At 36.0% G+C, this 129184-nt stretch overlaps 1 protein-coding gene across 2 annotated transcripts; it reads right to left on the bottom strand.

Annotated features, from left to right (window-relative positions):
- Positions 1-26304: 26304 nt before the first annotated feature.
- On the bottom strand, positions 26305-117173 carry LOC145675331 (BOS complex subunit ncln). Of its 2 annotated transcripts, none has more exons than XM_081745730.1 (13): positions 116885-117173; positions 89805-89992; positions 68935-69079; positions 65367-65461; positions 59754-59837; positions 58455-58664; positions 54834-54941; positions 53283-53432; positions 42006-42155; positions 40196-40317; positions 37527-37625; positions 31500-31578; positions 26305-26662 (listed from the first exon to the last, which is right to left on the bottom strand). In XM_081745730.1, the coding sequence occupies exons 1-13, from the start codon at positions 117057-117059 to the stop codon at positions 26597-26599; spliced, it is 1671 nt and encodes a 556-aa protein (XP_081601856.1). In that variant the 5' UTR covers positions 117060-117173; the 3' UTR covers positions 26305-26596. The 2 variants fall into 2 exon arrangements, with proteins under 2 accessions (XP_081601856.1, XP_081601861.1); XM_081745735.1 differs by having other exon boundaries at positions 117115-117130.
- Positions 117174-129184: the final 12011 nt, after the last annotated feature.

The following is a 129184-nucleotide window of genomic DNA, read 5'->3' as shown; positions in this document are numbered from 1 at the left end:
TTCTTCAGTACTCTCTAGCTGCAAAAGTTCACATGGTGTGAGGTAAGGCATTATATAAAAAACTCAGTACCCAAATGGAAAAGTGTAATTGATGACGAACATGTTCATGACTAACTGCTAACTACCTGTACTATTTCCAAAAGTTTCATTATTTTCATAAGTGCACTTTGGGCCACAACAGACGAAGAGCAGAGGAGTTAATCACAAGTGTGTTTACCATCATATATATTACACATTTCATTTGGGAACTGCGTTGTCGATATAGTGCCATGCGAACTTCTATTGGTAAAAAATATTGTAGAGACCGAAATGAATGAGGTGGAGCTAAATTATGAGGTAGGATGTACAGGGTGGTCCAAAAGTGTGGAAATACCCAAATTAAATCCAAACCGTTCAGAATTGGAAAAAAAAGTAAAAAAAAAAAAAAAAATGAACAGACGAGGGAAAAATCTTTTGAGACATATGGTACCATCGACCGCCATCTTGAAATGGAGGAGACTTTTTTAAATGGGAACCCTATCGTGTGATACACCAAATAGGACTGAAATTTTTCCAGGAATCCAGTAGTGGAATGTTTTTGGTTCTACAATCAACCGCTGCAAAGTTTTAACTGATTTTCTGCACTTAACCTGGAGATAACACTGCGGGCAATGTGTGGCCCACTGACCAATGTTACAGCCATTTTCAATGTGCCGTCCTTCCTGAGCAATCGTTAAATGTATCCGCTTCTGCCAATCATCCATTACCCTGCCCAGCATGTCCTCAAGAATGCTGGCACACGCGTCAATAATCCTGTGTTGAAGATGGTTAATGTCCCTGATCTTGGTAGCATACACAACGGATTTCACGTAGCCTCACAAAAAAATCCAATGGAGTGAGGTCTGAAGAACGAGGTGGCCATTCCACAGGTCCTCGTCGGCCTATCCATCTCTGTGGGAATTGCTTATCGAGGTACTCACGAACACATAATCCGAAATGAGGTAGTGACCCGTCATGTTGATAGAACAAAGGGAAAGAACCATCCTGTAATGCGACGAACGGCAGGATCTCCTTTTCAAACATGTTACGGTAGGTAATTGCATTTAAATTGCCCTCGATGAAGAATGAGCCCACCACACGGATACCTCACACACCGCACCACACCATCACTTTTCAGAGCAAACGACCCGAGAATCGTATTACCAGTGTGGATTTGTTGTCACACCAATATCGGTGATTTGGCTTGTTCACCTCGCCCGACAAAAAAAAAAAAAAAAAAAAAAAAAAAAAAAAAAAAAAAAGGTCTCGTCCGAGAAAAGCACGTCATATGCGAATGGAGGATTCTGTCGATTTGTTCCGCGGACCACTCACAGAATTCGACTCGGCGGTCTGGATCATCCTCAGTTAGATGTTGGAATAGCTATATCTTGGATGGTTGCCACTTATGCACAGATACGGCAAGATAGACGTACGGGATACACCACATTGTTGGGCTAGGCGACCGGTACTGCGGGTGCGACTCTTCGTGAATGATGCCAACACAGCAGTGCATGTCGCTTCGTCCGTTGCTGTGCGAGGCCTGCATGTTTTTGGTTTATTTTCAACCGATCCGGTTTCCTTAAATATCGCTATAACTTCCCACACTGTACTATGGGAAATGGTTTACGAGCGTTGAAATCGTCTGCGACTTGTCTGTTGCTGCGCTCTCCTGAGATCAACACGATCTCTATCCGCTCATCGCTTGTTAGTGCCATTTCGTGTTATACCACCTGAAACAAAAGAAAATCGGTTAAAACTTTGCAACGGTTGGTCGTAGAGCCACAAACATTTCACCACTGAATTCCTGGAAAATTTTCAGTCCTATTTGATGTATCACACGATGGGGTTTCTATTTAAAAAAGTTCCCCCATTTCAAGGTGGCGGCCGATGGTGCCATATGTCTCAAAAGATTTTCGCCTCGTCTGTTATCGTTACTCCCCCCCCCCCAATTCTGAACAGTTTGGATTTGATTTGGGTGGGCCACCTGTATATTAAATTCACGGTACATGAGGCCCCGGAAATATTAACTGCAACTTCGTCATACAAGTGCATAAGTTGTGCACAGGGACAACGTTTTACTAATTTTCAGAAGCTTATTACGGTACAGCGTCCGACAATCACGTCTTTTTTCCCATGATGATCAGACTTCGCAGCAGTTTCCGGTGTGTCAGTGGCCCCTGACTACTATAATTTTGTGCACTACCTTCTATTCATCACTCGTAATTATCTTATTAAAAAGTAAAATCTTTTTTGGTGTTCAAGCAAAAGTGAAGCATAAATATGAATCTGTTACACATGTTCTTCAGTTTACAGCATACAAAACCATTTTTCAACTTTATTTTCCATTTCCATTTCCTGGGACTTCATCTGATACTAACTAGACTTGAAACAGGACGATCTTCTGGTCTTTGGAGAATACTTTAGCGAGATATTGCGATACCAAAATTTTCGAAATTAATTCTGACATATCCTTATATTCACTACTTATATTTAATTAATGTTAACTTTTATGATCTCTGCGTTTTGTACTTTACTGAATTCGTATAGCATGCAATGTTGCGTATATTCATAACATAGTAGATGATTTTCAAATCATAGCATACACTACTGTCGTTTCACTGCTCTACGCTAAAGACATCATTCAGCCTGGAATACGTAATTACTATTCAATCTTTATGATGTAAGGCACTAGTGCTCTACGGAAACCGGGTTGCAAGCTAACCAGTTGTTTCCTATCAAGACTGTCGTCCGGGCGCAGAATAGATGATTCAGACCATTGCACAGTGGTCCAGAAACCCTGAAAATGTGGCCAAAATAGGAAGATGTGGTTCCATGTCCATGAAACTTGACAGATAAAGGTTTGTGAGGTCGCTGAGTACGATTTTGATATCCAAATTAAAAACTTCAAAATGGCGGATCCAATATGGCAGACAGAAAAAAAAAGTCAAGCCATGGAGCTGAAATTGGGTAAATAAAGGTTTTTGGGGTCGCTGAATACGAATCTGATATCCAAATGAAAAAATGCAAAATTGCGGATCCAATATGGCGGATTTTGGAAACAAATAAGACATGTAGTCACCAAATGTGTATAATAGCATGCAATATATATATATATATATATATATATATATATTATATATATACATGAATACATAAAATGGACGTATATATATATATATATAAAGTAAACAAATATATATTTTCTAACTGAAATATGTACCACGTTGGTTGCAAAATGTGCACACTCCTCAGTCCATGTTGCATTGTACAATACATACAAAACAAGTATTTTGTTCAGAACAATAACCAACGTGACAGATAGGCAGTTAATAGTCTTTAACACAGTTATTCGGACTGATCATCAGAAGGCTGTGCGTGCGGAGCCTCTATATCTTTCAAAAGCATGAGTACAACTGGAGACAGTTGCTTTTTCCTATGCTTCTGTGCCATGGGTTCACGAAGCGTCGAGATTTTGGGATCACTTGTAACCAGGAGTCGCAGAAATACATCTCGCAACGTGTCCCCTCGTGTGCACTTACGAGAATGATGTTCCCTGTACTGTTTGATATGCTTGTTTCGGGCCTCCTGGGCCTCTTCGGACATCTGCCCAATTGGTAATATGCAATGACTGATAATTGCGGATCCATGAACAAGAACTTTATGCACTGAAGCGGGCATGTAGAACCACGAATAGTGTTGAAGGTACAGTTCCAGTATATCGTTTGACCAAGCTTCAAATTTACGTGGATCTATCTCCAGCCCACAAGATAAGGCGTGAAGCAACACAGCACACTTCTCGATAAGATCCCGGTTCGATGAATGCAACCTTATCGGGATATTGAAAGAAACGACGGGCAGTGTTTCCGTCATTTGAAGTACCGCTTCCGCCTTGCCTTGGTTCATCGATGATCAGCCCTAACGGGGCCTTCATGGCCTTTTGGATGTCGTCTTGCTTCTTCTTCATGATCAGTTTGTGTTCTTTACGAATTTGCCATCTTCGAAGATTCAAGCGGTATGCAACATGAAGCAGCCACTCCATAAAATGGATCCATGTATGAAGAGGAGACAGTCCGAAGCCAAGATTGTCAGGTTTTACTGGCTTAGGGCCCTTTGTCATTGTGTTCATCTCCTTTGGCGTTGCGCCACACACATAGCAGGTCTGTGCTGATTTTGTGTGCGTAATTGCGTTACAGACTTCGCCGTCAACCATTGTGAAATGCAGGCTGTGTGTGACCTCAAATACCTTTCATGCGATGGTGATTTGGCTAGGCGTCAGTTCTTGTATTTGTCCCTGCATACATTAAAATTCGTGTCGTATCAGTTCAATTGTTTCCTTCTTAAACTGCAACCTTATGGGCCGGCAGAATCTCGGGGATGATGGCCGCTGATTTTGCAACACTACGACTCGTAATCACTTCCTTTCATAGAACAGTTGAATTGGTACAATGTCAGTGTCTGTAAAGCCCTCCTCTTGTGCAACTTGTTTGTATTCAGCGTGTCCAGTAGTACCATCGCATCCCCATTTGGTGATGAGCTGAAGTGACATACTATATTTCGCTGGAATTCTTTCTAGCACAGGCTCCTGTGTTTGTACAATTCGTGCAGCTGTGTGGTCCTGCAGTGGCTCGTAAAACGTGGACACGTTTTCGTCTTGATATGTGATACGCCATGTCAGAAACGAAAAGAAAATGCCCATTCAGCATTAATGACCTATACTGTTCGTCACATTACGATTATCATAATTACTGATACTGTAAGTCATAACTCTGTTATACACACAACACACTGTTGTTGTATTGCTGAGGTCTGTCATTGTGATTTGTATGGCAATGTATGTGCTGACATCGCATATAGTCTTCTATTTACTCCTTCATGCACAATTTCTCGTCATTAGGGTTTCAATTTCCAATCGTTTCAATTGTACATGCTTTTAGTTAGTTTGAATAGCTTTTATGTCACAACTATTTTATTACAAACACAATGAGAGCATTATTTGCAAAGTCGAACACACAGTCGACGTATAATATACTCTGTTATAAAATACCGTTGGATTCATTTGTCTACTCAATTCCTTACTCCAGCTTTCTTTGCAAACCTTTAGTCTAGCAACAATGAATATCTACAGATGGCAATACTGAAGGTGCTTTTACCATCTCCTTTGTGTCGACTAACATTATCTATGGTCATGGTACGTTACTGTACATTATCTCTATTCGTTTATGAGACAATAGCAAACGAATGAATATCAAACCTTTGCCTTCCAGAGGGTCCGGCCGCCCCTTACTTTCATTTATTTTCATTACTGCAACTACAAACTGACCCTGTTAGCATGTTTCTGGTTTCGGGTTTACACTTCTCATGACATAATGCTTTAGAACAACATATTTCCATATATACGAGAGTTTACCCTTGTTGTTCAGTTACTTCGTACATTTTTGTTTACTATCAGCTTCCCACAAACATGCCTCGATTTTACACAACCGAGCAAAATGGAGCAAGGTTTGTTTGTAGTGTCTAACTCCGAGGATATTGGGCTCATATGTACGAGAAACATCTGAGCTTCACTTGGCTTCACTCAAAAGAAAAGTCTAGAAACACAAAAATACACGTATACTTTTGTTTCCTTTGCTACGCTTACCTTTAACGCTCATTCCAACGGGACACTGCAATCACATCACACATCTACGCACACCAACAGCAAGTATAAGCTTTGCATATATAATATATCCTGACCCCTTGTTCAGTTGACGAAGGACATACATAACACAACACTGGCAACTTTGTTGTCTCTAGCTGATACACAACTGCTGTTTTGTGCACAGGCAACCTTTTACATTGGACGCCAGTCACAGACTGCGGGAGGCTATTATTTGAAACACCCATGTCGATATGACTGCCCAAGGTCAATGCCTATCCAGCACTACTACTAGTTCCGAGATTTGCGTCATGTAATTTTGGCCAGGTTTTGAGGGTCTCTGGACCACTGTGCATTGTGCCAATTGTCTACTGCAATTTTTATTTTCTCTTTTGCATGTACTTTAAGTAAAGTTAAAAAGACGTCTCTTTCTCCAGTCCATGCCAACTATCCTATCTTCAAGAAACAATTCTTATTTTTCATCATAAGCAGAGCCTAAAGGAGGTTCAGCATGCTTTTAGAGCTAATGCAGTTTCACTTGTGACTGAGAAGCGCCTCAGTTTCATTTCACTCTTACTCAGGGGAAAAATTATTTCCTTCAATTGATAACTAAAGGTAGTGAAATATACCAACTATGTAGACAAGAAGGCCACTTGTAAATTTTCACATCGTTAGTGAGACACTGACCTGAATTATTACATCAATCATGTTCGTGTGGAAATTGTTTCAAGATAACATCTGGATGTTTCGCCAGGATTTTTTCCCCTCATACTGTGCATGTAATTCGAGTTGTCAAGTAATTGTAATAGCTTCGGTAGGAAATAGAGTGGATAAAGAAAGTTAACAATGGAAAGTTTTATTAATGAGCCATGTATTAAACGGCAGCATTACAAAAAGTTTCGATAATGTTATGAAGTATGAATAAAAAAGCGATACAACATCATGTCAAGAATATTTTAGATATCAGTATATTGTAATGATTTTGGTAGAGTCAATAGTGGACCGAGATTTATCCCCTTCACCAATTTATTATACAAAGAGTAAAATAGTGTTTCTCTTGTTAATGTCCAAGAGGAGAATAGGTGTTTTGCACGGTGCCCTTCTCTCAAGGCAGTCTCCAAGGCACCTGCCGGTTGCAGTGAGTCTTGAAGGATAGCCCTCTCAGCTCAAGGCAGCTTCGCGAGGCTTGGTTGTAGAAAACACCCCTAGTCCAATGCGACCTCAGGGCGGTGTAGGTGATTTGATCAGTTGGACGACTGATGCTGGCTCCCTCGGTGGTCCTCCTTTTATTTGTCCTCTTCGGGTCCTTCCGTGAGGTCCGTATTCTTTCGGCGTTCCTCGGTGTCCTTCGTGTCGGCTTCTTGTCTGCTAGGTTGTTTATAATCAATAGCACATGTTGAATTGACACGTGCGTCTGTCGTGATGTGGGGATCCTTGCAGTATATAAACCATTAAAATAAATTCATTCGGCCTTCCAACGAAACTATTTGGAAAAGGGCCTGTCCGGTTTGCCATAAGCACCAGACTGTATCACGTAGTCAGGTCAAAAGTCACGTTGCATGCTAAATCGAGTCTGGAGATTCCAAATCAAGATGTGCTATATTTCAAGCACATAACCTCTGCGCGGGGCACCCTGGTCAATTCGAAGATGCATATACTTCATCATTATTGTTGATTTTAGTCAAACAACTTGATTTTTGACAATGTTCTATCCATATGTACCTATCGTTTTCAAGTTCTTCATTATGACTTTGCAATAAACTTTCAATTAGCCACCTCCTTATAGCTTTTGAGATATGTGGACCTCATTTTTTGTCTCAGATTTTTCATCGACTTTAATGTTAATGTTTCGTTTGTTTTGTTTTTTTTTTGTTTTTTTTTATATGTTCCACCCATTTTAGGACAAGTTCTTTTCTGAATGTAGAATCTACATAGTCTATGTCTAGGCTGATTTTCAGCCATCTCCCTCTTTTGGTTTCTGAGATAAGTGGAGGAATTATTTGTTTTTCATTGATTTTCCATTGGCATTAATGTTTCGTGCTTTATTATTATTATTATTATTATTATTATTATTATTATTATTATTCCGTCCATTTTAGAACAATTTGCTTTCGGAATATAGAATCTACGCAGTCTTTTCTACATAGTATCTTGTATATTTGAGCTGAACTTCAGCCATCTCCCAGTTTTGGTTTTTGACATAAGTGGAGGAATTACTTGTTTTGATTGATTTCCCATTGACATTAATGTTTCCTGCTTTTTGCATTATGTTCCATCCATTTTAGAACTGTTTTCTTTTGAAATATAGAATCTACATAGTTTCTTCTATATTTAAGCTGAATTTCAGCCATCTCTCTCTCTTTTGATTTTTTTTAAGATAAGTGGAGGAATTATTTGTTTTTCATTGATTTCCCATTGACATTGTTAATGTTTTGTGCTTCTTTTGATTATGTTCCATTCATTTTAGGACAATTTGCTTTTGGAATATAGAATCTACATAGTCTTTTCTACATTTGCCCTGAATTTCAGCCACCTCCCCCAAAGTCTGTTCACATCGTTGCAACCGGATAGGTCCTTAGTAGTATTTAGCCTAAAGTAAGCGAAGGATGAACGTCAATAAGAGTTGAGTTGAGTTGATTTTAGTTTAGCGTCCCTTTCAGCAGCGAGGCTTTATGAGACGTGGACCTACTGATTAACGTGGAATCCGAACCACATGAGCTCCCGCCGGGAATCGAACCCGGGTAAACGTCAATAAGAGTCGGTTCTTCCATTTATATAAAATTATATGGTATTTTGTATCGTTATAGAATACTTATGAGAGGTCTAAAAGCACTTGAGGACGTGCACATTGAGACTATATCCAGAAACTCATTTTGCTGCTCTCTCAGTTGGAAAAGTGATTTATTCGAAAACAGATCAAGATATCAGCACATGATTAGCATTATTTATTCTGCAGTATCTGTCCTTATGAATCCCTCCATTTGGAAAAACCGTTTTGCTGCTAAACTAGAGAAGTTACAAATTTAGCTGCAGCTGTCACGAGATTGAGCCAACATTTCACTTATTTTCGGATATAGCCTAATGATGTTCCATCACATAAAATTTATTTGTTTGTAATATAATACTGATGAATATATTGAAATATTGAGAGAGAATTGTAGTGCGTTTGGGGGGGGGGGGGTCCACCATATGAACAACTGATATACCTACACATTGTACAATAATAAGCTTAAATCGTAAGTCAGTCGAGCTGTTTTAATTTGGCGACTTTCATATTCTGATAATGCTGAGAGTTGTTCTGTGATATGTCCCAATTTTACAGTACTTGTATTTCTTTTGTACGAAAAAGTTTTTTTTATATATATAAATTGTATAGGAACAGAACTTTTTCAAGCAACAGACATTGGAATGGTACAGAGATTATAGAAGCTAGTAACTTGGTGCTTCAAAATACATACTTTGGTAATACAGATTGGTTTTATTTGTTTCACTTCCAATAATCGAATTGTAGTAGACTTCCTTGATAGTTTCTTCGGATGCATCGGCAATATTAACGCGAAATTGGATAGCTGGTCCAATCTCGTGTCCAGAATCTTCGAGAAACATTGGTGGAGTTTCGTGGGCAGTTGTGCAGAACTGATGACGCTTAGATGGTTGAATGATAGACGATTTTGTTTGGCAGCTCAAATAATATGTTGTCTTACCATGAATGGCTTACAGGAAAGACCGGTGGTTTTGCAAAACGAGTGAATTCGCAAGGTAAAACATACGCAAAGTATTACGCAACGAAATTGGAATGATAACAGCATTGGCAAGCTGTTGATTCATTGTAATCAGTAAAATTACCGGTAAGCAACAACTTCGCATTATACTACGTGACGTTTAATGTACAAGAAGTGTAGTCGTGAACAAGAACAGTAAAAACATGCAGGAAAACTCTCTCTCTCTTTGTGTGTGTGTGTGTGTTTGTTTGTTTGTGTTTGGTTGGTTGTTTGTTATGGCTGACAGAATTCAAATTAGTAATTGCATTCCAAAGACAATTTCGACGCCACTATTACAAACTACCAACACATGAAAACATACGGAGTTGGTAGAGTTTTGACCACAAAAAGTGAGACTGCCATCCAGAGACTAAGTCCGAAAAATGACCTTAGATCTTTACGAATTACCTTTAGGTCTGGCTTGTTTTCCTTAAATTTTTGCCACAGTTAGGGGTGGAAATTAAACGATAATATTGCAATATCATATAATAATTTCATTGTAGAAAATTACGGTAATTTTAAGTCGCAAATATTAATACATTATTTACCGGTATATTTTTTAATCTAGAACGATTAAACAAGTGATGGAAGTAGGGTGATTAACCCTCTGCTTAACGCGATTTGCTAATTGTTTCATTCCCAGTTCGAGTGTCCCCAAAACATACCTTTGTCCAGTTACTTTCCTTGGAGCCAAAACTAAGGAGTAATATACGAAAAACCTATTGAAATCAGCAGAGTAGAAGCAAAAATATTTGAAAACATTCTGGTGCTTTCTGGTATAATATGTGATTCATCCGACCCGTCTTTGACATAGGAAGTATATTTCAGGAAACAGTAAAATTACATTTACTTACTATGTCAGTATTACAACTTAGCCGAAAATAAATCAAAACCTGAATAAATTTTGCTGCGCATAAAACGAGTTACTTGTCCTTTTTTTTTTTTTTTTTTTTTTTCAGCTGGGCTGTTAAACGATATTTTTCTCAGGAAAACAGACGAAGATTTCTGTAATTTATTTTCTGCAAAGTCGTTCAGCAACTAACTCTGTAATATTCAAAATAAACACAAGCATGATGAGAAGAATCTTTAATAAACATATCGCACCTTTTCGACAGAAACGACACAGGTCAAAAAACCTTTAAGATCCAAGATCGTATCTCTCGCGAGAAAAATGACATAACTCGTAACTTGTTTTAAAGTTATCTTATAACCACAATGTTTTGTTCTTTTATGTGCAAAAGTGTTGTAAATATAGCTTTAAAATTATCCCAAAAGTATTGTGTACTAAAACAAAAAAGAAATTTCGCGTTGTCACTTTCGTCGAAAAGGTGCGATATAATGATTTGTTTGTTACTTCTATCCCTGATGCGTGAGGTCCTTGGACTTTGTGGTGGGCAAACACCATGAGCATGTGTGTTCACGGAGTTTTCTCGTTTCCTCCCATTTTCTTCAATCTCATTATCACCATCTCCTTTAACCTCCGTGCATAAACTTGGGACGTTAAACTAAATAAAAATCTTCTATTTAGAACCCCCCCCCCCCCTTTAAAAAAAACTGTTTTTAAGCTAAATTTCATTACAATTCTACCTTTTACCAAGAAGAGAAATTGGAATATTAAAAAGCAAGAATAACCCCGATGTTTCATTATGTTAATCCTTACGCATTTTAAATAGTAACCGACAACTGAAATAAAGTACAATTTCTTACAGCAGCTTTCATTATTAGAAGTTTAGAAGCTTATATTTATGTATATTTAACTCCCTTCATACTTAATAACAATCTCACTTGCGCGGATGTAAACAAATAAGAAATTTTGCACGTTTGCCTCTCGTTCCTTTGCTTTTCTGAGATAGACCAATATTAAGCTAAAATCCTAAATTGCATTTATGTTTAACTAAGCATCTTAACTTAACTTTTAGTTGTTGAATTGCCTCAGACATCATATTTTCATTCTATATTGCACAACTCACGGGCGTCGTTAGCTGGGGGTCGCGTCCCACCAGATTTTAGTTAAAGATATTTAAAGAAACTATTCTACTTGTATATATAACTTTTGTCGGAAAGATGCTTTTGTTTTTGATTCATCCAAACGCCCTCCCATATTTAAAAAGATGACGACGCCAGTGCACAAGTTAACCCAATGCATAACACTGTATGAATCAAAAATATGATTTACAACCCTGGGATCCTCCGAACTTAAAGTTTTAACGTTCTTTCATAAGTTGTTTAATATCTTTTCTCTGCCATGAAATTATCTTAACTAGTTACAGGTGGCCACGCGTCGGGAATTTCGAAAAAGCAGGAATTATGCGTGATGTTTAAGGCCTTGAAATAAAAAAAAAAAAACTAAAATGTGTGGATTTATCTATAGATCCTTGAATTTTTTAAAGACTAAACTAAGTTACAAATTTGAGGCTTTATTGACATTAATATTTTCAAATATTTTACAGACACTGCATTTCCGGTTGAGGTAAATTCCCTTGTTTGGTACATCGTCTCCTAGTTTCGTCTTTATTGGTCTGTAAATTGATATTGTAACAAGAACTTATTATTGTACTTTTTCCAGGTTCATGGTGTCAGGAAGGACATCAAAGGGTTCCCAGTACCATAGTAAGACTTCCTTTCAAGCAGGTTGGCTCCAGGACCCACTCCTCCGGGATTGGCTAGTCAAACTTTAGAGAGATGTTTATAGTGGTTACCGATTTTGCCCTCAGGCTATTATTTCTCTTGCCAGTATGGGACGCCAAGCATTAATTAGCCATATGTAGGGGAAGAAACACACGGAAAAGAGAAAGCCTGTGATTCGTTCAACCTTCACACATTTATAAGACGACCACAAACACCGAGTTTAGTATCTTCATCAGGAGTGAAAAGCCGGGAAACTAATACTGTTTCGTGTTCAGCTTCCTCATCAGGTGTGAAAAGCCCAAAAACTAGCACTGTTTCTTGTTCAGCTTCCTCGTCAGGCGTTGTCTGTGATAAATCTAATGACAATAGTAATAATATTAGATCTTCTGATCTTTACTTAAGTGCCTTCAAGAAGTACCTGTTAAACAGTGATGTTACTAGTGTGGAATTAAATAGTGTTTATAAGTAACTGATACAAATCCTTCCTTTCCACGGAGAAAGATGGGTTCGATGAGCCACTTAACAAAGTGTCTCAGAAAAATCAAATGGACGTCAATGTCAGATTTTGAGACACAATTAGGGAAGAGGTTTGTACTCGTTACCTGATTTCTGGTTTCCTTAGACAAAGTAGAGCCTATCTTCTAGGAGCATTCATGGACTCTGTGAAACCCTTTGATGTCAAAAATATTACACAGGTTTTTATGAATGGACCCACGGTGAATTTAAAAGTTCCTTCAGGACTTTAATACATTTCTGAAATCAGAAGAATGTGACTCTTGTCCTTTAAACTTACGCATTTGTGGCCTGCATACAGTAAATAATTCTTTCAAAGTTGGTATGCTTTCAGTAGATTGGGGTATTACGAAGTTTTTGCGTTCTTTGTACAGTCAGCAGCAAAAACCTGCAACATGACCATGCAAGTTTATTGTGAAACGACGAAGTTTTTTGCTCCAAAATAAGTGTGCATGGAAGGACGCCGAGGTTTGTTCTGGTGTGATTCATGCCACTTAGACGTTATGTTGATTCCCTGCGCTGTTAGGCATAGTTTCACAATAAACTTACATGCTTATGTTGCAGCTTTTTGCTACGGACTATACAATTTATTCAAGACTGTTCCTGGAGGGAGAGCTAACGGGTTACAACTAAAAATCTGCACAAAATGTGAGGTAAGATAAAAGCAACCAGACGACAAATGGAAACTATGTTTTAACGTTTATTTACAGTATATACATAGGCAGAAAAGAAAATGCTAATGACACATTGCAAATGGCTCATAATCAGCTACAGTCCGCAAACTTGTTGGAATAGACGCACAGGCTGTTTGGACGCCAGTTGGGTCAATTTCTTTTAAACATTTGCTTATTCTTCTTTGAAGTTGCTGAACAGTTTTTGCTTTCCAAGTATGTTTGTACACCTTGCCACTCAATTGTCTAAAAAAAATTTCGATTGAGCGGCACTGGGGCAAGTTAGTTGATTTTTGGTTTTGGGCACAAAAGGGATGTTTTGGGACATGAGGTACTCCTGAGCCTTTCTCGCATAATGAGAGCTGGCTTTGTCAGGCCAGAAAATAAAATTATTTTCAGAATGATATTTTCGTATAAAGGGAACTAAGATCTTTTGTAGACATTGCTTCACGTACACATCTTGATTGATTGCTAACCCACTAGGTTTGAAATAAGGCTGCGACACACCTTTGTCCGATACAACTAAATAAAGCATCATTTTGCTTTCAAATTTCTGTTTGCCTTTATATATTAGAAGGAGTGTGTTGCCTGTTTGAGGAATAATAAATGTCATTTCCGGGCATTTGAGATTTAGAAAGGCTAAAGTAACTTTTCATCATCCTAAACAAACGATTTTCCTTTGTAATTTCTGACCATCCAACGACAATTTGATTTCAGTTTTTATTTGCGTGTCTGTGTAAGATGGAGCTTTTTTCTTTTTTGCATGCTTTGATTCTCATTGATTTTAATATTTTAGATATGTATTGTTGTGAACACTTAAATGTTTTTGCTGCGTCTTTCTGACTAATGTTGTTTTTCTTGTCAAACATCATTTTTAGTCTTTATTTGTATTCGTCATAATTGCTGCCTTTCGACCACTTTCTGCTTTTCTTTCTATTGTTCCGTATTTAAGTATTGCATAAATTGTTCCTTTTGGCACACCTTCAGCAGCAAAGTGTTTCACACAATATGATTTCCCCAATTCGTGATGTTTTTCGTGGAAATTTACAATGCGTGCACGGAGGACTTCTTCCTTTGACGCCATTTTCTACCAGTTACTTCGCATCCGAAAGAAAGCAAACATATTGTGAATTAGACAAAGAGTATACTATCAACATACAAAGTGGGAATACAATACCCCGGTACATCAACTATTTATTGATTTTAGAAAGGCTTACGACTCGGTTAGGAGAGAAATATTATACAACGTTCTTACAGAACTTGGAATACCGAGAAAGCTAATTAGATTAATTAAGATATGTTTAAGTGAATCCCAAAGTAAAGTCCGGGTAGGAAAATTTTTGTCCACGAGCTTCCACGTCGAAAATGGCCTGAAACAAGGAGATGCGTTGTCGCCATTATTATTTAACTTTGTGCTGGAATACGCCATAAGGAAAATCAAAGATAGCAACCAGGGCCTAGAGTTGAACGGCATTCACCAGGTTATGGCATATGCTGATGATGTAAATTTAATAGGGGATGATAGGAGAACAGTAGAAATAAATGCAGAGATCTTATTAAACGCTTGCAGGGACATGGGTTTAGAAGTAAATGCAGAGAAAACTAAATACATGGAAGTGCGTCGGGACCGTAATGCGGCAAATTGTGGAGGCGTTAAAATAATGCTTTTGATAAAGTGAATACTTTCAAATATTTAGGATCAATATTAACAGACGAAAATCATATTCACGAAGAAATTAAATGTCGACTAAAAGCAGGGAATTCGTGTTACTACTCGGTTCAAAATCTCTTGTCGTCGCGAATTCTGTCGAGGAATTTGAAGCTTAAAATATATAAAACGATAATCATGCCTGTTGTTCTGTATGGTTGCGAAACATGGTCGCTTACTCTGAGGGAAGAACATAGACTGAAAGTATTTGAGAACAGGATCCTGAGAAGAATATTCGGACCCAATAGGAACGAGAATGGGGAATGGCGGAAGCTTCATAACGAGGAACTACATAGTTTATACGGTTTACCCAACATTGTTAGGGTCGTCAAGTCTAGGAGGCTCAGGTGGGCAGGTCATGTAGCTAGAATGGGAGAAAGTAGAAACGCTTTCAAAGTCTTGACTGGTAGACCCATAGGAAAACGACCATTAGGAAGACCTAGGCGCAGATGGGAGGATAATATTAAGATGGATCTCGCAGAGATAGGAATACAAAGTAGGAACTGGATGCAATTAGCTAAGGATAGAAGTCAGTGGAGAGCTTTTGTGAACGCGGCACTGAACCTCCGGGTTCCATAGGCCATAGAGTTAGTTAGTTAGTTAGTTAGTATACTATCAACATACCAAAGAATAGCAATGACTGTGTCAATAGGTTTTATTTTAAGACTCCGCACATTTTGTGCAGATTTTTAGTTGTAACCCGTTATATATACTGAATTAACAAGTTCCGATGTTTCCATACAAATGTACTGTTCATTCATTATTAACTAAAAAAGTAGAACAGTGGGCTCTTGATATGCTTCCCTGTCTCAGAAAATTTGTGAAATAGGTACCATTTTTGAAAGATGGTAGCAAACCGTCTTGTACTAGTTATGAAGTAGTAAAACATCGTCATGAAGACCATTGTTAGGCCCCAAACTAGCTTTCTTTAAAACCATAGCTAGTGACATTGAACAATTTCTCACAGATTTTCAAAGTGACAAACCTTTAGCTCCCTTCGTATACTCAGAGCTGCACAGCTATGCAAAGATTTGTGAAACCAGAACACGTTCGAAATTTTAAGGTTGATGCAGAAAGAAAACTTGTTGAACTCAGCAAATGTTGATGTAGGATTTGCCACAAGAAAGGAAATAAAGAGATGTCTGAAAAATGTTGATATAGAACTAACCAGGTTCTACAGGGATTGTCGAAGAATACTGCAGAAAATGGTCATAAAAATGCAGAAACGATTACCAATGAAATTGACAAGTTGACAAAAGCCATAACTTGCTGAATCCAGAGGGTTGCTGAACGTGATGAAGGGATGGTCTGCTTCAAGGAGCTTTTAATCATGTTGATTGAAAGCAATTGGCTCGACGGCACACAGCTGATGTCGCTGCTCAGCAGCATTGTTCTATAGTCAGTGATCCAAATACCAGAACGCGTCTTTAATCTTTTGGTAAAAAGCGTCACAGACTTGACAGATTGTGGTCTAATGTCATTTCCGCCCACAAAGGTGAGACAGATGACTTGATGGAAGTTCTCCATTCTACACTAATACTTTCTCACGGAAATGCAAATGTGGAAAGAGTCTTTTCCGTAAATAAAGAGTGCATTGTTGAGAACATGACAGAAGAGATTTTGGTTGCACAGAGAAGTAACTAATACAGTGGGGAAATCACCAACGTAAAAATCACAAAATCTCTTTTGAATTCTGTCCGTTCTGCTAGATAGAATTATCAAGCTGCTTTGGATGAGAAAAGGAAGAAGAAAGAATGTGGTGCAAGGAAAGCTAAAAGTGATATTGACAGTGAACTTGAAAAGGCCTATTCAAAACTCACATAACATGCGTTTTTGGTGTATGCTGTGTGATCAGTCAAAGAAGCTTCAGAGTGACATTTATAATTTTCTAGTTCTTCCCTTTATAACGAGAATAGGTAGGTAGGTAGGGGATATATATAAAAGAGTGAGTGAGAGAGAACAGAAAATTCTAATAGTTACTTGATTTCTTGAATCTGTGCATAATCATTTGATAATAAATTTAGGTATACAAGGAACACACATATACTGGGTGTTTCAAAACAACAACAACGTTTGGGAAGTGATTCCTAATATCAAGTTAAGACAAAAAGTATAGACCAATCTGGGTGCACAAATGGTTCCTTGAGAAGCTATAGGCTGCCGAAAACATGAAAGAATGAATTTTATAGGTCCATAGCTCCAAAACTATGGGATCTACCGTAGTTGGGTCAAGACTTCACTTAGGAACTAATATTTGCGCTATTCAAAAACACGTTTCAGAATCCTAAGGTACTCACACAACACTTTTTATAGAGGGAGTTTGGCTGCAGGCATATAATTTGAAGTACTCACTAACCACCTCTATAAACTGTGCGAAAGTACCGCAGGATTCTGAAACATAGATATTTGGATAGGGTACGTTCCTTAGGAAAGTCTTAACCTGACTACGGTAGGTCCTAGGTCCTATAGTATAGTATCATTTTTTTTTCTTCTTTTCTGCAGCCTTAACTCCGAAAGGAAGCATTTGTGCACCCAGATTGGTCTATACCTAGTGCCTTATCTTGGTGTCAGGAATTACATCCCAAACATTGTCGATGTTGTTTTGAAACACCCTACATATATATATATATATATATATATATATATATATATATATATATATATATATATATATATATATATATATATATACAGATGGTGATCAAAAAAATGGAAACACCTGTAGTTGGCAACACGTCAGATGTATGGGTTGGCAGTAGTGTCGTGGCGCCCGCAGCGCCGGACAGCTGGTGGTGGTGTGTTAGGTCAACCTCCATACTACGTCAGGCGCAGTGGAACAGCAGTGTCCAGTGGCTGCAGCAGACGGAAGTAGTGTAAAATGGGAGACCTCTCAGATTTTCAAAGAGGGCAAATTGTTGGTGCGCGGTTATGTGGAGTGAGTGTGACGGCAGTGGCTACTGTGTTAGATGTGTCGCGTGGGACAGTGTCGAACTTGATGACGGCCTACACAACACACGGGAAAACCACATCGGGGAAGCGGAACAGTGGGCGGAAGAAAATCATGAGTGACAGGAAACGCCGGGTATTAAAGCGCATTGTCACGCAAAACCGTCGTGCCATTGCGGAGCAAGTGACGGAGGAACTCAATCAGCACCTCCCCCACCCTGTTTCGACAATCACAGTCCGCCGCGAACTACATGACATGAACTTACGGGATCGTATTGCACGGGCCAAACCGTTCATCAGGGACCATAACGCTTTCGCACGCCGCAAATGGTGCCGCGACCATGCAACTTGGACCGTTGAGGACTGGAAACGTGTGATATGGTCGGATGAGTCATCCTTCACCCAATTCCCAACCACGGGCCGTGTTTATGTGTGGAGAACGCCCAAAGAAGCTTATGATTTGCAGTGTCTCCGCCCAACTGTGAAACATGGCGGCGGCTCGGTGATGCTGTGGGCCGCCATATCATGGTTTTCATTGGGTCCTGTGGTCATACTTAGCGGACGAATTACTGCCAACGATTATGTCGCAATCTTAGGAGACTACTTGCATCCTATGGTCCGGATGTTGTTCCCGGACCATGACCCCATCTTCCAGGATGATAATGCACCCATTCAGACAGCTGGCGTTGTTGCAGCGTGGTTTGAGGAACATCGAGATGAAGTTCAACACCTCCCCTGGCCCGCCCAGTCCCCAGATCTCAACATAATTGAACATCTGTGTTCCGTCTTGGAAACACGACTCCGGCGACGATTTCCACCTCCATCCTCTCTCACAGAACTGGCCGATGCCCTGCACGAGGAATGGTGTAAAATTCCACTTGCTACCATTCACGACCTCTATGCCTCCATCCCACGTCGCATCAAGACTGTTCTGAAGGCAAAAGGTGGCCCGACACCATATTAATCTGGTAAGTTGCAATTTCGTTCAGGTGTTTCCATTTTTCTGATCACCATCTGTATATATATATATATATATATATATATATATATATATATATATATATATATATATATATATATATATATATTAGGGTGGATCGAAAAAACCTTTTTTTCGAAAACGATAACGGCTCACACTGGAAAAGTTGCCCACCCATAACAGTAGTTCGCTGATTTTTTTCACATTTTTCGGACGATGTCTTCCGGTGCCGCAATGTCTAGTTTTGGAAAAGTCAACATAGGCAACACGCATTACACAGTATGCAAACAGTCTGTTTTATCTTCCAATACGGTTCGGAAGAGCATATTTCTCTATGTAATCGTTCTTCAACTTTATGTGCTATACTGACATCAACAATACGTGCAGTTCTTTACTTATTTTAACCATAAAATGACTTAAAATAACCCAGAGCTCAAACAAGGAGGTGACTGCACGTGGTGCTCCGCTGGCCCACCTACCCAGTAGACAATAAGCATGTTGTTAAGGCCTAAAGTTTAGATGACGAAGTATTGTTACGACTCAAAATGGGAATATTTTTCCTGGACAGCAGTCTTGCTCCAATGAAGCCGTCTTTTCTTAAAATCCATATATTTTCTCGGGTGCTACAGTAGCTTCTTGTACCATCCTTTCCATTGCCTGGGTATGACATGGAGATTCCGTTATCGATTTAGCTGCGACTACTGTACTTTTGATGTTTTCTTCTACTTTTTACGATGTAAGTGTTTTAGTCAAAGGCGGTTCAGTGGCTTTTACGGAGGACTAGCTTATTATATCATAATCAGTTTCAAAGTTAATGCCAGGCACGACAAACTCTCGAATGGATTTCTTGGGTGCCATGGAGCAGGTTTTTTTTTTTTACTCGTCTCCATCCAAGTCCGAATAACTTAAGAAGAGTCGGTAATTATCGTCAGCAACATATTTTCAGGATGTGAGAAAAAGCCATTTGTTTGGAGTATCGAAAAGTCTATTTTCTCCAGATTATCAGGTAAAATTGCTGACGAAAGCTGGTCGATCTTCCACACGTGTCGTGCCCCGACACTGCAAGAAGGATGCCGTCGAATCGCGAACCACATCGGTGTATAGACCTTCACAATGAATTTAACACGCCAAATTAAAGAAGGACTACGCGACTCTTCGCTTATGCAAAGGCATGTCGCTGTCAGGTAACGGGAATGATTCATGCCAAATATACGTGAAAATGTAATATGGCGGCATCATAGGAAACAATCGATCCTCATTTTTATGATACTGAACATAGCTCTGATTTTCTTTCTATGCGGTATCGTCAGCACTAATTTAACTTTTTGGCATAGTTTAGAAAATTAGTGCTGTTAAACAAACATCAAAATAACAAAAAAGATTTGGCGTGGCTAGAGTGAACCTAGCAAGACCCACTCAACCGATTGAGATGAAACCTGTATACAAAGTTAGTGTTAAATTAGTGCCGACAATACCGCATAAAAAGAAAATTATTGCCATTATCAGAAGGGCAAATATATTCGATACACATTTTCGCCATATTAGATTTTCGAATATATTTAGCCTTCTGATAATGGCAGTAATTTCCTTTTTATGCCTTATCGTTAGCACCTCGTGCTGGATGGCGGAGCACGACGTGCAGTCATCTCCTCGTTTGAGCTCTGGGTTATTTTAAGCCATTTTATGGTTAAAATAAGAAAAGAACTCCACATATTGGTGTTGTCAGTATAGCACATAAAGTTGAAGAACGATTACATAGAGAAATATGCTCTTCCGAACCGTATTGGAAGATAAAACAGTGTGTTTACATACTGTGTAATGCGTGTTGCCTATGTTGACTTTTCCAAAACTTTAGGCCGATTGCGGCACCGGAAGACATTGTCCGAAAAATGTGAAAAAAAAATTCAGTGAACTACTGTTATGGGTGGGCAACTTTTCCCGTGTGAGCCGTTATCGATTTCGAAAAAAAGTTTTTTTTTTTTTCGATCCACCCTAATATATAGCTATATGGGGAAAAATAAATTTAGGAATTTCCTTGGACTCACCCACTAAAATGGTTCCATATGGGACCAAATTAAGCCAGGGGAAAAATTAGATCCATTGAATAATTGTAAATGGTGCCTCAAACGACCTACAGTTTTGAATGCGTTTATAATACATAGTATATGGGGAAAGCTGGAATAAACTTTTGTAATTTAGAAATGGCTTAAGGGAATGGAAAGATATCTTGGATAATGGAACTAGAGGAAGAGACCAACCTAATCTTGTATAGCATTATCATGGCGGCCATCTTGAATTCACGTCAAAATTTTTAAATATGAATTGGGTCATGTGACATAACTTTCTCAGGTAGCATTTCACCAGAAGCACAAGTCTGGTATTATTTTTAAGTTACCTATATTCATGTAAGTTATTACGTGTGAAAAACATAATGCTTCGATATAATGTTATTTTATTGTAGTTATGGAACACAGATTTGTAAGAATTTTGGAAGTCTTTTACATAAACTGAATCAAACTGCTTGTTTCGCTATGAACTACAGAAGTTTTTCCATCAAGATGATTCATAGACCATTATGAGGAATAAGAAAAATTATAACTTGGAAGAAATTGAAATATCCCTTATTTATGTAGTAGCTTTTTGGTAAGTTATGAATCTTATTTGCTACATAGTTCACTTTTGTCGCATCTAGGAAAAGATTGTCTATGGGCCTTCACTATCTGCAAAAGAAACTATTTCTGCTCCTCATTTTTCGTAACAACGTTGTTGTAATCTTCTATTAGTTACACTCCCCTTTCTGCTGCACCATTTGTTACGTGGATGAATTTAACTATTGTCTTTCCTTGAAGATAGTCATTGTTATTTGGCCATGAAATCAGATCACACTTAAGAAACCCTTTGGGTAATTTAAATTTCTCGAGGAAAATTTGAGAGTTTGTTGTAACAAAATCTCAGTTTTCTCTTTTCACAAAAAATTTTATGGTATCATCTCTTGCCTAGATGGTATCAGCCTCTTTGCTGCTTCACGGTTTCCCCTTATAGTTTTAATTCTTTCAACCATTTTTTGTTTTTCCATTATGGCAACTCAATCATCAAAAAACCCCAATGCTACGTGCTCCTCCGTCAAGTACCAGAGTAGACGTGAAAATCTAGAAAGAGCCACCAGATAATTCAGCATCTATTTGTCTATAACTGTACAAACCTTTCAAAAATTGCAGGTCTTGTAATGGTTAGGGGCACGAATTTTTCGCACTAAGAATTGAAAATTTCGCGTTTCGTTTTTCATATTTCGCTTTTTGTCGCATTTTCCAAATAAAATTTCCCATTTTGTAGCTCTTGGTGGAAAAGATATTCCTTGCCATTTTTACAATTATACCTTTTATTCATAGATCACTACAGAAATAAACCATTAATTACGTAATAACAAAATTGACTGAATATTTCACTTGGCATTGTAAATTTAACTTATAGAAAAATTATATTTTAAAAATCAAACTGAAGGAAAATCAGTATCTAAACTTACTATGAGTAGGAAAGTTTGCGATGGTGATAGCTAACGCTGACCATGTTCTCTATAGCAGTGTCCGAATCACCCAAAATGCACCGTTCATGCCCAGTTCTACCGTTCCATCAGAGGAAAACGCGTTTTTAAATCAATGAAAATGTATTTTTAAAATTTCGCGTATTGTTAGAAATTTCGCGCAAAACTGCCAATTTCGCGTTTTGTCGCGCAACGGAAACCAATGAAAATACACACAAAATATCATAAAATGTCAAGAAACTGCAAATTATTTAATTCTGACGTATTTAGTTTTATCGCGCATTGCGAAAAACTCGTGCCTCTAGTAACGGTGAATGGGATGCTTGATCACATTTAAGCCATGCTTGAACATATAGTCGTATCAGAAAATGCATATTCTCCGAAGGCCTGTTTCTATTTGCTTCGTTAAACGAAATTGTTGGCGAAAGAGAAATATTTTTAAGTAGTAGATTGCTTTTCCTATCCACCTTACATGGAGAATTACTCCAGGCAAACTAAAGAAAAACTCCTCAAGGAGGTATGCCACCCAAGAATATAATGGTGAGTTCAAAAAAATTCCCTGTAATCTCTGCGGTGTCCTACTTCTACAAGTTTGATAGCAAAATTCAACACTTCATTTCTTACATCGAAAATATTGTTCCTTACATCATCATCAATTCCTGAATAAAGTTAGTGTGATCTATTTTAGACCACTCGTTCTGTAAACACTTCAATAGAAGAACGACTGGTCCAGATGCAAACGAAACACAATACTTATCAAATACATATTTTAAAGCGAATTCATAAATGTGGTGTCTACAAGGAAGGTAGAGGTTATTTTGGAGTTACTGTTCTAGCAGAATGCAAGCATCGTTGGAAAAAATATTAGATCTTTGAGTTTTACGTCCCACGGTTATGCCGGTTAGGCTAAAGGAGACTGTGATTAAAACAAATGAATGAAATGGTAGAATGAAGAAAGTTGGAGGAAACGGGAGAACCCCGAGAAAACCCAGGAACACGGTGTTTGTCCACCACAAAGTCCACACGGCGCGAGCTAGAATCGAACCAGGGACCCCAACCACCGGAGGTGAACGCTCATAAGCACCGTTGACATGACCCATATTGCAGGGAGTAGTGTCACAACAAATTGCCTGCGTGAACTTTACCAAGTTCTATTCTTCAAGCGAATGAACTATAGTAGGAGCATAACAAAATGGGAACACCAATTAGCCTGCAGTAGTTTTCCGTTCCAATACACAACTAACGCACTTGATGCACTTTGAAATTGTTTTTTGAGGTTCTGTGCAACTTCGCTATGGATCTTCTTTCAGCATCGGTGAATGGAAGACCCATTTATTATTAGTTCCTCTACATTATGGCCTAATGTTTCTGCCGTCGCTGTCAGAATATGTATTGCTGCTCTATCAGTGACCTTTTATCGATCAAGAGCAACACCTGTCTTTGAGTAATAAAATCATTTTTTTCCCTTTTACATCTCTTGGAGGGTCCGGGCACACACGCATCCATTTTTACATTTTCTCTAACATTCTCAACTGGGTTTTCCTCTTCATTACTTGAACTGCTCCATGTCTTTTGGTGTATAAAGTTCAAACAAATCATTTTCAGAAGTGCATTTTCTTTCGCGTTCCTCTTTCTTTTGAAGCCGTGCATATCCCTTTCGTTCTTTTCGCGCCAAACTCATGTATTTACTTTTAGTCCTATAAGAATTATTGCCTCTGAAAAGGAGAAATCTTTTTACAGGTAATAATTCTTACACGACTAAAGCTATTTTTAAAATAGTGCCAGATTTGTGCTTCTGGTAAAACGCTACCTCAAAACGATATGTCGTATGACCCTCTTCCTATTTGAAAAATTTGACCTGAATCCAAGATGACGGACTTCAAGATGGCTGCTATGACAGTACAATACAAACTTAAATATGTTTCTTCCTCTGTTTCTATTATCCAGGGTATCTTCGCATTCCCTTTAGCCGTTTCTAAATTACATGAGTTTATTCCAGATTTTTCCCATATACTATGTATTGTAATCGGATTTAAAATTTTAGGTCACTTGGGGCACCATTTAATATTATTCAATGAAGCTAATTTTTATCCTGGCTTAATTTAGTCCCACATGGAACCATTTTAGGGGGGTGAGTCCAAAGAAATTCGGAAATCAAAAATTAAGGACCACACTAATAGAGTTCAGACCCTAGAGTAATATGGAATGTATGAACTAACTTCCATACAAAAGTCCTTGAAAACTGTTCTGATGCTGGAAAGCCTGGAAATATGCGTGAATTTTATCTTGTCGTTTGAGTGGCCACCCTGAGTTAATGTAAACTAGTTTATATGTATTAAGTTTATTTTTATAATGTTGTAGGGCTACCGTCACTGCCTTACCGAAGTACGTACTGTATTCGTCATGCCAAATCTGTCCTCTGACCTTATCTAGACATTTCGCGCGATCACATCTTCCCATACTGCAGGACAATCCGACGTTCCCTATTCGGTATATGCCTTCTGCCTTGGCCTGCTATATCTTCGCCCTGAGTCTCATTGAGCACGTATCGGACATGGTAGGGAAGCACTTGACAACCAGGGACTACAGCAACGATGATCGCCCAACTGCGCTAAGATCTACGAATAGGATACCATACTCCAGACATTGAACATATATACAACAGTTGTTTGTGTCGCCGCTCGGGGTATCCTGAAGATGCCATGTCGAGATTACTACCATTTACCATCACCTTGTGTACCAATTTTGAATTAGATTCGGTGAATTTGTACTGGTTGATCTTAAATGCGTTTGCACTAGACGCTTTCGAGGACAACTTATACCTAGGTCGGGATAAAATCACTTGTACAGTCACTTCCAAAGAATTTTTTAACTCCCTTAACTACTATAGGCGTCAATGGTGGATGAAGAATTTGCATCGGGTTTAGAATTTAGTAAGAGCGAAATTATTAGTGATAACGCTGATGCAAATATAGGTGACTGATTCTGAGAGTCAAGAGAACAATCCATCGCGCGCACAACACAAAGAGAAGACACTGTGACATCTAGCTAGAAGGATTGGACAGTCTTCAAACGTAAGAGAGATATTTGTTGTCCCATTCAGAGCTTTTAATTCAACTCGTGTATTATAACTACGGATAGGCAAAACCGGTTCCTAGAAAACCGACATTTCGCTTTCAGGTTTTTATTGAAACCAGTATGATTTTGGCTGAAGCTAGCATCTGTTCTTCTCGTACTCATTTCCAAACAAGTTGACATAGAAGCAAAAAGTTGTTGCTAGCTTTTTTTAATCAAAAGTAGAAATCGGTTTCTATGCCTACTACTTATCAAAACAATAATTCCTACGGCTGTGGATAGCGAGTTTTCAAATGTGTTCAAGATGTATTTTTAGATATGACTCTACCTTCGATAACTAATACCAGTACGCCACATGCCCAACGTTTATTCATGGAATCACAATATGGAGATTTTACCCGGCAAAATTCCTTTGATATTGTTGTATCACATTGATTTTCGGTGATCGTAAAAATTATTCTAAATTATAAAGTTCAATGTACAATGTTCAATTAGGCCAATGTACCGGGAACAAGGAAGGAAATTTAAAAGATAAAACAATATAAAAGCATTATATTTTTTAAAAAAAATGTAAATGCAAACGCATGGATATGCTGTAACGCAAACTGAAAGAAAACACTGACTTTGTAATTTCCTGTGTTTTTTCAAGAAATGCTTGGTAGAAACATGAGTTGTCAATATTTAGCGTTTATATATTTTTGAAAATATTTGGTTAGGTCCGTGCCTACCCGGCCTACCAACTAAAGCCGCCACTGAATACTCCGTTAGTGTAAGGACGATTGGAAAGGAATAAATGATAAGGATAATGAAATGTTATAATAACTAAACGGACAATTCAAAATATTTATTAATTGAAGACACTATACAGTCTTTACAAAATATGCAGCAAAAAGGGCTACAGAACTGAATAACAACAAAAATTATTCACTACAGTCACTGAAGTCCATTCGAAAGGCACTTTGAAGGGAACACAAAAGACATATGGGCATTTAAATTAACAAGCAACAAATATGTACATAAAGTGTACATGGGATGGTTAGGTACAAAGACTTGTGGAGATCACAATTATTTGTTTCTTCTGGTCTTTTCTTTGCGAAGAATGTTGAGTATATATTACGTAACTACTGACTCTTCGGCTTGCCCCCAGCAACAAATCTTGATATTGCTGCGTATACAAGAGGAAAATTCTGAAAGCAATGAACAAAATCATTAAATCACAAGACACTAATGATATTCACCTTTTATTATATGCAGTATTAAGGTGAGTCGAGGAACATTTTTTTAAAAGTCGATCTCGCTTCTTTTTATATACATATGAATGTACGTATACAGTTATTTTCATGCACTACAAAAGCTGTAAAGTCCCGAGATAGTTAATCCGCACAATACATCAATAAACGCCACCGTTGCGACTAGGAAAATGACAGAACCAACTATAATTTGATGTAAGTACTTATTAAGTGTATGGAACACATTTGCAATATTACTAATACTTATAATGACTCACCTTTCATGTTTCTTCAATGGGTGCTTTTTAGTCAATATTTCAATTGTTCTAGTGGACAATTTTCGTCAGGACAAACAGCTTAAATTATTTTCCTATTCAGATCTTTACCTAGTTGTTGCAACTAACAGTGATTGTTTTTTCTATTATAGCGTCACTTACCTTATTAGTTAAAGAGCTCTTAACCTATTAATATATGAATACAATAATTTTTTTTTTCTCTTGTAGGAGTTACTCGGTACTATCTTCTTCCACTCGTCTTCATTATACCCATTAACCAATGAACACTTTTAGATGTGCAGTGTTGCCAGATAGAACACAACTGCCAATAATGTTACTATTATAACCCACTATTTTGTGAATGTCGTAATTTCTGTGCAGCCACACAAATTGTAATGAAGTGTTCATAAAGACTGGGTTGCTATTATTACTAATTACATTAACAGAAACCAATTTTAGGACATCAAAAATAAATTCCAACACTATGTACAAATCTGCACAGAAAAATAATTTAAGTCGTCTGCCTTGAAAAAAAAAAATGCCCGCTTCAGCGACTGAAATATTGACTAAATAACACGCACTGAAGGAAGTTAGTCATAATAATTTGATGGTTTATATTAATGCTATTAACTTTAAAAAAAAGTTTAATTAGCTAAAAGGTTTTTTGAAATACTCAATCACATGTTTCCTTAGTAAACATTTATACAGGGTGTCCCAAAAGTACGTATACAATACCGTACTGATAATCACATTGTATTTCATATCATTTCTTATTGTTATCTATCAGGTAGACTTAGTTTATTTATTATTTGTTCTTAATGTGTTCTTACTTACATCTTAAGCTCGGAAGAGCCGAAGCAAATAAACCCATACACTAGAATGTTATATTTGATCAATGCAGGGGTGTATACCTACTTTCCGGTCACCCTGTATTTTAGAATTTTCCGAAACGCCCAATATGTCAAGTTTTGTTTTCATTACTTCTCTAACCTTTAGGTAAAGGAAACAGATATTATTAAACACAATCAAATCAAACTTTGTACAGACGTTTTATAGAAAGAGATGCAGATAACCTAGTCGAGATTTTCGATTAGTTTGGAGTCTTTTAGCACCGAGGCTATATGAGACTTCAACCTACAGCTTAATGTGGGATCCGAAACAAGATCTCCCGCATCAAAGGCGCCTAAGCTAACCATGCAGCCATGAGGGAGCTCGGTAACGATTTCCGACGCTTGTACGCAAAAACCAGGGAACTGTCAGGGACAGAACAATGTAATGAAAATGTAAATGTTTAAAAGTTTCAAATGCTTTCTAGAACAACATTTAGGTTATTAAATATTGTAAACTGATGCTTAAAACTTTAAAGCTGGAACCTTAATCATACTTCCCAGTGATTGGTTGTGGTGTGTTATTTCCTGTCCTATCACAAGGGACAAAGGTGCAAAGAATATACAGGAAAGGAGGAAGCTGAATAATTGTAGTACTCAGAAAAAACAAGGGAAAAAAATACTGGACAAAGATCAAAGGGGGTAATATATAACGTGAGAGTGTAACAAAATTTACATAGAAGAAACAAAAAAGATGATGGAAGAAAGGATAAAGCAGCACAAGGATGACGTAAGGTTGAAAAGGTTCAACAACGCAATATGTAAACATCAGAAAGAGACAAACCACAGGATAGGGTGAAAAGGAGCAGATGTCATAGAAGCAGAGAACAGGACATTGGTGAGAAAACGGAAAGAATCCACGGAAATCATGAAGGCAGGAGACAAGGTGATGAATTGGAATGGAGGATCTGCTATAAATAAAGAATGGCAGAGAATTTTACTTAAAAAAAAGAATGGAAACGGAAGAAAGAGAATAAATTAACAAGGGAACAAACAAAAATAATTAAGGACAATAATGATCCAGCAAAAGGTATATTTTATTTGAAACGTGTGCAGCTGAACATGTGAAAGTGGAAAAACACGAATGTTACTTTTTAATGAAGGAGCGGAACTTCCAAGTAGCTAGAAGGAGTGGAAGTCTGATGAAGACATAGCCAGAGTCTTGAAACTGTTACGTGATTGTGTTTTTATATATTTTTATCGCATAGCCTTGCTCAGTGTGTTGCTGTGTTCAGTTTATAAATACTGCTCTGCTTGGTAACAATTCATTAGTGTTATTATTATTATCCAAAGGGTTGTCAGTGTATTTGAAAGTACTAAAAAAAAATTAAAAGTAGAATTTAAACAATTCACAAAGGATTATAAGTAACCACGAATGTACACTAAATTACGATTTTTCTTATAGTTATTTCACTTACAAATATTATATAGATGTTGTAACAAACAGGCGTTAAATAAAATATCGTACAAACGCAAAATAATCATAGGGTAAGAACTGTGGTTTCATAAAGACCAAATTTCGTAATAATAATAATAAGACGAACACTGAACTACAATGGTATGCAGAAATCTTGCTGCAAAAATAAACTTGTGGGAATAGATTATTATTATTATTATTATTATTATTATTATTATTATTATTATTATTATTATTATTATTATTATTATTATTATTGAATATTTAAGAATTCAAAGTTGTATCTGAAGTCGCAGAAGAGGTCAGTCAAAAACCATGTATGGCTAATGAGCAAAAAGGACGAGGGATGGGGACGTGAAGTACCCGGTACGTAATGTTTATGAAGGGGGGAGGGTGCCACGTAAACAAGATTGGGAAATACTGCATTGGACGAATAAAGTTAATTTACAATAACACACAATTTTAGCAGTAAATTAAATAAACACCAGATTCAAATGTCTCATATTTAGCTATTATAATACTATCTTTAAGAACGTTACATCCCATGTTGTAATGAGAATATTGAAAAGTAATTTCCGTATGACAAATAACTGCAGCCAAATACACAACACACACACTCATGTACTGCCATCACACGTTTTACTTAATTTGTATTTAACATTCACATACAATATAACGACACGCATCTGAGATGTTACATTTTAGAAATAATAATTATTTATGTCTTGAAATGATTGTATATGTACAACTGATTTATTTTAATGTAATTATTTATGCGTTGAGGAATATATCATTACATACGAAAATGTTTGACCCAAACGGGAATTGAACTCACGACCTTACAATTAGAAGTCCTGTGCTTTACCACTAAGCTAACATAAACACTCCTACCGAGTTTCCTTCTTAAGAAATGTAACTGAATTTCAAAGACAATAAAACCGTTGCAAATGTTTTTTTTTCCTCCTCTGTCTTTTTATATTCTAGTATGAATGCGAGGACTATGTTCACTTTCTTTCCTTTCATCGGAAATTCTTTTTTATATGTAAATACAAGCGACAAAACCAGCATGTCCTCACAAGTATACAAAGTTTTGAAATACTATACCATCATATATTTCAATGAATGTTACTTTTCTCTACACTTAATAAAATTTGAACATCTTATTACACTTAAAAGAAAAACAAATCTGTACAATTTATTCCGATTCCGAAGGCTGGTTTGATGCTCATACCTGGTATCTTTGGTTTTCTGTTTTCGAAGATACCCGAAGTTGCACTTAGAAAATGTTTTAGCTCAAAATAGCCATAATCAATGCGTTCTCTCTTTTTGGAATAAGGTGTACATAGTATCTCTGTCGTTCGGCGACTCCGCGCAATTGGTAAGGCGAAAAAGTTAAACTCATGGATGCCACACGAGTTAACATCGGTCAATACGGATTGCCGTCTAGATTTTTACGTTACTCTGAGTATACAGAGTAATCCGGAAGATTTTCTCCATCGGATTGTTACTTCTGATCAAAAATGAACCTGCTACGACAAATGTACACAGTCAAGCCATTAGCTGCGTCATGACTAACGTTCAGAAGGTTTTCGAAACCTCTCCTCAAGCAGCGTCAGATGATGATAGTGTTGCTGGTACATGGTCTATGATGAAGGTGATCAATCGGTTTCCCTGATAATTACTAGTAATGATATTCTACGTCTGATGTAGAACATGAGGAAAATCTATCTATCCCTCTGAATTTTGCAGTTTAGTTCTTTCTTTTCTCTCTTCCTTCCAGTTGAATGGCGCCCTAATTTATGACGAGAGACTGGACAGGTGAATCTATACCCTGACCGATATATTTTCCAAACCTTACTCCGTATAATATTTGGCTGTGGTGTATGGTTAGAGAATGCGTTTATGTTACAAACCCATGCAATTCTTACGCTCTCAGGAGCACATTACAGATATAATGGCAGCAATACCATGAAAATATGTTTTGGTGTCCTACAGTCACTTCGGGACAGGTTCCGGAAATGTGTTTACATTGATCACGAACAAGTGGACACTCTATGATTGTATATACAGCGTTTTAACTGTTTTAAATCACCATTATTATATTTCTCCTTCATCGATATATTTCTAAATATATATAATCCTTTAATACTTAAACATATATGAATACATTTACAGAAAGTCATTAAAACAAACAATAAGAAATATAATCCTTTTACCTGTATGAACAGATAGATAAGTGCAAGATATGCTAAGATGGCAATAGTAAGGAAGAGATCAAATACAGCTGGCTTCACACTAAAAATAAACGAGATTTAAAAATTAGTTGTTAAAGAATTAATTAAATATACTATAATTTACAGCATTATTTTAACGAAAAATACAAGGTATGCAAAAAGTTATTGCCGTTTTAGAGCAGTGATAAACAAATAGCAATACAGTGGACGGTACGTACCTTTGGGTTTTGAAGTAATCTCCATCAGCATCCAACACCTTTTGACAACGTTTTCGCAGCTGTAAAATACCCTGGTGATAAAACTAGGGGTCGTGGATGCAAAGAAGTCCGTGAGTGCATTCCGCAGGTCTCCCTCATTTGCGACGGATCTTCCACGAAGGTGGTCTCCATGGTGCATGGCAAAACAAGTTGCTGAAGGTTCTCCTGGATCATCTTTGCCACATGTGGCTTGGCATTTTCGTGCAGGAAAGTACACCCTTGCGATTCATCAATGTCGGCTCCAATGTACGATGCACCCTTTGCAACTGCTGAGAGTAGAGATCAGAGTGATGGTCTGAACAGGTGAAAGAAGCTCGTAATGCACCACTTGCCGACAATTTCATCATACAGAGAGCATAACCCTTTCGTGAGAGCAGAAGTCCTGTGGTATGAGGAACAGGGTCACGTGGCGACAACCAGTAACGCTTGAGTGTGTCACACAAGACCCACTTCTCGTCACCAGTGCGCAAGCGACCAAAGATGGGTGTGTTTAGGTGTCGAGTGAGCACGGAAAACAGGCTGTCACTCATTCTTTGTTGGTACCGACAATGTGTGGAGTGTCCACTTGCTTAACTTGTATGATTTCCGTACCCCATGCAGGTGCAGTCTGACTGTTTCAGCGGAAACATGGAACTTTCCTGCAAGTTCATCACACGTTAGACCACTGTCCTCCTCGATGGCTGCTTTCAGAGCCTCGTCATCCAACATATGTAGTCGAAAGGCTCACCAGAACAGAATTTCTGGAACCAATGCCTGGCGGTACTTTCGTTCACGGCATTCTCCGAAATGCCTCCCATACGCGGCGAATTGATGCGGCTGCTGACAGGCCAAGTCATACAACAAACACACGCGAACAAGCTGCTTCGATACCTCCATTTCTCTTCGACACTGGATGAGCTATGACTGCTGTATGTCACAGCGTGCCTGTATTACTGAAGGTCGATGGTTAGACTGATTCCTGATCGCTTGGCAGACACGTGCGCCATTTTGTTTCCTCTCTGTGAGCACATGATTAATGGGGCGTCAAAAACGGCAAGAACTTTTCTGTTACCTTGTTCATTGATTATAAACGTATTTAAAAAGTATTTCTTTTGATAGTTTGTAATAGTTACAATATTGTACAACAAAATAAAACTGCTACGGATACTATATTAAAAATTTTAACAACAGTTAGATATGTGACATGTCATATAATACGGTACATATCAAATATCTGTAATAAAGTAACACTAATAGAATTTGGGCATGTATCCAGTAAAAGTAATACCACGTGATTTTTGTTTAGATATACTGGATCCTGTGAAAAAATAAATAAATATAAACTTCCGAGTTACAAATATTTTATGATGTTCTTTTAGGCTTCAAAACTATGCCAAACATAAATGTGGATATATTTTGCAGAACGACTTCGTTTGTCTGTCCATCGACAGGTATCAGAGCAACAATGGTAAGATATTGTGAGAAATTTATTATATATATATAGATGCAGCGTCCCAAGAATAGGTTCCATCTCCGCCCTTATGCCTCTATCGAAGCTGAAAATGGTTCACCGATACCTCTACCACTTCCGGTTTCATCGTTGAATTCTCGTGCAGTACAAACAATAAGACAAAAGAATAGGTACCATCTCCAATCTTATCCCTTTGTTAGAACCAGAAGTAGTAGATCCACCATACCCGGTTTTAGTATATCCCCATAGTTAGCAGTTTTATAATGTAAAACGAAACTTACTTGTTTTCATTTTCCGTTTGATTGTGCAGAGCTTACACTTTATTTCTCACACATGTAATTAAAAAATTAAAACATTACACTCACCAAAACGCCCAAATAGTAATGGTAAATCGACGCTAAGTTTAGATGAGCCCTTCTCATCCTCATACATATTTTTACATTTTTAATTTACAATACGCTTTGTATATATTTTTAAGAAATTACGCTTTATGTAGAACTATGCACTTGGATCAACTTTCTCCAATGCAGAGCCAATGTTGATGTTCCTTGAATAATCACTATGAAAATTCCTGGTCAACTACTTTCATAGAGCTTGCTCGTGACTGTATGGTTAGTTTACGCGCCTTTGGTGCGGGAGGCCTGGGTTCGATTTCCGGTGGAAGCTTAGGCAGTTCGGATCCCACGTTAAGCTGTAAGCTCATATCTTATATAGCCCTGCTACTAAAAGGGACGCTAAATTCACAGACAAGAATATACAAACCGTAAACTCCGCGAAAAACTGGAAACAAGGCGAACCGTAGTGCCTCTAACATACGACGACGGAACTAACCAGTTGATCTGTCATCAGCAACGTGGAAAGTTAGAAAATAACCATCTCGAATAGCATATGGTGGGTGAAAGCGTGGTGTGCTTTTCACATAATGTTCGACACGGATGTATGAAAATGTCAACAAAGCAATCCAGGCATAATACAAGAAGATGCTTTTATAAAAGGCACCAAAAAAAATATGATAATTATTTAGTAAGGGTAATTGCTAATCTGATCATCTTGCACTGCACCTCACACTGACATGCGAAGCTCCGAAGCAGACTGAAAGAATGCGCTGGTTCAAGGACAACCCATGACATCACGTTCGTAAATCGATAACAGCGCCATTCCACTTGCGACGAAACTCATTCTCCACCAAACATTGATTGGCTCTTTCACCGTGCAGACGACACAAACTAATTTCAATAGTGAATATAGGAAGTTGCTCGTCTGTTCATTCTTGTCTGTAACTAAATTCCTGCAACAACTACACCTTTCGGAAGGAATTTGTACAGCGGTAATTCAAGGGGCATCAACATTGTCCTTACACTGGAGAAAATTGATGAAAATATGTAATCTAAAAAGATACGCATTGACATTATAACGAGTCATTGAAACATAGCGTTGTTTTGAAGTTACTATTTGGATGCTTTAGTGAGTATAATTAAGATGTTTACTTAGTATCAATATGCGTTATATTATGTCATTACACCGGGAGAGCATGTTCTGCATCAATTAACTCTACCATTTAAGGAACTCGAAAGGTCATCGCCGCAGAAATAAAAGGCCCACCACTTAATGTCAACTCGATCCAGTAAGGATTGTTATAGCCCACTCCTTAAGATCCTGCTTCATATTATACTCCCACCTTCTTGGTCTATCTACCTCCAAGTTTTCCGTGAAAATTTTCCAACAATCTCTCAACATTCCTGTGTATTTCCTATACGAGCGTTCTTCATACATTCTTAGGCGTCTAAATTTAGCTGCAATATATTCACTAGCTTATACATGAACCAACAAGTAAGTGTTAGGATAGGGGAAGAACTGAAGGAAGAGAGTGCAATTGGAAGGGGAGTTCGACAAGGATGCTGCCTCTCGCCAACATTATTTAATGTCTATCTAGAAGAGATAGTGAAAAAGAGTCTACATGATGATGATGATATTTCGGTAGGAGGTAGAATGATTAGATGCATAAGATTTGCAGACGATATGGGGCTTGTTGCAGAATCTGAAAAGAAAATCAATAAAATGTTAGAAAACTTGAAGATGGGCTTTGAAGAATATGGGATGAAAATAAATGTTAGAAAGACAAAAACCATGGTGATAGGAACGAAGAGGTCTGTGTCAAATATAAATGTGGGAGGGGAGCAAATAGAACAAGTGAATAGTTTTCGATATCTGGGTAGTATTCTTAGTAATGACATGAAGTGTGAACGTGAAATAAAAACAACGATAGGAATGGCGAAAGAAGCCTCTAGGAGGAAGAAAAGTCTGTTTTGTGGGACCTTGAATAGAGAGTTGAGAAAAAGACTCATAAAATGCTTCGTGTGGAGTGTTGTACTGTATGGGGCGGAAACGTGGACATTACGTAAAAGTGATGAAAAACGACTGGAAGCATTTGAAATGTGGGTGTGGAGAAGGATGGAAAGAATTAGTTGGGTCGAGCGGAAAACGAATGAGTGGGTGTTAAAAATGGTGAGGGAGAAAAGAACACTTTTAGATATTGTTAAGAAGAGGAAGAGAAACTGGTTAGGACATTGCCTAAGAAGATATTGTATCATGAGGGACGTCATAGAGGGTATGGTGGCGGGAAAGAGAGGCAGAGGGCGAAGGAGACTACAATTAATGGATGATATAAAAACAGAAAGATCATACGTGAAGACAAAGAAGTTAGCGGAGGACCGTGGAGCATGGAAGCTTCTCAGCTGCTGCAAGTGACCTGCCAGTAAGGGCAGAATACCTATGATGATGATATTCACTAGCACATTAAGCATTACGTAATCTTTTCTACTTATTCCTTTGTTTGTTCCTTTTTGTTCCGAAAATTTCCCTCAAAACTGTTTTCAGAAACCATGCGTCTGTGCTCATGCACAACTTTCGCTTCCGTATAGTACAACAGACAATTATGTTGTCTGTTGAAGTTCATTGTCCCTTTTTAGCACCGAGGTTGTATAGGAAGTAGATCTAGTTTTCTCTCCAATACTCTCCCACCGAGAATCAAACTCTTGCACTTGCGCCACACTGGCAGGGAGGGCACGGACAAATTTCACTTTTATACATATTCAACTTTAATTTCTGTGCCATCAGTATACAACGTTCCTTTTCATTCAGATTTGTTGTAAATATCTAGTACGTTAATTTTGTTGGGAAAGAATGAGTATCCGAGTTTGCGAGACTTCCCTTTTTATTTCCCTCCACATTAAATTGTTATAAAAAAACGGATATCATTAAAGAATCAATATTTATATATAGCAGCCTACTACTAATATCCCAATACCCAACCTAATATCTTTTTTCTTCTTATTTCTGGCTAGTGAACAAATTTAAAGCACTTTATGTCTATTAAAATTATGTATTACAATCTTAAGCTATGATGGCACAGTGTTCGCAACGTTAGCATTATGAGCATTCTGCTCAAGAGATGCTATACATGTGAATGTTCAAATTATCTCCAACGCGTTTGGATTATTTTAATGAATTTTTCACTTCAATCTTCCTCACAACTAACTACTTATAAGTGGCACACGAGAACCTTTGCTGATCAATTTATCATCTGGCCACCATGGTAACGCGACTGAATTGGTAGAACTAGAATTCTTCAAATATCCGAAGGACTACAATGCTGTTAACTGTGTTCACTTGCACAGAAAGAAAAAAATTCTCACACTAATTTCGGAAACTGACTTGAGCGCTATTATTCTCGGGGTTCCAAAACATGAAATACAGCTTCTTTTATTCAGAACTAGTTCGAGTGATTTACAGCTTAGAGTCTCGTTCAGCACCAATCTACAGCTTAACGTGAGATCCGAACCACGTGAGCTCCTACCGAGAATCGAACCCGAGTCTCTCGAACAAGGGAGTTCTCACTGATAAAGAATATTGAGTAGGATTCAAAAATCGTCCATTATATCTTCAGAACCTGAGTATATATTATCTGGCATCTTTTAGTTTGTCATGTTTCTTCAATTCATGTATTACGGCCACTTCCGCAGCTAAACGTAATTTGTAGTTCACTTGGTCATTTGGCATATTCTCGCGGATGCCCTCACTTGCTGAACCAACTATTGTGTGAAACCTTATGAAGTATTTATGAAGCAGTTGTTTTTACAACTCAAGAAGCCTTTAAAAATGTACATTACAAGTATAATACGAATTAAACTGATTTCCTAAAATATTCCAGTTCTATACATAGTGAAGTGATCAAAATCATTTAGTAACTTAATAAAAGAATATCAAAGCTAATAAGATATAATTCACTTACAAATTACTTACCTGTATACATTTACAGTCGCTTTACTGACATCGTAGAAGACAAATTCAGGGTCCCTCTTATCAGGGGTCAAATAATTTACCTTCACTTCTTTCAGGTACCTACGAAATAAAGTTTGTATTTATTATCTAGTATTTGACTTGTTACAACAGTATTTTCTGTAGATAATAAAAACTAACTCCTGGCGCAACAAGCCCTTAGGGAGCCAGGATCTACCAGCCGGCTTCTGGCACTCATGCCTTTGGGGTGATGTGTGGTCAGCACATTGACTCCTCTCGCCCATAATGCTGGCTTTCTAGACCGGAATTTCCTACTTTTTTTTCTTTCAACTAGCTTCCCAATTGTCCTCAAGACGATGGGTACATGTCGAAATACCAACACCATGTGGTAAGTACGAACAGTCACTTATCATCTCTCTGACCCGAACCACCACTGCTTAACTTCGCTGATCTTACGAGAAGCGGTCTTTCAGTGCGGCAAGGACGTTTGGCATTGATAATAAAAAAAAAAAAAAATCTTTAAATGTATGCTTAAACTCCATTTGTGGAAAGAAATAAGTCCCAACCAAAGATTATTTCCTAAACGAGTTTCCAGAAAACTAATGCCATACTACCAATAATATTCATCACATGTGGTTGAATTACTGGAGTTTAACGATCCTTTTCTGAACTGAACCTGAGGGGAACTTGCTGCTGAAAGTAAAATTTTAAACACTACGCGAGTACTTTATCCGAGAAAAGTATTCCCATCGAACGCGGGGCTGGGATCGAACCTGGGTACACGTGCACAAATATGATGCTTTAGCTACATGGCCACAAAGAAGCATTGCATCATGTACCAGTATAAAAGGGGGTGGGGCCGCGGTGGCTCAGTGGTAGAGCGTTCACCTCTGGTGCTTGGGATCCCGGGTTCGATCCCAGCCCCCGCCAAGTGAACTTTGTGGTGAGTTTCCTCGGGGTTCTCCCGTTTCCTCCCACTTTTTTCATTCCACCATTTCATTCATTACTCATCATCACCGTCTCCTTTAGCCTAGCAGGCATAACCGTGGGACGTAAAACTCAAAGATTTCATTTCATTTTTTTTCATAAAAGGAGGTGGGGAGATATGTATTGCGTATTACACGCAAGTAGTAACAAAATACATTGGTCACCAGAACTCAACGTCCTACAGCGTGTCTGAAGATGTTCAGATTGATTATGAGTAACGTAATTGTAAACCAGGACCTACCTAATAGGCTGCATATACATAGTTTCTGATTGTTGTTATTTCCAACACGTTTAAGTTGGAACAACAGTATTACAAAGAATATGAGAAAGAACAAGTAAAAACGCACTAAAAGTTTAATGATACACTGGAAAATGTCGAATTAAAAAAAATACATAACAAGGGAATATCATGTAACTTAAACCATTCACATACATTGTACGTATATAGTAATATCTTACACATGGACTAGATTCGTCAACATCAACACATGCCTCTTATTGTAAGCAAAACCATATGCTCTCTTACTGAACTACTACAAGCAAGCAGACAACAGGCATTATCATCATCATGTCATGTAACAAGAGGAACACTAGCGCCACCGCTGTCCCGAAGAAGGTATAAAACATGATGTAACACCTTCATTGACATCAGTTTCGGCTCCTGCCTGGAGCACTGTGCGAACTCAACTACTCTCTTTGCTTGCCTGGAGCACTGGGAGTTCCTAACTGCAACCACCTAGCTTACCTGGAATTCTGTGGTTCCCTGTCCGCTTAGCTACTCTGGAGCTCTGCGGGACCTCAACCTCTCTTTGCTTGCATGGAACACAGAATTCTTAAACCGTTATCAGTTAGGTTACCTAGAGCTCAGTGGTATCCTAACCTTTGAGGACATTTATTTACCCAGACAAACTACATAGAGAACTTTATATTGGTCATTGGACCACAATTATAGTGACTTTGTGTGTTTTATTTGTATATAACGATAATTTTATAATAAAAGATTGTGGGAGAAAACCGAATCCTGTGTGCTAAATGTTCTACCTACTACCGTATCAGGGTAATTTTGAAACTATTTTAAAATACAGACCCATATTTTCCTATCTGACAGAACTAATCACGAAATTATACGATTTCTTTATACGAAATTTTTTATTTAAATGCTTTATACGAAATTTGGAAAGATAGAGGAAAAATTGATTTTTTAAAAATATTTTTAGAAAGAAGTCAATCTGTATAATCTACTGAAATGTGAAGTGAGAATAATTCTTACAGGATTAGGTTAAATTTGTACCAAAGTTATTGACCTACGGAAAGGAAACAAAACTGTTAGATGTTTTGCTGCAAAACATAGGACTGTAATTTTCGTGCAAATATCGTGACACAAGTTCCAATTGATGGCTGGAAAATTTCTGAAAATTCCAGGGCAAATTTACGATAAAGCTATCCTACTGTATTTCTTGAATACACGAGTTTTTAAATGTTAAACATATTCTTGGATTTTTAGTCACATTATTTATTTATTTTATTATTATTATTATTATTATTATTATTATTATTATTATTATTATTATTATTATTATTATTATTTAATATGAAGATAAAAATAAATATTCATCTTATTAAGTCACCATTTTGTTTTTATTTCAAAATTTCTAAATTATACTTTTATGTAATACTACTCTTACCTGGACATGACATCCTGGAGTGTCGTAACTACTGGACTATGTTTATCAGCAAGCAACTGGGCAGACCTTGGATACGATGACAGGTAATCAACCCATGCCTCAAGGGATTCCCGCTCTACTCCCTATAACAAAGAAGAAAAAGGTCTTTACTTTTCACTCTTTGGAATAGTCACAACCATCTCCGAATCATAACCTATAAAGATATTGTTCTTGGAGTGATTTATATCTATCAAGTTATTAATTATTGTTCGTACGCCTTTATTTATATTATGACACTTATGATAAACTATCTGCATGCAAAAAATAAATAAATAAATAAATAAAATAAAAAATAAAAATCTAATTATTCCAACCCTAAATAAAACATATACACCTATCTATTTTTTAGTTCTTGAAACACATATGAAACAATTTGTCCCTATCTTCCACTGAAAAAATAATGAAATCGACTGATTTAGTCTACCCTGACTGAAAATTTGATAACCTTGTTCTCCGTTTGTCCTGATGGTAAGTTGAAAAATATTGGGACTTATTGCTTCTGTAATTTTTTGTATATAGAAAACTACTTTTCATATAGCTATTCAATACTGTCTAATTACTACTTCACCATAAATCACGTATGCGTTAATCTACAAAAAGTGTGCTTTACTTCTTGCACTGCTTTACTTCTTCCTCTTAATTTATCTTTCTTTTATTATCATAATCTTAATTAATCTTTACAAATAATATATTCTTACTCCTCGATAGTATTAATGACCTTTCGACATTTGATCTAGTCTTTATTATAAATCTTAAATAATCAACAAACTCACAGACTAACTTCTGACAACACTTAGCGTCGGCATGTGTTCTACTTCAAAGCACACAGGATTCAAGAAAACGAGAAGTGCATAAAGTGGCATGGTAGAGCTAGTATGATTTCCAATTCCTTGCTTATAGATATACTCAATTTGCACAAACTTTAAAAATTACTGTAAAACAGTGAACTGAGTGACAGACTGCGGTAATTACCGTTTGCCTTCATTGAAAAAGTATAAACGCGATTCTATCATTCGATTCAAAATACACATGTATTCTGTCTGTTCCACGATAACGTTCGTAAAACTAATGTGATTTTAATAAAACTTAGTATATTCTTTCCTCCACGCTTGCAAAGTAAGCCTATTGTTTGAGGCTAAAATCGTTCAACAATAACAGGCAAAATCAACCCCAAAGTGTAAACTTATGCATCTACATAACATGGTAACAAAATTTTCCATAATAAGTTTGTTAAAATTATTCTACTTTGATCCGAGAAAACAAGTTTTATTTTCACTTCATAATAGCATAAATTGCGTAAAAATGATATCAGTAACAAACACACCACGAATTCTTTACCAGAAAAAAAGCTAAAACATTCACATACACACACACTATATATATATATATATGGCACACATGGAAGAAAAAATGGCACACATTAAATAACAGAGTAAAAGATGAGAAGCAGCCAAGTGAAATGGAATGCAAGGTCACGTGATACTGTTAGCAGGCTCTATATAGACGGAGCTCAGTGGAGAAATATCAAATCAATGAGATGGTTATGTCAGTAGAAGCCCAGAAATAACAAATGAAGAGAAAAAATATAATTTACGGAAAAAGGATTCACATGTTTTCTTGCATCTTCAAAACATTCATTGTTGCAACAAATATCTGCAATATACGACATCCAAAATGACTACGTAGGGAAAAAATGTAACGTATCAAAGAAAGCCATGATACGTGAACATACATATAATATAGTAAAGTAATAAAATGATAATGTACTCACCAAAACACTAAAGAAGACTTCTTCGACAGATAGATTATAAATATGCCTCGCCAAGGCTTCGGCTACAATTTTTGTGTTTCGTGTCAAGCGATCTATGTCAATACTATCCTTTGTGTCAAATATTGTAGACCGCCGTGTGTCTTTGTAACTCTAGAAAAAATACAGAGCAAGCTAAAATGAATTCAAAGAAAATCAGATACACCACTACAATTCTCAATAAGTTCGATAGAATAACATACACAAATATGTACACTAGACTGATGAAAATCCCACTTGTCACTCAACAGCTCTACCAAATGCCGATCAGATTTTACTGCTCGCTCGATGTTGGTAATGCAACAACAAAGCGCAAGACCAAGATTCGATTTCCCGCCAATCCAAAGTTCTCTGCTATTCAATCGTCCCTACTATCACTTAGTACATAAGAATAATTATATATGTTCGACTGATAGTTTAGCTGCCTATAGGCTTGGAAAATGTTAATAAGTAGAAATGCAAGTTACAACCTTAACTATGTTACCAACATCGTTTTAAATACGTAAACATAAATTCAACTGATTTACGTACTACCTCACAACTAGTAGTTACATATTCTTTCTGAATTTCCACTAATCTTAATTTGCATCGAAAGCTGTTTTAATAACATTTAAGAACTAACCTTTGAATACCTATACACAATCGCAACTATCGGAAGGCAGCCGGCAATTAATAGTGAAAGGATCATCGCATTTCATTTTTCAGAAAGGAAAATTCAACTTACATAATCAACTGGCGGAAGATAACAATATTATCACAGTGCATACGCTTCACGTTTGTTTACAAGTGAACAAAATATCGTTTATTATGCCCAAAAAATGTGAGTCCTTTTTCGCTTTGTAAAATATTCGTCTTCTGGAATCGTACAAAGAAAACTGAGATATTACGGACAGAAACCACCGGCCCATTATTCCATTGTTTGGAGGCATAAACAATTGTTACAAACAGGTTCTGTGTTAAGGAAGGTAGGTAGTGGCGAGAAACCAGTGAGTGAGGGAGGAACAGGTATAGGGAATTCTAGGAGACTGTTGAACAAAGACTACAAAAATTACAAAAGACTACAAAAACAAAGACTACAGAAATCCACACGGGCGGATGAGTTCAAACTTCAAATCCCTCGAAAGAGTATGACGCTCCACAAACAACTTAAGGCATAGTGCTTACAAGTCAGGTTGTGCAAAAACTTCAACGTAATGACAGAGTTTATAAAAATGAGTCTGCTATTGAAATACTATCATGCATTGATGAAGACAATGAATTCCTTAACGTATAATATTTTCTGACGAAGCCACCTTCCGTACATCAGCTAAACTGAACAGGCATAACTACAGGATATGGGGTGAAAAATCCCTACGTGGCGAAGATGGAACATGGAAAGGATACTCCCAAATTAAACGAGTAATGTGCGCTGACCAATGCTTTTGTGATCGTGCCCTTTTATATATTTACATAGTTGTACCAGCAACATAGAAAATGTTCGAACATTATGTTCTCCTCTACATAACATACGAACACATCCTAACCAGATGGCGTTACGAATGCAGTACGCCTGGAAAGTCAGAAATTTTCTGGATAACCATTTCTCCAATAGAACTGGATTTGAAGGGGACGCCTAAGGTCATCTGATTCGATTCCTAGGCTTTTCTCTATGGGGAGGGGGGAACATCAAGCCTCTTATACACCAAACATCAATCCAAAGACTGGATATACTTGACAAAGAATTATATCACTGCGTGTGAATCTAAAATGCCTCAAATGTAACACAGCACCTGGAAGGAAGATAAGGCCTTAGCATATGTGCAGCAACTAAAGAAGCGAACGGTCAAATTTGTATAGGTTATATACAGCGACTTTTTGTGTTGATAATTTCAGTTTTGGGAGTTTCTGCAAAGCAAAACCGGACGATTCTATCCCTATTGATATATATATATATATATATAGGGTGTCTCACCTAACTTTGCGACTTGAAATATTTCCGAAATGACAAAAAATGTGACAAATCTAGTTACGTAAGAATGTACACATGTCAGGAGCCTATAAAATTCTCTAAACAACAAGTGCCCCCAGGGGTCCGATCATGGGGACCCAGAAGCCAACTTGAAAGTTTTAAATGGAAACTCCCTATTTTTGTTGGAGATACGAATTTTGCGATCGAAAATACGCAAATTTTACTTGAAATACTTTTTGTTCTCCGCCTAGATGGCGCTGTAATCGCAAAAACGAAATATAATCGTACGCTACCTGGGATTGATAATAAACTATATATCTCGAGAAATACACGTGCAATTAAAAAACACGAAATACGTGACCAATATTAACATAAAACAAAATTGCTTTCATTTACATTTCAATGCGATCATGGTAGACCATTACGATATGGAAAGGGAAGTTTTTGTGCTTTGCTACAAGAAACATTCTCCCTAGAATTGTAAAGATCAAGTAGACCAATATGTTTGTTAAATATCACGTGATACGGACAGATTAAGTACAATCATTATTTCACACTAGTACGTAAAAGCATAAATCATCGCATGAGAACCAGAGGAACCTAACTCCATTTTCGTAGGTTTACAGGAGAGAGGACAAAACTATTATTTTCTTAGAAAGATGTGTTTTTAATAAGATGGTAATTGAGCTACATTACAACAGTTGATTGAAAAGGAGAACAGATACGCCATTCCATTTACACCAAGCTGGGCTTTCAAATATGTTCAAACATGAAGAAAACGAAAACCGCATTTTTGGAATAACGTTCCTCTGGTTCTCATGCGACGAAAAGACAAAAGAGATTTCACAGATGAACAAATTTACAAAACCTGGATAAAGCAATGAAATTTAATTGATATACAGGGCTATTGTAAATGATCTACCCGATTTCAAAGGTTAATAACTCACGTTTGTTTAGTCACAATGACATGCAGTGTATTATGAGAGAAATTATGAGAGAAAACTCAAAATTATTTTTTGTTTATAAACACATGCGTGTTATGTTCCTTGTCAAAGTTGCTCATGATGAGTGCCGTTTATAATTTAACATACATCAGTATGATAGTCTAATTCTTGGCACACTCTTTTCTACATCCCAGTCAGGAGATCCATCTGCTTCTTAAATGTGTTCTCAAAGTTCAATTAAATTGTTTGGGAGGGATGACTGCTACACTTGGATTTAACATAACCCTAACTTGTTTGAAAATTCCGTTTCACATGAAAGTAGAGAATAAAGAAACGTCGTCCTGTCTTCGTTTCCTGCTATCTAGATTAACTGTTACCCTAGTTATGGAATGCCTAACTACACATCAGTTTTACCAGCCACGTAGTGTCTTCCCGTTTTTTCGAAGAACTTGATTATCATGAGACCCAGTACCTCTCACGACTTCGTTGTCTAAAATTGGCAGATGAACGAAGTGTAACTGATGTTTCACAACATGTGCTCAAACTGCGCATTTTTCTTGGTCTGACAGTGACCAAGTCGATAGTAAAACACAAATACTACAATCCTGATGACGTCCAGTTCAATAAGTGCAACTTTATCAATAACTCTTTGATGAAAATTATCCAAAGTGGTTGGCATTGTTTTATATACTCGGATTTTTAGATAAATCCAGAAAAAGTAGTCTAGTGGCGATAAATCAGGGGAACAGAGAACGAGCGGGCCACCCAATCTCATCTCTTCTGCCAATCCGTTATTTAAGAAATCCCCTGTTAAGAAATTGTCGCATATTTACACCGTTGTGCGGTCCTACACATCTTGCTGAAACCATCTGTGGGCAAAATTGTCTTCTGCAGTGTCTCTCATTGCTGGAACTATTTGATTTTGAAGCATCTCCTCACACAGTTCAGAAGTCAAATTGTTATTAATAAAAAAGGGACCAATTATTGTATATATAGCACTGCCGCCCAGATATTTAACTTTTCAGAATGTAGAGTGTTTTAAAGGACCAATGAGATTGCTGTCAAATCAAAACCTACAATTATGTTTGTTAATGTAACCGATTAGGTGGAACGTGCCTTCATCAGAGAACACAACGGTGGTAAGAAAAGTAGGATCATCATTGATTTGTTTCATCATATCTTCACAGAATTCTACACAGCGATCAAAGCGACACCTTCATTCAGCTGGTGTATCAGATGAATTTTGTATGGGTGGAACTTCATTTTCTTCAACATTCTTTTCGCAGACATGTGACTAATGTCATGTTGTTCACCAGCTTTATGAATGCTAAGTTGAGTATTTCCAACAAATGACTGCAACATCAAGCTGTTTGTCGCCGATTTTGGTCGACCAGGAATGTTATAATCCTTTATAGTAACCGTTTTCTCGACGCGCCTTACGATGCACTCGACAGTAGATCTCGAAATGGGATTGCGTGGAACGCGAATTTTTTTCGTTAAATATTACCCTTACTTCAGCACATGGCCTTTCGTTATTGCCCCATCCTCGTATCATTGAGAGAGTTAGAACTTTACTTTGAGAGCTCTAATACAAACCAGTTGAAATACAGCTTGAGTGTTCAGAGGTTCTCTGTAATAATGCTTACTGCTACCAATATCTAATGGCTTCTACGTTGCTGGACCGTAATTTACAATCAACCATAAGTATTTACAGAACATGACATAGGGGTGACACATATCTATCTTTTGGTCAAATGTTATTTGTTCCACTCAATGTAAGAGCACATTTGTTCTCTTAGATATACCGATCAACTTTACAAGTTCAAATTTACTTTCACTTCTCAGATGGAATTACATGCAGTTTCAAATCAAATCGTAATTATGCACATCTACGTAACCATAACAATGAAATGATGATGTCCTTTTAAACTTTAATAGATCCACTGATCAACCTTATGTGTTCATTTTCACTTTTACCTCAGGTAAAATCACATAGTTAATATTCAAATCAAATCGTCATTAAACATATCTACACAAACATGACAAAAATGAATAACTTAATTCTCTTTTGACACTATGTCCAATTATTAATTGAAACTTCATGCACCAACGGAGAGCTAGAGTTGATCAGGTTTCATAGTGACTACAAGCTCACAGAAAAGTTTCAGTTCTCGAAGACTTTTTCTGTGTGTATTATTACAAACATGTTCTAACTTCATTTGTTTGCACGTCTTAGTAACAACATCACACAGCATGTTCAGTTCTTGAACCAGCTTACTTTTATCAATCTCAGATTACATACAATGATATTATTATTATTGCGATTTATGTGTTATATAGGTGGACAACGAAAAAATATTTAAACTAGAAGTTGCGTATTTTCGGTTGCGGTATCTGAATCTGCATTAATGTAGAGGATTTCTATTTGGAATTTTGGGAAGATGAACACAACTTCATTTCATGTTAGATGAACTGACCTTTTAAAGTGATAGGACACGTACTTAAATTGTAAGTGTATTTCTCGAGGTATTTAGTTTATCATCAGACTTAGGTGACGTACATGCGTATGATGAAATTCACTTTTTTTTCTATTACAGCGCCATCTAATAGGATAAAGAAAAAGTGTTTCAAGCAACAGTTGCTTATTTTTGATCTGAGAATCAGAATATACAATAAAAAAGGGGTCCCTTGTACAATTTGAAATTTTTAAGTTGGCCCCTAGGGCCCTGCGATGGAACTCCTGGGGGCACTTGTTGTTTACATAATTTTATAGGCCCCTGACATGTATACATTCTTGCGTAACAACATTTGTCAATTTTTTTGTCATTTCGGAAATATTTCAGGTCGCAAAGTTAGGTAAGACAGTATGTATAGTATGGCGCTAAATTCGTTGTACAAAAGCTGAGGAGTGATTCCTAAGAGCAAAACAAACAAAAAAGTTCTAATAAACATAGGGCGAAAATCGCGTCGTTTAAGTGTTATAAGCTGCCGAAAGCGTGGGAAAACAAACTTTAGAGTTAAATATTGCAAAAACTACTGAGCGTAGGCGTGATGCGGCATGATATCGTCAAAGCATCCTAACCTGCTCTATCCAAATTTGCAGTTTTCAGATTTGTGCAATGGCGGTGCAAGGAATTTCTAAAGGACGTTAGGGATTCCCGGACATTTTATGACGTAAATTGAATGGACAAGAGCATGTAAAGGACTTCTCACTGCCTGGAAATAATACTACGTGGGAGATCAACACTCATACACGCACATGAAAGATGGCGGATGAGGTAATAATCACAGTGCGTGGTTGCTACCTCCTCAAAAAGTACTAGTAAAGGCGTTGTACAAGAATTCACTGGAAATTTCACATCGCTACAATGTAAAAATACATACAACACAAGCCGATAGGTAACAGAAAATAAAGAAATTCTGATTCATGATCTGCTCATATTAATGATACCGCAACGCTTTTGAGATTGCGTCTAACTTTACAACTACAGGAATTGAACAAGAACTACTATTAAAAGACAAATAAAAATGCGTAATAATAATAAATAATAATAATACACAACTGTTTGAGAACATTCATTCATCTGAGTTCATCTCACAAATACTACTACAATATATTCTTTTTTTCAATCAATGTTCTAGACTAACGGACGTGAAACTAAATATTCGTTCCATCTGCGATATTTGTGTGCTGTAACAGGGGCCGACATTTCTGGTCCTAAATCGTTTAATGGGACTGCATACTGAAGAGAGTTGTAGGGAGCAAGGTACAGAGGAGGGTCTTTGTTTGAATGAAAAGAGGATGTTTTGGAACTGTCACTAAAGAGGTGTTCAAAGTTTCGACCCGCCACTTCAATGCAAAGGTTACAGCGGCAGCGAAGGGATCTTTGTGTTTCCTGAATGTTGCAAGTTCAACAACAATTTGAGCAATCAAATCCTCCTCTGACTGCAAAGGCGTCGCGTAGACAAGTTGTTTCATATGGCTCCAGAAAAAGAAATCTAAGGGGGTTAAAGTTTGGTGAGCGAGGTGGCTAAGATACCGGTCCTTCTCTGCCGATCCATTTGTTTGGAAAGGTTGCCTTGAGACAATTTCGCACCTCTGCAGCGAAATGTTCTGGAGCGTAGCCGTGTATAAACCACATGTTTCGACGAACAGCCAGTGGCACAGTCTCTAATAGTTCAGGCAGAACCTCTTCCGAAGATATGCGGTTCTCCCACCCGGTCAGGCGTTGTGGTAGTAGGTATGGTCCAATGAAATATTTCTCAACGATTCCTGCCCACATACTCACAGAACACCGTTCCTGATGGGCACGAGTTGACATTCCATGTGGGTTTGCCTCAGACCACAAATGTTGAGGGTGAGTGTTGAACACTTTATTATGGGAAAACGTAGCTTCATCTGTGAAGAGAACATGAGACATGAAGCGGGGTGTTATTATCATGCTGTTCACGTAGACACTGGACAAACCCCCGCTTACGTGGATATCATCGGCGTGCAGTGCATGCACCTTTAGACGTGGAAAGAGTACATGTGATTTTCGTGAACCATGTTTCACACCTGCCGATGATGAACGTTAAATTCAGCAGCTACTACCTGTGTGCTGGTGGACGGGTTTCTCTGAACTCGAGCAAGAACGTCCTCCTCAAAAGCCACAATCGGTACGCTTTTGTTTCGTCGACCATTAGACCTATGTGCTTCCAGCAATCTTGCTTCTCATAATCTTCGATCTTCACTGGAGAAGGTTGTGTGGTGTGGAATTCTATAATTTGAAACTGTTGTATGTACAGCCGTTGTGTCACACGGCCATTACTGTTCGCTTTCCTGTATGCTAGATGAATGTCTGCTAATTCCTCACGTGTGTACTCCTCCATTACCTCTATAATCTCAGGCGTTGGACATGTACACCGTATGGTGATGAAATGAAGCGAAATTAAAGGCGGAAATGCTAGATGTTCCCTCGCCATTGTGGTCACTATCCAGAATCGAAGATAGCGAGATAGCGAGTGTTCTGTCAACGAATGATATTTGTGTATACCGATTAGCAAATGTACAAGACCTCTACCGTGACAGAGAAGACACCACATCACAAGACAGAAAAGTGCACACACCACTAGTACGACAGATGTAGTACTTTAGTATCTTATCGAACACATTAACAAATATCGCATCGCCCTCCTCTAAAGCACACAATGTCATAAACGAGGTTCCGACCATTAAAAAAACACACGCAAAACAATACATCCAAATTAGAGGTGCAATGCACTCTATTGAACTCAAATAAACAAACATAGCCTGTAACAGAAATGGCGTAATAAGTAGCTTTTCATTTATGAAACGGTTGATGAAACATACGAGCAGAACTAGCTCTGAAAGAAGGATTCATTTAATTGTCCATAATGTTGATCCTCGTTCTTCCGCACGCGACGAACAAATCAGCTCATTCACTCATATGTAATGACTCCATCACAAGCACAGTCCGACAACAAACAAATAAAAGGGGATAGCAAAAAGAACCAAACACATATCAAGTTGCCGTAGAGAACTGCACGGGCTTGGGCCGAGCCCGCCGGCTTAAGCTCGACCCGACCCGAGGGTCAGATTCGGGCCTACAAAGCATATATCACTTCGGTCCCGGGCCGGGCTTGGGCCGTATATTTTTAAATATACAACTATATTTCTCGGGCCTAACTGTCTAAATGTACTGTACAACGATATACCACCGTTCTTTCTGGAGAACTTTTAAAGCAGAACTGCAAAATTAAACCGCTAAGTGCTGTAAGTAAAAATACAATTTTGTGTTAATTATTAGGTTTCTGTAATTCGGGCTTATTTCGGACTTATTTGATTATCACACGCGCTCGGGTCGGTCTCGGGCCTAAATGCTAAAACATATTTCGGACTGTGGTCAGGCCTCACATTATAAATTCACGGGTCGGGCCCGGGCTAAACATTCCGGCCCGTACACACCTCTAAGTTGCCGTAGTTCCGTTGTTTCTTCCCAAGATACTGGACAGAATGACAGACGAATATGTACATTACGAATATGTACATTACATTATATTACAACGCCTTTACTAGTAATTTTTGAGGAGGTACGCAACCACACACTGTGATTATTACCTCATCCGCCATCTTTCATGTGAGTGTATGAGTATTGACCTGCCACGTATATTATTTCCAGGTAGTGAGACGTCCTTTACATGCTCTTGTCCACTCAATTTACGTCATAAAATGTCCGGGAATTCCTAACGTTCTTTAGAAATTCCTTGCACCGCCATTGCACAAATCTGAAAACTGCAAATTTGAATATAGCAGGTTAGGATGCTTTGACGATATCACGCCGCATCACGCCTACGCTCAGTAGTTTGTGCAATATTTAACTCTAAAGTTTGTTTTCTCACGCTTTCGGCAGCTTATAACACGTAGACGACGCAATTTTCGCCCTATGTTTATTAGAACTTTTTTGTTTGTTTTGCTCTCAGATATCACCCCTCTGCTTTTGTACAACGAATTTAGCGCCATACTATATATATATGTACATAAACAATTATTGAAAAATAAACATGAAACATCACGGGTACAACATAATATGCTACTGTGCAGTTGCATTTAAAATCAACTGGAACACTCACTTTATTTCAGAAAGTCAGTTCGAATAGAATGCAACTATTGTGTAGACACTTTTATATTCATTATATTGTAAGGATCCCCACCTTCAGCGCAAGCACGTGTTACCACAACACGTGCTACTATTTACAAACAGTACAAGCAGACGAGAAACTACAACCAGGAAGACACGAAACCAAGACGATGGAGCTTGAGGGGGAACGAGCCACCAGGAGTGTGCTTTACTATTAATAAGTTCCGTTATAAGAGCCAACATCCATCAACACGTCCAGCCATTTCAATACTGCTGGAAAGGATTACATCGTCGGTGCCTATTATTGCAACGGACGTACAGCCATCACTGACAACCACCACCGGACTCGACACAACAATACCTACCGAATTTAGTGAACAACGAACTCGAACTGTCCCCACAATTAGTGACTTAGTACATATTTATTAAATACAGTGATGACACTTTCTGACCACTTTGAGGGAAATGATAACGAAGTGTTTATCCTGCTCAGTCGGAACAGATAATATAGTGTTATTATCATTTTATTGTGTTTATATCTCTCAATACACCTGTGCTTAGTACTTTTTTTTTTTTTTTTTTTTTTTTTTTTTACAACGTGTCTCCAAACTACAACAGTGTGTACCTTACTTTTATTTGTATCAGTGTTTCTTCTGTCATCGCACCCTAGTGCATTAATGATTTTTTTTTTTTTTTTAATAATCTTGTAAGATTATTTTTTTTCCCAGTGTGATGGGTGTAAGGATTACCACCTTCAGCGCAAGCACGTGCTACTATTTACAAACAGTACAAGCAGACGAGAAACTACAACCAGGAAGACACGAAACCAAGACGATGGAGTACGAGGAGGAACGAGCCACCAGGAGACCATCTATAAAAGCGAAGCCTGAAGAGGAACCAGCTATCAGTTTGACCGCTGATCAAATAACCTACACTCGCTGCCGAGGTCGCCTTGGACTAAGGAGTTCGCCTTTACCTAAACCCGAGATCGCTTTGGACTAGGGATCCTAACCACAACTAAACCTCGCGAAACTGCTTTGGGTTGAGGAGGTTTTCCTACAAGTTCGCCTAAAACCTGCAGATGCTCTGGAGACTGCTTTGAGTGTAAGGTGCACCGTGCAAAACACCTTTTTCTTCACCCTGGTCACTTATAAGGAAAATAGGCCTACTGTTAGACTGATCAGAGAAGTTTCGTTAAGACACTACAAAGCGATGCTGAAAGAAAAATGCGTAATTTGCCACGCCTGTAACATCTAAACGGTGCATCCTAGAGAAAAAATGGAGAGAACATTTCTTGTAGAAAATTTAATGTAGATTGTTTTTTGTGATAACATGTTTTGCTCTAAAATGCTTTCCATGGGAGATATTTACAAAAAACTAATTTTTGGCGCCATTTTTCCAAGATGGCGGAAATCCGGGATGGTAGACTGGTGCAAAATTAGTATGTTGTTATGGACACTTATATAAAGAAAAGAAAATTTGTTCCAGCTTTCCACCATTTTTTTTCCTTATACGACCCTAAATCATCCCTTATTGACTGGCCTAGTAAGTAAACATTTCTTTTGGAACAGACAAATGTTCGCTGAGAAATTACAATGTTAGCTGATTTTCCATATTATTACGATATTAACTCGTCTCATGTATTCAGTTCCTATTCCACTGACAAGCTTAAGAGATTAATGAAATCACATAAGTCCGATGCCCTTACCTGTAAACCTGATAATGTAAAAGCAGGCAGTCTTCTAATACTATGTCTTTCATGTTCCCATGCTAATAAATCATCAGCTAAATTGATTTTCTTGTGAACTGTTTCCACCGTTACATTGGAGTAATAATGACTAGCAACGAACTTCAGCTCCTAGAAACGTAAATTAAAATCAAGCATTAGACAACAAGCAATACACAAAAAAATCAACATTTTCATTTAATACATTAACGGATTATAAGAAAAAGGAAAAGAACGAAAATGACAATGCTATGTTTAGAAGAAGAAGAAGAAGAAGAAGAAGTAGTAGTAATAGTAGTAGTAGTAGTAGTCGTCGTCGTCTTAGTCTTATACATTTTAATAATTATGCATATTCAAATGTGTAAGTTCTGTACTCGAAATACTCGGGCTCCACCCGCCCTCTACACACGAACACATTCCACTGTTACGATTTCAAACAATGATTATAATCAGATGCGAGCTTTATAGCCTGAACATCCACGGTGGCGGTGAAATTCCCGAAGCTCTGATCACCAACAACACATAAGCGCGAAGATAATTGTGCCGAGATTGGAAACGCATAATATGATCTGTTAAGTTCTCTTTTGCCTAATCCAGGTCGTATTTATGTATGAAGAATGCCCACAGAAACTTATACTTCCAACTGTCTTCTTCCCCCCGACGACTCTGAACTGCTGTGGTCAGGATTCCTTGCCAGTAATTATATGTAAATTTTAGGTGTCTATATGGCAGATGGTCCAAATGTTTCCTGTCAGTGACGCAACTTTACAAGGAAACAATGCCTCAATACACATTGCTGGACCAGTTGAGTTCGTAGTTTCATGAACATTGAGATCAAATACAACACCCCCTCTGGTTTGACCAATCCTCAGACCTAAACACTGAATACACGTAATCAGCAGATATTCTCCATCCTCGTTGACGGAACTAAGCGTTGCATTGTATGTAGAATGGAACAATATTTCTCTGGAACCCTTCATCACTTATATGTCTCAATTCCACGACAAATCAGAGCTATTATGCAACATTGGTCCCACTCCCCACTGGTTTCACCAGGTAAGTTGCGTTTTCGTTAGGTGTCATGATTTTGATAGCTGTCTACAGATTCTGAACATAAAATACAAGGAAGTCGATATGTATACAAATAAAAGAAAATGCCACGCCACAGTACATGTCAATGAAAGTCATATGATTAAATAATCTCATCACAAGTTTTCACTTTTTGAAGAATACACTCATTGCTCACATAAAACTTTCAGTGAACTAAATACATTACTGAAACTACATTTGCTGGTTTGGGGTACAAAATACATTTACTCTGGCACGATAACTTTACGTTTGGTTAACAATGGTTTTGCATGAACTTGTTAATCAAAACGAAAAGAAACAACTCGCTCTTTCACATATACAGTATCTCCCATCTGTAATACACAACGGACACACCTTCTCTAGCCATAATTATAAGAATAACAATTTAAATACTTAATAAAATCAATGAATATCTCGACTTTCAATGAATTTTTAAAATCTTACCTTAAAAAGTATGTCACCAGGACTTCCTTCTCGCGGAGGTTTGGATACATGCAAATATAACGTATCACCTGACGACACACTGTCCAGACACAAAGTATATGAAGCATCCTGAAAAGAATTGAAGACTGAATTAATATAAAATTTTCCTTCCACAATTGTTACCAGGAAGACCCAATTTTATCCGGTGAAGAGAAAAGCGAATAAGCCAATGGTGGCTTGTTATGGAATGATATTAAATTACTATTCTTTGGAAGCGAGAAATCAATTTAACTATACCGTTTCGACTTCTGAAAATTCATTTACGGGCAGGGGGGCCGCGGTGGCCCAGTGTTAGAGCGTTCGCCTCTGGTGCTTGGGGTCCCGGGTTCGATCCCAGCTCGTGCTAAGGGAACTGTGGTGGACAAACACCGTGTACATGGATTTCCTCAGAATTCTCTCGTTTCCTCCCACTTTCTTCATTCCACCATTTTATTCATTTCTCATCATTACCGTCTCCTTTAGCCTAGTCGAAGCGTGGGACGTAAAACTCAAAGATTTTCATTTACGGCCAACATGAAGAAGGAACGATCAAGAACTACAATTCATTTGAAATCATGTAATCTAGTTTATTAAGCCTGAAATCAGAACGTTGTATGTTTGACAAACATTTACAATTAATTTTCCCTTTTACGGAGCAAAGTATTATTAATTCAGTTATGTACCGCATTTACGAGCGTATAAGACGTACTTTTTACCTTCGAGAATAAGTCCAAAACTGGAATGCATCTTATACACCAATAAAGCGATAGTCACTTTTTCAATTTCACTAAATATTCTCGATGTTTTGTTTGTTTCCTTACGATATGCAGCAGCATTTCAGCTACGTACAGTCAAAACGATTCAGTTAACCTAGCTTGGATACAATAGCTTATTTACCATTTCATAGCATGTATATTTTTCTCTTGACGCACATACGCTTTAGATAATCCCAGACGAATATTTAGTTAGGAATTCTACTAAATTCTACTAGAATTCTACTAGAGTTCTTAACATTTAGTTAAGAATTGTTAACTTCGCATGTTTCTTGCTAAAATATTACTTTGTATTTACTAATACAAAATAAAAAACTTTATAATACGCATTGATAATATTTGGTTCCAAACTGAATACAGAAAATGGGATGAGACACATATACAGTAGAGAAAAGCAAACCAAGAAATATGCTCATAGACTGCCGTTGGTAATATTACTTATCAGAAGTGTATAAACTAATTTTGATCTACAGACACAACACAATGACTCCTTTTATAATTAAAATACAATAGTGAGAAGGAGTGGAAGTTTGATGAAGACACAGTTATTGTGTTGAAACTGTTACGTCATTGTATGTTTTATATACATTAACACATAGCCTTGCTCAGTGTATTGTTGTGTTTAGTTCGACAATAGTTCAGCACGAAAATTAGAGGAATGCGATTTACGTTCACTTCCGAAAATAACATACATGCATTCACAGAAACATATTTCAAAACCCAATACTGACCAATTTCTCGAAACATGAAGCAATAATTATACCTTTGAAAGAACCATCTATTTAAAGAAATCTCACGGTAACTTTGCAATCGTAGTAAAGTTTACTATTCCTGTACCCTATAAAGCAAACGAGAAACACAAAAATGATGCGAATTGAAATTACAGTTAATAAAGCTTCCTGAACTTTAGTTCGTTGTATGCACCTTCCGCCAGATGTTGTTCTGGACAATTTGAAAACATAATTAGCAAGACTTGCTTGTACATTAAAATAACACTTAGAAATCCACTGCAAATGAAAATCTGGATAAAGACTGAGATCTTATACACAAAATTCATTAATAATAATCATAAACACTGGAGATTTTTAAAAGTAAAAATTTTAAGGCTAACAATTTTGACAACTTACTACAAAATAAAATAAGTAAAATATAAAAATTGTTAGTATGTATAGTTTGATTGGAAATTATACAGGGAAATATATAACCGTAATGGCGAATAAGTAATATGTTTTGCAAAGAAAAATTCTAGTCTGATTTTCAATATGCAGTTTTATGATATTTTTTAAACTTCTTTTTGCTTTTTTTAGTATTCAATCTGTGTTGCCAGTGGCCGTTATTATTTTGAATAATAAATATAAGCTTACTTAGCACCACTGATTACAATAATTTTTGTAAACTATATCTGAAGGCAGTTTTCTTGTCAACTATGATTACAAATAGTGAATTTTCATATGGAGAAGTGTTCAATTCTACAAGCTCTTGTGGTTTCTTATATGATGGTCAAATACGTACTTGACTTGAAAAGTAGTGAAGGAAGCAACAAAGCCACGATGATGAAATGAAACCTGTACTGTTACGTCCTGATATTATATCCTGTAGAAACTGAAGGAGATGGATGATTAATGACAATGAGTATTATGAAATAATTAGTGGAATTAGAATGTGTGTGGGGAGGAGGAGACCGAAAGAACTCCGACGAAAACCACGAATGTGTTGTCCATCATACACTCACGTGGCCTGGAATCAAACCAGAGACTTTCACATTTCTCTTCTGTTGCGTCGGTTCTTGATTCGATCCCAGCTCCCGTCAACTGAACTGTACGTTGGACAAACATCGTTTCTGGGTCTCTCTTATCATTCATCTCATTATCACCGTCCCCTTAGTCTCGGTGCATCATCATGGGACGTTAACTAGATGTGACCACTCTACCAATGAGCAACGATGTCCAAAGCTGTGATGATTAACACATTGTTCGAAGTACAGGAAGTATTAATGCAATTACCATCTTGCGCATACCACGTTTAATGTGTTCCCTTCGCTTGATTTTAAATTATTAAACTATTCTGAATATTGCTAGTTTCCTTGACTAGAGACGTAAAACTGTGTAAGCAGCAAAACATAAAATTAAATAATTTTCCTATTCATTTTTGTAGCAGCCAAAAGGCTTGATAAAAGGAACTGTGTCGCCATATTTGAGTAAGAACATTATTATGATTTACTTAAAGGTTAGTACGTTCTTTCAAAAAGAAAAAAAATTGGGAGAAGAAAATTTTCAAAGGAAAGAACCAATTTTGTGCCTCTTATTTCGTTTTTACAATGTCTGTTATGTGGGCACAAAATGTACATCTACCACGATTGTTCGCTCCATCTCTCGTACAGGGATATTATTTTCACATAGCATTTAATCTCTTTTCTAATTGTTAGTAGTGAACCAGAAAGAAAAACGATTAGAAGAAGCCTGTGATTCAAAATCCCTCAATCTCTGTGTTTCCGAAAGTGATCACATCGTTGTCAGGTATGCAATGTTGTCATGTGCGTTTCCTGTTTACTGACCACTGCACTTTGTGTGTGTGTATTAAGCATAAGTTTGACAATGAATTATGTAGAACACTCCTGTATGGAGTAAATATTTGAAACGATGTTACCTGAAATTCTTGCATAGCGAAACTCCAGATAACAAAAACTGCGGACTTTCAAAGTGTTTAACTGCCATGAGAAAATTGCCTTCCCATATATACATCAGCCATTATACATGAGTTACAAACACAAAACTTATACATGATACACAAGCGATACTCGTGAAAAAATAAATAACGATGAAGTTAATACCTGAAGTAAACTTCCTTCTACTCCATCCAATTGATCTTCTAACCATTTTTTGCTTCCTTGGTAGTTGAACTTGCCAGCACCAGACAAGAGGAAGAGAACATTAAACCGCGCGTGCGTTCTAGAGCTCGTATACAGATGGGAAAACAACCTAGCCAATTCCAGCAGCATTGCAACACCTGATCCATTGGAATCAGCACCGAACGATAAATCCTGTATTGCCAAAGAGAAATAGTGTAATTCATAATACATGCATTTAAAATTATTGTAGTAATAAAAAAAAAAAAAAATCGTGACACGTCTAAGCGTGAAAATCTATTCTAATCTTATCATTTAACCATGTTTCAGAAATCTACGAGTTATAACAAAACATAGAGAAATTGTAAATTTACTTTCTTTTTTCTTTGGGAGTTAAGCTTGAATCTGACATATTTTGGCCAAAGAATTTAAGAAAGAAGTAATAGTAATGTTTACTTTAGCCCAATTAAACATGTGAAAGTTAGAACTAACTAACTAACTCTATGGCCTATGGAACCCGCAGGTTCAATGCCGCGTTCACAAAAGCTCTCCACTGACTACTATCCTTAGCTAACTGCATCCAGTTTCTACTTTGTATTCCAATCTCTGCGAGATCCATCTTAATATTGTCCTCTCATCTGAGCCTAGGTCTTCCTAATGGTCGTTTTCCGATTGGTCTTCCAGTCAAGACCTTGAAAGCGTTTCTACTTTCTTCCATTCTAGCTGCATGACCCGCCCACCTAAGCCTCCTAGACTTGACGACCCTAACAATGTTGGGTAAACCGTATAAATTATGTAGTTCCTCGTTATGAAGTTTCCGCCATTCTCCATTCCCGTTCCTCCTGGGTCCGAATATTCGTCTCAGGATCTTGTTCTCAAATACTTTCAGTCTATGTTCTTCCCTCAGAGTAAGTGACATATTTCGCAGCCATACAGAACAACAGGCATGATTATCGTTTTGTATATTTTAAGCTTCAAATTCCTCGACAGAATTCGCGACGACAAGAGATTTTGAACCGAATAGTAACACGAATTCCCTGCTTTTAGTCGACATTTAATTTCTTCGTGGATATGATTTTCCTCTGTTAACATTGATCCTAGATATTTGAAACTATCCACTTTATCAAAAGTATTATTTAATATTTTAACGCATCTATAATTTGCTGTATTACGGTCCCGACGCACTTCCATGTATTATGTGAAAGTTAGAAACAATCTTAAAGACACACTTTTGAAATTAATTAATTGAATGCATTAAGAAATAAAAGGAGAAAATCTACTTACCGGTGCCACACCGAAGCTATCATAGTGGGCAACTAATGCAATTGTAGGAAGCTTATCTTCAATACCGTAGCCAGACAACTTTCCCTGAAAATAGCAATATATTATATTCCATGATAAATTACTAGTAAGATATTATAAGACAAAATTAGTATTCACAAAGATTTCAAGAAGGAATTTACGTCTGTAAAATTCACTAAAAAAAAAAAAAAGTTTCATATGGTCGATAATGAATTTTACGGTAATACTATTCCAACCTAAAGAGAACACGAAAATTTAGACAAACGTTCTTACCTTATATTCGGATATTTCAAAATCTTTCTTTTAAGTCATTTAGATGCTTTCTGGTATACTTTTCGATGGTTCTACTTGCTGCTAAACTGGAGACATGTGGGTAGGTTCCTCCTACCTGTGGTATCCTTTATGGGAGAAAAATTAATTGAAATTCTCACTTGACAAAAAGTACTGAACTTGGCGTGTTGAAAAAATACACTTTTCATATTTGAAAGTTGACATGTGGTTTTCCTGTTCATTAAAAAAGTGTAATGTTGTTTAAGCGTTAATCCACTTCTCCGACCATTGTTGTGTAAATGATAAACGAAAACTCTCAGGAGCAACTTCAAGTTGTCATAAATTTTGTTTTTGGTTTATCACTAAGCTGACACACAGAAAAGTGGCCAGTGTTATTGTATGCGAGAAGTTACTGTTATGAAACTAGTTTTTTACAGCCAGGTAAACATTTTCTTGATTTTGAAGAGCCTGATGATATTGCAAAAAATAAATCACTGTGAATTTTAAGTGTGCAGTATAATAAATTATACTTTTATCGATCAAGTATGTGTTTTAAAATTCAAGATTAGTCACTCCATCTGTGTTCCAAACTTCCTTTGTCCAAATTAAGAGCAGCGTCTTCAGTTCTTACGTAAAACGATTGGAATAAGTTCCTGTCAATGATGGATAAACCTGGATGTAAAACTTGGGTGCTTTCAATTTGATCTTTAGATTCTGCAAATGTTTCGACAATCTGGATGTGTGTATGAGGGAAGAGAGCATTGAGGGAGAAGTCCCTTGGAGATTCTGAAATATTCCTTGACTCTCGTCAAAATTATCTTTTTTTAAGTTTAGTTTAAAAACATAAGGTAAGAACGTTTATATCTAAGTTATTAGATATGTATTTGACAGTTAATATTAGAAATCCCCACAAAAATTTTTTCACATACATAACACCGTGAAATTCCAATGTAAAATACCTGTATACCTTCCGACCTTCCATGTCAATCATATTTTCGCGTTTGCTATTAAAGAAAGTTTCAAAAAGCGAAAACTGGTATGAAAAAAAGTAAAATAATAGAAAGGAAAAAGATACAACACACACGAAAAACAGTTTTAAGAAAAGAAAAAAACGCGAGAGAAATAGCTACGGAAAATTGTTAGTAAGCCCCATGTCCTAATCTGATATTTACAATGATGTACAACTATGATGATATTATTAATATTTCTTTGTTTCCAGAGTGTGTGTATTCGATGTGATATTCAATATGAGAGACCACTTATTATCGACGGTTTCAGTGTTTAATTTATAGCGAGTTTCTTGCTTGTGCATATTGAAACTCGTTTCTATGCCACTTCTGTGTTAATACCTTCACCTTACCTACTGTATGTTGGGATTACCTTATCTGTATGGATAATAAACCTGACTTGTTATTACATTTTTCTAATCTCTAATACGGTCATTCAATCTAATGTATATATTGCGCTTTTTTCTCTCCTACATCTATAACGCACTCTACACATATGTGAGTGAACACCGGGGATCTGTAATATAACTTTTATATTCCGTCAAATTCTTTTCTAAAGCTTTTGTCGGTCTAAACGCAGGTTTAAAATCATAAAATGTAAATAATAATAATAATAATAATAATAATAATAATAATAATAATAATAATAATAATAATAATAATAATAATCTTCCAACCTTTTCGGTCAGTCCAGGATACAAAGGACTCCCGTAGATTTTAATGTTGTTTTTATTACTATATTTCATACATTTTGTCTATTACTATTTATTATTAGACTTTTAAGTCTTTTTATGCAACAAAAAAAAACGAAAATATGTATTTGTATTCGAAGACCGGAAGGCAAACATGGCTACACGCATTTCACACTGAAAAACTAAAAGCACGTAAGTGATAACATCAACTTATCAACATACAGAAAAGCAAAAATTAAAAACAATAAAGTTCCAATTTTATCTAATGATGAGATTAGTCTGTTCAAATACAAAACATATACCGAAGCGAATGAAACTGTACAGATATACAGATGGTGATCAGAAAAATGGAAACACCTGTAGTTGGCAACACGTCAGATGTATGGGTTGGCAGTGGTGTTGTGGTGCCCGCAGGGCCGGACCGCTGGTGGTGGTGTGTTGGGTCGGTCTCCATACTAAGTCAGGCGCAGTGGAACAGCAGTGTCCAGTGCTGCAGCAGACGGAGGTAGTGTAAAATGGGAGACCTCTCAGATTTTCAAAGAGGGCAAATTGTTGGTGCGCAGTTATGTGGAGTGAGTGTGACGGCAGTGGCTACTGTGTTAGGTGTGTCGCGTGGGACAGTGTCGAAGATGATGGCCTACACAACACACGGGAAAACCACATCGGGGAAGCGGAACAGTGGGCGGAAGAAAAGCATGAGTGACAGGTCACGCCGGGTATTAAAGCGCATTGTCACGCAGAACCGTCGTGCCACTGCGGAGCAAATGACGGAAAAATTCAATCAGCACCTCCCCCACCCTGTTTGGACAATCACAGTCCGCCGCGAATTACATGACATGAACTTACGGGGTCGTGTTACACGGGTCAAACCGGTCATCAGGGACCATAACGCTTTCGCACGCCGCAAATGGTGCCGCGACCATGCAACTTGGACCGTTGAGGACTGGAAACGTGATATGGTCGGATGAGACATCCTTCACCCTATTCCCAACCACGGGCCGTGTTTATGTGTGGAGAACGCCCAAAGAAGCTTATGATCTGCAGTGTCTCCGCCCAACTGTGAAACATGGCGGCGGCTCGGTGATGCTGTGGGCCGCCATATCATGGTTTTCTTTGGGTCCTGTGGTCACACTTAGCGGACGAATCACTGCCAACGATTATGTCGCAATTTTAGGAGACCACTTGCATCTTATGGTCCGGATGTTGTTCCCGGACAATGACGCCATCTTCCAGGATGATAATACACCCATTCACACAGCTGGCATTGTTGCAGCGTGGTCTGAGGAACATCGGGATTAAGTTCAACACATCCCCTGGCCCGCCCAATCCCCAGATCTCAACATAATTGAACATCTGTGGTCCGTCTTGGAAACACGACTCCGGCGACGATTTCCACCTCCATCCTCTCTCACAGAAGTGGCCGATGCCCTGCATGAGGAATGGTGTAAAATTTTACTTGCTACCATTCACAACCTCTATGCCTCCATCCCACGTCGCATCAAGGCTGTTCTGAAGGCGAAAGGTGGCCAGACACCATATTAATCTGGTAAGTTGCAATTTCGTTCAGGTGTTTCCATTTTTCTGATCACCATCTGTACATGCAAAATAAAAAAATAAGTGTTTATATTTTCCTTGATAAAACTGTTGGGTGGGCAACAGGCTCCAGCAAACTTGTGACCCCAAGTTACCAAAATTTTTAATGAAGGTATTTCAGAAGTACGTACAGTACAGTACATAAAGGATTGTAACGAAACTGTGCACAAAGAAAATATGCGAATACGTATATTTTTGTTTCTTCGAAAAAAGGGTTCATGGAGTATGAGCCCTGTCCATAGAAATGTGTCAGCGACGACGAAATTAAAGATAGGAAGAAGAAACCGAATAAAAGGTGTATAGAGAGATGGTTTGTCTAACAAGGACGTGATTTGTAGTGCAGCATACACACCTCGATTCAGACTTCAGAATGACAAGGTGTCATTTATGACTCATGTAAACTTTTCGTAGAAGAATGAGATTATTTTGGCTGAATAGACGCAACAATTATACAACTCCCACATTTTAGATAGCACAACATGCATACTATGCGTCTGGCGGGTAAGTCGATATAAGCTGCGCCTATTCTGGAAAACGAAACTCATTTCTTACAAAAATGAACTGGATTAAAAACTGCCTTATCTTGGTGTTCTGATAGTTAAGTAGTTGTATTCTGTGAAAGACTTACGTATCATTACTCATTCTCCTCTCCCTCTATGTACCCTAACACTGGTAGGTCTAGAGCCTACAATGAAAATTAATTTAAACTTCTCGTGGTCAGTTAACAGGAACCCCTTGCTCTAGCCTAGCTACGCCCCTCCATATACGTGTCATTACTCATATACACAGCAGCATATCTAGATTGGGACAAACGTTTCTCCAAGTGACCACAAATAATTTAAACTATTTTTCATTGAGGATCTAGGAATGTTGGTGTTAGAGGAATGGGGAGAGGAGAATGAATAATGACACGTAATCTTTCACAGAGTACAGGTAATTCATCAAGCGGTCTAGGCCTAGAATAGAATAGAATAGAATAGAATAGAATACTTTATTAGTCATTAGACAACATAGTTGCAATAGACTTCGTCCAGAATAGTATTTAAATTGTAAAAATTATTGAAATGTAACAAAAAAAGAAACTATGGCTATTACTAATTGACAGTTAATAACTAATTGAAACTATTACTAACAGTTATAACACAATTTGCATTCTTCATATTTACATATATACTTCATAATTACTTCATAGAAGTATTACTACATATATACTTCATAGAATAAATATACTTCATATTTACATTGTTGGCACTACCACATATCAATAAACAAAAAAAAACATATCCCTGTTTTTTCCCCTTTCACCTTTTTATACACATTTTATTCGATTTTTCTTTCTCTCTTCTCTAGTTTCGCGCTTGCTGCCACATTTCTATGGCAACGGATCGTGGCCCCAGAAACCGATGTTTCCGCAGAAACTTTAAGAACTTCTTGCATATTTCATGTATTTGCCTCTGCAAACAGTTTTATCTACACACATTACAATCTTCCATGTGTTGTATGTACTTCCGAACTACCTTCACTAGAAATTTTGATATCTCGTGGTCAAAAGTATGTCGGGTCTGTTTTTGACAAGAACACCCAACCATTTGATCAGAGAAAAGAAGAAACATATGCTTTCTTATTTTAATTCCACTATATCTAAGCGCAACTCGATTTGCTTCGGTCTACTTCTTCCTGCGCTCTTGGCGCCCACTTTCAATTTTTGGGGTGGGGGTTTTGTCCCTACGAACCGTTTTTCCGTAGAAAATAAAAAGCCCATATTCGCTTATTTCATGTTTGGTTTCTAGCTGCCAAATTTGATTGAATAAGCTTGGATCACTAAGATGATGTTCCTTGTAAGTCCCTACTGTAAAACCCCTATTGTGCTCAGGCAACTAGTAATAATTGTTTATTAATTGTTTATTAATATTATTATTATTACTATCGGAAACTGTCGTTTTCCACTTTCTAAGCTGCACATATTTTTCTTAAGTGAAAATAATTTTGCAGCAAATGAAAGAAGTTATAGTTACATATAAATGATTGTTTACCTGTATATTGGCAATTTGGACATCTGACTTTGAAACTGCTTGATTGCTTCCAACTACTACTTGATATCCATTAGCGGAAACAGAGTTAATTAAGGCTGCAAAAGTAAGAGCAGGTTAACTATATTTCAAATTACTAATCTGTAGGGACGTGAAATTTTAGTTTTATTTCATCCCTGAAATCGGTGTTATTTTTCGCGATTTAATACAAGCAAATAGGGGTTATTTGTTTTATTCTGTAATGGTTTTGAAAAACAAGTATATTGTAAACATAGAAAAAGTGGTCTGTAAAAGCTAATCAAAATAAAATATAATTTTAAAATTAAACGAATAGTTTTAAATGTTGACATCTTAAATTTAAAAGAATAAATTATATTTTTGGACAACCATCTGTAGTGTTTTTTAACATTTTCTTCACTTCAAAAAAACAATCAATTCACAATAAACTTACCTAAAACGCAATTCATAGCATAGTGTTTCTTAACATTTTGTTCACTTCAAAAAAATCAATTCACAATACACTTACTTAAAACGCAATTCATACCATTATCAACAAACATTTTCATTTAATGGCGAATTTATAGTTTCTTCAATGTTTCTGATTTTTTAAAAGACAAAATTGTCAATATTTACACACTTTCTTCTTTAAGGTTTTGCCTCCTTACCGTAACTACGGAATAGTTACGGTACCGTAATATCTTTCAGAATCAACGTTGAAAGCTGGCAGATATTGCTTCAAGAGCACAGGCAGCAAAATCTCAGGGGCAAACTTTCACTAACCAACCGGTCTAAAAATAACAAGACTGATGGTCTTCTGTGAATCACATTTTATTGCAAAGCAAACTTGTGTTATTTTATTAGTATTACCGCCCAATATGGTGATTTCGCGAATTTATGGCTTTGTGCAGTGCATTTCGGTTATTTAGCGATTTAAAAACACCAAAACCGGCCTTCCATCATATATTTATGTATATCAATATAGTTTACTTTGCCTTTTTCAAATTTGTGATGTTAACGTTAAAACGAAAACTTCAGTCCCTACTTATCTGTAATGTTCCTTGGTTATTTTCTTCCCCAATATTTCGTGTGACACTTAGAGGCACACAATTGGTTTAAGTCTTTGTTCATAACACGATTTTTATATTGTTTTTTTGTGTCTCAAAAATGGTAATTTAATAATATTGTGTAAATTTTATCAATACTTATAGTCACCTGAATTTTCCAATATCTTATAGGCTGCTCTCATTATTTTATTAATATACACATAGTAAAGGTAGTGCATTAATCTTTTTACTAATATTCATTCTTTATTTATTTATTTGTATTTTAGGTTTTCCATCCGATGAATTCTTCTTGATCAGAACGTTGTCCTAATCATTCACCAGACAATTAATTTAAATCGTAGTACCTCACTAAGAAACTGAAAAAATGTTTTGACGAAAATTTATGTACTTTTCCCGTAGAATCCGAATCTGCAATAAAAAACTGGAGTCCCCATTTAAGTTTTCAACGTTGTTCCCTCACCCCACCTCCAGGGCTGCTAATTTTATCAGAGGTGAATTTCCCCCTCCACTTTTTATTTCGGACATTTTTTTCGTCCGATGCTTATTTCTCCAAATATTTTGCAGTCTCAAGTTTAAAAAAATCACCCTGTATAATAAAATAAGAGCAATCTATACATATTGGGAAATACATGTGACTAAGTATCGATAGAATTCAAGCAATATTTTAAAATTACTACTGTTGAAACAAAAGAATAATTAAGACAGTATTGTGAAGAAAGATTTAAGCCATTGTGTGCTCTAGAGGATGAATGTCTGAGTCTTATGCTCGAAATATGGGGCGGGGGGATAAACAAGGAATATTACTAGGTGAGTAATTTAAGTATTACAATATTTTCCATTCGATCGATAAGTAAATTAATTATGATTCATTAGATAAACATAACTAACACTATGGCTTACGGTTGAAGGTTGAACACCGAAGAAGCAAAAAACAGCCACTGATTCCTATCCTGTGGCAATACAATCTGAATTACTGTCACCCACTCTTACATTATCCTATCATGTTCCTGGACTATCCAAAGATTTCTTATTCATCGCCCTCCCAACCTTCTATAAAAACCCAGCCTATTTCAGATGCGAGCAACATGCCCCACCCATCTTAATCTATCAAACTTGTTAATATCTGGAGTATGTATCTATTATGACATTTGGTGTTGAATAACATTCCTTATTCACTTGTCTGTACGTAAAATTTTGGATTAAATATTTTAATCTAGACTTGTTTTCGAGAGCTGATGACAATCTTTCACGCCCATACACCATGAAAGGAAAATTGTTTTTCTAAATTTTCGATAAACAGTTACGATGAAATAAAAAAAATAATAATGACAATATCGTTCTTATTTGTCGTTAATACGTCAAATTACTTGTACACCTTACCTACATTACTATTATTACTGTTTATTATAGTTTCTAGTTTCTACTCGAGATTATGTAGTATCTAACACTACCTACTACTGTGCTGTTAAAGAAAGCTCAGTCTACTGCACGTGCTCTAAATAAAACGAAGGAGAGAGATGTTCACCAATTAACGTAGTGTCCTTTCACGCTGCTTCTAAAAAAGCAAGGTTAATGACCGCGTTGTTGCCGGTAGTTGAATTTTGAATCTTCTGTCAAATGTTTCAACTACTATTATTTTTATTATTTGGAAATCATACGTTACAAATTATTCTGTCATACTATTACGGTTATAGAATTATGACTTGTTAAACGTTCTAAGTTTGTCGCCATAGCTGCTGTCTATTGTTACAGTCTTTGGCAACAGCGCCTCCAACGCGCAACGTGTTCTGTTAGACTGTTAGACGTCAGTTTCCCCTTAACCACACAGTAATATTTAGTACTTCTAAGCCAAATCTTTTACACTTCGTTGAATATTGACCTGTCCTCCTTTCTAATATTTGATATAAAATGAATAACTGGGTCAATTTTGACTTATTATATCTGAATTATATATATATATATATTGTCATTAGATCATATTTTTATTTTTTCCCCATCTACTCCAAACAAAAAATTTAATTACTCATAATGCACTGTTTCATATTATTCTTAAAATGACTTACTCAGCATTCCATCATTTAAATAAATAAATAAAAGAGTCATATGAAGTGCTTGTAAAGTGAAAGATCTGAAACAAACAAATAAAAAAATAACTACTTTTTTAGTATTGTATCAGAACTCCTTTCTGAATCACTACAGAACGTGATATCTAAGATCTGTGTAACTGACTGACACAATACAGATTCTAAATTTCTAATTCTCCTTGATTTTCAATTTATATAGCTATGTAGATAATTCTTTTTTAATTCATTATTTTATTTCGTATTAAAAATAATTAACTTAAAACAAGATATAACTACATTTTATTTAAATTTTTAATATTTGATTAGCACACAGAAAACCTACTATACATCAGAAAATCCATAACGAAGTCTCTACGTATTTATCTATAGTTAGAAATAATAGAAAAAACTAAGTAAAATCAAAGCTAAATGTTTTCTTCTTACCTTCAGCAGCAGAACTCGAGTGATCGTCAGTGAAGCTGTGAGAAATATCTTCTACTATCATTTCCAATTCTGGCGTATTGTGAGTGAAATAGACAGGAATGTTCACTTCTTCAAGCATTAACGCAGATTCTAGTTCGATTAAACGCTTGAAATCATATTTAAAAAAATTACTTTACACGTAAAAAAATTAAAATTAAGAAACTAATCATCATATATTTTTTCAATCAGAAACTACTATTAACTTCGTTTGATATTACACTATTCTAACACGTAAATTAACAGAAAAATATTTTACAAATACCTTATATGAAATAATTGCTAAAATTATGCAATGATAAAAAGAAAGCACATATACCGCAATATAAGTGACACTTTCATACAATCCCTTGTTTCGCACAAACATTGTATACAAAATAAATATTTCACAATAATATATTACGCATTTGGAAATTTAGAAATAACCAACAAGAAAAGAAAACACACCGGGCCGTTCGTAGGAATAATTCTATTTTTGTTATCTTCCTTATAATGTAAAATAGCATATATTTCAATATTTTACGCCATGACATATCCTACGCCGTATTTTGGAAATAGAGCATGTTCTATTTCGTGTGATTTCTCGCAGCACATCTAGGTTCCATTGTAGTACATTATCGCAGTACTAAATAGAATATAATACTGAAAACTAAAATTGGTGCCGGTTGAATATAACTAGGCTGAACATATATTATAGAGACGAAATTTGTTAGTCAGAGGTCAAATTTTATGTAGCAATATGAGTTAGTATAACTTATTTATGATTCAAATTTGTTATGTACGTCGAATCAACTTATATCTGTTACATACTGAGGACGAAATGTCAACATGGGGAGAAAATCAATACTGCAGGTGGTGATAGGGAAGGTCATTGTAAGCAATGACCTATACCTCATGGTTTCCTATATTTGGGAGAAGGGAGTATTTCGTACCAGGGTTGGCTGGTTTAAACCAACGTGGTTTAAATCTTGGTTTAAACCAACTGGCTTTTAAAATAAAACAACCGGTTTAAACCAAAAAATGAAAAATGTTCGTAAAAGTGTAAGTGTTCGTAAAATCTTGATGAACACATTTGTGGGTTATCACATTTCACTCCCGTATATTATTCGTATTATATTCAGACCTAAATACCCCATTCATTACTTAAAGAGATTATACTACAAAACCAACTTCTTTTTTTATAAGTTTATGAATGTTTCTTTTTTTATAGTTTGTTATTATTGTTATGCAATTGCAAAGAAAAATTATAAATATTGTTTCGTTTTAATAATGTTTACTATTGATAAAATACATAGAAATGCCGTACTTTTTTAGAGAGGGGGTCATACAAACCCCACGAGATGCATTTATTGAAATCAGAAGTGTCTTTGGCATCTATTTATGTATAAATGAACCAGAGCCAAAGTGAACTAAAATATTTTGTACCTTTATTCACTTTTCTTACCGATATGCAAATTAAGTTGTTGTATTTCTTTAACTTGGACTGATAAAAGTCATAGTGAACTAACTTGGACTAAATTAGTTCTTCTGTACTCTGCAGTACTTTGAAATTGTCAATATGTAATTCTGTATAATGATTTCACTTGTGTTCACTAATGCTTATGTTTTTGTCCTTCTGAAATGACTCTTGGCAATTATATTAACAAATATGTAAAGAGCAGTACAACGTAATTTTATCAGGAGACCTTCGTGAGTGAGTCGGCAGACGTATCGCATTTGTGGCCAATTAGTCCCGGTTTCGAGTCCAAATGAAGAACAATTTCTCTGGGATGTAAGTTAGGAGCGGTTTGGATTCCGCTTTAAGCTTATGACCCCTTCCAGCATAACCCGGTTGTTGCATAATAACACAAAGGCGAAACAAAATTATTTCTGTCCATATGTGTTATAAATACATAGAGCACATTATTTAAACCAAAAAAAAACTGGTTTAAACAAAAAAAAAGCTTTAAACAAAAAAAACGGATTTTTAGTTTTTTTTTTAAAAAAACACATTTTTTTCAATAAAAAACATGGTTTTTGCCAACCCTGTTTCGTACTATTGATGTTACCACGTTTCAATCCTTTTTGGGATACCCTGTATTTGCTGTAATGATACAAATTATAACTCATTATAATGGTGATAAAATGGGCTTTCTGTAAGTACGCAATAAGTCATCATAATGAGGGAAAAGAAGGGGCGAAATCCTGAAAATTTCCCTTTTTTCTATAATTCTGATGTGAAAACTGTCAGAGACAGAAAAAACAGTTTGAAAATATATTCCATTGTTTGTCTAATTCGTCAAAGATAATAGATCAAGACGAACTAGTTATTAATGGGAATTCTGAGATGGAAATAGTGGTGTTGAAATCATTATACAGAATTACATATGGACAATTTCAAAGTACTGCAGAATACAGAAAAACTAATTTAGTCCAAGTTGGTTCACTATGACTTTTATCAGTCCAAGTTAATTACACAGATCTTGGTTTTGTTAAAATATAAAAAAATATTTGCAGTAATATTTCATCTAAACTGTACGGTAAATGGATTGGTTAAGATACACTCTTGCAGCTGTATGAATTTATAGAAGTTATCATTATCTGTCCTTGTAACTAGTGTAAGGGATGGTACTACAATTCATTACTTTCATATTTCGAAATTGGAAAAGTGAATACTTGTATTTCTGTTACATGAAAAGTGCAAAGGCACATTAGAGCGGTTTTCTTGCAGTGCAGTGAAATGAGTGGTTAAGATTGAAAAGATCAACTGTTGTAAATGTTGAATTTTCACATAAATGTTTATGGTGAAGACCTAAACTAAACTTAAATGCCTTTTTTCTCTTCTTTGAAAGTACAGGTGTGTTGAAATAATTCTGTTTAATTTATTTAAACCAAAGTCTTCAAACAATGACTTCTCGTTTACTATTTTACATAAGCATTCGTTCGTTACCTTCGCAAAAGTTCGCTACCTTCATCATAGGAAAGAAGCGATGCTAATAAAAATTTTATCGTGTAGAAGGCTCACGAAATATGCTAGAAATTATTCCCGGTATATCTGCCACGAAGAGTACTTCCGCTAACAACAGGCACAACATGAAAATCGGCTTCATTTAATAACAATAATAATAATAATAATAATAATAATAATAATAATAATAATAATAATAATAATACACCTATGTAGCCGGATAATAGCACGTGTAATCCCAGTAGCAGCAAGTAAATTTCAGTGTTGAGAAGCTACTCGAATTACGAGGAGATGAAACCCAGTCTACAAAGCCAGAATAACGGTGATCGTAGCCAACGAGCTGACCACACATCACAAAACTAAAAGCTGTCTAGGTCCCAATAACCCTGCATGAACTACAGAACAAGTTGTCTCTGGTATCTTTGTACTTCTGTATAGCCAGATTGTTCTGGCATGATGGACTTTCGTGCGCCTGAGCCTGCTTCAATATCATCTATTAGCGACCGGCGAAACTACATCTAGCCTAGCGAAGAACAAATGGCAAGCGCGTTCCGTTGCTCTGCCTTAACAAAAGCATCTGGAGCCTTACATGACGAAATTTCGAAGCAGATACAATATTGTAAGCCAATTATAGCCGTATTATATCTACTTGAATTAATGAGCTGCAGATTATAAGTCAATAATGATACTGGGAGTAGAGAACTGAGTCCGATTCCCAATCCAACGTATGGAGCCTGTCTGTCATAAAACCTTCCTAGGCTGATAAAAGTTACTGTTCACTTTATTATTGTTGTTCATTTTGGCATTTATCTGCTGAAAAACTTTGTCTCTTGTCTGTTTAAACTTTATGATACATTTGTACGCCTTGAAGGTACAGTGTTTACTTATGGTTACAGACTGATCAGGAACCACTCCACCCTCATCCCATCATAAATAAAATCCGAGAACATATACGATTAAATGTATGCGTTTAATGAAAAATACAGACTATTCGGATACAACACCAGAGGAACTTCGCGAAACGAACCCGTAAACGAAAGCATGAAAAAATTTTACAAGAAAACACACACACACAAAAGTACACAAATACGTCATTTTAGGGGCCGCGTTGACTCAATGGTAGAGCACTCATGGTAGGTTCAGTCTCTTGTTTGATCCCAGCTTTCTCCAAATGGACCCTGTAGGGACAAGCATTGTGTGAATTAATTATCTCAGGGTCTTTCTCTCCCTCTCTTCATTCTACTATTCCGTTTATTATCATCACCGTCTCGATTAACTTCAGAGCATAACCATGGAACATTTTTTAAAAAATGCGTCATTTCTGGGCTATACTCCGCAGAAAATTGACAGGTGCGATAAAATAAAGAGTCATAATGTGACAGGACACGCTGCCCCATCAGCATTTGTGTACCCGTTGTTTTCGCAAGTTTTGCGTTTCGCTCACTTCGAGCAGTGTGACTGAGCGCTCCGCTCAGTAACCTTCTGAACTCCACCAATGTCTAAACTTCACTGGCTACACTGTCAACACATGATCAGAGAGCAGCAGTGTAAGAAGAGGAGCAGGTGGCAGGCAGCTGGAGAAGAATAGAAGAGAAATGCAGCTGAAAAATAATTTTAAGTGAATTAATAGAACAAGAATTGTTAAAGGACTTGTTTTGTTTTAACCTGCCGGTGAAGGTAAGAAAACCGAATGTGCTCGAAGAATAACAAGTAAGCCGTATTCATAAAGAAGCAATACACTGCAAGTAAACACCGCATGTCACTATTAAGGGCGTCATATTTACAACACTTGTATTATACTTAGTTTGCATGCGTCATAGTAAAAGAAGGAAGATTTGAGCAATTGAATTTAACGTGAATTCACGTACTAATGACAACGAAAAGGATTGAAACAAGTGATATGTGTATACGGTATACGACACATTAAAGCATGCTTTGCACTCGTAACCTTATAGAATTCTTTTGATATTACCGTAAAAACATATGCGCATATAAAAAGTAAATCTAAAATATTGATACATTATTTATGTAAGCCGATATAATATTATTCATTTCAAATACCTCACTCATAACCTAACCTACTTTATTGGATACTGCATATCAGTGCTATAAAAAGTAAATATAAAGTTTCTTGCGCCAGTCAATATTAGTAGAAGTTAATAATTTGTATACACTCTAGAGCAGCGTTTCCCAACCGGTGTGCCGCGGCACACTGGTGTGCCGCGAATGGGCCGCTGGTGTGCCGCGAGGAAATCGAAACAAAATTATTAATTCTATATCAACCAAATTGCAAGCTGACACACAATCATAGTCAACGTCTTGCGAATAAAATCAGAGAAATAAACACACTGCTGAACAAGACTGCACTTATTTAATATAAAAACACATTTACACGTGACGTTTCGATCTTCTAGCCAAGATCCTCATCATGTCTGGAGTGTACGTCCTCATCATGTCCTCATCATGTCAGAGTGTACGTCTGATGAGGATCTTGGCTAGAAGATCGAAACGTCACGTGTAAATTGGTTTTTATATTAAATAAGTGCAGTCTTGTTCAGCAGTGTGTTTATTTTTCAATTTGCAAGACATAGGAAAAAATGTATATTTTTGTATTTCTCATTACTATAAATTTCTACCATGGAAAAATTACTGTAATTGTAATATATTATTCTACATCTATTACTGAGTAGCAGACAGTATTTCGGCTCGTACACATTTCCACGGTTAGCTGCTATGTTACACTTCAATTGAGAGTCATACTAATATCGAGAAATGGAATCACTTGTACGGTACGCGTCAAGTGAACGTTCGTAGAACACTCATTCGCACGTGAATGACAGAACAACACTTTGTTCAACAGGTGTGTTTTGACTTCGACGCATCGCAAGCTGTGTGATTGCAACGACGTGCACCGGTTTTGTTTAAAACAGCAAAGTTAAAAGTACAAGACATTTGTTTGTTCGTTCGTTATTTAGTGATCTTCGTTTTTAGTGAAAGGTTGAATAGTTTTCGAAAAAGAAAGCGTATTTTTAAAAATCTGAGTCCTATATTTCATTGCAATTGTTTTCTATTTTAAAATTAGAATAAAAAATAAGCATAATGAATTAGCATAAGGAGAAACTAGTGATCGAGCTTTCATTTCTATGAGAAGGAGATCAGTAATCACAGAAAAAAATTACCATGGTATTTTATATTTGCAAATAATAATAATGATATCTATGAGTGTGCCGCGAGAATTCAAGTTACACCCGTAGTGTGCCGCAAGCTGAAAAAGGTTGGGAAACGCTGCTCTAGAGGATCAGTAAATATAGAACGTCATGTATATAATGAGCGCACAATACGAACGCATTACTTTGTATTGAATTCTTTCAATCTTAAGCTCAAGTTTGAAACATATATCCACAAAAAGCGCTTGAAAGAAAATCAATCTATATTTGATATAGGCCTATATAATAGCGGAATATTACTTCAAATTATAGCCATAAAAATATCTAACAGCCACAGTAGTAATATAACATTGTTACGTAACTATTATTTCTGAAAACTGTGCTAGCTAACATATTTATTTGTGAAGAATGTTTGAAATATCAGTAATAAGTTGAATTCAATTTAAATAAAAGTTCGCCAGTCGCGACTATCAAGTGTCAGTCAGTTAGTCACTTTGCACTCAAATTAATATTTCACTAGTGAATCATCTGTTCAGACAAAGACAGAACTGAAGATAGAAACAATTATACCAAGCGGCAAGTATAATGTAATAGTTTAGTGCATCCGTAAAAAGGAAATAATTAAAAATAAAAATAATAATAAATATAAAAATAAATAAGAGATCAAGCTTCTCTAAAACAATTCTTTCTGAACTTATGAAATAACATAATTTGCTACTGTCGTCTGGACTTTCATTTATTCTGAAAAGACTAAATAGTAGAGAAACCTTATTGCATGTATTATTATTATTTTTGTTGTATATAGTATTTTGTATGTTTCCTTGTTTGATATATCTTATTTCTTTTAATTACTTGTCAATCTCAGTTTTATGTTGAACGGTATCAATAATTAAAGTGAGTGACGTTATCAAATCATTATTGAAGCGACTGTTTACGTCAAAATATTGTTCATTTGTGGTGAGCATTATCTGTTGTGTATATGAATACTATTTTGTGATAGAATGTGGTATTATAGAAACAAATATAGTAAATAAATACATGTGGTTTTTGATAAGTTTATGCAAGTGTATTCTGAAACTTCAGAGTCTAGATTGCATCATCTCTCTACGTCCACGCTATGTCTGACAACTTCGTGAATAACATCAGTGTGGAGATTTATATTGAATGCTCGAATGGTAAGTTGTAGGGGTGTTCGGAATTCGATTTCGTATTCCGGAATTCATCTAATTCCGGAATGTTCCGGAATTCCGGAACGTTTCGAAATTCCGGAATGTTCCGAAATTCCGGAACGTTTCGAAGTTCCGGAATGTTCCGAAAATTCCGTAACATTCCAAAAGTTTGGAATTATGGAATGCTCAAAAGTATGAATTTCGGAATTGTTTTCAAGACTGAAATTTTGAAGCTCACTGTTGATTCTGGAATCATAATATTAATATTAGTTCGAAGTTTGAATATAAAAGTTCGAAACAGTCCTGAGGCAATGGTTCTCAAACATTATTACAAGGCTTTAATCCCACAAATTTACTCGCAAATACTTTCTCGTTTTCACTATGGTATCTATGGAATATAGTAGCAACATGTCTTAAACAGTTATGCATTCTCGTATTTACAATTATTGGAATAAAGTACAGCATTTTATCTTTATCTTTTACATTTTTTTCAATCATTGCCATTTTGTATTTTGAAGTACCAACAAGGAAACAATTTACATGTTTGGCATTTTAATTCCAAAATATTTGTTTTACTATTAAGCAAACAATACAAGAGCACACGAAACATTTGTAGTCATGTCATTTGGAATTATATTAATGAACTTTTAATCTAAAGTACAAGGAGTACACATGAGTAATACATAATTGTGAAAATTTTGACAACTGAAACCCTGAAATGGTATAACTGATGCTACCTGAGACGTCATCAAATAATGCAACAAAAATGTAAATGTAAATTACTATTGAAAGAAAAAGCAAAATTTCTGTGCTACAAAATAATACTGTTAGAGAACAATGATGTTGATAAAATATTATAAGGGCATGTATTAAATGTCAATTTTCATATAAATGCCCAGATGATTTTTTTTAAAAATTAGGGGAAAGTAGACTTTAGACGATATTAGACAAGGCAATTATGTATGCAAAATTAGAAGACATGCATTCAAATTATTTCCTGTAATAAAAATTAGAATTCAACTTTCCATGGTAGATTGCACATGTTCTATCTCCGAACAAGGTGAAATACGTGCAATTTACTATGGAAAGTTGAATGTTAATTATTATTACACGAAATAATTTGAACGCATGACTCTTAGCATGCAAGATTGCATAGAAAATTACATCGCATAAAATGGGCTTTATGGACTTTTAGCTTAACAAACTTCTTTTATCTCATTGATCTTTTTTATCTGATTTATTTGAGAAATCAAGAGAAAGAAAGTTTTCGCCAACTTTTCTAGTCAAGGAAAGTAAGACATCAATTTTTATAAAAAATCAATTTACGCGAAGTACGAATAGTTTTTGATACAAATTCATTATTTCGTAAGAGCGAAATATGAACATTAGGCTAATACTTTTAATGTGAATATTAACATTTACGAAATGATTTCCTTCATTTTTAACTTTTACCATCGCTACTCACAATTTCGGGTATACTAATTGAACATTTACCTTTCTTGTTGTTAGTCATCGGTGCAGACCCTTTCATCTGAATGCATAACTACCCTTCATATTGCAGCTTTGTATGAAAATGTACATATTCTGTTGGCTTGTATCGATGTAATTGTTTAAAGAAAGTAACATGCTTTTACATCAGAATTTCACAACATTGATAATATATTGGTGATTAATACAATTTCTCAACAAACCAATTTTAAATGTTTTTCACTCACACAATTCATTTATCACCTTGCATAAAATTTTGTTTAGTAGAGTTAGAACTAATCTTCATACGTAGGTTCCAATGCTTAGTATTTAACTGATAGACACCTTTATTTAGTTAGTTATTCAAATAAGTGTCGCAGGACAAGAAACGAGTAGCGCATACATGTGAATAATTATAAGATATTATGTAAAGTTTGCACCTCTATTCGATTTACTCTCATTGTACATTTTGACAAGTTATGCAAATAATGCTTGATAAAGCTTTCATTTAAAAAAACAGCAGTAGCATCATGATTATAGAAGTTACAAAAAACATTAAACAGTAATCCCTTGTTCTAAGAAATTTTTTGCTGTTTGCAGCATGCAGTATACTAAATACAATACAAGCGATGCATTAATAATTTTAGCTTTGCGTGATTTGAACCTGAAAATATGAAATACTGATTCTAGTTTCCAAAAAGTTCATGTAACATCAATAATGCATATTTTTACATAATACGGACAGCAGCATAATAATTGTACATTTTTATTTCAGACTATCCTATCCCTTTAATTACTGAAAATCGTATTTTCTTTTAAATGATTCTCTGCCCCTCCTTCAGGTACTTATACTTAACAATGGCCATACATCAAAAGATATGCAGTTCAATTTCTTGTTAGGGTTGCCTCGTATAAATGGAAAAGGTACAGTCGGTATTCATTTAAAAAAGAATATACAAAGTGGTTTATAAAAAAGGTGTTTCTCGGAAGATAAACCAAACTAAAGGGAAGAACTAGCTCGAATTTCTATGTTCCGATTTCTGCAACAAAATTACGGAATTTACACTGAATCACTTATGATTGAGACTTTATGGATAACCAGACAAAGTTCCAAATCTTATGCGCAATCGTTCACAGTGAACGGATCTAGAGAATGAAACAAACCAGTTGCCGTAGACCAAAACTCTTTCCTTCAGCACAGCGGAATCAATATCCAGTTTCAAAGCTAAGCTTTGCGCACACCTCTCAGTTCGGGGTAACAGCAAAAATTATTTTTTCAATAAGAAGTTCCGGAATGTTTCGAAATTCCGGAATGTTCCGAAATTCCGGAATTCCGGAACGTCTTGAAACTGTGTTCCGATTCCGGAATTGGAATTTCCGTTCCGAAAAATTCCGGAATTCCGGAATTAGGAACAGCCCTAGTAAGTTGTCGATCACGACCCAAGAGTGTTGTAGTATTAATATTGGTATTCTTATTTGAGTTCACTATTTCTTGATACACTGTTTTCGGAGCGTGCGCTCCTGCTACCGAGATTCCAGATAACGGGAGGTTATTAAAGATTTGTTTCATATTTTAACCACTAATACCCTCCACCGTTACCGTCACCGTTACAATAATTCGAGAACGAAATGTCGGACCAAAGTTGGGTAAAAGACGATAATGAGTATTTTGAGCATAGACTCCACTAATGCACAAACGGGTGTGGAACAGGAGAGGTAACATAGTTCGCCTCGAAACATAAAAGAAAATTCATAAGGTCTTCTAGAACGAAAAAATGATAAAGAATCTGAAAACTGGTGCACATTCCATATCACTGGTACACTTCTGTTCACAAATGCCTAGACTACCTTTCAGAGACTAAGTAAAAAAAAATGACCCTAGATCCTTATGAATTCTTTTTAGGTTTTGCTCATTTTCCCCGCATTTTTTATCCCACACAGGGGTGGAGATTGAACGATAATATTTCTGTATGTATATTTTATTTCGTTGTAGATCAAAACACAGTTAACATACAGGAATATAGGTTATTGTAAGTCGCAAATCTGGAACATGATTTACATTTTTAACCCAGAACAAAGAAAAAAAGACGGAAGCAGATGCAAAATCATAATTAAAAATAGACTACAATGTTTAATCATCCATTTAGCGCGATTTGTTTATTGTTTCACTACGAATTAACGTCTCCCTAAACATGCCTCTTGTCCGGTTATGATCCTCAGAGCCAAAACTAAAGAGCAATTTGAGTAAAAGCAAAATATTTGAAAACATTCTACTGTTTTCTGGTAATATGTGATTCATCCTATCCATCTTTTCCATAGGAGGTTAAGCGAAAAACCGGTCTTTGCTTCCAAAGGATTGGAGATCACAAGAAACAAAGTAACGTACGTATTACAATCTTCAAGATACATTAATGTTACCTTATGTCAGAATACAGTAGAACTGAAAGTAAACTAAAATTTGAAGCACCAATATACATTAATACATTTTGTCGCGAACAGCAACTATACACATTTATAATTACTTTTTTTGTAATTAATATAAAAGTAACACTTATGATATTCTACCGCACTGCATGTAAGTCTGTAATTAGTACTCAAAATAAATATGCAAAGACGATGTGAAGAATCTGTAAAATTATGAATCTATATAAAAACATAAATATAGTGGTTTGTTTGTTTTCTCAGTTTTTAAATTAGGACTGAAGAAACTACTTTAAGCTAGATTTCGTATTAATTCTACCGCTTACCAGGAAAAACAATTTATTTTTTTAAATGCAAGAGCTATGTTGATGTTTCATTATGTAAAATGACCCTTACGCTTAAATTAATGGTCTCCGGACATTGAAAGATACGATAGTTGTAAAAGTGTGCTTCCTTAAAATTTCAGCGGCTTACATTTATGTATATTTACGGCAATTCTCCCTTTTAAAAACGATCCCACTGTGCAATGTTAAAAAGAGCATAAGACTTTTTAGTCCTTCGATTCTCATTTCTTTTCTTTTGAGGAGCAGACTACTATGGTTAACAGTTACAATCATTTGTTTAATTGTCGCACACTGGCATAATTGGTTGTTTTTCTAAGGAGGAGGCACTGCCACTTACTTCTGAGAATTGAAAGGACTTTGCCTATGGTCCAACATTATTCTAGAGGAGCCCAACAGTATTCTACGAGAGGTGGTTCCACTCTATTTACGGCTGTAGTCTCAGAGTATATATCTACATCATATTTTACTGTATACTGCAAATCTTAATGCAACACATGCTGCTGTATGAATCTTTCGAACTCAACATTTTAATATTCTTTCATGAAGTCCTGGTCGGATAACGAAAAAGTCAGTTAAAACGAAGATCACCATTTCATAGCCCCTAAATTGTATAGCAACTCTACAATGTTAAAAAAAGGAATACAGAATTATAATTCAATTAATTTAACTTACCAAAATCAAAAGTTTCGACAACATGCTGCTTCAGTGACACTCAGTCGAACGAAATATTGTATATTGAATAAACCACACTAGACTATCACACAAACCACACACTTATTTACGGTGTGTGTGTACTGATTGAAGGAAAGCACAATACTGAAAAAATACGATTGAGCCTACAATACTGAATGAAATACAGTACTGTATTTTATAAACACATGTACTAAATTAAGAAAAACACATTTACACTTAAAAATATAAAAATCTACTTTAAAAAGTATGATTTTCTTTTGATTTCTTACACTACGTAAAGAAAACCGGACCGCATGAGGTATACAAGCAACTGTGAAAACAAAATCAAGACAAAAAGTAGTTGGTTTGTGGTTGTACAATATATTGCTGTAGAATACCAAATGCAGTTGACAACTTTTATTTTTTGTTATTTATTTATTTATTTATTTATTTATTATGGGCGATTAAGAGAGAGAATATATAAAACAAATTTTCGAAAATAACTCTAGAAAAAAATGCGAATCACAAGCTTCACTCACGGTCCTCTTACATGAATTAGAAAGGGAACGATATCATTCGGTAAAAGAGAAATAGTTCAGTAGATGAGTAAAAAAAAAAAATAAATAAATAAAATAAAACCAAACACCGGTTGGACCCCACCGTAGGAAATGAAATTTTTTCTTAAGTGAAAATATGGAATAAGAAAGTACAGTTTCAAACCAACCACAAACTAACATTGTATAATGACGAAATCTACATCAAGAAATTCCTTGTTCATACCAAAAGAATCGTCTACATCTGAGACTACCAAATCTGACTGACTATCTACTTCTTCGGTTTAAACGCTGTAAAATTAATATTGTATAATTGGCAGACATTGTCGCACAATAGTAGCCGAGATGAAGTGATATTGGTGAGCTTGTGTCTTGGAAACTCGTCTCACACATTCGTATTTAGTAAGTGACTTCAATGGTCCGTATAAAACGATAACATGTGTATACTACTTTTATTTTTATTTAATATGTTGGGCAGAAATGTTATTTTATCTGGCAATAGCTACGAGCTAAAAGAAGAAATATTATAAAAATGTAATGAATAATTTCGATTTAAAAATGTTTTATGTTGCTGCCGCTATAAGTAATGTTTTGTTTATTTATCACAACTCGTTGCTATGGTGACGGTTCCCTTTATCAAGGTTTTGTTTTATGAATAAGTATAATATAATACAAGTCGACGCCATTTAAGTTAGAAGTGTGACGCCATTTAAGTTAGAAGTGTAGGTTATTGCTGAGAAGAATTATCAATTATTTGAAAATATAGTGCTTTTAAGTGATCAAAATAGTGTCTACTTATTTGAATTATTATCATAGTAAATAGTAACAAGTTTTAATAAGTATACAGGGTTCATTATGAAAGTAATGAGCATGATGCTACCCTGACTCAACAATCCACCGCAGCGCGCGCTGCCTGCGCGGAAAAAGTAGTGGGTGGTCTGTCCTTCCAAACGCGCCCGGAGTAAGTCTGCTGCGAGCAGTGACAGCGTGTGGATGTCGATCCGCGTGAAGCACGTTTTTACAAGTTGTAACACGGCGCGATGAAGGGTTCGCTCGAACAATGCTACGCCATAAAATTTTGCGTCAAGTTGGGTAAGAATGCTACGGAAACTTACCAGATGCTGAAAGAGGCCTACAAGCAAGAGTATTTGTCAAGATCCCAGGTCGGAAAATGGCACAAGTCGTTCAAGGAGGGTCGGGAGGAGGTCTCCGACGAGCCCCGTTCTGAACGCCCAACAACGGCCAGGACCGACGACAACGTTAACCGTGTGAGCTCAGACCGGCGTGAGAGCATTCAACAAATCGCGGACACCCTAACATGTCAACATTTGCGGTACATGGGATAGTGACCGAGGATCTGCAAATGCGAAAGGTCTGTGCGAAGCTTGTGCCGAAGGTGTTGACGAACGAACAAAAAGAACTTCGAGTTTTGCGCTGCAAGGAGTTGTTGGCATTGTGTGAAAGTGATCCGGACTTTTTAGACTCGGTCGTAACTGGAGACGAATCCTGGATGTTCGAATACGATCCAGAATCCAAAAGGCAGGGTGCGGAGTGGCACACCTTATCCTCCCCCCGCCCCAAAAAGGCGCGCATGAGCAAATCCCGAATCAAAACCATGATCATTGTCTTCTTCGACGTTCGAGGAATCATCCATTTCGAGTTTGTGCCACCAGGACAACCTGTCAACGCAGGATTTTATCTAGAAGTGCTCAAGAGACTCAAACGCAGGGTCACCCGCGTTCGAAGTGACATGAAAGACTCAATGGAACTCCACTACGACAATGCACCAAGTCACACCGCCTTCACCGTCGTCGACTTCCTGGCCCGAAGCAGAACCCCAGTGGTCCCCCCCCCCTATAGTCCTGACCTGGCTCCTAGTAACTTTTTTTTGTTTCCCCGTTTGAAGAGACACCTCAAAGGAAAACATTGGGACTCCGTGCAGAACATTCAAGCCCATGTTACAAGGTTTTTAAAAGCCATTCCAGCCGAGGACTTTAAAGATGCTTTCCAGGCGTGGAAAACACGTCTCCAGAAGTGTATCGATGCAGAAGAAGCGTATTTTGAGGAATTTTAAAGATTTATAACAATCGGAACAATAAAACAGTTTTTCTAAAGCAATGCTCATTACTTTCATAATGAACCCTGTATACTACGATAAAATCTTTTTAAAATCAAATAGAACTGGTGAGGTGAGGTTATACGTTTGGGATTGATTAACAATATTTATCAAACTTCTCCGACAGAATGAAGTTTCCCTGTTATTAATTGAATCCATGGCCGTAACTTTATGGTGTATCCTGAAAAAAATTAACTGATTCGTTTTTCATATCGCAATGCCTTATTTGTAAATGCCATCGGAGTTGCAGGTTTCATGCAATCGTTCGACAACACTTCATAACACAAAATGCACTGTGGTTTCTCTTTACTTTCATCGCTGCACCAAGTACAAACGAACTATAATATTCCCTATTGTATTTTTCTTTGAGTTGCTTGCTTCAACTTTTTACTTGCCGTAACAACACTTGTTTCACAGTTAGAATTAGCTTCGCTTAAATCATTTGCGTTCTTTTCAAAGTCCCTGTTCTAACTTACTTTTCAAAAATATATTAAAACTGAACTTAACTGACACCCACTTGGCCGAACTATAACTGAGCACTTCTGAAGTTCCATTGAGATTCGATTGACAGAAAATAATAATAAACAACAGCCAGTTTGTTGACATATGGATACTACATTTTACTTCAAACAGCTAGAGAAAACACAAACAATAAAATCCTTATTTACTTCATCACCCTTTATATTTTCTTTCAGTCTGCAATATCAATCATTGTCGGCACGTACCGCAGTCCCTTTCAAATTAGTGACAAATGTAGTCTACTCATTCTCTGGAAATACCAAATTTTTGTCTGACCATTCAAAATATGTTTCATAGTTTTAGAATCTAAAGTGGGAATACTGGGGGAAATATTTTAAACAGGAGTGGAAAAAGAACCGGTTCAGGCACCAAGAACCCATGCTAAAAATAGGAACCTGTCCGGAGCGTTTTCACAAGAACCGGTTCATTTTCCATCCCTAATTTTAAAAGGTCTGGGTTTTAGTGTCTACTTAATGTTAACACTTTTTACTCATTAATTTCTAGCTTGTTTTGTTATATTTTTAATACTGTATGCGGACCTCTTGCACTATCTTCGTGGACTAGAAGTTGAGGAACACTGTTCTATAGCAACGGAATTATAGTGTTTCCGGAAAAATGGCAGAAGGTAATCAAACAAAATGGTGGCTATGTAGTTTCATAATGATCGTTTATTTTCAAATCATAATAAATGTATTCTCAATTTTGACCGCCAAAGGGTCAATACTTTTTAGACAACCTGATATTTATGAAATATGAATTAAATTTTAAGAGTAAATTACTACTTTCAGATTTTTTCCTAGATAACCAACTTCCAGCTTATTATGGGGTTCTTAGTAGGCTATTAATTTATGACATATGAACAAAATCGTTAGAACCATTTTCGAGAAAATCATTAATTTTGATCTTCACACCTTACTCAACTATCCTTATTTTTTGGGATAGAAAGCAAGCTCAAAAAAACCCTTGGAGAATATCAAAAAATCTTAAATTTAAATTTAGTGCCGATACTTTGAACGATATGGCTTCTAGACAGAAATTTCGAATTAGTTTTTTCTTCCTTTCTTTTTCACGGTTATTATACTTCCTTTTCTGCAATCGACGCTCGAAAGTAAGGAAAGGGAAAGAAAACTAGTGAACTGTTACGCTCTTTCATAATTTTAACCGAACTATGTGGATATTACTATCATATTGACAGTGTACTTTAGATATTCCGTTGATATATTTTATTATTTTTTTTAATGGTCAGATAGATCAAAAAACAAATCTTATACTGTGTGGTTTTGTGGGGAACAGATATCGTATGTCGGTATTCTTGGAGTTCTCTAGTTCTCCCCCATTTTCTTCATTCTACTATTTCGCTCATCAGCTCGCTATTTCGCTCATTATCACCACAGTCCCCCTTAGCCTTAAAGTACAATCATGGGACGTTAAATTCAAAAAGAAAAAAAATTGTTATGATTCTTTTACGTCATTTTTTTTTAAATTTTCTGTTGAAAAGTATTTTCACTTTATTCAGGAGAAGTAAAGGCAATGTTCTTTCAGATTTTATATTTCAAGAAAGATTATTATTATTATTATTATTATTATTATTATTATTATTATTATTATTATTATTATTATTATTATTATTATTATTATTATTATTTTACTAGGCGTGGCGAACACGAATGGGTCGCTCAAAATTTTAGCGGTCGTTTCAATGGTTCATCTAAAAATAACTGTATCTCCGCTGCTGTTTGCAGATGAAAACTAAATTACGTTCTCATGACCGGACTCAATTAGAGATTAAATCAATGATAAATCAGGAGTGGCAGCTGAGCCTCCTTTTCCATTTGTTGATACATTACTCGCAATAAATAATAACACAACATTATTAAAAGTCGGATTTTAAAGTCAAAATCTATTTTTCTTTCACAGCTATTAAAGAGACATCAAGTAACCTAAATGTTCCGTTAGCAAACGCAACTGACAAGTTTTGTAGTGCCTAAAATAACCTGAAACCTATACTGTTTCATAAAATATTAGAAGTAACTTACTATCGCCCAGACCATACTATTACGGATAAAAAAGTAAAATTTGGAAATACTTCTTTTGGCACGGCAGCAAAAGCTTTTTTTAATAATAATAATAATAATAATAATAATAATAATAATAATAATAATAATAATATATGGAAAGAAAGTTAAAGGTTGGTAAATGTTCTCCGAAGTGTGTATCTAATGAATCCCTAATGTTACGGATGAAAATCGGCATTTAAATATTCATTAAAAATAAAGTGTTTTATCGTTTTCGAAAATTCCTCTTCTAAGAAAGAAAATCTCTATAATACTTCCTTTTCCTTTTCTTTATTCAGAAAATGCCGAATGTGAGGATTTGCTGCTGAAGTTCAACATGTGAAATTCAGTATCTACTCTCTTAATTAGATATGAGCAAATACAAGTTTCAGTGAGAAAAGCAAAATGACTAATACTCACCGCAAAATATAGAGTTTTCTTCTACATGTAGAAGAAAACTATTATATATCTTTTGCAACGAGTATTAGCCTATTTGCTTTTTTCATTAAATATCATCACCGCTCGCAATACTGTGATACAAGTTTCAGTGGTTTCGAAAGTTCGGCTTTTACAGGGAGAAATTTCTACAATATTCAATGTTTCGGTTTTATATTTATTATTCGGTTTTGTATTTATTACAACTTATTCTTCACGTAAAGTTGCTAGTACAGATATGATATAGTGATTCTTTATTTTCCTGCTTAATGATTTCCCTTGTGCAAAATACTGAATAACTATATGAACATCTTTGTATATTGTTTTCTGATCGAGCATTGGCTCCGACTAAATAGGGGCAAAGGAGTGTGTGTCCCAAGGACTTTGTCTTCATGGGGCATTGTCCCCAAGAAACTTTGTCTGCAGAGACATAGCCACACCCGAAAAACTCATCGCTGAAGTCCATTCATGAAAGAGCCTATCACGTGGATGGTAGCTGCATGTATTTCAGTACTTCCTTCTCCACCCTCCCTATCGTGTACTTTCGAAATAAATCGTTTCGGACAAAATCAAATTTTCAATTCCTTGTAACTTTGTTCCAACTTATTCGAAATACCTCATATCATAATCGTAGTATTCAACACTAAGGTACTTTGAATGTGCATTCCTCGTTCGTTTCACTTGCGTGATTGCTACAGAGGCCCCTGAAATTTGGATGAAAAATGAATTGAATCTTTTTTAGTTTAATGTTCCCACAATTATGCCATTTAGGCTAAAGAAGACGGATGATCTGAATGAATGGCTATGAAATTAGAAATGTTCTGCTCTCCCACTAAGAATCAAACCCGGAACCATGTGCACCAAAGGCACACTCGCACCCACTAGACCAGCAGAGAGGGCTCATTTGTTATGCTGTAGCAGGCTGTGACCTTGCAACACCAAACAATAGGTATGGTATGTAGGTTTAATATGTAGATTTGAAACATTAGTAACCTGTCGTAGTACTATATGAGAAACTTCAATTTTATGTTGGTTGGTAATGCCGTTAACTTGGCGATATTGCTCATTATGTCACACAATGAACCTCTGTTGATATTTGCATGGTGCAAAATTTCAACGTTTCTTGTCTATTAGCTTAAAAGTTATAAGGGTGTTTCAAGATAAATGGTCTACCCTTATGTATGGCCCATGAAGCATTCAAGCTTTGTTGGTCTGTCATATTACTTTATATATATATATATATATATATATATATATATATATATACAGAAAGAGAGAGAAACTGATTAAAATGTTAACGTTAGTGGCCCCAACTGAATTTGGAAAACTCGGCGACAGTGAGAAACAAAAAAGAATAATTTATGATTTAGACTAATGTATTGTATAATTTAATATATTGTATTACGTAGCAGTAATATATTCACAATTTTCTTACATGCATTCATGAATGATCTTTGATTTTTTTTTTTTTTTCAACAGGATTCGAATCTATACTAAAAGAAAATTTGCGCACAGGTCCCTTACGCTAACCACTATTCCCCGGGGCTAGGCGTTCGTTCAGCTTAAAGGGATAAGCATCTAAAGCATACAGAACAGTAGAAAATTAAAACCCCACAAAATAAACCAACTTGTCGGAAGGCAACAGAAACGGACACATATGCAAAAAGGAAAGACACATAAACGACGAGTAGAGACTAAGAGAAAACATTTCCACGAAAACATGACCTCAAACTTTCTCTGACTACTTTAGTGATTCTGTACTCCATATAAGCTTGAATCTTAACACCTAGTATTCCACATTTTGAATTTATTCATCTTTTCTGTCGTCTTTTATGATATATTCTACAAGGGAATTATAAATTTACTTGACTCAATGTCCAGATAATCCATTTCTCTGCTCCAGTTCGTAATCACGTTACTGTGTGGTAGAATGAAGGGAAAACAAATCTCTCTGAAATAACAGATTCGAGGGACGTAAGGATCTAGATTTATTTTTTTCGAGTTTAAGTTTTTGTGAACGTAAGTGTACATTAATGGAATCTAGGCTAAAAATAATTGATATATGCTTTTACCCAACCTTTACTCGACATTTCGTTCTCGAGGTATGGCTGTTCTGACCAATTTTCGGCCGGCTATATGGCTGTAACCTACCGGGGAAGACAGACGCACCAGTCTAAACACTCTAAGCAATTATAGCAAGACTCATTAACCTCTTACATGGTTGTTTCCCTCACCTTCTAGTGATCCCGCAGTAGGTCTTCACGTTGGCTCCCTCAATCTATTTAAATTTTAAGTATACAAAATCAGAATTACTCTCAAAATTAAATAACTACTCTGTTGAGATTTTAACTACGGTGTGACATGTCAACACGTCATAACCACCTAAGAGGTTAAGTAGTTGGTTGATTTGGAGTTTAGCGTTCCTTTCAGCAACGAAGCTACGAAACGTGAACCTAAAGCTTAACATGGGAGCACAGCGCGTAAGACCTGGTTTCGACTCCCGGCGCAAGCTCGAGTGATTCAAATCCCACATTAAACTGTAGGTTCATATTTCATATAGCTTCGCTGCTGAAAGGGACGTTGAACTCAAATGCAATCTAATTAACGTGGGGGACGAAACCACATGAGTTCACACTGGGGCCTTGGTCTCCTGCGCCAAAGGCGCGTACGTTATCCATATAGCTACGAAGGAGTTCATCTAGTTCATAGATTTGCAATAATAACTAAGTATTTCCGAAGTTTATGACATGCAAAATACCTGTCTTTAAAATGTGTGATCTCATCCTTCAACAATTCTGAACCTACATAAGTACAAAATGTAATTAGATTATTATGTGATAAGAGATTTTCTAGTAAAGCACTGGAATCTACAGTCTAAACAGTCTAGTAAGACGCATTAAAAAATAAGTTTTGCCCAATTATTAAGTTTTTAGAAACTGATAAAAAATACAAAATAGTAAACAATTTACCTGTCTTTCTTCAGGTGTCAAGGAAGCCATTGTTGATGGAAGAATAATAAGCAAACCTCCTGCTTTTCTTGTGATTTCATGGAACTGCTCTACCGTCAAGTCTTGCAGATAAGTGATTATGCAGTGTCGAAATGTACTCCATCCACTTAACGGTCGAGCTTCCACATTCAAGGAAGAACTTCTACACCCTACAGGAAAAGAAAGTTTTAATATTTAACTCTAATTCTATATTAGATAACAAATTGTTCATTAAGAATAAGTAGAAATAATATAAAACAAAAAAGCAAAAGTTGTACTAGCACAATAAAATAAGGGATCTTTTCAGATACCACTTTAGAATTTTAAAAATTACAAGAGATAATGTCACCAGAAATTATTTCGGTAAACTCGGTGTTCTGTTGTTTCCTTCTACATCATCTAACTAATTATTTTATAATCATTTATTTTCATTAATTATCTGTCTCCTTTTAGCCTACAAGGGATAATTGTGAGACGTAAAACTAGATATTTTTTTCGGTTGGTTAAGATAAAACAGTGGCGTTGTAAACACGGTGTTTAATTTTTATAAATAAAAACAGTACTTGTCATTTATTTGCAGTTTTCTGTGTGTTGTGGTAAGCTACAGTAAGCAAAAGCACACACTATTAAATCTACAAACTTACCTAAATGGTGTATGTTCTAAATATTTACACGTAATAATTTCAGTGATTGTATATATATATATATATATATATATATATAATCAACATCTTAGTATTTAGAAGAATGGATTAGGAAACTTGAAATATTACAGAAGAAAAATTTATATAAATGGATAGCTCGGACATAAAGAAGATTGAGAAACTATTATTAGATCTTTCTGCAATTACATCCCTTTCCTTATTCAAATAACTTTTGTTCTATTGAGAACCTAGATTCTATTGCGTATAACATACGATTCAAACATATCTTTTTCTATATGTGACAATAATTTGCGTATAATATCTAAAACAACTATACTACATTTTTGCTGAAATAATTGCTTTGACAAGTTTCTGAAGTTACTGGATCCCTCTTTGGAGTCTCCAATGTGTTCCTTTATTTCCGTCTTAACGCAAGAACGGCACACTTAGTCATATCTATCGATCTATCTATCTATCTATATATATCTATCTATATATATATATATATATATAGAGAGAGAGAGAGAGAGAGAGAGAAAGAAAGAGACACGATTTTGTGGTAAATAAAAATTCGCAATTTCGTTATAAAAAATACGCGTAAAGCGGGATAAAATCGTGAATAAAAATTCAACGTAAGAACACTATTTTCCTTGACAATTACAATTAGTTACCTTTTATTTCACCTTAATGTCCACTCATCAATCACCATGATATGAGCTTATGCATGACTATATCAAACAATAATTGAGTTTTTAAAAAATAACACTAAGCATCCTCACTGAATAAAAGTATCACTTAAAGAAAAAACACACACAGAGAGAACATTAATAGAAAAAAATAACTTTAGTGTTCACAGTTTACTTACGCAAATAACACTTAAGCACTATTTCAATGTTTTCTGGTGTTAAATTTGTTCTTTTGTCGGTAAATATGTCATTGTAAGAAGAGAGAGCCCTCTCCACATCAACATTCGAAACTGATATGTACACTCATGTCCAAAATAATTGTCGCATATCTATAACTGTCTTCTTGTAAGACAAAATTTGATAATGCTTTTGTAGGATACTTTTAATACTGATAATATGTGTATAATCGGGAAATGAATATTTATGGTAAATTTCATAGGGAAAGAATTATAAATACGAAAATTAGTATGAGTGAAACAAAATGTGCTAAATGGACAAGAAAGTTTTACTTTCGTTTTATTGTTCTTATTTATTGCTGTTTTGACATGAAATGTGTCACATACATGTCTTTGCCGATTATACACATACTAAAAATGTAAGAAATACGGGGCAAATTCGTTATCAAATTATATTCCTGCAACAATATATTTATAGACATGCGACAATAATTTTGGACAGGAGTGTACATTAGTTGGAGACACTTTCCAGCGATTTCTGAATGATCATTTAACATACCGCGCAACACTCTTTCCACACTATCCACTTCACCCGTAGATACCGTTTGGAGCTCGCATGTAAAATTTCAAAAATTCATCATGGTGGCCTGTTTTCTCAAAAAAGAGAATTTTCATCACACTGCGTTGAAAAATTGTCACTTTTGAGTAAATTTCGTGGAATATCGGGACTTGTTGCAAATTTCGCTAATTTGACAGAATTTCGCGTTTAATCGCGAGCGTTATATGGCCTAACAAATGGTGAAAAAGTATATATTTTAGGTACACAACATTTTCGCACAAAACAGATACTTTTCGCGTGTCACCAAAAAATCGTCTCTCTCTCTCTCTCTCTCTCTCTCTCTATATATATATATATATATATATATATATATATATATATATATATATATATATGAGCACAGAAACAGTCAATGTTTCAAATTAGTGTAAATTTAATATGCGAAGTAATATTTTGCTGAAATTTTGAACAGTGATACATAAACTCAAAAAGTTTTTGTAGCAATAATCGAAATCACAAACACTCGATGTGCGCGCCCCTGTAACGCGGGAAATATCGAGGCGGTAATCTAGCTCCAACCACACGTTGTGAAGCATATCCGGTGTGATGGAGTTGACAGCATCCCTGATGCGTTCTTGGAGATCGTTCAGAGTTGCGGGTAGTGGAGGTGCATACACTTTGTCCTTCACAAATCCCCACAGAAAGAAGTCACAAACAGTGAGGTCAGGTGATCTTGGAGGCCACTTGCAAAGAACTTGATCATTGACTCCAGAGCGCCCTATTCATCGGTTTCGGAGGTTCTCGTTTAGAAACCTGCGTACAGCATGATGCCAGTGTGGCGGCGCTCCATCTTGTTGTAGAACGAAGTCGTCTATCTCTGCATTACTAAGTTGCGGAATCAACCAGTTACGTAGCAATGCTAAGTAACTTTCACCCGTAATTGTTTGTTCCTGAAAGAAGAACGGACCGTGCACCCGACGCTCTGATACTGCACAAAAAACATTGAGTTTCGGTGAGTCACGTTCCACATTTACAGTTGCATGAGGATTCTGGGTTCCCCATATCCTTACATTGTGTCTATTCATCTTTCCACTTAAGTGAAATGTCGCCTCATCGCTGAAAATGATCGTCAGAAAGTTTTCGTCGTCCTCCATGAAATTTTGCATAGTCTCACAGAACTCACGGCGCTTTACCTTGTCTTGTGAGTATAATTTCTAAACCAACTGCAGTCGGTACGGGTAACACCGCAAACGCTTGCGTTAAGATCTTTCTTACTGTCGTTTGTGGCATCTGCAACTCTCTGCTAGCTTTACGTGTAGACTTCTGTGGGCTGTGTACGAAGGCTACTCTTACGCGCTCCACTGTTTCCTTGATCACAAATGCACCCCGTCTCAATAAACGTTCTATGCCACTTCACAATGGATTTCTGTGTGGGTGGATCAGCGTTAAATTGTCGTTTGAAATCACGCTGCACTCTCACAAAACTGCTTGTTTTTGCAAATTGTAAAACGCACCAGCTTTGTTGCTGTGGGGTGAACGCCATTTTCGATGTTGCTGCCCCCTAGCTGCTCTGGTCAGAACTAGGATTCTGAAAAGATAGATGGGAAAATACTTTGAGTTTACTGAGCTCTGTACAAAATTTCATGTGAATATTCAATTGAATGTTAATTATATGGCACTTTAAAATCAGGTACTGTTTCTGTGCTCACCCTGTATATTCTATTATCTCTTATTACTAAAACAAAACTTGTAAACTTATAATTATACATCTTCGAATTACTAAAAGAAACAGGTCCTTGTCTCATCAAAACACCCGGGCCATCCTTTGATTCTTTCCACAAGGCGAAAATTCTGTGGTTCATATTTAATAAGCGTACTATATCAATCACTACTACTATTCTATAAAGAAAATTTAAATAAAATATAGTGAATATAGAAGGGAATACATTTATTTCTCCATGGAGTAAAAGAAAAAAACAAACCAATAAAAACACTAGAAGTTGCTAAGACAAGTTAATGGATAAACATGTTAGAATATAAAAGAAAAAAATACAATCAGTTGTGGAAGGACTCCCCCATCAACTTCATAAAATAGTAACATTCATGAAATGACATTAATATTGCTTTGACAAAACTCTCAGTCATTAAGTCCTTCAACAGAGGACACAAGGAAAAAATTACTTGTATTTCACTTACAGCTTCATCAAGAAAAAATTAATCAATTGTTTAAAGGTTTAGCTTAACTTATTCAAAGGAGTATTACTATATATTATGAAATGTCTATCTACATATATATGATATGGAATCAAATAATATTCTCGAGGCCAATGTAATCTCACATTTCTAGACGGCAAAGAAAAGATCCACTTAAAAAACATAAAAGAAGGTGACTTTTCAAATGTCTTTAAATGATATATAGGTAAATCACTTTGTCATTTCCAAGTTCTCGATTAATAAGCTGTAGACTTATAGTGGGTAAAGTTTTTTTCACTAAGTTTCCCTTTTCCTAACATGGAAAAGTTAAAAAGAAAAAGAAATCACAGATGGACCATAGGTATATGTCACACTACGTGGGTAATCATCGTTTGTTATCATCGTATTTAATATCAGGTAAGGAATGAGAAGAAATACTGTTCAATACGTCGTTTCTCCGATACCGTCACTTCCTACAGCTTTTCCATGCAATTAACTTCCAGATAGTACTATTGTTTTCCAAAATTTACTAGGTAAACAATAAAGTATATTTGATAGATCATATTTCTTCTCCACTGTTTGCCAGGAAGGATTGATGAATAACGATTTTATCAACAAGATTGTAATTTGGGTTGTTATACACTGGAGACTGGTAATGTCAACAAACAGAATAGCTGGATGTCCTTACGATATTTTATTATTATTTTCTACAATGGCGTCTCGATCTATTAGAACTGGTATGTTATAATACTGACTTTTAACTTAAATGGCGGGCGGTACAGGTGGCATAGTTCTTATCCGAAAGATTTATATATAATGTATATATACATTATAATATATATATAATGTATATATAAGATTTATATATAATGACCTTCCAAATACTACAGTTTAAGTTCGACAAAAAATTATATTTCAACTCCCCAACCAATGGTTAAACTGTCTGTTCAATTTTGTAAACAAAAAGAGAGAAGTGTGAACGGAACACTATTGATCAGCTGCATCTCTATCACTTGGCTTTATAGGTAATTATTTATTTACATACGTGCAAGGGGTCTTACAAAGTCATACTACAATTACAACATTAACTTCGTAATACATTAGTATGGCATTCTAATGCAGGGGATAGTCTCGTTAATGTACGGGTTTATTCAAGAAAATACTCCGGCTTCGAATAATATACCTTTCATCAACATCACATTAATTCCGTCGACTATCTATTTTTTTATTACCATATTTCTGTATCATTACAAACATTCTTGTATCTATTCGTCGCAATACAATATTTAACATTATGTTATTATTTCATACAGCGTTACTCATAAACGCGAAGGTTAATTCTCATCTTTCATATATTAATAAATTTAGAAGCCATTTAAAATCTAAATCACATAAGCCCGCATAACAACGACAGCAGCGTTTTCTCGACTAACACATCGCATTTCGAAATTCCACCTGCAATGGCTCAATTACCACAAACATAAATTGCGACCCACTTTAAATTTCAATCAAAATAATTCGTACGAATGTATGTTTTTATATTTTCTTTTTCATGAAGTTTTCAAAATATACAGCGAAATCAATAGTTCTGAGCTTTTACAAGATTTATGTAACTACCTTCAATATTTCTACCGGGGAAGCGCCCACGGAAAAACTAATTAATTTGTTACATAGTTTTCAAAATTCGTGTTAAATACAGTATTACAATTATTTCTAGTATATCAGAGTAGCAGTTTGAGATCAACACCAGACTCAAAGTATCACCGTTGACAGAATTTTAAGTTTATTAGAGTATAGCTTTACTATTTAACATCACTTTTCGGATATCGCGAGATATAGATATTCAAATTCATGACACCTTTCAGCCATCGAGGGACATCAAATAAGAGGGATTTGGAGAAAAAAGAAAAAATAAATTTTAAGGAACTATAATTCTCTATGACGTATCTGAGTTTGAATCCCACTCAACGTAAAGCATTTAGTTACACTGCATCAACTGTGAGCCAGGGTCATATTTTCAAACGACAGAAACTTTTTTAAAGGAATAAAAAAAATAATTATATTTTAAAACAGACTAAATACCAATGGTCATCCCACAAGTTTAGTAACTCTAATTACGAAGCGTCATTTAGTCTAGCAATAATCGGCGTAACCAGAACATATAGTCCATAGCTCAGGAACAAGGGAAGGAAAGAAAGAAAGAAAAAAACAAGAATTAAATTTGAGCAATTCAAAATCAACCTTTGCGCTGTCGACAACTTCTCAATACTTGAGTAAATTTTAATTTCGAGTATACTAAATAAAATGAGTTATGTATGCAATGCCATGAAAACTATCAAGTAAATATTACCTACAAACAATTGTTTATTCCATTTCATACTAGCAACATTGGCAGTCTTATAGAGGCTATTCTTTAGAATTATAAGACGAACCAATATCTTCATAAATATGCCATCTCAACTTAAGATCGAATGAAACAAATCCCACTCTCACTATAACTGATTATCGAAAGTAAACTAGTCTAACAATTTCCAAGAAGTCAATGTTCATTCTCCAAAACATTAAATTTCCTCATACACATCAAATTATATATATATATATAAACAAACCTCTGGTCAACCAGCTTATGAAAACCTTCACCAAAATAATCAAGATTATTTACTAAATTCCATAAAATATTCTTTACCTATAGTTAGATATCGTCGGAAATCGAAGTAGGAAGCAGTAACTACCTGAGACTGACGAAAGAGTGTATCGTTAACCTTCAGTTCGCCAAATCATAGAGCTCTCCTTCCGAAATCCTAAAGTAATAGCGTAACATGTATCACTACGCCAACATACAAGATCTCAGATGATATAGTAACTGATGAGAATCGAACCGAATACATCTAGGACAAAGTTTCTTATATTCAACTATAGACCTGACTACTATGATTTATTCACACCTTTGAAGTCGCTACTAGACGAAAAGTACATTCTTTGGTAAAGTAGGGGAAGTGCAGGGAGGCTAAACCGAGTATTGAACCTCTGGCTTCCCATTCGGAACACTTCTTCTATTAATCTGATTGTCACTGCATAACCCTACATTATTTTTGGAGTATAAGTAACTGACTAGATTATTCTAGGCTATTAGCTTTACTCACAATACCGTATGCAATAATCAAAATAATAATTTCAAATTAATATCCAAACTATCCTAAAATACATAATAATAATAATTTTGGAGTGTACTCAATCATACCTTATGACTAACTTTTCACTTTCGGTGCGAATATGTTATTACATAACGATCTGTTTTTTTTTTTTTTTTTCCTGTTCCATTTACAAGTGAATTAAACTTATAAAACATATGTAAGCAATTGTTAGATTAATGTACTAGTACATACCGAGCAAAACATATAGTGTTAAATTTCTGTATAAACTAACCATTCTAGAAAACAATAACTGACAAACGGGAGTAGATATCCTCCACTCGCCTGCCCTAGCTCGCTGAACGCTGTGGCGCTCAGGAGGATCTGGTAAAACCTTTGATACAAAAAAACAGGAATCGAGAGTTTCCGCCGCTCATACGTCATAATACAGTAATTTTTGTAACCTGATATAGCTTGAAAATAGTGATTATTAAACTTTATACTAGAAAGATTCAGTGATTAAACATCTACTACCAATTAAGATCCTAGCGTCCTATTTTGGGTCTACTCCAACTATCTCTTGATATTGACTACAGAACAGGGAAAAAACGGGTCCGTCTTCCAGAGGTATATATTTCTTTTAGCCTAATTAGGAATAAATCCCTTTTTCGGAGGTAACCAGGAAAAGTACGGGAAGTCCTGATGTGCTTCAAAACTATTACTGTAAACATGACAAAATTTCTAAAATTTCTAATTCACGAATAAGTGCTTTCTTATTTACTGTATCTATATTCGTATAGGAGATTTGTACTTCATATATGGAAAAGCACTGAATTTCTAAACACTAGCATAAGAAGTTCACATTGTAATTCGATACTATAATTATACCAATTGATAAATATAGCTCATAAATATTGAGACAAACAACTAACTGATGACTTTGCGTTCAACTATTGCTTGTACGACACTACAGCATATCTCAAAACAACACTAGGTCGCGTCTGGTGGGCATTCAAGGCCCGCGTAATCCTAGACTCAACAATAAAATTATACACATTTATTTAATTATTCTACTACAGCTACTAATTTACTGAACATTCGCAGAACAAAATAACAGATACAGGGAGTAGTACATTTATTACTAATAAGAACATCACGCTTTATCATCTACTTATTCTCAGTGTTTACTACGCAAATATCAAACAATATTAGCCACATGACTAAATCCCAAATGCACTTATCCTTTCCACAATTCAATTTTGCCACACATCGTTAATTTTCATAAGTAGTCATTCAATATGGGTAAGATATGAGCACGCTTTGCAAGAAATGTTAGATCTCATGTAATTATTACCACCACTTATGATATCAAACAACAATAAACATGGCTGAATAAACAAAACATGAATTTTAACAATCAAGTAATTTAAATTTCTATATATGTTCTATCTTTCATATCAAGAGGTAAGTGCTGTCATATACAATGATAATTACTACAACTATGGTGCTAACCCAGAGAGGAAGAAGTGAGAGAGATTCGGAAATTAGTAACTCATCATAATAAATTCTCAGTTACATACCAAAATAAAGAATTATGGTTGACCCCTTTTCGTCTTCCTTTCACTTTCAAACGCCACTATCACAAATTAAATTTCCGGTAATTGTAGAATAGTTGGGAGTCAACTTGAAGTTTCTCTCTCTTTGATACAATTTACCGCTTAGATTGGGGAGGACATCATAATTTTTCTTTAATTCTTTCCCTAGATTTAGACGAAAATCTAGGGAAGCTAGATTAAAAGATTTTGTTTTCTTCGACCGCCGCCATTAATAATATACTCTCCCCTCTCGCGTTCTTTTCGAGCAAGAAGAAGACTACTAATTGGTCTACACTAAGCGTGATTTGGCTCACAATTCTGATTGACCACAATCATGAAATTCAAGAACATCAATTCTCCTTTTCCTTTCCGAAAGCACCGAAATCAGTATCTCACCTCTATATTACGACAAGACACTAACTTTAATTATTTTTTTTCTCAATTACTAATCACGAAATATGTTTAGTAAAATTTGTCAACAAATACTATATATATATATATATATATATATATATATATATATATATATATATATATATATATATATATATATATATATATACAGGGTGGGCCATTTTAATTAATCCACGGAAATATCTGAAAAATGATAAAACATAGAAGAAATGTTTGAAGTAAACGTTACATATTGCTAAGGGGGAAAACCATTTCCGTCAAAAGTACCCCTCCCCACCCCCCGGAAATGGGGGTAACGGGAGGTAACTTTGAAATGTTAAATTGGAACATGGGTCAAGTAATACCTCGTTCGAAAGGTCTTGGAAAACTAAGTAACGCTGTACCAAAATTTGTTTCATATGGAGCACCAGTTTCAAAATGGCCGCCATGATATAGTTCGGAAACTCCAGTAGCCGTAGTATGCAAACCATGGGAGGTAAATGAATGGAACAAAATTGAAATACGTAAATATCATAGGGCATATCGAATGGTGTGGTCCCTGTGATCCCAGTGGTCTCCCTGAAGGGGTCTTGGGGGCTAACTTCAAGATTTCAAATAATAACATGAGTCGAGTGGTACCTCGTTCGATAAATCTTGTAAAATCAAACATCTTGCAGGAGAAAACGATTGAGGTGAAATGGCAGTGTTCTTAGAAGGCCGCCGAAACATAGTATCAGTATCAGAGAAAAGATTTAGTATTCGTAGTATGAAATCGATTAGAGATAAATCAACAGAAGAAAAACTGGAGTAGGTAACTGACGTAAGGCACATCGAGAGGTGTTGTCGGGGTGACTAGACTGAAAGGTATCCGGGGCCAACTTGAAAATTTCAAATAGCAACTTGAAGCGAGTAACATGATGTTACATAGACAAATGAATATCAAACAGCTTCTGTAAGAATATTTTCGACATGAGACACCGTTTTCAAAATGATCGCCAAGACATGGTGAATGTGTCTAAGAAAACGTCTAGTGCCCATAGTATGAATACGGGTAGAAATAAATGAAAATAACGAAAATTAAATAGGAAAACCACGGAGGCCTTCCAAGGCTCGCGAATGATACAACAGGGATAAAAATGTTAGAGTAAAATTGCCATAATGTATAGAGAGATATCCAAGTCCTGCAAAATAATCTTTTCCTGTGCTCTGTATGTGAGTGGGGTGGAAAGTAACAGTGAAAGTTCAAATGAGAACTCTACTTTAACTAGCAAATTAAGGCTACCTTACAAATAGGTATGGTATGGTTGAAACATTTGTTTGTAAGGATGACGCTGTAGTGACTAAAAAAAGGTGAAATTTTATTTGAATGGTAACGCATATCTGTATGGCTAAGTATGATTTGATGCGAAAACAGAAGGAACGTTATACGAAAGAAGTTGTTGAATAATGCAGTTGCTGGAACTTCAAACGTGTGAATTTGCTAATCTCCGTCGCCACAGAAACTTTTATGCAATGCGTGCTGGTTATTCGGAAAGCATTTCGGGGATATACGTACACACTGTTTCGTCCCTCAAGCTCACAATATGACATGCGTGCTAATAGTTAATCAAAATGTAACTGTGGCCAAGGGCGCCCATGTTGTGGTTTCCAAGGGGGGCAAGAAAAAGCGACATTTCAAATATAGTTTCAAATTTTGCTGTAGCTATTCTAAAAATTCTATTGAGTTTTCGATATTACGAAGCACAATTTCCTCTAGGGGGGCAAGAGCCCCCCTTGCCCCCCTTATGGGTGCCCTTGACTGTGGCCATCCGCATTAACTGAGTGCACTAATTCACTATCCCTGAAGTCTGCCTTCCAAACAGCATTGGGTAGGTCAAGCGTACACCCGAACCGTTGTCCGGTCGGACATTGAAATTTTGAAGTTAGCTCACAAGATCCCTTCAGGGAAGCCGCTGGAATCGCAGGGGTCACATCATTCGATATGCCCTATGATATTTACGTATTTCAATTTTGTTCCATTCATTTACCTCCCATGGTTTGCATACTACGGCTACTGGAGTTTCCGAACTATATCATGGCGGCCATTTTGAAACTGGTGCTCCATATGAAACAAATTTTGGTACAGCGTTATTTAGTTTTCCAAGACCTTTCGAACGAGGTATTACTCGACCCATGTTCCCATTTGACATTTCAAAGTTACCCCCCGTTACCCCCATTCCGGGGGGTGGGGAGGGGTACTTTTGGTGGAAATGGTTTTCCCCCTTAGCAATATATAACGTTTACTTCAAACATTTCTTCTATGTTTTATCATTTTTCAGATATTTCCGTGGATTAATTAAAATGGCCCACCCTGTATATATATATATTAGTATAATAAAATAAAAGTTTTCCAGACTCTATCACTATATAAATGGAACGAAATTATTCAAGAGTTCGTTACTATATATAGTATCGACATCTCACACATGCCCTGTAAGCTAAAGGAGAGATAATATATGAAGATGAATAAAAATGAAAGAATAGACAGAATCAGAAGTGAGAGGAAAACATCCAAAAGAAAAATATACATAATTGTCCACCACACATTTACATGATGTGGAATACACCCATCTTTCTTAAATCCTTTAAATATACAAACTTCAAATGAAAAATTATCGTACCTTTCAAATATTTTGGTAGACAAGAATACTTCGCTGATTATAGGAAATTTGTTGTATTATCTATGAAACAACAGAAATGGGAATACTCTAAACCATGAGTATATCTGTGAAAGAAACCAAAATTCTTGTCTATGTTGGTATAGATATTTAGAAAGACCGAAAGAATGACGCTTATCTAAAAAGTTTCTACACACAAAAATATCAAGAAAATAGACCAAAGAAACCTAAAGAACAGTTGGCAGGATAAAATGTAAAACGATATGAGACTGACAGGAAATAACATGGAAAAGGATATACTGTTGGAGACAACTTAGAGATCTCTTACCCCAACCACTACCCATTTTCCCCCACACAACCCAGGACTGATCTTAGGCAGCACGTGCGCTGTCAATCTTCAATCTTGCCGTACTTCCGTAACCTATTATAAACTGAACAAAATTCAGCATTTTTTAAAAAGCAATGAATGGAAGATAAAAGAAAGGGACAACAGAGGGATGTGACAACCAGTGGCGTGCGGTGACTTTTCTCATAAGGGACTAGGTTCGAAGACATTTCTATCAGGTGTAAAAAAATTAGAAATCGAATAAACATAAGCCTTACATAATTTAATAACAACGAAACAAGTTAGTAAATTAATCAAATAAAAAGTGAAACAATCATATATATAATACTGTCAAACTTACCTTTATTTATATATTAGTGGAATTCTCCTGTCACCCATCTGAAGGAACTTTTCGATCACTGCGTCGTAGAAGGATCCTTGACTTTGCAGTTCATCTAGCAAGCTTTTTTCAATAGATAACAGGGAGTGTAGAAACTCTATTCTCGCTCTGCGTATTACGAACAGACGTCTTTACACGTTTCAAACAAGAGAATGTGCGCTCTACAGTGGAAGTGTTGACTGGTATTGTTGACACCAAACAACATAATTTATATGTTTCTGGAAACGCTTCTTCTTCTAATTTCTGGAAACGCTTCTTCTTCTAAACCTGCTTCTTTCAAGAAATGCATCATTTCAGTCACAATTTTGTTTGAAAAATCAGAGTCTGTAAACTGATGTAAATTCACTCCGCAAGTTGCTGAAATCGAAAAAACTCCCGTAACTTGATCTAAGAGTCAAAAACAAGGAATCAGGAAATCGAGTTCTGAAGCACTGAAATTACTTTGAATCTAACAGTTCAAGAAACTGAAACTCACTGAGATCTTGAAATCTCACCTCCATTTGTCCAATCACAGTGTCAATAATTTCATTGTAGAGACGCACATATTTAATTTTTGGATCTGTTTGGTCATCTTTTTTACGTCTTTTCTTAGGAGCTTCCACGGTATCATTTACTTCTATTTTTCTATAAATCTCTTCAAAATCATTTCTTGCATCTCTAAGGTGAGATATCGTCTCTTTTACTTTTTCGATGCAGTATTTCACATCCAATGTTTTACTTTGAAGAATGTTGAATAATGTGTCCGTGAGCGAAAAAATATGACTGAAAACTTTTAGTAGAAATACAAAATCGAAATCCTTCAATGATAACACGTAGCCTCTTGCAGTCATGAAAGTCCCAATTATCTGGATCTTCTGCAATGTCCTCAAAAAGCCGTAAGAGCTGTGTTTGATTTTCATTCACTGCATTCACAATTCTTGAATTGCAATTTCATCTTGTATTGGCGACCGTTGGAAATCGTTTAGTTACCTCCGATTCAGCAAGAGCATTAACGCGTTTCGATGAATGCGAAAAGAAATTTGGAATGCCACTCAATGTTTTAAAAAATATTTTACATTCCTTGTTGTGATTAACAGGCTGTGAAAGAACGAGATTGAGTCTGTGAGCATAGCAGTGTATGAAGAGTGTATTTGGGACACCTCCTTTTCACAAGAGACTGTAAGCCATTCAAATGTCCAGAAAACGTGGCAGCTCCATTATAGCCTTGTGCTATAAGCTTTTGCTCACAATTAAAGTGAGAGAAAACTTGGAAAACATGCTCACTTAGAGCAGTCGCAGTGCGATCACTACTGACGTCTATAAAACCAATGAACCTTTCATGAATAATACCGTCATTCACGTACCGAATGACGGTTGAAAGTTGAGAGAGCTTTGCAATGTCCGTAGTTTCGTCCAACATTATTGCTATAAAAAGTGTATTGTCTATTTCTAACTTAATTTTATCCAGAATTACGTCACCAACACATTTAATAATATCATTCTGAATTTTGTTTTATGTTCCTTTAAACGCTCCCGCACTATGAAGATGAGAATTCAATTTACTATCGTATTTAGAGAGTAACTGAATTACTTCAATAAAGTTTCCCTGATTGACAGAATCTTCCTGTTCGTTATGTCCTCTAAATGGCAGCTCTTGTTTAGCCTAAAGACAACAGACATCTATGAATTGCTTCATTACTTCTCGGTTTGAATCAACCTCTGTATTAAGCTTTAAAACATCAAACATTCTTTGCTCGCTCAATTGAAAATCAATTCTGGTTCTCCCGAAAGTCTTCAATTTTGTTATTGCGGACAGGTGTGAATAGCACTTTTCGTGGCGCATCTTGGCTTTGTGAAAATTGCTCATGTCACAAAATCCATCACTATTCCACTCGTCTCTTCCTGTGTGGAACAGAACACAAGGCCAGCAGTATACTTTGTTTCTTAACTTACCTGCAGTTAACCATTTTGAAGAAGCATAATAGTCAGTTTTGAAATACTTGGAGTTGGTCTACCATTGGTTATTATTTGTTGCTTTTCCTGAAAACTAAGGCCCCCAAACGATACCATGAATAATTTGTCCAGAACACAGCATTGAAAGGCCCGATCCCCACTCCTACATTCCCCTGTATCAATTGAAATACCATTGCTTGCGCCATCCCTCTGCTGCAAGGGACTAGATTTCTCAGCCGAGTCCCCTTCCATACTTTACACTTCGACTCACTTTCAAAATATATTGATAATGCAACAAGTTCACACTTCACTAGATCTCTTACAGTGTCAACAATAATAATGTAAGTTTGAGTCAATACTATAACTAGTAAAAAGCAAACGAACATTAAATTTACTTACGACGGAACGCCCAAATTTAGATTCTACACAGCGCGATACGCGGACTAGCTGACTGGAACCTGTTCCCTTCTCCGAGAAGAGCCGATTACGGCCTGAACTTTTCCGATCTCTATTCAGCTGTCGCAGTCAGCGGACGGGCGCGGATTAAAGTTGTGTGAGAATTGAAACAGCTATTTTACGAAGAAAATAGAGAAATATAAACACTGGTTCCGTTTTCTTCCGTGTATATTTATCACAACGTACTTTAATTAAAATGCCAGGGAACTAGCCTAGTCCCCTTGACTGCACACCGCTGGTAGCAACGCTGATTTTCAGGTAACGGGGGTCATAAATCTCTAACAAATGTCTCCAAGAACAGGAGGGAGAGTTTTTAGGACTTCTCAGATTCCAGGAAAAAAGTATCTTTAACTGTGTCTGCTAGTATAGGGTTAAAAACTATGAAGTGAAAGAAGTCTTGGTGAGGTCTCATACACATCCAGAGTCCAAAGGATTGTGGAAACTAGAATTTATGATGATGATGAAAATAATGGTTGATTGAAACTATTGACTGCTAACTACATACTTTTCGGTATTTATAAACTGCATTACTATTATATTTTGTTTCTCGTGTAATTACGATTTTTCTTAATAACAACAGAATGGTTACTAATATTACAGTCGTAAAATTGTAATTTAAAATTTAAAATTCACCACTATACCATGTACTTTACTGAAGAAAAACCTCGTGCTATTATAAATCTGATAAATTTAGAAAAAAAATGTACAGAATACTACAGATGGTTTGGAAACATCAACATTCACTGAATCTCATGAAAAGCACCAAACTAAAAAGATGAATATTAAACTAACAAAACCTAATGTCAGTAAGCTTAAAACCAGTTTGTTACAGAGAAACCTAAAGGATCTTTCACTTTCAAAGGAACTGATTAACAAAATGTGACCTTCTGCCATATTCATGATGACTTCTGGAACTTACACTGAGTACTCTCAAGGAAGATGTCTACAGAGATCATGTTATAGAACCAGTGGCATAGCCAGAAGAACACCATGAAGAAACAACATATATCATTATGTAGCATTATAGGTATTTACATATAATCATGTGTGATATAATTATTACAAAACATAATTATTAATGATTTTTAACATTTAATTAAATATGTCTTCCACGTAAGACTGTAACTACACTTCTTCCGGCACTATTTATTTATTTATTTAAAATGAACAAAGTATCAGAATGAATAAATCCTGACTGGTATAGCCACTTTATGTTATGCTCTTTTTTTTTTTCAAAAAATAAATCGTTTTATAAATCCCAAATGGGTAAAACCATTACACATTAAGAAAGTTGAACGGAAAAAAGGAAAAAAAAAAATAGTATATCGAAAATTGTTTAACCCAGAACGCGCAATTAACTCATGCACAAAAAGAAAGATTCAGATTCTTCCTAGAGTAGTATACCAGCCATGAGATCCGTCAAAATTGTTCATTTCACTGGTGTATATATATATATATATATATATATATATATATATATACACGTAGTTATGCAATAAATCATTTTATTCAAAAAAAATTATATTAATTTGGAATAATCGTTTTATTACTTTCAGAAAATATTACCGTTACAAGTCATAGAAGATATCTATTCAAATATCCAAATCGAAGAAAATTGTAATTATTTTATCAGAAATAAATCACAATAATATTTTCAAATCTATGTTCATACATATCTATGTTTTCATGAAATCTCAATCTGTACCCAAACTTTGAATGTATTATTCAATCTTATTCATTACAATTCAATAAATTTAGAATAATTTAATTCTTTGGCTTTCATTATTTAATTAGACCGTTCACATTGGAGGTTTTGTTCATTATATTATTATGGGTAGCCAAAGAATATATATATATATATAAACCACAAAATTAATATGGGCTGATCCAATCTAATCACTCCCTAACTGCCATAATATGTGTCTCAGAATAATACACACTCCCTAATCACCTAACATTGAACACAGTGAATGCATGTATTGCTACAATCTATTTTCTTTGTAAATCAATTTCAAAGCAGTAGCCAATACTAAGCATCTCCGGCTATTACATCTAGCCATGGAAAGGAATACCATTACACTATAACTACTTCTCGATGATTCATGAAATATATACATATAAAATGCAACTACAAATGACAACAAAAATCTAAGTGACCGACTATGGGTATTACAATGGAACGCATTTTTAGCAATCTACATATCACGATCTACAGTTGAGAGAAAAAACATTTATGTTCTTGATCAGCACCATCATTTAATCTAATCAGACCAAACGTTATGAACTGTAACAATGGATTTCATTCTCTAGAAAGGAATAGCGAAGTGGAGACATTTATAGGAGATGGATAAGATGCGTGACGCAACACTAATTTAGCAAGACATACTAATATGAGATATGCATATTTAATTGAGCTGAGATTATCGTCACAGTTAATGCACATACACTATATCACTACGGTATCGTTATGATTGTAACTCAATCGGCGCCATCTTGGCCTGGCAACTTCAACCCCTGTTTAAGAAAAATTTAGAAATTCTTGGGATTACCTGGACTGCAGTAAGTTTAAAAACAGGTGTAAGATTGCGAGGTTCCAAATCAGGAGGTTATCACTTCAGTTCCGGACACCCATCCTGTCTGGACTTTTACCACTGCTCAGTCTTCGTCCACATCAACATGGCGGACTAAAAGACAAATTTTTCCTTGGTGGCAGCCGAAATAGGTTAAATGAATTTTTATGGAAACCTCCTCAAACACCAAATACAATAAAGGTTCAGCCTAAATACCAATTTAGCCATAGGTTTATTTCCCAATATAGCGATTTTTCTGCTTTAATTTTCCAAATTACAGGAGGCTCCAGCCACCACTGGTAACTATGTCATTTTCTTTTGTCTTATATTGACATAACTACTCGCACACGGTAACTATGTATAGTAATTATTTTTAAAGACCTACAAATTGTTCGTTATTGTAACCATGCATATACTAATGTTATCAAAATTACATCCTATCCCTTTTTCTACTAAACTTTAACTTCCAAATCACATTTAGAATAATTTCATTTCACTCGCTTATTTGGGTCTGGTAACAACAATTTTTTTTTAAAATAAAAGAGTAGCGTATTACTTGTTATTGATAGTTGAATAACGATTACCGTCATCAGCCTCAAGCTTCCTTAACGCGAAAAAGATGATACTAAATGTACACTCATAACCTTCATTGTAATTACAAATTCTGGTAAGCATTGAAATATTATAAAACTTTACTGTGCGCGTAATCCAATCCACCAATTTATTATTTACATCTTATGTCAGTCTTAATTACTAATTTACGTTATTTTGATGTTCAAATTTAAATAACTTGTCAATGTCAATGTTATTGCGGCAATCTTATATAAAGTTACGAAAGTGACATCACGCAGATTGGCTTGTTCACTTGCAAGCGAACACTATTAAGTCAACAATTGTCTACGGCTTAGGTTAAGAATAACAACACGAAAGCAAGTATAGTAAATCAAAGAAATAATCAATGGAAAATTAACCTAACAACAAATATACTTCAATGAGCATATTAACGGTAACAACGCTGCACTAATCAACTATACGGGGGGTCACATAATAATAACACAAGCAATAAATAAAACAAAATATCAATGTACCGTTACTGGTAAACCGGTACGTTACAAGAGAGTAACTGTGTCTTTAACAACTATTTAAAATCAACGGACTCATAAAAAGGGCTTGAAAATTGGTTGAATCTAGTGCTGAATAAGTAATTTTGCTGACAAAAAAACAAGTTAGTGTTGAATTCAACTGTTTCTTGCGGCCAGCGATAAAAATATGTTGATTACTATCTATTAAAACTAAACTAAAATTGACCACTATCTCGAAAAACCTCGCTTTCTTCCTTTATAAACATTTTCTTTCAGTTCCCTGATAATAATAATAATAATAAAAATAATAATAATAATATATGAAATCTAGGTTAACGTCCTACATTTATGCTCTGCTGTATGCTGAAGGAGAGGGCAATGAAAGTAAATTATAACGGAAGAAATGATAGAATGGAGAAAGTGTGAAAGAGTATAAGTCGGTGTGAGCCTCTCTTGCCTAAGCCACTGTATACAACTATGTACCAACTCTCTTGTGCGTTAACGCTAGGTACCCTTGGTATTGATGCGGGATTCTTGGTAGGTGCATATGCTAGGGATCCACATAAAACTGTACCTGCACATCTCGCATAGCCTGAACTCTAAACAAACAATCTGCAATATATGAGGAGAAAAATACCCACCCAGACTATGCAATAAGGTAAAGAACATTTACTGTCAACACTATAGAGACTTTAGATGAGCCTACCAGAGAAAACTCATGATGTAAACCAGTGGTTCTCAATATGGGCGCGGGAACAAAAAGGGGCGATAGGCTATTACCCATTAAAAGAAGGTTTTGTTTCATTTCCAATCCAAATCTTTTTCGTTTTAAGTGTGTAATTATCCAAATGTAGTGTTAAAAAGATTATCGGAGATTATCAGTGCGGATTCAGACGAAATCGCTCAACTATCGATCAAATATTTACTATTTGACAAGTACTCGAAAAGAAGTGAGAGTACAATACCCCGGTACATCAATTATTTATCGATTTTAGAAAAGCTTACGACTAGGTTAGGATAGTAACATTGTACAACATTCTTACAGAATTTGGAATACCGAAAAAGCTAATTAGATTAATTAAGATATGTTCAAATGAATCCCAAAGTAAAGTCCGGGTAGGAATTTTTTTCTGCCCGAGCTTTCACGTCGAGAATGTCCTGAAACAAGGAGATGTGTTGTCGCCATTATTATTCAACTTTGTCCTGGAATACGCTATAAAGAAAATCAAAGATAGCAACCAGGACCTAGAGTTGAATGGTATTCACCAGGTTATGGCGTATGCTCATGATGTAAATTAATAAGGGGTGTTAGAACAATAGAAAGAAATGCAGAGAAAACTAAATACATGGAAGTTCGTCGGTATCGTAGTATGGCAAACTATGGATGCGTTAAAATACCAAATAATACTTTCGATAAAGTGGATACTTTCAAATATCTAGGATCAATACTAACAGACCAAACCATATTCACGAAGAAATTAAATGTCGACTAAAAACAGGAAATTCGTGTTATGATTCAGTTATTATTCAATTCGTGTTATAATTTTTTATCTCTTTTCCGCAATCTCCTGTACTTGGGATTAAAACCAGTAAAGAAAGAACGGTGAATTTAGTCCCCTGATGTGGTATTGATTACATCCTCGCCCCCTGAGATTAAAAAATGTCCAAAATATCCCTCGTAAAAATATTAATTTTCATGCTTTACAATCATTCTCACTATTTGGATTTAAAATCAATCGAGAACTAGAGTGGACTTCCTCTTTCTCTCCATAGATTTAAAGAGGATATGTTCTATGAAAACTTTTGTAAATACGCATTATTCAATTTAAACACAATATGATGTATGTGATAATTAAGACTTTCACATAATCCCCACTCTTGCAGTTGAAGTCAATAAATTATTAACTCAGTTAGCCTCCCTGAAGGTTTAAATAAAACGTTTATGATAACTTTCGTAAAATATCTGATGTAGTAAAAAGTAATCCATCATTTTGGCATGACATTGACGGCTTGACTTACCATAGTTAGAATGATCCGATTTAGGTCACATATGCGCCGTTTTGTTCGATAACGTGTTGCCATTTGGAAGATAATATCAAGATGCCTCCCTCATAGAAGCCCTTGTCCCTAGTGGCCCAAAAATTGAGACAGTCGATTTTCACAAGCCTCCCTTGAAACGACTTTTTCACCAGCAAACGTGTTCGCCATGGACAGGAACAGATGGTAATCATTCGGTGCCAGGTCAGGAGTATAAGGTGGATGCATAAGAATCTCCCAACCAAGCTCCTGAAGCTTCTGGCGAGTCACTGTCGATGTGTGTGGCCTGGCGTTGTCCTGGTGGAACACAATGCCTCTTCTATTGGCCAAAGCTGGCCGCTTCTGGGCGATTGCTGCCTTCAGACGGTCCAATTGTTGACAGTACAGTTCCGAGTTAAGGGTTTGGCCGTAGGGGAGCAGCTCATAGTAGATAATTCCCTGCCAATCCCACCAAACACACAGCAAAACCTTCCTGGCTTGGGCAACGTTTGCGCCGGCTCACCGCGCTTCGACCACGACCGTTTTCGCATGACGTTGTCATAAGGTCGTAAGTGATCCACTTTTCATCGCCAGTCACCAACCGCTTCAGAAATGGGTGGATTTTGTTGCGATTCAGCAGCGATTTGCAGATGGAAATTCGGTCCATGTTTTATTTTATTTATTTATTGTTAACTCGTGTGGCACCCATACATCAAGTTTCTTTTTGTATCCAGCCTTATGCAAATGGTTCCACACGGTTTTTTGTGCAATGTTTAGCTTTTGGGCAATCGACACAGTGCTTACATGATGGTCGGTCGAACGCGACAATGTCCATGATTTTATCGACATTTTCGACACTTGCCATCCAGTGCGTGGTGCATCTATCACGTCAAAATTACCGGAACGGAATCGACGAAACCAAAATTGCGCATGATTGGCTGTTACAGTATTAGGACCATAAACACTATTCACATTTGCAGTCGCCTGTCTTGCGTTTTCGCCTTTATCGAAGAAAAACTGTAAAATATAGCGTATTTTCACTTTGCTAGTGTCCATTTTGACTCACGCTCACACAACATTGAGTCAACTCATCACAACTATCTGAACAGTGTTTGTATTACGCAATTTCATCGTTTGAACGCCATCTTGTTGAACCCGATCGGACTTATACAACGCGAGATACAGATCACTGAAGCCATCTATTGACGAAATAATGGATTACTTTTTACTACACCAGATATATAATTTTTTTGAATAGGGTATTTTTTTTCTGAGAATTTTCAATTTTCATTGTTTGCAGTTGAAATGGACCAATATTGAGGAAGCGCATTCTTTCCAATTTTATATAATATATGTTTTTCTGAATGGGAGCATCGTTGTCTAATGGTTTAAGCGTTGGACTCATGTCCACGTGGTCCCGGGTTTGATTCCCGGCCGGTGCTTCCCAATTTTTGTCGTCCACTCAGTGTCGTGGGACAAACTGGAGAGTCGCGCGAATGAAAGACGTGACGGTCACTAGCAGGCGTATCAGGAGCTTTCTAGACGTAGAGACAGGGCAACGTAGCGCACTGATCACATGTTCGTCACTAAGCTAGACGTAGTTCAGCCACTCGCTACGAGATCGTGTTGGAAAGCTCAGGTCCACAAAGGACTCTTACGCCAAGTGGTTTGGTTTTATTTTTTAAAAATACTTATTAATCATGTTCAGATATTTATAGAATAGTGTGAGTATCTGTCAGAAATTAGAGACTTAGTCCTATAGTTTGGAGTTGAAATCACTGAGAGAGAGGATCATTCGTTTCACCACTGATATCTAAACTTTGACCCAACTTCTAACAGAAATATACTTTTCGTTTCAAGTTCTTAAACATTCTGAATGTAAAATGAAATGAAATCTTTAAGTTTTACGTCCCACTGTTATGCAGGTTAGGCTAAAGGAGACGGTGATGATGAGAGACGAATGAAATGGTTGAATGAAGAAAGTGAGAGGAAACGGGAGTACCCCGGGAAAACCCATGAGCACGGTGTTTGTCAACTACAAAGTCCACACGCCGCGAGCTGGAACCGAACCAGGGACCCCAAGCACCGGTCCTACCACTGAGCCACCGAGCCCCCCAATTCTGAATGTTTATAGGTTTAAAAAATTCACGGAAACTGCATCAAACGTGAACGGATCCATTACGCTAACCACTATACCACAAAGACATGAATTTAATCTTTCTCCAGCTGTATATTACTGTCTTGACGATCATTTGCCCCCTACAAGAATCATGTTCTTTAATTTTATCTACGTACTCTTTTGCCATTTTTATGATTGTTTCCCATATGTCAATTATATATTAGTTGGCAATAATATTCAAATAACTATTTACCTTATAAAACTATGCATGTTACTCTGTGGCAGAATAGAGGGAAACTAGATTTCCCTGTAAGCACAGATCCGAGGGATATAGGGGAGGCCGGGGTAATAAGAGACAGAAATCATAAGAGAGACAACCAAAAAATACCCTAAGTATCAAATCAAATAATAAAAAAAGTAATGGCAACGTCAATACCTTTACTTTCGTACCTTACTTGCGCTTATGAACTAATATTAGTTTTTATATTGTTTATGAAAAAATACCTCCACTTTGAACTTACCATAGAAGTTCGTGACTGTTTCAAAGTAAAATTTTATTGTGAAAAGAGAGTTACAAATGTGGAAATGACTGCTATGTAACTTTGTGTTTAAGATTATGAAGATTGATGTGAAATTTTGAAATATGCTGAAACATTGCATTTCAAGTAAATTGACGGCATGTCTCTTATTACCCCAGTCCAACTTTATGTTTATTTAGCGCATGTGACCAGTATAACCTACTATTTTTTGTATATAGAAAGTAAATAGGAAAATCCCTACTTTGGCAATTCAGTCAGAGTTTGTGCATAGATAGTGACAGTGGAGAATATGCTTTGGATCAACTAATTTCATCAACTGTTGAAAGTTTGCCAGGAGAAATTGATCCAACCAGAAATGAAAATGAAATGAAATCTTTGAGTTTTACGTCTCACGGTTATGCCGGTTAGGCTAAAGAAGACGGTGATGATGAGTAATGAATGAAATGGTGGAATGAAGGAAGTGGGAGGAAACGGGAGAACCCCGAGAAAACCCACGCACACGGTGTTTGTCCACCACAAAGTTCACTTGGCGGGGGCTGGGATCGAACCCGGGACCCCAAGCACCAGAGGTGAACGCTCTACCACTGAGCAACCGCGGCCCCTTTGATCCAACCAGAGCAGCATCTTGCTTAGAAATGTATTACGCTGTGTACTACGAGCTTACTGTTATATTGGGAGGGTTATTGCTTTCCCAGATGAAGGACCGTTGGCCTGCCTATGATGACATTCAAACAGTGACATCCAAATTTGTGTTTTCTATGAACCTATCAAACTGGATGAAAATGGAAATGGGCCATTCCAGATTTCCAGAGGATAGCTCCAAAAAATCGTTGTGTTTATAGCAAAGTCAAAAAGGACTTTTAAAACAAAAACAGAAAGATTAAATATGACTCCTCCTCTTTTGGTAGGCCTGTGTTTGTAGAACTACTCTTAATATTTGTTATACTCATGCCAATACGCCAACAGTTCTTTTGGCCTATACATTTTTCCTATGTTTGTTTAAGTGGTCCAGCCTAAGATAATTAATAAGGTTTACCTGCTGTAATTATGTAACACTAAAATTTAAATTACATTTATAAGGTTTTTAAATGTTAACTTGGATTTTACATAGTCAAGCATAACATTTCCAACTCTTTTGTACATTTTTCATATGATCATTCGACCGCACATCATAAAAGGCTTAATATTCATCTTACATATTTTTCGAAAATGTAGTTTTACATAGGTTACATTTTATATAAAATTCTGCCAACAATAGGCTTACAACATTTTTCAATGTTCTCTTCGTGTATGATTACAATTTAATAGCTTTTTCAATCCACTTAAGTTAGCTAAAACTATTTTTCAAATGCGGTGTTTCTTCTTCATTGAGAATTTAGGCACTTTTTAACTTCATTTTCGACATTCTCCAGAAAATTTCTTGTGAGCATTCTTTTTTATTTGGTAGTGTAAGTTTTATCCATGATGAATCTAGATTCCGTAAAAAGCAACTATACTTTGTTTCAATGATTCTTGATATTTAATACTCCGACAAATAAATTTTCCGAACGAACTGAAAAAAATGAAATGAAATTTTTGCGTTTTACCTCCCACAGTATGCCGGCTAGGCTAAAGGAGAGGTGATGATGAGTAATGAATGAAATGGTGGAATGAAGGAAGTGGGAGGAAACGGGAGAACCCCGAGAAAAACCACGCACACGGTGTTGGTCCACCACATCTGAAGAAAGTAAATTGTTCAGAATTGTCTGAAGATTTTTCCTTAAACCACTACTCATTTTCTATTCTATGTGTATGAGTACTGAGAGCCCTGTCTCTTATTACCCCTTACGAGCAATAAGACACACTGACTTTAACGAAATTTTTCAATTGTTTTGTCTGAAAAAGCAACAGGAAAAATGTGTTAATACATCAGCAGGTTTCATTTTTTGTACAATCATTTTTTTTCATTTTATTTTTTATTTATTTTTATTTTTTTATTTTTAGTTCCTCAAGAAATCAAGGCAAGTGCAAGAATAGTTTTTTGTCTCTTATTACCCCGGCCTCCCCTAAGGATTTAGGTCCATTTCAACAAACTTAGCCTTTGGAAAGCAGTCTAGCTTTTTGTGAACAAACGTGTACCACTGTGTTCTTCTCATCGAGATCTATATAACAACTGTGAAAAACATTTTGATGCTCAACGCTTTTTAAGTAAAAGAATCAAAAACTTGCGATTACCTGAAGTTGTGAAAGTCGGATTAGCAAAAGTTTTTCTTTCATCGACATCAACAGTAATTTACGTTTGTAAGGTTACAACGCTTCATTCTAACCCAAGAAATTATTAGTATACTAATATATAATTGCAAGCCAAAAGCGGGACGCTATTTTTTAAAAAGGGACATTTTACATCCCTATTGCATCTTTCTCGGGACACTGGATGACCTGAAAAAAGCTAAAATTCCATTAAAAACGACACAATTGTACACCGTAGTTTATATGTCTTGTGTGTTGCAAGCCTGCAACCTGTTGAAACATACAAACCTTGGAGACTCGTATTGGTATCATATCACCAAGCAGTACTACTGCCTATGAATATTATTAGAACTAATGGGTAAACTTTACAATACACGCTCCACTCGCGCATCAATAAGTAGCACCGCTTTTAAAAGATATAGTAGAATAGAGTAGGGTAGCGTACAGTAGTAGGGTAAGATAGGGACAAGTAGGGTACGGGTGAAATGTGTTAGGTGAGTTTTGAACCATTTTCATAAAATTAAGAGAGTGTAATCTCCCGTTTCTGAGTGAGTATACCAGCTGGAGTGGGCATTGTAAAGTTTACCCAAGGAGGGCACACTGCAAGACAATATCTGTACTTTCGGGATGGTGCATAAAAAGGGGTTATGCTACATTATGGGCATAGAAAGAACTTAAAACTGCTATAAGGATTTAACATAAAAAAATCAAGGAGTGCTAAAAAAAATGCAGAGCTAAAACAAATAAAACAGCAAAATTAGTAAATGTGAAACGAAATAAATTAACTACTGTTTAAACATCACATGCAAATAAAGGTAGGTGTACGTTACTATTTAATAAGATGTATAGTGAAATAAGCACAACATACTACCCAATAGAAGGTATTGTATTTTTAGTGATGTTGTCTATACACAGTGGACACGCGGAGCCTAACCCTTTTTGCTACTCGCCTAACTTCGGTTTCTCCATCCGAATGTTACGAAAAAACCTTGACAGTCGATTTTTCGATAGAAAACTGCAGTTTAGAACAATTATGTATAGACCTTTGTAAAATTTGTATGGAGTTACTCAATGAAGTACACTTTGTTATTTTCAAGGTCGATTTCAACCAAGCGGTACTGTGTATATACAATAATAATTATGTATACCTACAAATATACTTTAGTTTACTTGAACTACATGGGATATAAACATTCTGTATCGAAAACTAATTTGCACTTCATCAGTGACTCTCATATTGATCTCATATGAGCAATTTTAAAAACTTGACTAGTTCCCCCGTTTCTATATGTATGACGTGAAATTAAATTAACTCTAGAAAGAGCGTACGTAATATAATAGTAAACTGTGTATAATTTACCGTGTGGTATTCCATGTAGGTCATATTGCTGCATTCTGTATACCGGGAATTCATGTGCTCCGGCAACAGGATTTACTGGAGATATTATGATGAAAATTGGCAATGCAATAATAAGATAGTATGGAAAATAACCACGAAAAAGTTCTGCTAGTTCATCCACTTCTTCAAACCACATTTCTCAACACAATTACAACTTCTACTTTTAAAAAAATAAGGAATAACTTAATTACATCGAACACTTGCACGCTACTTCCTCTTTATTCTGTCTGCTCATCCTCACTGTTGCCAACTCGCCAGTGTGAAATGTCGTTAGTTTAGTGCTCTAAAGTCGCTAGAAATCGCTAAACGCCTCCTGCCAAGTCGCTAAAGAAGTCGCTATACAATATTACAAAGGAATTAAAATAATTTAAATATTTTTCATGTATTTTTCATGAAGACTGGAGTATTTTTTCTTTAAAAAATGACCATCTTGACAAAACCACTGCACTATGCGCTTTCAAGAATACAAAATTAATAAATAAAGCATTAAAAGTTTGCAAATACAGTACTTGAAATTTTGGATCACTTTTTCCCATTTCTTCTTATAGAGTACGATTATATTTTTTGGAGGGGTTGGGAAATTCATGTTGCTTTCGTATTGGAACAATTCACCGAATTTACCCCACGAAATTTCTGTATAATTTATATTAAGAACAACCGCAGTTAAATTAATATATAAATTACACGCACTACACTGAACCAGAAAAGCACAACGTTCTCCAACGTCACTGTCACTGTACGCACTGTGCAATGGAAGAGGTTACCAGCTTTTACGCAACTAGTTAGATACGGGAAATTCCCGGATTTCCGAACCGCAGTGAAGAAGGGCATAATCTTCATAGCAGCGATGAATCCAACGAAGTAAGTCGCTCATAGCAGTAGTGCAACCGAGTGTGTAAAAGTAATTATTAGTATCAGAAACTGCAAAATTTTGAAAACTTTAATATAATTATAGAACAAAATATTTGAATTCCTAAATGTCGCTAGATTTGTCGCTAGGCGCTAAATAAAAAAATTTGTCGTTAGACACTTCCAAAAGTCGTTAGTTCTAGCGACAAAGTCGCTAAATTGGCAACATTGCTCATCCTATCAGAGTTGCCATACCCTTCATGTGTGCTGATATATGTATATATTTAGTGAAAATAATACCTAAACATATAAAGCATATGCTAAACAACACAACACGTGTATCTATGTATCAAAGACTATAGGGGGACATTCCGTACTAGTTTTCACAAAATTCTACCGTACAAGAACGCAACGCAGAAAATGTAAAAAGTCATATGGCAGCAATACGATAGATTATCGCAAAATAAATCGCAATATTCGCGTTGCGTTGGCTTCAAACCTTTACGGAAAGTGCCACTTAGTGTTGTAAATAGAAAAAAAACGGTTCGTATTTTTTCAGAAATGTACGTTTTTTTTTTAGAAAAAAATACATTGCCTCTCGTTTTTTTTCTAAATTTCGTTTATTTTCAAATAGTCATTTGTAATGCATCTTACGTCCATTTAAGTATGAAATATTTTTATGCTGGTGTAATCACCGTAAAATGCAAGCTAGATAGCAGTTTTCATCAATATCAACTAAGAAATAAAAGTAGAAATGAAATTTTGTTTTTTTGTGAAAGCAGGCCTTTAATAAGTACGAAAATAATGTCACAAACAGTATAAAATTCCAATAACTTGTCTAAAGGTAAAAACTAATACTAATTTCCCTAATAGTATTTTTCTAAATGTCATATATAAATAATTTGTCGACTAGATATATATGATATGCAGAGCCGGCTCTACCATATATGCAGTGGCGTATTTACGATTTTGTTTCGGGAGTGGCTTTGCTAACTTTCGGGGGGGGCTTTGCCTGAAAATGTAAAAATTCTGCAAGATATTTCATATACTTTACTACAGTATGTAAGATTTCGGGGGGGGCTTAAGCCCGGAAGCCCCCCTAAATACGCCACTGCATATATGCAACACATGCATTTGCGTGGAACGGCAAGCTTGGATGGTCCGGCAAAATCTGTCACAAGTATATTATTTAAAATTAAATATTTCTTGTTGGAAATAGACTTCATGATGATGGTAGTTACATTTACTAAGCTGACCTTCTATTTGAATACTACGTTCATAAATTATGTTTAGGTTGCATTAGTTTAAGACCACATGGACAATGCTAAAGCAAATGGTCGAATAAATCCGAGCACAAATTGCTTGATTGTTGTCAAATGCAAGAATTCAATTCTCGAATAGTAGTGAATATTCCATTTAGTAAGTTATCACAGTTTTGATATGAAACTAGTCTTGTTTTTGTTAGAAACGAGTTCCCTATCATTGAAGATAGAAACAAGTTTTTTTAAAAAAAATGTTAGAAGATGTAGAAGGAAAAATCAAGAAATAAAGATAAGAGAGCTAGTTGCACTGGAATTGCAAACTGATACATTGAGATTGAAGCTCGATAGTGAATTCTATAAAAAGGATTACCATCTTTCCTGTGCAGGTGTGTTTGCTTTATCTTTCACTAACATAATAGATTAATATTTAAAGGAAACAACAGACACAACGGAATTGCATTTTTAGTAAGTATTTAAGCCTCTCTGAGTGCGACTGCACTTACCTCGCCTTTGTTGTTCATGCTGGAGTAGCATACTTAAAATCATGACTTTTAAGATTTGTTCTTTCTGGAGAAAGGGGAAGGCGGCAAATTATGCCATTGCACGAGGCGACAAATTGACTAGGACTGGCCCTGATGATATGTATATAAAAGACATGAATATAGGATGACTCAATTTGAAGTAATGCAGGGTGTTTCAAAATTAATTTTAGGGTTTTGAAACTTTGTAGTATCTATTACAATTAACTTACAATTATAAATATTATATCAAGTGAAAGAGCAACTCAAACAGTTTTGTACGCACGCATGTACATGCATTGTTTCTTCTGTCTGCCGTTAGAAAGAGCAAGTAGCAAAAATGGAGACTAGAGAGCAGGAAGCTTTTTGTGTTTTAATAAAGACTGAATCTGTACAGTGCAACCGTCTGTGTGAAGAATATTAAGGAGACGCTTTCAACTACGTCTTTATCGTTTGCAGTTGCTACAGGTCTAAAGCCTAAAGACTACATACCAATTTTGCAAGTGAAATATTCCTGCATAACAATGAAGATTTTCTGGATCGTGTCGTCTTCAGTGATAAATCGACATTTCACCTAAGAGCTAATGTGAACACTCATAATGTTTGCATCTGGCCGTCAGCAAATCCTCAGGAGATGGTACAGTTGAAACGAAACTCCCCTAAATTGAATATCTTTTGTGCCATATGGGGGAAAGTTTATGGGCCTTTCTCCCCTATCGACTAGATGTGTGCCGTGCGACGAATGAATCTCACATTGAACACTTGTAGCAAAGACTGTTTGAGGTGCTATTTTACTTCATGCATTGCTTATATTTGTACGTAAAATGTAATAAGTACTACGAAGGGTAAAACCCCAAAATTTATTTTGAAACACCCTGCATTTCTCACAAACAGTGTTGGAACTAAGATGTAAAAATGAAAGAAAATTTTCCATATAAAGTTATTGTTTACAACGATATTATTATTAGTCGAGACTATAACTACAACAACAACACGAGTTAGTAGTCAAAAAAATGTAATCAAATGTATACTCGGTGGCCCAGGTGGCCAAAGTGGCACACACAGGTGTGTCACTTGTTTAATCCGCTCCTGTGTGGACACTAATTAAGATATCGGGATATTATTCTTGCAAAACATGGTTGGACTATAGTTTATCATATTAATTTCTTTTTCTTCTGATGTCGAATTTCCTTTTCAAATTTCACCCCAGTGAAAAATTCGAGAATTTTCTAATTTCGAATTTCCTTTACTTTTTTTCCCTGTAGCTTCCTTCGTTGTAGAAAGACATCCTTAACCCTTTGGGGAACTTTTGGTACAATTTGTACCACATGCGTTTTTCATGGTACATTGCGTTATTTCTCTTCTATTTGAGCCTTTTCGTCCGTTTTTTTTTTCAAGTCCAGAGGCATTGTAGAAGACATTACGTATGGTTTCAGACCTTCCTGCGTCGAGACATAAGAGGTGATGACGTCATAAGTCTAAAATTTGTATTTTCGTTTAATACTTTTTTTTGGGGGGGTATGTAAAGTATTTTTGGCGGGCTTATTTTTGCACGTAGAAGATTGAAATTTTGCACAAACATGCAGTCCACCGAGTAGTATTTACCAGATTTTTTCAGATCTCTGCGTTAAAACAGGGGGGTCCAGGGGGGCTAAAAGTTGAAAAAAGGATATTTAGATCCAAAAAATCCCGTTTTTCCTCATTTTCTCGCCTTAGATACATGATGGAGACACGCGAGTCATACCGCCTGAAAGGCAGTTCTGTTCTGAAGAGAATGATGGGCGAAACATGACCCTAGGGTAATTAGGGATGTCTCAGGAATTTTTTTTATCTGAGATCATGGTGTTTTACGGTAATTTGGGGCATGGTGGGAATTCCTGATAAAATTTCTTCCGCCCTTGGTATTCAAGATAGAAACTTGAAATTTGGCACACACATTCAGTATACCAAGTACTATTTATCAAATTTTTTAAAGATGGCTACGTTCACACAGGGCCGCTCCAGAGGGGCCCAAAGTGCGAGAAAAAAATTTTCCCTCCGAAATTTTCCTTTGACATTTTTCCCGCTCCTGGTATATGGTATGAGCATGCAAGTGGCATAGAAGCTTTGTTCCTTAAATATCGCCATAATACTTGTATGATATATTAGTGGTGTACCAAAGTTTAATTTAAGATAGTTTGCGTCTGTCTGGTAGCAGTGTTACAGGCTACAGAAAATTTTAATTCCAGATTTTAGGGGGAAATTTTGGAAAATTATATGTTTTGTCTATATTATTGCCCACTTCTTGGCTATATCGGAACAAACGTACCAGTATCTGGAAGTCTCGTCTTTGCCCTACACAACGCACTATAGAAAGTTTCAATAGGATAATTAGGGGAAGTACAGTTGAGGTTTACAGTGGACCTTGTTCTCTAATTGGAAAGATAACTGTGATTTTTTAAAAGGTAGAATGAGATATTTTTTTATTAACATGCTTACTTGATTAGATATCGTCACAATAGAAATACTTGTAGGATATATTAGAGGGATACCAAAGCTTATTTTAAGATAGTTTGTGTGTGTCTGATAGTAGTGTTGCCAGCTACAGAAAATTTTAATTCCAGATTTTAGGGGCAAATTTTGGGGAAAAATTCCCTTTTTTATTTCTATTATTTCCTTCATGTTGGCTACATTCGAACAAATGTACAGTGTCTAACAGCCTCATCCTTAGTCTACACAGCGCACCATAAAAAGTTTCACTAGAATAATTAGGGGAAGTACAGTTGAGGTTTATAATAAACCATGTTCTGGAAATGGTAAGAAAATGGTGAATTTCTGGATAGAATGAGATTTTTTTTAATTTCATGCTTATTTTGTTATATATCGCCATGATACTTGTAGGATATATTCTTGGAGTACTGCGGTTTATTTTCAGATAGTTTTCGTCTGTCTGATGGCAGCGTTTCCAGCCAAAACAATTACTTCCCGCTATTAGGTGAAAAATTCGGAAAATTTCCCTTTTCCTCTCTATTATTACTCTCTTACTGGCTACATTGAAACAAATGTACCACTACCTGAAAGCTTTCTCTTTGCCCTACAGAACGCACCATAAAAAGTTTCAATAGGATAATTAGAGAAGCTGTACCCCGGAATATTTGATTGTTGCTTCTGAGGCGTAAAAAGTGTCAAAATTTCATGTGTGACAGAATTTTTTCTTTCCCTCTTTGAATGGAAGCCAGCGACTTCAGGATTTCACTGTACCTTGCCAACACACCAAAGATTTGTTTGAGTGACTTGAACCCATATAGCAGCAGTGGTGCTAGATACAAAAAAATTTGAAATTCGGTTAGGGATTTTTTTGTAAATTTTCATTCCTACATTTCCCTCGATAATTTCCCACCTGTTGGCAACACTGCAATGCAACGTACATCAAAAAATAGTCACATCCATTTTCTAAAAAACAAGGCCTTAATCATATCAATCGAATGAATAGTTTTTGAGCAATAAGTCACTAACTGGAAATGTAGGAAAACGCCAAAAATGACCTGGGGCCGACAGGAATAATCACACAATTTTGCTCGTATAGGTACAAAGAAACAAACGATTTGTAAATTACGAGGGCTTCGACTCAAGTTCTGTTGATTATTTCAATAATCTGCAACATAAATCAATAAATAATAGTTGCCAGAAAAAAAACATGAAAAAGAACGATGTTTTTTATTGAAAAAAAACTTCACAGAAAAAAAAACCGTTTTTTTACAACACTAGTGCCACTACCTCTATCAAGATTTTAGTAGGTACTAATACTGTAGTAGCTTAGCGACTGGATCACGCAAAATGTGATACCAGCATGCCACTTTCAGGAATGATAGGCCTATTAATAAGAAGTAAATCCTGATATAGAACCACCTCGGCGGGGGTCTTGTTTTAGGTATATGACGTCATCAACATGCAGTAGCGTAGCTAGAATTTTTTCAGGGGGGCAATGAAGGGCCCAAGAAGATTTTGAGGGGGCCATCTCCAATGAATGAAAAATTTTATTCATATATATATATATATATATATATATATATATATATATACAGTGGCGTATTTACGATTTTGTTTCGGGAGGGGCTTTGCTAACTTTCGGGGGGGCTTTGCCTGAAAATGTGAAAATTCTGCAAGATATTTCATTTCAAAATTTCGGGGGGGGGCTTAAGCCCGGAAGCCAACCCCCTAAATACGCCACTGTATATATATATATATATAATTTGTGTGTGTGTCCAAGGTGAATGTTACCACCTTTGTTGTTCATGATTTTACTTTTTTGAAAACAATGAAAACGTAGGAATTTAGTACCTCAAACAACTAGGATTCATTAATGCAATTGATTTCTAATATGAGTAAATAGTTATTTAATCACGGCGTTTAAAATATATCTAGCTGGTTGACTTAAGTGGAAGCAAACACACTTTTACAGGTAAAGAAAATAACTTATAGGTTCATGCCTCTACTTAAAAGAGGATCTTTCTATTCGTGTGGGCAGCAGCAAACTTATCCACAACTTGTTAAAGATCTAATGATTTAGCAATTTTCTTCTCAATATAAAGTAACACTAAGTTTTTCAATCTATCATAAGTCATTGAATTGCGTATACAAGCCTTTAATATTTTCAAAGAAGAGAATGACCTTTCACATGTAACTCTAGAAACTGATCTAGTCACAGAGATGATACCTAGCTTGTAGGTTTCTAGGAATGTGTTTTTGTAGACACAAAGAAGATCAAGGAAATTCGTTAAGGAATCAGCTTTGGTTTTCTTCTCGTCTTCATACAACTTAATTGTGTTTGGGAGGATTTTGAGTTCTCACTTTAATGTTTGCAGATCACTCCATAATGCTGGGCCATAGGCTCGACAATGTTGTAATTTAAAAAAGTTCTAACTTTTTGGATGTAGAGTGATGATTGATCTGATGATTTTGCTACATGATACAAATCGGTTTTCCATATCAGTGATTGTCAATCAGTAGTAGACAGAAAAATCTCTCTTGGTAATATATTATCTTTAGAAAATTCGTTTTCTGCATCCAATGAAGGAAGAGATTCATCCAAAATGAATTTGTGACATTTCGATGGCGGATGTCTAGTTCGTTTCCACGAGGATCCTCTATATTCTATTTGTTTCCGGCTCTGGAATTCGCGACCATGTTCTTTGCACATCTCCAAACATTTTTGATAAATTTGTTCGAATGTTGTTCGTTGAGAGTCATATTCACCAGACCTCATCTTCGACAGCGTTTGAACTAGTGTATCTACAAGAATCAAATCTTCTGACATGTCTGCATCTACATGAGATAAGGCGAAACTCGGTTATAGGATGGCACCAGTAATCTAAATTTTAGCAGCCCGAAATCATTCCCTCGTGTACAGATCACACTAATTTTCCGGATGGAATGATGGAGGTAAATAAATATCACAAGTTCCAGATTTGTTTTAATACTGCATGATGATATAATGTGTTGAAAACAAATTTTATGGGGAAACAAAGAGGAATAAAGGGATATGATAATTTGTAAAAAAGTGATAGTGCTTAAGTGAATTATAAGAAAAAGCCTCGAAAAGTAATCAAGAGGAACCATTAATATGTTTTTCCTTTGTTATAATAACTTGTCCTAAGGGACAACGGTGATAGAAACTAACGAATTTTTTTAATTGCAAAAAATCATAAAGCACTTAATTTGGAATTAAAAACTGATAAAATTTGGTAATATAATGGGGGTTCAGGCTGGCAGAGGGGGAGAGTGAAAACCGAAGCAACAGAGACGTCGTTTTTTTAGCCATGTGCAAAGAGATTAATCTTGGACTTCGGGTGAGAGGTTACCATATACTCATGTGAGTTTCAATTGCTACCATTTGTAAAAGTTAGCTGAGAAAGACAGTCTGAGCTTTCTAATTTTATTTTCCTAGCGCAATTAGTTTTAGTGACAAGTAACTCAGATATGCAAATAGCATCATTAATATCATCTTGTATATGTTAGAATTCTCTTTGCGTAAATAAAATTGTAATTAAGCATTTCGAGGTAAAACAGGTTCTTTTACTTAACTTCTACAAAGAAAAGATTAGAACCTGCGTCTTATGCACAGATAAGGCCTACGACAGCGTGGGATAATGTCGGCCAGTAAATAATATAATATGAAGTCATCTACCATACCTAACTTAATGTAATTGATTAATCATTTTTATTAATCAATAAATAGTTGTTTGGTAGATAAACTCTAATAATAATAATAATAATAATAATAATAATAATAATAATAATAATAATAATACCAAATTATTTAATGGATGCTATGCATTTGTTCTATGTCGCCATAATCAATGGAAATTAATTACTTAGTGTACGAAGACTTCTTTCGTCCAACACAAGTGTAATGTTTTACTGCAGTGCATGTTATTTGTAAGTAAGCATATCATATTTTAGTATGACTTCCAACATTGAAGCAAATGAGAATGCTGACTGATTTTGCTATTTTCTGGTTCTTTGTCAAAAACAAAAGAGATAACTAGATAAGGGACAGAGGTTAAAACGAATGTCCAGGTTGTGAGGTCAATGCAAGCACCCCACACAGATTGCCGTGAATTAGATCTTGTCGTACTAAAAAGTAAAACGAGTGGAGCTATTTTATTCGGAACGCAGACTATTGCAACGGTACGGTATTCTGCAGTTCGTAACTTTGTTGTCGAGAGATGTTTTGGAAGTAGTTTCGCTTGTAGCCACTGCCAACTCACCGTTTGTAGACCTATAGCAGCATCACTCTATGTGGGGGGCCAAAAATTTGAGCAAGGGGCCTGGCCCCCCTTGGCTCCGCCACTGTCAACATGGCCGTCAACGAATTTCGGCTTAACTGAGTTTAAAAATTTATAACTCCATTACCATTCAAGGTAGAAACTTCGTTTTTCCTTTATTTTGCAGAGAATACATTGTACCTCTATTGTCATTATAAATACTTGCCTTATATTGCCGCCATTTTTAAATATAGTGTCTCAAACTGAAAAAAAATTTTTTTAATGATTTTCTATGTTTTATAGCAAATAACTTTGAAACTCCTATGATTATGGAAAAATACTTTGAAACAATCGTCAAAGGTCATTTCAATTGCTTTCGAACGCGACCAGAATCATTGATGTATCTCTTGTTCTTGTAACCTCATATAGAGGTTATACATAGGAGGAGATGCGGCACCGTAGTAGTTAAGTCCGCTATGGCCCTGGAATTGCTGAAAAAATAAAAAATTGATAAATCTCTACTAAAGTCATTGCATAATGCACATTTTTAACTCGTTGCGTCCAGTAAAAACCTTGAAGAAGATACATGTTGCATGCACTGAAGACCAGACCTCAAGAGAATAGTTGAACTTAGATAACTATGTTAGTAATGCTCTTGAAAATTATTCTAGTGGGAAGATGAAAAATTTCAAATGGATTTCGGACAGTTCTCTGGTGATGAGAGTGATGCATAACAGGACATATATATATATCATGAAGATTGTCAAACAATATCATGTTTCCACTGAGGATTGAGTCAGTTTATTATTATTATTATCACCACCACCACTATCACTATTATTATTATTATTCACTAGTGTTCTTGCCTTTTGTATTTTGATAAGCTTTAGAAGTCAAATTTAAAAAAAAAAAATAAAAATAAAATAAAATAAAATCACAGGTGAAGTCGATAGTAGAACTTTCGCCAGATACATTATCAAATGCCTTGAAGTTATTCCTTTTTATTATTATTATTATTTTCATTTTTTTAAAGTTACCCATATAAAAATGAAGACCATATTTGCATCAGGTTTAGTAGTTTTAGAGCGGGATACCATTTATCTGTAAAAATTCAATCAATAATTGGATGAGAGTCCAAGAGGTCGTAGCTAAAATTTGTTCAACAGAAAAAGGTCCATAACCAAGTGCTCTGTGAAGTTTATTGATCATATAAGATCTGCCTTTAGTAAATTGTTCACAAACAAAAATTAAATGATTCAAAGATCCAATATCACGCTGACACCAACATAAAGGAGTAGTCAATTTATGTATTTGATATAATTTATAAGGCGTTAAGGTGGTGTCAAAAAGATGGCGATATAATAGAATTACTCTGTATCTAGACCAATTATGTATAGTAAGCCATGGTTTGGGTTGAGAGATAGACATGATTTACCAATAATGTCGCCCTGGTCCAAGCCTATTTTCAGATTTCCACGCATATAACATCTGGACTTGATTTCGTTTGATGATAGGAATAAAGTTTAAGTGACTAACTTTAATAAAAGCTGATTGACCATCATTACATGCAGACTTTGCAGCTAGGTCTGTATCATCATGAAATTTTATATTAGAATGTGATTTCGTGTGTAAAAAATGTATAATATATCCTTGTTCTTGAAGTTGATGGTATAAAAATTTTATATTTAAAAGAAGCCAAGTTGTTTTCACATTCCAATGGGTGTGTCTTAAAGCGTTAAGAACACTGAGAGCATCAGAGCAGATACAGGCATCAGAAAGTTGTAACTTTTTTATTAATAAAAGAGCTTGCCGAATGGCAAAAGCCTCACCTTCGAAAATGGTAAAATATTGAGGAAGTTTGAATTTTTTGATAATATGAAGAGTAGGAACAACTGCTGCTGCACCGACATTTTGATGAATATATTTAGATGCATCTGTAAAACAAGTGTACAATTTGAAGATAGCTGATCCACACAAGAGTGCCAATGTAATTATTGATATTTGGTAAATGTCCTGAAGTCGAAGAAGAGACATAGTGGGGAAGAATTGTCTTTATTTGTACCAAACTCGTTGTATAGTGAAATATGTAGCACGGCAGTGATGGAGATTGTAGGATCATTCCTTCATACATGTGAACTTTAAAAAACGCTTTGACTATCCATGGTGATTTATTTCTATACAGCACCTTCTGATGTTTATTTTCCAATATATGTTTAATCTGATGAAGCTGTGCTATAAGAGGATTATTCCTTTTCGCCATTCGTGACAAAAGAAAAGTTTCTGCTAATTTGGAAATTTGTAAGTCAATAGGAATCATACCAGTTTCCTCAAAGAGAGCATTTTTCGGGCAGAAGGTAGGCTGAGAAAGGATGATCTTAAGTGCATCATATAAAAGTTTGTTTATTCGCTGGTAAAAATAGTTCATCTTCTCCTCATAAAATATGCTTCCATAAAGAGTTTTTGCCATCATACAATGTGTAATAATTTTGTATAGACAAGTTGGATTGAGTCCCCAACGTTTTGCACTTAAGCTTTTGAGAATGTTGTTGTATGAATCCAATGCGGTTGATAACAGAGCTAAGTGAGGTTTCCAAGTCATTTTTGTGTCCAAATAAAGCCCAAGGTATTTGAAGTGTCGAACATAGCGTAACGTACGATCTTCGATATGAATGGTAGGGCGTGTATAACAACGTCTTCGCGTGAAGACGGAGTATACAGTTTTTTCCCAGTTGATGTCGATACCATTGTTTATAGACCAACGTAATAGTTTCTGTAAGGTTTGTTCAATAAGAATTGTCCCTCGGTGAAGATCATCGGTAGTCAGTATGAATATAATGTCATCAGCATACGAATACAGTTTTACTTCATGGTTAAGTTCTGTTATGA

The sequence above is a fragment of the Thermobia domestica genome, chromosome 2, assembly GCF_964235325.1.
Source record: "Thermobia domestica chromosome 2, izTheDome1.hap1.1, whole genome shotgun sequence".
NCBI lineage: Eukaryota > Metazoa > Arthropoda > Insecta > Zygentoma > Lepismatidae > Thermobia > Thermobia domestica.
Note: the sequence above shows the minus strand (reverse complement) of the source record. Positions and strands in the feature narration are given on the sequence as shown.

What these genes read in the sequence shown, in the direction of transcription:
- LOC145675331 (XM_081745730.1), bottom strand. Translation starts at nt 117,059, where the DNA reads ATGTGGTTTGAAGAAGTGGATGAACTAGCAGAACTTTTTCGTGGTTAT. An exon ending in TAGAAGGAAGTTTACTTCAG is followed by an intron (nt 54,942 to 58,454) that starts GTATTAACTTCA and finishes AATTCTTTTCAG; the next exon opens with GATGCTTCATATACTTTGTG. An exon ending in TTATCTATCTGTTCATACAG is followed by an intron (nt 26,663 to 31,499) that starts GTAAAAGGATTA and finishes CATTGCTTTCAG; the next exon opens with AATTTTCCTCTTGTATACGC.